This window comes from Aythya marila, assembly GCF_965140915.1.
Source record: "Aythya marila genome assembly, chromosome: 13".
NCBI lineage: Eukaryota > Metazoa > Chordata > Aves > Anseriformes > Anatidae > Aythya > Aythya marila.
Window position 1 is genome coordinate 17,311,031 of NC_139054.1, and position 119,526 is coordinate 17,430,556.

Below are 119,526 nucleotides of genomic sequence, written 5' to 3' on the forward strand. Positions count from 1 at the left end.
AACCCTCAAAGTATTTCAGAGACGTGTACATGGCACTAAGGGATGAAGTTTAATGATGGGGCTCAGAAAGTCAGGTTGATGGTTGGACTTGGTGGTCTTGAAGGTCTGTTCCAACCCAGATAATTCTTTGATTCTACAGAAAACTGTCCCTCTTACTTTTCAGAAAGACCAAAGAAAGCAATATCAACTTATCTCTTTAACCCTGTGGAAATAGAATCACAGAATTGTCTAGGTTGGAAGAGACCTCAAGATCATCGAGTCCAACCTCTGACCTAAATCACAGAATCACAGAATTTCTAGGTGATTCTGTGAAATACCTCAGGTCATTCTGTTCTTCATCCTCCAAAGCCCTCTGCAGGTCTGAGCTCCACAGCGATGTTTCCCTGCCTCACCCCCATTTTCACCCTGGGGGCCCCCCTCAGGGCCGGGACAACCTCAAAACATCAAAGCAGCTCCGCAAGCTGGCTCCTTGTCCCCGCAAGGCGTCCGTGCTGCCATGCTCTGCTGGGAGATGGCTGGCAGGCACAATTAAACCAGGCTTCCCAGGAAATCTTTGCCAGTGCTGCCCAGGCTGCTCCCAGGCCTCATGCATTAATTATTCCTCTTTCCATGCTCTTCAGCGGGCCTGTTACAAAAAGATGCAAAATTAAAAGCACATTTCCCTGATGAAATCCCTGGTTTAGTCTGATTTGTGGCAGTTGTTCTGTGGAGTTTTCCACTGAGGCCCAGGCTGGGTGGGGAAGGGCAGGCTGTGCCGCAGCGGGGCCTGCACGTGTGGGTCCCTGCAGGGATATATGGGATGTTCCAGCACCTTCCAGAGAAATACTTGGGCACATGGGGTGTTTGCTGGCTGCACAGGGGAAATCTGCTGTGAGGAAACAGTTTTGGAAATGTTTGTGCAAAGTTACACGCTTTTTATTGGGCAAGCTTTTACGCGTTGCCACCTACAAGTCTCAGGGAGCAGCGAATTCCTGGTTATGAGCCCATGAAAATTTCATCTGGTTTTGGTTGATGATGAAATATGAGATTTGATAATGATGACATTGCATGACAGCTGTTTGTGGAACTTCTCTGGTCTTTAATATTAATCTGCATCTTTTGTCTGTGCCTTAATCAGCAGAGTTTGTTGCAATGCCCTCGCCTTCTAGGAGAAATGATGAGAGAAATAGCCCTAAACTCCTAAACTCAGCAAAACATTTCTAAGAGATTTAGGATAGCTGGCTGCAAATTATCATTTTTTTTTATTTTTTATTTTTTGAAAAGCTTGGTTTTTTTTTGAAGATAAACTTCCAAAGATTTCAAATTTTCCATTTGAAAACCTGCACAGAAGAATGTCTCCATTTTCTAGTTTGTTATAACTAACACAGTGCTATGGAGCTGAGATATTCATCCAATGCCTTAATATCTGCGTATCAAATATCTAGTTTCAAATGTAGAAAATACTCTTTTAAAACTTTGGTTTTCAATAGGAACATGTCATTCCTGGTAAATGAGAATAAAGTCCATTATTTTCCTTTAGCTGTACATGTGGTGTAAAACATTAAAAACATTTTTAAAATGTTATCGATTTCTCCATAAATGTGACAATTCCAATAAATGGCACTTTCCGAATATACGATGTATCATTACAGCCTTTTCCGGGTAGTGACCCTATTAAAGATATCTGCTGCCAGAATGCACATAAAGCACCATCAAGCCAATATTCCCCCCTACAAATACTCTACAGGCCAGGGATACACATTTGCTGAGCCAGAAAGTCCCTGGCCTCATTAACAAAGTGACAGGAACACCACAGCATTATCTGCTGCTGCAAGTGCTGGTCTGCAGCACCCAGGAGCTCTCACACCTTCTAGTAACCATGCCCCAGGGCTGCCCCTGTTCCCTTAAACAGGCCTGTCCATCTGAAGCCACCAGCTTGTTAAAAATTGCCACATGGCTGCATGAAGCTGTGTGGCAGATGTCTTCTAGTTGTCCGCCCCAGCTCTTCTGTTATCCTCAGGATGTTCTGGTGAGGATTAATGCACAGCAGGAGCAGCTGGAAAGCCTCGGATGAAGCAGATTGTAGTAACTGGATTGCTTTTGCAAGTGATAGCAAAAATGCTATTTTGTCCCTCACTTTGCCCACACTGGCCAAGTGCGAGGGTCGCTTTTGTTCCAGATTTTTTGGGGCTTTCTGAGGACACCCCTGCAGACGTGTCCTGTCCTCTAGCCTTCTGCCTGGAGATCCTTGGACACAAAACAGTGGAGCCATCTATTTTCTCCACCTTCTTCCCCCTGCACTGTTTTCCTGCAATTCCTTGGGCTGCAGCTGGGCACATAGAGCAGGTGGTCTGGGAGAGTACAGATAAAGGATGTGTTTTATATTCAGGTTTTGGGCAAGGGTGATAGCTCTGTGCACTTCAAAGGTTGTCTACCAAGACATTGGCCTGTTATACGAGTTTAATTAATTTGAAAAATGGGCTTTTGCTTTTCTGTGTTATTATTCTCTTAAAACCATTCTGCTTTTTCCCAGTGAAATATATTTCAAGAGCTGCAGCTATTTGCTTGGAGCAAAAAACCTGTTTCCTTCCCTGTTTCTGTTCTTGTTCTCTGTACAACATTAAGACTGTAAGAACACAAAGATACAGCTCTGTGACAGTGTTTTCTCTCTACATGCTAATAGACCTAAGCATATGTACATATGTATATACACACACACATATGTATATATACACATGCATGCAGTGCTCTGACATTGGAGAAGGGTGGTTTTTTACCACAGACACTCCAGAGACCTTCTGCAGCTCTCAGAGGGATGCTTCCCAATTCCTGTACAAGGAAGCCAGCAGTCTCCAAGCAGAGGGAAGAAAGAAGCCAGAAACAGCTGGTGACATAATTTTTCTCCACCAGAGCCTCCTTTTTTTTTTTGATACTGCAAACTGTGCACAAGAGGTTGGATTCCCACCAGAGAAGCTTGCCACTGCCACATCCTGAGCCAGGTCTCAGAACACCGTAAGCCTCATCCCTCTTCTTCCAACAGCCTCGTGAGTGTGCGTCCTCTCTTGAGTGCTCAAAATAATGCACACATCTGGTCTTCCTGGTATCATTTACATTTTACCTTCATCAATGTCATCCAGAATTTAAAATGAATAAAATCGTAAATCAATCCTTTCTTTTCATCAGTAAACCAACATTTTCCTTTACTTTACACCTCCACAGTCCACTGCCTTGATACTTGGTACTTATCCCACAGAGTACTCTCAGTTGCAGCCTGATGCAGCCTATTTGTATTACCTGCACCATACAAATGAGAGCTAAGGTGCAGCAGAAGATTCCTAACGGCACAAACACTGTTTCTGTGGGTACACCAGGGATGGCAAAGACTGCCAGGATGCAAAACCGTGTGTTTTGTTCTAAATATGGGCTAGAGACACATTGTTCTCTAGTCTCATAATAGGGAAGAGCAACAATTACAGGATGAATGTGTGTATATATATATGTGTGTGTGTATATATATAGATATATAAATATGCACACAGAGCAACGAAGAATGTTTTTATCAAGCAGTACGTTTGACATGAAATTGCAGATGAGGGATCCTCCACTCAGGAGATGTGTGTAATAGCAGCACCCTCTGCGCTGCCCTGCCCAGTGCCTTGGGAATGTGCCAGGCCTGGAGAAATCCAGAGAGTACTGCTCAGAGATAGGATGTCAGTTTGCAATTTTTCCTGTTTCTTTCTGCTACGAGTTTACTACATAGGAAATCGTCCTCCAAATCGTAGCAAAAATCACTGATCTGACTGTCAAAATGTCTTCATTGCCATCGTAACACGGGAAACCAGGAAAGGCACTAATATGATAATGACTCATTTATATCCCCACTGACGAGGTGAGGGACTGATGACTTTATCACTGGGAATTTCCTTCTCCTCTCCTCCTCTCCCCACTCCTGCCCCATGCCCAGCTCTGGGACGTTGCTCGCCCACCTCCCCAGGGGCTAAGGCAACATATTTCCTGTTCTTCTATAGCACCTGCTGGTAAATGCAACGTGGCAGCAATATATTGTAAAGCTTATAATAAATCATTGAGAGTTTTTGGATCATGAGGCAGTTCTAAAGCTCACTGTTGGTTTACACAGGCATAGGAGAAAGAAATTAAGATTTTTTTAACTGATTGTTGCTATTAAGACACACTGAAAAAAAAGAGAAACAGAGGGTGTACAGAATTCCAGCAGCTAATGCGGAGTCAAACACGTGATGAACCATCGTACTGTTATATGTCAAAGTGAACTTACTTTCAAAAAGAGGTGAAACTTCTCTTAAAAGCTAAAAAATATATGGATGGCATTCATCCTCAGTGCGCTCCTATGAAAAGATTGGGCTCTGTGTGTCTGCTTGTCTTTTGACTTCACATCCACTGAAACATTTCCTCAAACTGATCTCTGAGAATTGTTAGCAATGCGTACTCATTATGGATTATTTTCCAACGTGTTTTAAAGTCAATGGGCAGAATATTTTCCTTGAGGGTTGAAAGCCTTCAACGTGCCACTGAAAGAAGAGCTGCACCTTGGAAAAAGAGAACTTGACCTGTGGGCATGAGACAGCACTTCTTTGCCAGCAGCATCCGAACTTCAGGCTTGTTTTCTCCTTCTCCACCCCCTGAGCTGCAGAGAAACCTTCTGCCTGGTCTGAGGCTAGGAAAATTCCAGGCTGAGGAATTATTCACCGGTGTGTTCCTGGCTCAGTTTAAGTGGCTCTGCAGCAGGGCCGACACAGGGAGGGTAAATGCTCTTGGCAGGGGTCGGCAGGACCCTGCAGCTTGCCCAGGCTTATCCCAGGACAGGGAGCACTTGGTTTCAGCAGACGTTTGCTGAGGCACCGAGGACTGCAAGAAGCACTGTGAGCAGACACCGAGCTCCTCCCTGGCTGAAGCAGCCTCAGCAGGGCAGAGCTGCAGCTGCTTCCCCACTGCTGCCCTGGACCCTGTAACAGGAGCACTGCAATTAGCAAACGGAATGAATTCATTCTTGATTCAGCCTTTAATTTCAGTGTCCTCCAAGGGGAAACTTTCTGAGATTTAAGACTTGAAAGCAGAGCACAATGCAAGAAAACGAAAACATGTTCAGGATAACTAACGACACAGACGACTTCCTCCCGCAGAAATTATATTATATACAGGAGCTCATTTCATCTTTTGCTCTGAGGGATCGTATTATAAATTCTGTTTACTAGAGCAGCCTGACACAAAGTGCTCGCCTCTCTTGACGTGGAGGAGCCCGACGGGTTCCCGTGTGCTGCTCGCAGCCCTCGCTGCGCCCGCTCACCCCCTGCTTCACCGCTGGAAGCGCCATGAGAGCGAGACATGCCGAAGGAAAAGCAAAGCTGGAAGCTCAAATGGATTGGTTAATTATCATTAATAACTAATTTATTGGCACAAGAAAAACATGCCTTTCAAGGGCTCCCTGGATAGTATCATCTAAGAGGTGGAAAACACACCGGAGAATTGCGTGTAGTGGTTGAGTGAGAAAAATTGTCTCTAAATGTTAACCTTGATTTGGGCCAGGAGAGGTCTTTGCAGCTACTTTCAGGCTTTGAGAAACAGAGCAGGGTTTTGCGTTTGCTAACTGTTCAGGCATGGTGGATTGACAGCACTGGAGCAATTTCTGTATCACAACAAGTTCAGTGCTCGAGGATTAGGGTGAATCACCTCCCATGGACCTCTGCACTGTGACTCTCAACGGTACTGAAAACGCTCCTTGAGCAGCAGCTGTGTCCTGGACCACTGCAGAGATCTGGAGGCCATCAAGTGCTTTTGGTGCTCTGGGAGAGGAGCTTGGGTCTGCACAAGATGGTTAAAGCTGTCTTCTGCTTCTTCCCCAGAACTAGCTCCAGAAAAAAACAAAAACCCAGTCTAATTACTTTGTCTGCCGTGGGCAAATTGGCTGAAACTGCGGTTGTCTGGGACATGGTGAAAGCCCTGCACATGTTCCCCATGTTGGGCAGGAAAACAACCCAAAATTTCCCAAAGAGTCCTGGAGGGCCTATTCCCACCCAGCCTTCAGGGAGCACCACCACGCTGTCCTCTGCTTGGGCACAACGCTGAGCCTCTCCCCTGGCACGGAGGAGTCTGGGAAGTGTTTAAAGCCCTGGCTGCCTCTAATTGTATTTTCAGCTTAAATTGGTTTTGTACCACATGAGGTATGAGAGTCTGTGCTGGTAGGGAAGGCTGGTGCTACTCCGCAGGAAGAGTCTCATCGCCGTACATCCCTCATGCTCATCTTTCAGTCTGGTGACTGTAGAGTCAGACCCCACAGAGAATACATCTTCAGAGAAAACGGCTGCAGCAGCAGCTTTATGAAGGCTTTCTGCACGGATTGAGGCAAACAGAGGGAAATAAGTCACGGGGAGAAGGGAGATGGGGAGGTGGGCTCTCCCTGAGGCTCACCAGCAGCAGGATTTCAACTGCTCCCTGCACAGCTGTGTTTTGTTTTCTTTTTTTTTTTTTTTTTTGATATAACATTATTTTCACTTGGGTTGGTGGAACTGGTTGTGCTGTACACACGAGATGTGTTTGCTGGGGCTGTGTGTCCAGCTGGCGTGCGTCGCTGCGGGTCCTATGGCAGAACCACGTGCTCACTGGTGCAGAGACACTTCTCCATCACACCTGGGACTGCAGAAAAGAGAGCCCAGCTACTGTGTGCACACAGGCATAGTGTGTTCTAAATACATGCTATAAGCAACACACATCTGATCTGTAAAACACGCCAGGGCAGGCACAACGTGGTGCCTCGCAAAGGTCCAGCTTGCTAAGGGCTCATCCCGCCTCTGCCATCCCAAAGCTCTTCAGCTGCAGGCAGGCACTGTGAAACAGGAATAATGACTTCTAGCCCCAATATATGAGGCCGTAAGAGTTTGGTTTTCATGGCACAGATGCCTGAGGTGTCTGAAGGTGCTGTGCTGTTTGTTTTCTCCAAGCTTGGTGCCCCAGGGTGTGCTCAGCTGGGTTTGCTCCTCGGGGAGCTCTCCGGCAGACACACAGGGTTGCGCCATCTCCCGGGTTATCGGAGCGGCTGTGTCAATACTGGTCAAACTATACTAAACTGTCTCCTTGTTTCCATAGTGACATTTCTGCCTATATGAGTAATTTTGGGCTCTTCCTTGTCACACTTGAAAACACGGAGCAAAAAGGAGAAAAAAACAGGCAACGTTGCTAGTGTGCATCATGCGGATGGCCCAGCTGGGACCGACAGCTCCATCCGTAGGGGACCACACCGTGCAGACCCCTTCCCGGGGCAGTGCAACCACACAGATTTCTGCTCCCTGCTTCCTGGTGTATAAATACCCCAAGGAAACAACGCTCTTCTGCTTTTCATGCCAGCAGATAATGGGATCCGCCCAAAGGACTGGCAGTGTCCTATGTTGAGAGCACCGATACTGAAAATGTGACTCCCAGGTCCCACATTGATAGAAGACCTTCTAGTACCACACAGCTTTTTGGAGAAAACCAAGCCTCTCACCAACTACAGCTCTTCCGAGCTCTGATTTCTCTGCTTTTGGGGTTAAGTCCTTACTACTACGCTTATCCACGAGCTTACTGCTACTGGTGGTTCAGCCCCAGCTCTGCTCCATGCAGTGCCTTGTATCTATAGTGTGGTCAACGCTTCGCTCCTCTCCTCTTCCCAGCTCAGTGAGATCTGTAGCTATACCCTGCAGCCTTGCTTTATCCTTGAGTAAGTGAAAAACCAGCACCTTGTGGTTAGCTGTGTGCTGCCAAATCCACGTCCTCTAATTGCAAAAGAGACCGCAGCGTACAGAGCGAAAGATCAGGGGCTGGTGAGCAACATGATAAATTTGGCCATGTGTGCTCTGTTTGCTCAGTAGAGTACAGTTGTCAAATAATATGCTTCTAGCCTGTGTGAAGCAAATTAATTTTGTATCCTTTAATAAAAAAAAACTTATATTTTTCAAAACAATACCCTCTTTTCCTTCCCTGAGGGCCCTGCAGAGCATAAAGCAATGCACAGAAAGGAAAGAAATAGATGGAGAAAATAAACATAGTGACAACATGACAAATCTTTATAATCTGGTAGGATTTTTATTTTATTTTTTTATTTTTTTATTGCTGCATGAATCTGAGCCTGGAGTTCTGTTATCTGCTGTGGTAAATAAGGATGAATTAATGTGGAAAAAAAAAAAGTGTATTTATAGCATAAATATACTGCTGAGTAATATACTGGGTTTTGCTGCTTGGGAACACAGAGACCAAGTCTTATGCCACTGAAACACTTCTGTAACCCTGCCAGCTGCATCCTGCTGGCACGTCCTAAGTCCACGAACAACCAGAGCCATAGGATTTCCTATGGGGGAGTCAAGCAATGAACTAGGAAGGGATAGCAGGTAGATCTCTCTCATCTCTCTCATCTGGAGACCTTGGAGAAAGCCTGGACCCAGCACTTCAGTGTTTAACACAGGATGAACCCAGCTTTTACCAAGCCCATCTTTCCCCAGAGTTTTTCATGCGAGCTGTACTGTAGGTGGTTTTTTTTTTTTTATTTATTCTCTGTGATGAAGCTTTCCTAAGGCTCAGCCAGGTACAATTTTATTGTTAATAGTCTTGCTGCCTCAGCAGTCTCATCTGGATGAAAAAGAAGACGGAACACATCTCTCCTTTTCTCTTATCTCATCCTGGAGTGTCAGGAGGGAATGGAAATGAGCTGAATTGCCTTTCTACCTATTCCAAACAAATTGCTGTTTTCTCAGGTAAGCGTGGTTGAAAGGAGCTCTTGTTCAGGCTCCCAAGGAACTGCTTAACAGGTAGAGCAAGGGGAAGTGAGCAAAAACGATTACAAACTGTCATTTTCACATTGCTGGCTTTGTATGTTGCCAGTGCATAAAAGGGGCTGGCAAATCTCCCTCTAACCCCAAGGGGAGCAGAATCATCGCTGGGTTACACTGCTGCCTGTGTCATTACTCATCCCAACCACTCATCTCATGGCTAAGTAAAGAGAGGGCACGTCTGCACAGGGGAATCACAGCAACGTTTTGGCTTCACTGTTTCCACAGACCTTAAATCTGATCCAGGTTAGGGGATGCACTTCGGTAAATACCCAGTTGTCTGCAACTGAGGTGGCTCCAGTGGGACCTTCTGTGTGCTGAGGATCAGGCACGCACCTCAAGGTCTGCACTTTTTTCTTTCTGAAGCAAACACATGCACAGCGATGAAACGCATGCTGCTGACAAAGCTTTGAATTAGTGATCAGCATCTTCAGCTATCTCTGCACACGACCTGAAAGGAATATATTTGGCAGCAGAATTTGTAAACCTAGATCTCAAGTGCTGCACAAACATGCGAGGTACTCCAAGGCTTTTTAACACCTCATCTGTTGCCACCAAGGAGCATTTAATAAAAAGCAGCGCGAACGATTCTTGCAGAAGCATGGGCATGGATGAGAAATGCTTGGAGGTGCCTCCCTGGGCCCTTGCCAAAGGTTGGACGGGTGCTGGCTGAGACACCTCGGGTCTGCCACCCCCCAGCATCACGGGGGGAAGGAGCAGGTATTACTCGCTGCAAACACATTCATGCTCAAAATTACAGATTAAAACCTATCCACGAAGTCCACAAAGAATAACGGATAAATTCTGTCTATGCACCGCTTTATTTTTTTTTCAGATGGTTGTTTCTTTTTATACTAAGCATATGGCGCACTAGATTTCAAGTCCCATTGATAAAGACTCTAATCTCTGTAGTCTCTTTATTATATTTTTCCCATTTCTGCTGAGTTGGAAAAAGGCATTGCATGCCATCTGTCAGCCTGATCACAGTGCAATTTGCAGAAGTTTCAGCCCAGCACAGCGTCGGCAGCAGCTCGCAGTTCTCCTCCAGACTTGGGTTCTCGTGAAGCAACATAGCCCCATTAAACACTTACTTCACAAACAAAAACTCATTTGTGCAGCATGCTAATGACAATAATGCAAATGAATCTGTCATGTTCGTAGCTACTATCCCTAACCGCCGTATTCATGAATATATGGTAATTAAGCTATTACTGCTAATATAACTGTGTCAGCACTACTAAATTAAGGGCTGTACTGTAAATAAAAATGGGGTCATAAAAAGAAAAGAAGGCAGTAAAAGATAATGGGTAGAAATGCTAAGGGGAGGTAGGACAGGCTTTGCACAAGCAAAGGAATTTATTTTAAAGGCTCCTGCTAAAGGATCTATTTTGATGTCATGGCTTGAAATTGCAACTACAAGCTGATACATGAAACAAGCGGTTCCTTTTGTCCTCAATGCCATACTAAATCCTATGACACTGGCAGGTTTGTGATAAAACTGTCATAAGAGATCATCAATTTATTACCCCTCCATCGTGGCTCCATCTCTGAGCTCATTAATAAGTGTGCAAGGTATGGAAAGATGGCATAACAGATCCCTTCCATAAAAGCTCACAAAAGAAGTATGAGAGGTTCCTGTTCCCAAGGAGTAATTTGTAGTCTTAAGTATGCAAAATTGGGATTTTTTTCTTATTTGGCAAATTCCCTCTCACTGTATACTTTCTGCTCTCTTGTGCTGTCCCCAGTGCAGCTAGTTTTAGCAGCAGAACAAAATTACTCCCATTTGAAGAGCCCTATTTCCATTAAACAAGAGATGAAAGATTGGATATTTGTAGCACAAGCAATTTTGTTACACAAATGAAAATCTCGAGAAACACCAATGAAATCAATATTTTGCTTAGGCTCAGCCTGCATGTAAATGAAATTAGAGTCTGGCTGCAGGTGAGCAAGCCCTGGCATACTGGTGGGCCCTGGGCCACCACTGTCCTGCTTCAGCTCAAAAGGCTGAAGGTTTGAAGATTTGGAAAGAAAACGTCCTGAATTAAAACACATGTCCTTGCTGGGACAGGGAGAGGGGAAGGGTAGGGAGGGTTCAGTTTGGGTGGGAAACACGCAGACCAAGAGATGGGAAGAGGGATTCACGAGCCGTGTACTTCATGTTCTGTATTTGCAGCTTTTCCTGATTTTGTGATTTAGCAGAACACAAAGCACAATGATCAAAACTGCAAGACACTGCCCTTAAGACAGACAAAGGCAGGCAAAGAAAGCCACTGTCCGTAACTGGTCTGAGATCGCAGCAGATAGGTGGCCCAGAAGATGGCACGCAGTGAGATTTATCTGTTAAGTGAGAGTTTCCTCCTCTGTATCAGGTAGACGCAGTCTGTATTTTTCTGGGGGGTATAATCCCTTGTGCTTCAGCGCAGAAGCCGATTGCAAGCAGGGACTGGAAGATGCCTCCTCTCCAGGCTGTTTATTCCATTTGCATCCACAATGTGGCTTCCTGCCTTTTTCTCTAACTCAGCTCGAGCAGAGCGCTGACAAGGAGAGGGCACTGGATTCGGTGTCCCCAGTATGCAGTTCCTAATTAAACACGGACAGGGATATGCTGCGTCAGTTTGCTGGTAGGCTCCCCGGAGATTGATTTATATAGGGCCAGGCACAGTACACAGCTATGCGGTTCAGCAGCATTTTGAGGTATTGTCTGGGAAGATGCGAGCTGGCTGAACCCTTAAATCCACATCAGCTGGCAGCCACCCCCCGTAGCTGATCCCCTTCACAAACTCTCTGCTGTGACATGCCGAGTGTCTGAACCGGAGCCAAGCGTGGATTTTGCAAATGGGCCCTCTATTTCTAAAGCGATGCACATAAAGTGTCCTGTGCCGAACAGGTCACCTTCCAGCTTCATAGCTCACCCCAAATCCTGGCTCCTTTCTCACCTCTGGGGTCCCCCCGGGGCTCTCCCTGAGGCTGTGGACGGGGAGCTGCAGGTCGAGCTGCCGGCAAACCTTCCTGCTGCCCTCTCAATCAGGCATTTGACAGTGCTCTCTTTTGCCCAGCTGGCATGGGATGAAAAAAATGACTTTGCCAATTAGTTTCCAATTCTATCTAGAGATTCAGTGTCTTTCTTGAAATGCAGGGTCGCTCAGGGCAGCTGGAGAAAGGAAGCTTGTGAGCCAAGGACAAAACGTAATGATAATAATGTGAGGCAGTGTGGGAATGTAAAATAGTTCCAGCCACTTAATCCAAAGTAAACTGTGACTGGATCAGGAGTAATCGTTTATTTTTAAAACTTTCTAAAAAATTAAGAATGACATACTAAGGAAAGGAGCAGGTTCAAAGGCAGATATCTAGACCAGAGCAAGACCAGGCAGATTTTCATTCTAAAGGCTAATATCAGTGGGGTGCAAAACCTGCCAGGGGGTGCAGGGAAGCTGTGCCAGAGCTGACATGCCCCGCAGAGCTGTGTGTGCATGGCGAGGGGCAGGAGAGCTCAGCAAACACCTTGCACCCTGTGCCTGTGTCAAGAACACACACATAAGCAAGGAGCAAATTAAGCTAATGAGCAGCGATCTGTGAAACGGCGGTGTGTCTGCAGCTCATGGTCATCTGGCTCCTGTTGGCTCCTGCAGCAAGCAGCACTTGTGCAGTGATGCAAGGGGATGGGTGTAAAGGAATTAAAGATGGCATGGCTTTTGCTGAAGGGTTGGAGAAAAAGTTAAAGCGGCAATGACTTCTTTTAAAAGCTGGCTTTCTAAGGGGTAATTTTGGTCATTTCACCCTCTGTACAGCTCAGTGTCAGCACTGCCAGCAAATAACTGCTCTGATGGGAGCAGCCAAACAGTGTGGTGTGTCTGTGTGCAAGCAGCAACCCAAAATGCATATTCTTATGTTTAAAAAACGTGAAGTATAGAAAAATGTATTAGAAAAAGGGAACAAAGGGCCATGCGTTTTACAAGTGCTCTCAGATGAAGTGCCCTTGGGCAAACACATCCACTGCAGGATGGAAACAATATTACAACAACAAGATGTAAACTTGTGTTTCTGTGCAGATTGGTGGGGGCAGCAGGTGTACGTCCTGGGGTGTGATCTTCCCCTCTGCTCTGCTGATAAAATGAACCAAGCTGTCCCAGCCACGCACCAGCCTGGAGTTCTTGCTCTGCGTGCATTCCCTGGAGTGAAAAAGGTGGGCTCCAAAATAATAAAAATAATAAAGGTAATCCAGAGAAAAACTAAAAGTGCTGGAGAGGTGGCAAAGAAATCTCCTGCTCACATCTGTATCACCAGCTGTAGCCCTCAGCATCATGCCAATCTGTATTTCATCACTTCTTGTGAACACAAGTAAAAATGGCAGCCCCGCAGGGATTACCCAGAACCCAGTTAACAGCAAAAAGATTTTGAAGTGCAGAAAGTTAAAAAGGTTTCCAGTTTCCTAGTTTAATTTCCATGTTCTGATGACCTGAAGTCATATAAGGCAGTGATATTAAAAAAAAAATCTATGGCATTTTCTTAAGGGACAAATTATTTTTAGCTGTGGAGATTTAAAGCTCTCTCCAGGTTCCTGAACTTTGAGAACTTGTCTTCACTAAGAAGCTTGACAGCTAAGCAGGTTCTCTTTTCTCCCAACTTTTCAACTGATCTAATTAAAATATGTAAAATCTCTCTTTCTGCACCATGAAGGAATATGCATTTTTTTTTTCCCAGAGAGATAAAAGGCAATTTCGAGAGACTCTATTTCTAAGAATAACTGCTTCCCTCTTTGTTTTGAGTGCTCAGCCACTTGTCCCATTTCAATTAATGGGAGAAAAATGGGAAATAAACAAGCTCACCCACTTTCCTTGTTTTTGGCCTTGAGATTACTGGCACCATACAGCTTTTGTAAGCTAGAAAATTGGTTGTAAATGAGTGACCAGGCCTGACTGACCACTGCACACTGCCAGAGGAGAATGCTGGAGTCGGGCATACGTTGACACCTGGCTCTGTGTGTTTTAACTTGGTTCAGGTGCCTCCAGAGGAATGACTTCCCAAGCAGAATATAGTTACAGTTTTTTAATTAATTTTGTGTTAGCATCACTTTTCAAAAATTACACTGCTTTTTAGTCACCCACATTTATTTATGATACACAGTCCAAATGTTGCTGGAGAAGGCTTGATGAACAGACTACCCAAAAGGCATGAAAAAGCCAACAAACCTCCCCAACATCTGGGACACCGGGATTTTGGGGGCTGTATTGCACTACTATTTCAAGTGAAGCTGCCCTCCGCCCAGCAGGGCACCAGCTGCAGCCTTGTCCTGCTTGCCAGTGACCTCAGTTGCCAGTGTCTGGAGCATGCAGAGCTCCATCAGCTTCTATCGTCCCCCAGGCAGCATTGCACCCTTTCTGCCATGCACAGACCAACCCTTCCTCCCTCCAGGCGCTGCTTGCCTTGTAGTGGGCCCTGACTGCGCGGGACCCAGGGGCTGCTGTGAGATGCAGGCCAAAAAAATCCTAAGGATCATATACAAAGGGGAATTAGTTAAACAAATCAGAAGGTATGGCTAGAAGAACCCTTACTGCCACTCTACAGCGGCCTGAGGCTTTTGCTTCATAATTACAACTATATTTTTTCCTTTCACACCAAGCTATCCTCTGTCCATAATCTTGGAACCTAATCTTGGCGGCTAGAGGGCCTCTCTCCTTGGGCTCAGGGCCATTCCCTGGCAGTGAATTCAGTTCATCCTGCTAGAAGAGACACTCCAATGTTATTTACAAAGCCCGTGCACCCACTCAATTAGCACATACACACATATACGGTACAGCGAAACCTGCTCAGCAACGCATTGCACGTCCGAGGCCTGGGATTTAAAACCAAACTCTTAAGCACGGGTTGACTGAATCCGAGCAGGAAGAAAATCGTTTTGTGTTCTTGGACTGACAGAAGATGTAGGCTGAAGTTTTGAATAAATGATTTGCTCTGAATCATTTACTCAGCACTACTCGGTACCTCAGAGGACAAGAATGGTTCCTAAACATTTTCTGTGATAAAATATTGAATTGACGCTAATACTGCTTTGTGGGGGAAGCAGTGTGAGGCCGATGCCCACGGTAACATAGCCTGCATGCCCTTGGCATGGCTGCTGGCAGGCTCAGGAGCCCAGTGCTGCCTGGTGGCGTGGCTGCGTCCTCAGCACCGGTGCTGCACCTCAACTCACGGGTGGGTGCCTCTGACAGCCAAAGTGGTCCCTCTGCACAGGCTGCTGCTGGCAGAGTGCTTTCCTGTGAAAAAGCATTGAGTCGGAGTGTTAGTGTGCATTATTTATCTTTTAATAATGCCGTGGCAAAGTTTAGAGGAGTATGGCAATAACTGTAATCACTGAAAGGCACAGGATGTGGGCTTGACAGGCCTACAAGGCCAGTTAAAAACTCTTCTTGAGCATCAAGCCCTGGTTTCAAGCATGAGGTAAAAAAGACTCCTCGTAACTGTGACTAAGCACAAAAGCCAGGAACTTGTGCCTGTGACAGACCTGTGGTGGATTCATGTCAGAGATCAGTGGAATGACATCAACATGCTCCCGTAAGCATGCCACCAGGACGACGTGAGGAAAGCATTTCTGGACATGGAAATGGTGAAAACTGGATTTCACTGGACTCAGTCTGTCAGTCAGTGAGCAGTGAGATTTTCCCCATTGTCTGGTAGAATTAGACACTTGTATGTCACAATATCTGGGAAACAAGGAGGAGGTATGTGCCCCCAGCCCTGGGTGGCTGGGAAGGTCAAGTTGACAGCTGGTGATACCTGGGTGTCATGCTGGTGAGGGGCTGGGAACACAAGTCCTGTGAGGAGGGGGTGAGGGAACTGGGGCTGGAGAAGAGGAGGCTCAGTGCAGACCTTACTGCTCTTTACAACTACCTGAAAGGAAGCTGTTGGGAAGCTAGGGGTTGGCCTCTTTTCACAGTGATAGGACTAGAGGGAATGGCCTCAAGTTGCACCAGGGGATGTTTGGTTTGGAAATGAGGAGACATTTCTCCTCAGAAAGGGCAGTCAAGTATTGGAATGGGTTGCCCAGGGAAGTGGTGGCATCACTGTCCCTGGGGGTGTTCAAGGAAAGGTTGGATGTGGTGTGTAGGGACATGGTTTAGTGGGTGACATTGGTGGTAGAGGCATGGTCGGACCAGATGATCTGGGAGATGATCTTTTCCAGCCTTAACGATTCTATAACATGATGGTGCACTGCAATGTGACAGCACATTTGGCAACCCCTCTCCCCTCATGGCAGGGGCGTGGAACCGGTGATCCTTGAGGTCCCATCCCACCCAAGCTGCTCTGTACATTTTGGCTGGATGAGGCCGGGCCGGACGACCACCTTCATCTGTGCCAGCGGCGATCGGGCCTGATTCTGGAGGGACAAGGCGGGTTGCGGCGCCGGTTCGAGGCCCCAGCCTCCGCCATCTCCCTGCGAGGGGCGCCTGAGGAGCCGGCCGCGAGGGGATGGCGGCGGGCGGGTGTGCCCGCGTGTGCGTGTGTGAGGGGCGGGTGTCTCGGCGTGCGAGGGGCGGCGTGTGCCCGCCGGCGAGTTCGAGGGGCGCTGCGTGTGCCCGGGCTCGCTCCTGCTGCCGGCTCCGGCCCGCCGAGAGGGAGCACCGCGGGCAGCCGGGGCTCTCATCCCGGGGAGGAGGGTCGCAGCCCTGCCCGGCGCCTCCCTCCTCCCCGCCGCCGGGGCGATGCCGCGCCCTCCGTGCCCTGCCTGCCGGCGGCCCCGCGGCTCCGCGCCGCGCCCGGCGGCGTAGCGAGCCCGGCTGGGCAGGGGGGCGGCCATGGGGGCTGCCGCCCCCGCGGCTCTCGGCGCCGAGCGGATTACGAAGGAGCGGCTCGGGGCGGCCCAAGGGCGGCCCGGCATGTAGAGCCTGGCGGAGCGGCGCGGAGGTGAGCGGCACCCCGGGGTGCGGGCGGAGGAGGAGGTGAGGGTGGGGGGGGGGGGGTGGCTGGGTGCTCCCCTGCGGGGGCTGCTCCGCCCGGACTTGCGGAGCCACCTGCCCGGGTCCCCCCCCTTGGGGTTTTGGCCGCCCTGCAGCAGCCGGCACGGCGGGGACCCTGCGAGTTGGTTGATTAATTAAATTAATTCTGTCGTTGGGGCGTGCTCCGTCTTCATGGCGAGACAGCGGGCTGACCTGCCGGCCTGAAACCCCGGGGGTCGTGAGGCGGCTGTGCCCTGCTGCCATGAAATATTTACCTCGTTTGCTGCCCTCAGTCCGCAGCCCGTCGGGTGTCTGGTATAGTTGATGTTAAATTCCCTATCCTTAAAGAAAAAAAAACAAAACACACAGATTTTCAGACTCCTCCTAAGTTCATTTGTTTACTATGGAGCTGTGACTTCAGCGGTCGCTTTGGTATCAAAACATTCTGCTGGTGTGATATTTTTGGTGGCTCTGACACCGGGTTGGTTAGTCATGGTTATGAATATGGTAATACGCCGCGCTGCCATCAAACTCCGCGTCCTTTCGGTAACATGGTTGAACGGGCACGTAGGAAGCCTCGCGGTTCCTCGCCGCCAACTTCCAGCACATCTCCTCCTCGCAACTTTCCTGTGCTACGGTAAAAATGCTGCTCCCGACGGCTGGCCGGGCGGAGGCGAGCCCTAAGTTTGGCGTGAGGTGCGCCTCCTCGCACGCAGGCTTATGCAACGCGGTGCCCGGTGCGGGGAGAAGGAGGGAGATGGCAGGGAAGGTTTGGGGAAAGAGGGTGGCCAGGCAGTGACGGTGCCTGCCTGTGCCTGAAAACCCGAGGAGCGTTGTTCTCTGGTTCTGTGGGCATCCTGGCTGGTCCCGGGCAAGTCTCCGGAGCCTCTTGGTGTTGCTTGCTTTCTCTGTAAAATAATGGCTTGTCCGGTGTTGCTGCTTCTCAGGGCTGTGAAGCTGCTCAGAAGCCCTTGGAAACACTTTTCAGCCAGGAGGTACTGTGTAAATGCAAATTACTACAGCAATACTATTTCAAAAACGCTTTTCAGAAGTTAGATCAGGATCCTTAGGCAGTTTATTGAACCTATGTGGCCAAATACATTTTTGGACAGCTCCAAAGCAGACTAAAGTATTAATCCCCTGTAAAGAGATCTAGGATCCTTTCTCAAGAAAAAAAAAATAAATATCACCCTTAGGTGTCACCAGAGGTGTCACTCCGTGAATATTTGCCCCCCGTTTTCTCTGCATGTAACTTGGTCATTATCAGCTGAAGCAACGCTTTGGTTTTAGGCTGCTGTAGCTGCAGGTGGTGGCTGAAGACATGAAAGAGCTCACCCTGACCACGACATCAGCTGGCCCAGCGTGAGCCTCTGGTCCCCGTGGTTGGGCTTTGCTCATTCACGGGGCTGTGCTTTTATCCTGAGAGATAGCAATGATCTCTACGCTGTCAGCTAAGAGCAAGTCTTCCTAGGCAAGAACTGTGTCTCAGGTTCTACAGCGGGGCACATTTCTAGCATTTAAACAAAACAAAACAAAAAAAGGTCAGGTACTGGCTTTTTTTTTTTTTTTAACTGCGAAAAGAAACTAGATGGAGAAGGACTGGAGTCTAAAACTGACCTCTGATCAGTTTTAATTTGTCTTGCAAGCATATAGAGCATTAACAGAATTTCTTGTTACTGGGATTTTGAGAGAATTCCTTATCATTTGAGGTGCATTGTTTTCACTTCAGCATACTGAAATCTCATTGTTTTTGTAGCATGTTTTTTAAAAGGCATTCTTATTTTTCTTAACCACCTTCTGCTTCTGTAGGATCCCTGAGTAGCTTCTAATCGGAATTGCGTTCGAGGTAATGCAGAATTCTTTGACTAGTTTGCTTTTTGCAAAGATTTATTTTCAGGCAACCTTAAAAAATTCTTAGAATGTCGATTCTGAGGTCTTTTCATGTTGTGGTTTTAATAGACAAGGCACTGTCGGCTGAGTTATGAGTCTTCCTAATAATACGATTAGTCTGTTTTTTTGAGGGATGTCGTTCTTGAAAACATATCTCAGAGGAAAAAAAATTGCAAAAGCTATGCGCAAATAATTTTTTCCTGCAACAGATGGAAGAGCTTGATAATCACCGCTTAAGGGTGACTAAAATTAGTTTGAAACAGAAAAGATTATTCCTACAAGTACAGTAGTATAATTTGTATGAAATGAGCCAAATTCTACTAATTGTTCCACTGGTGTAAATATAGAGTAATATCTTCGCCTGGAGTTTCTCCTTTTTTATAAAGTAACGTAGAACACAGGGGACTGTAATCTGTTGACTTTTTACGTGTTTGTCACAAAGGTGAGTTCTTCCTGAAGCCTGGTGGCAGAACACGACCCAGGATTTTAGCCCCCTGTTCTCATATTTGGAGCAGCGTAATGTTCTCTGACAGAGCCTCCAATTCAAAATTTGCTGTAATACGATTGTGGGGAGAGGGTTGCTGAATGACTCAGATGAATGTAGCTCGGAGTAAACAAACATGTAAATCATTTCTGGCTACAGAGAGAGAAAAGGAAACATGGAAGAGCAGGGAAAAGCCAGCCTCAAGGATGAGGCATTTATCGAGACGTGCTCAGCAAGGACCACCAAGTTCAGCAGGATTCAGCTGTCAAAAATTCAGGACTGGATGTGCAGCAGTCTTATTTATTTCATTTATTTTTGACCTTCAGTAATGAGAGGAACTTGTAGGAAGTGAGCGCAACTGTTAGAGGCACGCAGAGGTTTCCAGCTGTTTGGTTGGGCTGGTAAGTCTGGCACAAAGCTGAGCAGTGGGCATGCTTACGTGGCCCTCACGAGAGCAGGGAACCGTGAACACTGCCTCTCGGAGGGGGAGGATGCCACCACTCACAGACCGGCAGGCTCCACAGCATCCAGTTTGGGAAAAACACAAGCTAGCGAGTGGTTCCTGGAAGTTTCTGAACCCCAACCTAATAACCTTGTTGTGGGTAACCACAGAAGGATGCGGACGCAGCTTGTGGTTCAGATTAAGAAGTACCAGCTTTAAATCAACTTTAGGTTTCTTTGTAACTAGGTGAGTCCCCAGAACAAAATCAGAGCGTGGCAAGGACTATTCTCATTTGTCTTCCCTGCCGAGGGAGATGACCCGCAGGCACAAATCAATTTGACAGAGCATCTGGCCAGCCAGGTCCTCCTCTGAATGCCCAGGGGAGAGCGGTACCACAGGTAGGAGTTGCGGGCAGAGGGAGCTGTCGCTGGGGGAGAAAACTGTAGGCACTGGAAAGCTGGGGTGGGATTTTTATCCCTCTCAGCTGCCTGAGCTGTTACGCTTCAGTGTGTTTTCAGGGTAAGTCAGGTTAATGCTCGTGGGGAAGCGAGAAATGTGCTGGCATCCGGGGGTGAAATGAGGAGAGCCGGGGCTGGTCCCCTTCTGAGCGAGGATCAGTGCCCCAGAGCTCTGCCTCCTGCTTTGGGCACTTCTGGCATCGTCTCACGGGGAGGATGCTGCGTTGCTGTGTTGCTCCAGGTGAAACCTGTGCTCTTCCTGAGGTACAGGCCTGCCTCCGAGAGCAGTGAGGAGTCCTCGGGGTGAAGCGTGGCTGGAGGAACGGCATCTCCTGCAGTGTTTGCTGAAAGATGATGGCTGTGAAGGGGAGGAGCTGGAAGCACAAGGTGTATTTCTGTGTCTGCATAGCAGACCTCCGTCCTCCTTTCTCCATCCTCTCGTTTTCTTTAGAGTCCATCTGGCTGTACACGGCGCTGGTCACAGTGGCCACACTGGGAAACTTGACTTTAGGCAGCAGGACCGAGTGACAAGGCTCCCAGATCAAATGGTTGCTGGTAGGAATGATGGGTGTTCCTGTTGGATCGCTGGACGTGTATTATTATTTATTCTCGGCGCAGTCTCTGGATTCAAGCCAAGAAGCTATTTTGTCCTGATTCCCTGCTCCCTCCACTCAGTCTCTCCCTCTCTTTGTGCGCAGTGAACATGTTCCAGTCAGAACCGAAGCCATTTCCTGGCCCCTTTTGTGTGTCCTGCAGCCCGTTTGCATCCGTAAGCGATGAAATCCGACCCAGTGTTTGGGAAGCGCTGACTTCAGCACCCGGACAGGGTGGGTGATGTTTCCCGTCATGCCCGCTAATTAAATTGTAGCGCGCATTAGTGCAGGGTGCTGCGGGGAGAGAAAGCGTCAGCAGGTTGGAAAAGATGAGACGAGTTCACAAGGAGCAGGGGGTGGACGGGGGAGGCACGGCGGGCTGGGGGCAACCTCTGGCTGCCGGCACTGCCACTCGTCGGAGGCACGGAGGGAAGAGCTACGGGGGACACAGCGGGCACAGGCTGCTTCCCACCACCAGAGAGAGCATCCAGGGATGAAAGGCCCACGGGGCCGACGCGTGCCCCTGCTCTCCTGGTGCTGACAGGCGTAGCTCACTAAAACACAGCAATGCACTTCCTTCCTTCTCAGTAAAACAGGGAGGAAACGGAGCAGATGACATAGCGTTTATTGGGCATTTTGGTAGCAGAAGGATGGCCGGAGTGGAGATTTCAGCTTGCTCTCACAGGTATTAATGGATTAACGTAGGAAGCTGCTAGAATTTCATTGCGAAGCCTTCCTGGCAGAGTACAAAGACACTTGGGGCTCAGGGCTCTGTTTGGGACGAGAGGATGAAATAATTCTATTTTCTCATTCATTCTCTGTGTCCTGCTCAGTCTGGCTTGTTGTGTGCTGTGAAATGGAGGTGCTGATCTCTTCCTTAGCCCGGAGCTGCAGCTAATGGCAGTAGCTGTAATGTGTGCTGGAGTACTTGAAAGTTTCCAGATGGGGAGACCTCCAGGTTTGTAAAATTTCCCTAATGCCCTAAAATCATTATTCGTAGTGGGAATGAGGGGAATAAAGGTTGCCAAGACATCAACTCCTCCTCGCGGACCCTTCATGCCGTTCCCCTAGGAGATCAGGTCAGCTGCAGGGATGTGGGCACTGCACGAACGGGGCTGTGAGGCAGGTCCCCATGGCACAGGCTGCTTCAACGAGAAGCCTCTGCTGCAGCAGAGGGGTTTTTTAACAGGAGAGGAACAATGACATCGGTGAGGGAAGTAGGGCCTGATCTGGGGAGGAGGAAGAGGGCAGGAGAGCCCAGGGAATCTGTGAACACAAGGTGCGAAGTCCCTGCAGTGTATTTAAAGCTACGGTGAAAATCCTTTACCCAGGTCTTTCTTTCCTGTGTGAGACCATCAGGGAATCCTCGTTTGGGAAGAGTAGATGGAGACTCTGAAGAATCCTAAAAATCTTCCCAAGTCTGCTTCTCCTGCAAGACCTTTTCTCTTCATCAAGAAGGCAAAGACTCACCTCCCTCTTGAGAATGTCCCGAGGGCCAAACTGGGAGCTCGCCGTGCCCAGCTGCCCTGCAAGAGAGAACAGGGCTGCCCCATTCCCCAGCGGGTTCCTCGGCGGGGAGAGCAGCTCCCGTGAGGCCCCAGCCCACTGCCAGCTCCTGCTCCCAGCAGGATGCACAGCGGGAGATGGACACAACGGGGCCATGTCGCTGTCCTGAGGGGCACCGAGTCCCTGCTCTGTGCTGGAGATAGCGGGGCACAGCACGGGCCCGGAGCAGAGGATGGCTGCATGGCTGGGAAAAGGGCTTCAGGCTGCTCCGCCTCGAGGTCTGAAACAAGTGTTTGCCTTCAAGTGCACATCGTTGTTGAAAGGCAGAGTGGCATTCCAGCCTGGAGCTGTGTGTTTATAGTGTTAGGGCAAATGTTCTGACACGTCTGTGGGTTTCTGTCGATCCTGAAGGCAAGTTTGAGCTGATGGCTCTGCAGCTCTCCTTGTTCCTCCACCGTGGGCAGGGACCGATGCCGGTGCGCGTGCTGCTAAGGTCACCCGAAGGCTCGATGGCAGGAGCGAGGTGTTGTGGTTTTGCATGCCCAAAATGGCTTCGTTTCCACAGCATCTCCTGCAGCTTTCCCTGCACCCTGTCGGTAACCTAATCAACCAGGCTGAGCAGCTGGTGAGTGGGCGCCTTGCCTGTCAGAGACATGGGTATGAATATCAGCAGTCAACAAGCCATCACGGCAGCTATTGGCACAAAATGGAAGGAGGGAGGGTGGGCACCCCTCCTAAAAATAAACCCATTGCTGTCCACAGAAGCCGCATCAACCCCTGGGCATCTGAAATAGTTTTGGAAGAGAGAGAGAAGTCAGAGAGTGGCTTGGCTGAAGGTCACGCAGGTAGGGTGCTCCAAGGGAGGAGAGGAAGCCGTGTTTTGGAAAGTCTTCCAGCTCCCCTTGCAAGGCTTTGTGCCCGGTCTCCAGGCAAAAATAGCTCACCTGCACTGACCAGAGCTGCGTGGAGTGGGTCAGGTAGTAGGTGTACTGGCAGATCTTTCTGGGTTGTCTTCTGATGCTGCCAGGGGTTTGCACGTGCTCGCGAATGGAACAAATTGGGGGGTTGCTTCCTTCAAAAACAGAGTCCAAAAATCTCACTCCTGTTCAGCCTGCAAACGTAACAGACATCAAGCCCGGAAAGTATGTAATTATCTGTATAGAACTGAACGTGTAGAGAAGCCAAGACCCTGGTATTTAAATCCCTCATCAGAGAGCTGGGGAAAGAAAAGGAGAGGCTGGGATTCAGGCCACCGAGACAAGAGTGGGCCTGGCCTGAAGTCTGCTAGGTCGTATATGAAAGAAAGATCGGATTTGTCAGAGCTATTAACTCGGTTTGGTCCCTGCTCAGACAATGTTTTATTTCAGATGTCCTCTGGACGGCTTGTTTTCGTTCTTTTTTAAGATAGCTGATGGCACCACAGTTCAGCATGAAGTATTTGGGATGTAAAGCAGCAGTAGGGCCGCTGTGACCTTCCCATCCGCGCTCGGATTCATCTTTTTCTCTTACAAAAATCACCTGGAAACAACGCTCCCTCCCCTGTGACACTGACCTGCTCAGAGCGGGCCAGTTTGGGGCTGTTCTGTTTGCTTTTTCGGGATCAGAGCCTTTCTTCTTGTCCTTGCTTTTGCATTCAGAGCTTCCCCTCCGTGACCAGAGGCGCGTATGCGGAGCAGGGACATCTGCCTTCAGCAGCGTGGCAGGCAGCCGGGGAAGGTGACCTCTTCAGAGCATCTTCTGTCCCTCCCAGACGGGGGGTGACACAGCACAAGGGTCCAGCCTGGTCCCTGGCTCTGCCCTCAGGGGCTGTGGAGTTGCAGGTGGCTGGGTAAAAGCTTGGCTTTGCCCTGAGACAGGCTGGCGTGGAGGGATCCGAGCTGTTCCTCCAGACATTGTCACAGCCGTGCGGTTCCTGCAGTCCTGCGACATTGCCCCTTTCGTGGCAGTGCTCCCGTGGAGCCCTTCCTCTGGTTATTCTGCTTGGCTGCAGTCCTTTAGCCCTCAGAGCCGCAGGGCTGTGGTGCTGTCAGAGGATCCTGAGCCTGATGGTTCCTACATCTGAACCAGGGTATGGCCACAGACACCTCCCAGATCTCCGCTGCCATCAGGCGGTTCACGGCAAGTAGGTTATTAGCTGGGTTTGGTGGTTGTCTTTTATGGATAGTTCAGGATCTGATCCCGTCTCCACAAAAGGGTCCTGTGCTGCTGGGCTGTAGCATGCTCCTGTGCTTAAACGTCGATGAGTTACGAAGGGAATGCAGAATTCAGTGGAAACGAAATTAGGCTTTTAGTTTTTGTTTGTTCCTTTAAAACCTCAAGCGTGTTAAATTACCTTAACGCTGTGCCCGCATCGCAGTTGCTGTTTAAATCTAAATCTGCTTTCTGGGTTGAGCCTCTTGGCACGGGGTTGGGGGCGATCAGCAGCAGTGTCAGCACAGCCATGGAAACTGAAGCTCAGCAGCACCCATGGTCATGCAAGATCCAGAAGCAGAAGCTGCATCTTGTTGGTTTCTTGATGCCACGCTGCACAAAGCTGTCACTGAGCTTGGTTTAGTAATTCAGAAGCAAAAGCACAGTTTGCTACCACTGGTGTGGTTACACGAGGGAAAAACCAACACGCTGCTTAGATTTTGTAATGGGTAGATTCCCATTTTAATCATCTTTTATAGCCCCAACATATCCAGCACGCCTTTGAGTGCTGAGCGGGGACTCAAGCCGTATAGAAGCACAAAGCTCAGCCCGCTTCCCTCAGCAGCCGTGCAGTTGTATGTGCCCGCATCGTGGTGACACCAACAGCTTAAACTCAATATTCAACGTGTGTCCGGAGCTAAAACGGGACTGGCAGCTGGGAAGGTAGGAACACGCAGTAGGATGTTAATGAGATGGTTACAGAGCCCTCTGAGATGGAGAATTCGAGCAAGAGACTTTGGAGAAGAAGCTCTCCACCTCTGTCTTGCTGGCTGGTGTGGAACGGATGGAGCTGGGGGCCAGGCTTTTTTCCCCATTACGTAGATCTTGGTCTTATCGCTGCTAAGGTCAGCCCAAAGCAGGGGTAAATGGCTCTGAATTCTAATCTGTAAGTATGAAAAGCGAAAATAATACCAGCAGGGCTTCTCTTCAGTGGAAGTAAAGCCTTTTATAGGAAAGATCATTTATAAATATCATGGGAAACTGCTGATATTCAAAAGTACTGGTTTGTTTCCAAATTAACCAACACATAAGTAGAGCTACTCTTTTCTCATTTAAATTCATTCATTTTTTATCTTGGTTTGGATCCAGAGGCCTCATCTACTGTTCCTCATCCAACACTCCTGCTGAATCCATATGGATCAATTATCATTAGCAAGACATCAGGTGGGTCCTAAGCAGAACCTCTTGTGCCTGAAAAATGAACCTGGAAGCAGCCTCCGCGGGCTGCAAAGTGCTTCCCGCCTGCACGGGCTGCCTCTGGGCACCGGGGATGCTGGAGGCACCGGGAGGGGTTTGAAACCCAAAGGATTTTTAATTTGACCATCTCCGTTCTCACAAAGGTCTGGAGAAGGACTGCACTTCGCATGAGTCCGTGGGAAGTGGTGAGCTCCACAAAGACAGGGACTGTTCTGGTGGGAACCCCGTCCCCTATTCGTGTTATCCCAGCCCAGTGGGTATCTGTAGCACTGCTCGCAGGGCCTTTCATGCCTGGGCAGCTGCTCAAACCTTATGAGACAGAGCAGCGTCGACGTAGCCCACAGGAGATGCTAGAACGCGATGCCAGCAGGTTGCTTACAGAACCCTGCTTGTATTTATTACAGCCAGCGATATGCAGCATGGCCTGAACAGCCTTCTTCACCCTCCTGGGCAGGGTCAGTGTTGGCAGAGCCCCCTCCAGTGCTGCCTGGCACCAGCTCACCCTATTTCTGCATACAGGTATGTGACGTGCCAGGAGACTGCTGCAGCCTTGTGCCTTTTGTGGTCCTAAAGCTGCACGCATCCAAGCCCAGTGACACATGCGTAGGGATGTACTCCTCAGCTGGCGCTTGTTCTCCTCTCTTGCTTTTTTTTTGGGGGGTTGCTGAGCCCAGAAGTGAGAGTGACAATAGGCTGACTCAAAGCGTAGCAGGTTTGGGGCTGGGAGCTGCAGAAGTTATATAACAGCATGTGACAGACGACACCGGTGGTACATGAAACAAGAAGCAAAGTGTGGAGATCCTTTGATGTGCTACCAAAGCTTTGCAGCACCTTCCCTGCTGAGTTAGAGGAGAGCTTTAATTTGGTGAGTCTAGTCAGTGGCATCGGCCCAGTGTTACGGAGCAGGAAGGAGGCCAGAACAGTGGCTTTTCTTCTCGGTTTGACTTGTGCGATTAGGAATTATGGCACCGAAATCAGCAAGGCAAGTGAATCTGCATAAGCAGAATGAGATCCTGAGTGCGTAAGAGGCATTTGAAACAATTTAGCCCTGCGTTGGCTGAAGTAATGTGAAGAAAGAGCATAGTAAATGAATAACTAACACCAGAAAGGGGAAAAGAAAAGGAAGTTAAAAGATGGGAGAGCTCTAAGTGTGTCGCTGCTCTAGGATGATATATATATGTGTACGCAGACTGTTAGTTAGGAGATGGTTACTTGAAATCTCAAAGTCAGCTTCTCACTTTCTGGCCGTTCTTTGTTAGAGCCCAATATCAAGAAGGCACTCTTAAAACACATTTATTCAGCCAGTCACGCAGGAGCTACACCGCAACGCTGTTTCCAGAACCTGGGTCTTTTTGTTCAACTTAATGAAAAGTAATAACGTAGGAGATGCCATTTCTGTGGTATTAACGATCTATATTCATCTCCTGTACCTTAATGCTGGTTTGTTGTCTTTGCAGTGCTCCCAGCAGGCTGCCAGCAGGCCGTGAGGTTTTGTCCCGCATTTTATGTGTGATTTTTCCCAAGGGCAGTATTTTCGCCGGGACGTTTTCGGTTGCAGTGCTGCAGTTGCTTACATTGCTTGCTTAGACTTCCCCGTGCACCCTAAGGATTTGCAGTCCTGTGCTAATGTAATACATAAAGCAGGAGTCACCTTGACTTCACATTTGTCAGCTTATGCAAGTGCTAACCTTTTACTGCACTGCAACAGAAATGTCATTGCCGTTCAGCCTCGAGATGACAAACAAACAGCTTCCTTGGCAGTAATGGATTTAGGAGGCTGCCTGGCTCGCTGCTGGTGCGGTGGGTTTGGGAGCATAGCTCGTGTGAAATACTACACAAACCAGAGTGTGTGATCTTGGCGTTTCCCTAGGGGGAGATGGTGTTTGTTTGTTTGAGTGCTTTCACCTTTTCCAGGCTTTAAGGAGGGCGTATTTGAAGTATGCTGAACGTTTCGTGCCAGCTTTCAACTCACTGCCTGCGCGTGGCGTTGTCTGGTGCAGCGCTGGAGCTTGGTTTGGGGCAGCTTGAACTGTAGCATCCCCGGCAGGGAGGCAGCATCCCGAGGGCTGTCGTCGCCCTGCCTTTGCTCTTAGAGAAAGTTGAAGTCCGGAGCCCGAGTGGAGAAACACATGGATAGCGATTGACTTTTTCAACCTGAAATGTCAGCCAAGCAGCATTTTTGGAAGCAGTACAGCCAGCGATAGGCACTGGGTAGCCTGGGCCATCCTGCACAGGATCTGTGAGGAGACTCAGCAGCTTAGCCTGCCTGAGATGCAGGGGAATTACCGGAGGAATCCAGCTTCTTCCACCCAGACCACTCGCTGCTGTACCTCCTCCTGATGGCAGTGCAAGGTATCTGGGTAAAATCAGCAGGGATTGGAGCTGGGGTGAGTGTTAGCATGACACTTGGGGCAGGTTTGGGGGCTTCAGAGGGTGTTGCACTAGCTGATTGGGACACTGGGGGTGTTATCTGAGCGCAGTCAGAGCGAGCTGGGTGCTGCTGCCACTGAAAGCACCATGGCAAACTCAAAGCACAGGTAAAAGGGAAACTGGGCAATAATCCTCACAGAAAACAACAACAACAAAAAAAACAACACACAACCTCAAGACCCAGATATGCCCTTAGTAAAACATTTGATTTTGCCCTGGGAAATAAGTCATCCGTGACTGAGTGAGGGTGGACTGTTCTGTGACACGTCGGGGATGAAAGAAAATCCAGCAGGCTAGAAGGAAGAAGAAGGGGTAGAAAATCATCTGCAACTTGGAATCCCTCCAAATTACAGGCTCCATTAAAAAAACAAACAAGCAAACAAACAAAAAATAAACGGAGTCTCAAGGCCTGGCCGTACGCAGGAGCGTACGGGCAGGAGGCAAGTAGGGATCGTGGGGGCAAAGGGAGCGATGTGTGACTTTGTGCAAGGGACAGCAACGAGCAGTGCGTTGAATTATTTTACTTTTGGAGCACAAGCAGGGCAGAGGGAGGAGCTGCAGTCACCGTGATGGTTGAGTAGAGCCCAGGGCTCACAACCCCTTCGTCCTTTGTCCTTTCTGTGGAAATGTGAGGGCAACCAGAAGGGAAGAAACAGTCGGTGTATGCGGGTAGCTCATTTCTGAGAAGCCCAGGAGGGCTTGTTTTCATAGGAGGGGACGCTTACTGAGCCGACGTGGGGTGTGTTAACCCCAGAAGAATCCGAGCATGTCTTTCAAAGGACAGGAGAATCCTGAGTGGACGGGATCAAGCTGACGTTTAAGAGATGCACCAGTTCTCCCTCCAGCTGAAACATCCCCCTCGCAAGGAGAAAAGCTCACCAAGAAGCGTTCTTGCCCTCGGAGCTGTACGAGGACCATTTTCTGTGCTTGGAAGGCCGTTTGGCTCGGTTTCTGCAGGCATCTGTTCTGTCTGGAGACACTGGCTGCGGTTCTCAGAGGTGTTTGCTTGCTGGTGGTAAGGTCTGCGCTATGGTGTTCTCAGCAGAATTCTTCTGAGCTCGGAAAATAAGCCTGGAAAGAAGGAACCAGACCTGCTGGGCCAAAGGTACACAAACAAGAAAGCAAATAGCAAGTAACTGGCCTCGAGCACTTCAGACAAAATTGGAAAGAACTCCTCACTGACAGCCAAATCCAGCTAAAAAAAGAGAATGCGAGGGCTCCTCGGAGTGCTGGAGGGCACAGGAAAATCAGCGCCGAGTCTGGCTTCCCACCTGAGAGCTGCGCTTTGCAAACGGATTCAGTGGGCAGGGGATGAAAATCTCAGGAACAGGGACTGAAGAAGCTGAGGAAGGATGCCCAGGCTAGACGTACCGTAATGTTAAACAAAATGATTCTGGTCTGGCGTGGCATCTCAGGACACAGGGCTTAGGAAACGTGTCGCCTTGGTGTGCTGCAAAGAATTTGGCATTGGTTTATCGGCGTAAAAATTGCATGCTTTTATTTATTTTTGTGTGCCTGCGCTGGCTGAAACTAGCTCCTAAACACAAAATCGTCCCTCTATGGTAGTTATAAAAGTGGACCTGAATAATGAAGAAGTTACTGAGAATATTGTGGACCTGAATACGTTTGGTGAAGCGGTGTTAAGTTATGTGTGTAACGAAGCCAAGAGGGATGCACAGTCGTTCTGAAGAGTAGATTAAGATTGAGATTCTTGTCATTGTCATCAAGCAAATACCAATCAGGCAGTCCATCCAGGAACAATTCAGAATTTGAGGAAGGTCTGAACTTTCCCAGAATGATTCATGTAACATATCATGTCTTGCATAGATACTCCTTTTTTCGGTCATTTTTGCTCTACTGTTACAAGAATTTGGTTGTGGGTGATAAAATTTAATGGATGGTGTTCAAGAATGCTAACAGCCAGTAGATGAACAAAAAAAAAAGTGCAAAATAGGATTGTTACTAACCATAAAGCTTGAAATTAGAGGACTGTATGTGGTCATTAGGCCCATGCCCTTTGAAAATGTAAGTGAAAAATTCCCCAGGTCTTCATTTAATATCTTTGCCGGGTGTTTGTTAGACAAGCTGGGTTTAGCCTTTTGGATCTGTTTTTTAATCAGACGCTTTATCTGCTTTATGTGTCTGGGAAGAACAGTGCTGACGGTATCTCGAAAATGAGAGCAGTGCAGTGAGAAAGTTACTGAAGGTGGGAGGAAGGGGAAAAAAGATGAATTTTAGAAACCAAATGCATTCCTGTTACAGCAAATGAGACCAGGGCCTCGTAGTGTCCTTGTTTGTAGCCCCCAGTGACGCCGTTTGCTCTAAAACCAAATGAGAGAAGCAGACAGAAGCGCAGATCTGAAAAATTATTTGCCCAAAGGTGCCAGCAAGGCAGTGGAAAAATCCCCAGCTTCTCATGTCACCGGGATGTGGCTGTCTGACAGATCAAATTCTGCAGCTAAAACTCCCTGCTAGAATCCTGATTGTGTTTCAGCCCTGAGAAACTGTCACCTCAAGGATTTTCCCCTTGCCTTTTGTTGCCACACTCGATGGAGTAGGCTTTGTGACAGCCAGACCTGATTGTGGTGGAAACTGCCAGACCTGCCGCACAACTGACAGGAGAAGTAAAAGTCGGAGCAGGGCCGGGGACTGATCTCATTGCCCACGCTGTAATTCTGCTTGTTTTGCCTTAGACCTGGCGAGGAGCTCGGCTGGCGCAGTCGTGCTGATGCTGCAGATCCCAGAGGTCGTCCCCAGCCCTCCTGACAGCTTTGAAGGTTTGCAGAAAGCCACGGCGCAGGTAGCGAGGCGGTGGGGATCTCGGCCTGATGCTCGCTCTCCAGTCAGTGTCAGAAGAGCAGCTCCTCTGGAAATAGCTCTCCGAGGTGAGGACTGCGTTTTGAGTGCTGGGTTCCCAGCAGGAGGTAGTTCGGCGTCCTGGGCTGGGGTCAGGCTGAGCAAGCAGGAGGTGGAAGTGCCTCACAGGTCTCTGTTCGTAAAGCTAACACGTTACACGAAATGGCATCTGAGTGACACCCGACAGCTGCAGCGTGTGCATCTCCAGCAGTTTTAAGTGTTTCCTAAATTCCCTGGCTGTGGGTTTTCTCTGTTTCAGGGAGCACCCTGGGCCTGGTGCCCTTTCTGTATGCTTTGTGTACGCCTGAGGCTCGGTGATGCAGCCTCATCTCGGTGGGGCAAAATACGTGAGGGTGTCTTCAAACACCACCCTGGCACAGAAATGGAAAGGGCAAAGAATGAAAAGCTGGGGCTTTCCATCCTGTCTCTTGTATCAGGAGAGAAACTGCACCTTTCTGCAAAGTTTTCTCTTCTTCCCTTTCCAAAGAAGGGAAGAAAGCAAGAGGAAGCCAAAAGAAAGCGAGGACTCGAGAGAACAGTGCCTGAGCATGGGGGTGATGTGATGATCATTTCTGTTCTGCAGGGAGCCCCAGCCAGAACCGCGGGTCAGCGAGGATTTGCAGGGTGAGGGCCCTTATGCTGAGGGCTGTAAAGGAAAGGGGAAAAATTTTGAAAACAGTGCAGGCTGCTAATATGGGTACTGTTTGCATTTCTGTCTGTAGCTGAAGTTATGGCTGTGCAGAAATGAAGTTGTGTAGGGTGTAACACACTTGTCCAGCTGATTTGAGGCTCTGAGTGGCAGTAAGAGAGGTGTCTGGAGGTAGAGAAGCTTCAGCAGGCTTTGGCTTAAAGTGGACATGTATGGAAATATGTCCTCTGCCAGAAGTGGTGTTAAACTGGGAGTTTTATTTGCTCCAGTCAAAGGGATCCTCTCAGGCTACGTGTGAACAAGGGTGTATGGGATCTAGCCGGCATGATTTGATGGACTTACAGAGCCGTTTTCATGGAGAGCACCCAGTAATTGCTTCTGCGCTCTGTTGACTGAGTGATAACACCCCGGTAGGTTTATAAATAGCAGAGCAGGCGATCCCTGAAGCGTGGGGGTGTGAGGGGGGTGTGAGCCAGTGTGCAGAGCACCACCGCTGCCCTGCCCTGCCCGGTGCCACAGCACAGCACAGCGACGTCCCGTGCTGCACAGGCTGTGCTGGTTGCTTCCAGCTAGGAAAGGGCTCGCAGGAAAGGTGGTGCCGTGGCCTGCAGAGGAGGCCTGCCCTGCCCAAATCAAGCAGCCCATGAGCTCCAAAGCCCCAGGTCTCCCCTCTCTGCCCCACACCTCAGATCTAATGGTAATGAGATTTTTAAACCTGGAATTTGGGACAATTTCTGTCTGGTTTCTGCATCAATGAAGTTCACTCTGTGACTCACACTCTTTATTTCACACCCTAGAGGCTAGAAACTTTTTTTCTTCTTTTTTATTTTTTTTAAAGACGACATTCTCTTGTAATTATTGAACTCCCAAAGCTCAGGGCTGAAAATAAACCCCAGAAAATGTGGCTAGACTCCCAAGGAAGTGCCAAACACGGCATGACTGTGATCTAGCGTAGTCTACTCGTGTAGACTGTGAACAGTTCGGAAGATCCCGCAACCCTGGGGAAACCTGCTCTCTTGGGGTGGAATAACTCCTTGATATGCTGGTAGGAGTGATGCTGTTTACATGGCCTTCTCGAGGCCTGCTTGGCCCTGACTGCATGCTCTGGTTTATCCTCAATCTGAGTCTTAATGCCAAAACACTTCCTTTCAGAGTCAGTTTACAGAAAGTGCGTTGCTGCTCCATTGGCAGAGATCAGTATCTTGAAAGCCATCTGTACTGCAAGAAACAATACTATCTTGTCAGGGAGATGGTGAGAACGATAGCCTACGTGTTGCATGTCTGTGATTTAGCAGCTCTGTGTAGACATCCAGGAAAGGCAGGCACATGAAAAGCACAGTAAAAGGTGCATCGGGAACGCACATACAGGAAGATAAACCAGGAAGCCACAAACAAAGGTATTCTGCAACCAGATGTCGCTTGGGTAAATTAAGCAATTAGTCACCTTTCTTCTTTGCAGGTTCAGTGCTCGCTGTTCCTTTCATGTACAATAAATCACAATTTTGATGTATGTCTACCATGACTCTGACCTACATTTTATGTGGAAGCCAGGAAAACAGAAACCAGTTCTGCAAAGCAGTGTTCAGAGAAAGTAGAGGAGCAGTGCATCGAAATCGTAGGTGCATGGGGAGGAGAGACCACAGCTAGTGGTTCGTAGGGCCCATGCAGTGTTTATCCTCCAGAAGCAGACCTCTCTTTGCCAGTATGACCTGGCAGAGTGACCTGAGAGGTAGGTGCCCAAAGGACGGGAAGGGGACAGAGAACTGCGGTACCCCGGTAACTCGCCGGTTACAAGCAGTAGCTGCAAGAGAGTGGGAGCAAGGAGCCTTTACAGAGCCTTGGAGGGGAGAGGAGATCAATATCGAGAGAGGAAAAGAAAACTGGTAGAGGCAGTTGTGGTAATTACCACTACAGGGATGATTTTCATTAACCTCCAAGATCTTCCTCTCCGTGGAGATCAGACAGAAAAGGGGGAAGTGCAGCCGTGTCAGATGGGATGCAGGAGGGAGGGGGAAGAAGAGAGAGGACAGGACATCCTCTCAAGAGCCTGGGAGAAAAAAAGTAACACCCTGGACCAGTCTGTAAATCCAACAGTGAAGACAGACCCAGGAGCAAGGTATTTGTTCACTGTTTTCTTTTTTAAGTTTGCAAAACATTAATATTTTAAATACTTTATTCTTCATTAGCATAATTAAGAATACACAAGCCTAAACTCACTGAAAACAGAATTAACAAATTAGCAGGTGCAGGGATTTGGAAGCAAGAGGTTTGGGAAAACAGAGCTTGCAAATGTCGGCATTAAGTAGAGCAGTGAAATCGTGCCAAGCCTTATTTATGGATTTGTGCATTTCCTTTGCATAGCCCCACTCCTGCAGCCAGAGGAATACAGCTCAATTTAAACATGAACCCCCTGCAGTTATACTGTAGCTGAGCCTAAAACTGAGAGCATACAAAATAAATCTCTTCTGAAGAAAAACTGACGAGCCTCACCTCAGATGTCTTTTGAAAGCCGAGATATCTTGGATGAACACTTAGCTGAAAAGGGAAGCAAACTGCAAAATGAAATCCAAAAGAAAATGGGAGAAAATTTCAGAAGAGTATCTCGAAGAAAGAAAATACAAAAGGAGCAGCAACAGCCTTAAGTTACACTGCAGACGAGAACCTGGGGAGGAAGCAAAAGACATCCTGTGCCCGTATGAGAAGTTCCCCTTAGGAAGACCAGGGGCTGATTTCCAAGCTAATGCCTGACAGATTTTGCAGCATGTGACACAGCCACCCTGTGGAATATTTAAAATCCGGTATTTCTCCAGCAAGGTGAGACGTTCCCAGTTTTTATCATTGCCTCCTGTGCAGCCTTTCAGGGGGACAGAACTGTCCCCAGGAGGGCATGAGCCATGGGAGTGAGAAGTCCCTGCCGTTGGGCTTCTGAGTGACTGGGCAGAGACTGGAAAAGGCTGCGAGAAGCCTTCCAACTGCGAGATCATGGGTCAGGAGTCATCTGCACCTCAGGCTTGTGCCCAAGGAAGGGAGACTGCAGTATTCCTGTTAAGCAGAGCCTCTGCCTGTCAGGTGAGGAGCAGGTGTGGGCAGAGGGCAACAACAGGGCACGGGGAGAGCATTTCACATCGCCCTAAAGGGGCTCGGTGACTCAGCTCTCCTGGAGGCAGTCAGACTCCAGGTTGCTCTGACATTGTGCTGTGTCTCGGTAGATGCTGAAGGATCTGTTGCACATCTAAAGCTACACCTGTGCGTGTGTGTCCGTGTATTTCTGGGCAGTTCTGGCCAATTGTATCTTGTTTTTGTGGATGGTGCAAGTCCCTTGATTTCATTTTTCTGCAGATTTCTCATCCGTACAATGAGAGGATGAGGTCTTTCTGTCCTTCAGAAAGTACTTCCAGATCTGTGCCTGAAAAGCCCTGTAAGAACTGGGTGTTGTTATTGTTGGTAGCCAAAGGGCACAGTGTCAGTAGGCAAAGATTAAGAAATAACGTGGTTACTGCTGCAAATCCCTGACCCAAATCTCTGACTTTACAAGAATGGTCTGGCGGTTGAATAGGCAAGTTTTATGCTGGCGATGTTATTCAGGAACTTTATTAGGGCATTAATAGAAGCAAATCTGTGTCCTATGCATTTCTTTACTTAGAAGCAGTGTAGCAGTGTTACTCCTCTTCCGTGCTGGTTTACATCTGTGCAGCATTTATTTGTGTCTTTTAAATTCTCCTGCTTGATTCTCTTGAGAACAACATTTCTCCATTTCCCTTTCCTTGGAACTGGGCAACACTGATGTGAGAAAGGAGCGTGTGATGCTTCTGTGGAAGCCTCTTCCTTCCGAGAAGCTCCGGTCTGCTTTGAACAGCAAAATTAGGAACAAAAGTGAGCCAGAAGCAGAGCCAGTTACCACTGCCCCGTGAGGCAGGAGACTGTCAGCAGAGGGGGCTGCAGGGGGCGGCTGAATTTATACACGGGTGCCAATGCAAACGCTTCCAGCAGGGCTTCTTGAGAAATGGTAGCTGATAACTGCTAATAAATCCACCCATTACTGAGACGAGAAACAGAGCCTACCCAGCTGTCACTGTTAGTTGTTTATAGCTCGCTGCAACTGCCCTTTCCTCGTCCCGACAACTGTGCCGTAATCTTGTATTTCCCTTCAGCGGGTGGGCGGTTTACTTGCACTTTCAGCTAGGCTGAGGCAGGTCTAACAGTCCCTGCTGCCACCAGCTCTCCTAGAGACGATGCTCAGAGATTATCGTGTTGATTGAAGAAATGATTACAATGCTCATTGAGCACGAGTGTGAACGGGGTGGGGGGAATCTCTTCCCCAATAGCTGCAGCAGCTAGAGATTACAAGCAGCAGGCGCAGAAACGGTGGACACAGAGCACGGAGCTGATAATGATGCCACGCCACATTAGTGCTGCATTAGCAGATAAGACAAGGGGGCGGCTTGCTTGACAGTATTTCTCAGTTCACTTGACATCTCTTTTCTGTTTTTAGATGGTGGAAAATGGCCGATCTCAAAAGAGTAGGGGAGAGAGCAGTGACGTCAGGCAAAATAAGCTTTGCATTTTGTCTGCCTTTGCAAAGATACACACTGAATATATTCCAGGGCATTTGTTTTGTAGTGCCTCACAGTACACGTGTATGTATTCGCACCCGTGTCGTGGCTGTGTGGAAAGAAGTGGGAGAACTACAGATTGTAAGTACTTCATTGCTGTAGTAGCTGAAAGCACATACAGGAGCCATCCCATCCCCAGGGTGTCGTTTTAGTAGCCCAGACTGATTTTTGTTTAGGAAACACTGAAATACTGCAGGGATGGGTCAGCACTCTCCCACTTCCCCTGCCTCACAGATAGGAGCTTTGCAGCTGGGCTTCACACAAGGTTTTTTTCTGACATCCTTTCCATTACACTGTGCTGGAAGCTGTGTCTTGCTTTCAGGACGGATGTAACCAAGTCTGGGCTACCGAGACCCTGCAAAGATCTTGCTGGCGGAGCAGGAGGTGGGTGGGATTGTGGCATCCCCTGAGCCTGGGGATGACTGCTGCTCCTTGTTCTACATAGCTACTTAGGCTATGTGCTGACCAGCCAGGCAAGGAGGAGATGTCCTGTTTATTATTGTCCTGAGACCACTGGAAGTGGCTTGCTCCCATGCTGTGATGGATCCTGGTCAAGTGAACATACCTAGGGCTTGTCCAGGTTGATGTGAAATGCTGCAACAATTGGGTGCAACTAGACTGAGACAGGCATGAATGTGGGCACTAATATAGCTACTGGAAGCTGTAATGCCAACTGGGGGCTTCCCAATAGCATTTTTCTGGTGACTTTCACCCTTGAATGACACCAGTATCTCCTGCTCGTGTGAGAGGCCTTGAGAGTCATGTGCAAACAGAGGAGTAGGAACAGAAATACGCCGAGCTGAGCCAGGCAAGTGCAAAGCATTTTCCTCCATGGCAAAGCAGAGAGAAGTGTTTTTCTCAGGCACTGTTAAAACTCAGAGCGTTACTCATTTGGATGAATTAAGCAGCCTGCCCACAAAATGTAGGGAGTGTGTATGTTCTGAATCGTTGTTACTCCGTGTAGTTTAAAATGCAGTTAAAGTACACGGAAATACACATTTAAGAAGCTTCCCGTTGAGGAAATACAAGCTTTTTTTAAGTCACCGAGGTACAAAACTTAAGTCTCTGAGCGGTGCTGCTTTGAAATAGGGATCTGCTGAAGAGAACATCCAGCTCAGCGGGCAGCGTAGAGAACAGGGAACCTTTGGGGCCAGGGGGAGAAGAGTTTCTGGGTTGCTGCAGGTGATCATCGCTAGCGGTGAATCAGTGGTGGCCTGCTGCAGCACCCCAGAAAAAAGCTTTATGTTCTTGTCCCCAGCATTATGAAGTGCGGAAGCAGTAGGTTCAGTAGAGGAGCCCAGCAAGAACAGCAAAACGTGTAATGGTCTTGAAAAGAAAGGCAAGGAGAATCAGAACCTTTGGCTTTCCAAATGTGCGGGTTTATCATGAACTTCTCTGCGGTCAGGTGAATTCGGATGTGAAAAAGGGCTATCACGCTGGCAAACCTGTCAGTTTTGTTTCCAGCCACAGCAGTTAGACAGAACAAATGCAAGAGTCTTTTCCTACACATTTTCCATATGTACTTCTGCAGACATGTATAGCAATGGCACTCTTCCTTCTCTCAAAAATTAAATCTTCCTTCTCTGCCCTGTTACATGCTGGGATTAGGATTTAGGGCTTAAGCACGTGTGGTAGGGTGTCTTGGGTTGTTGTTTTCCTTTGAAATACGTAGAGCTGTGCTCCTCTGCTTGAGAAGGCAAAGTCAAACCAAGTGCTTTGCACATGGAAGAGTTAGCAATGCTCCTTACTTTCTGGGCTAGTTTGCCTTGAAGGGTTGTGCTGGCTCTCAGAAAGGCTGCGTACGGCAGGGAGAGCTTTTCATCCAGGAGAGATTTCAGCCATGCCAAGATTCCCATCCTCCAGCAGGAGGTAGCTGTGTAGATGTCATGGACTGACCGGATTTAGCACCCTATTGCCAGAAGATTGAGAATTGAGTTTGATTTCTAAGTTTTAGTTTAGACCACTGACTGCTTAAAGAAGAGCAGGTGCTTTCATGAGCCCAGCGGTATCTCCAGGCGTACTACATGCACGGTATCTTTTGTGCTGGTATTTTTATGCATACACATATATATATACACGTATCTACACATACCCATATGCGGTTGGTTGTGACTCATTGATTGATTATGCAGCGGAAGAGAATTATACCAAGGAGTTGGCCTTTCCAAATCAAACATATATATCTGATAATTGTCACCCTCCCCAGGAAGATCAGAATCGCAGCTGGGACTTGAGTCAAATTACGACATTTTGAGTTACTGGCAAAGAATTTTCTTTTGGCTTCTGTAAATCTATAATCTGAAGTTTGAGGTTCTCTTCTACAAACGCTTCTCAGATTAGAAGGTTACATGCAGTACCCCAGTGACTGAATTTATTCTTAACTACGCCTTAAGTGATGATGAGCGAAAGATGTTCTACGAAGGATTTTTCTACTCATCTTCTAAGGACACAGCCACCTATGTGAATCATGAACAACTGCAGCCTTGCATTTTTATCACTCACTCTATTAGTGCTCTCCCTTTCACTCAGCTTGGGCAGTGAAACTAGATTACTCATCTTGAATTTTATTAGCTGTCAGTTTCTCATTTTCATGTTGTACTGCAATGCTGCAAGATTTGGAAAGCACTTATTCCAGGAGAATGATATATCTTATGTAACTTACGAGCTGAATATAAACTTTCTGAGCTCATAGAGCTTTTGCTGAAGGAAACTTACGCCACTGTATTCACCAGAAGGTCATTGCATTTTTATAATTTTCAAAATTTTCTGAGGTTGTACATTGATGTGTTCGGCAGTGGCTCTTTTTGCATTTAGCAGCATCAGGAAAAATTCCTTGCTTCTGACCGGAGAGGTGGTGGTGTGATACAGAGATGTCATGAGAGGCAGCGAGATTTAGACCTGCAATCTGGTCCCCACTGAGCTCCATGGAAAAAGCTATTTTCTGGGAGAAGAGGGTATCTTTTGCAGGAGAAAAGGAATTGCAGAATGTTACAAAGTAAGTTTTATTTCCTCAGACTGTAGGAGGTATAAGCTCAGTCAGGCATTGTTAGTAAATAAGATCTAGAGCACTTAAAAGAAGGATTCAATCACAAATTCAATTGGTCCATTAACTAAATGTAATATTATTTACCTAAGTGGCCCTTCTGGACTATTTCATAACTCAGGTTTATAACCTTTTTTAAAAAAGATCAATATTACTGAGTGCATAGTCCCCTGAGCATGATGGAAGAGTCAGGCCATTTTAGCAGCTATGGTCTGTGATCTCCTGAGCTGAAGGTCCAGATGAGAAATGCAAAATGAGAAAAACACTCTCCTGGAAATAGTAAAAAGAAGAAATAGCCTCGGAGAGAAGGATGGAGAGGAGCAGCGAGGTGAGATGTGTTGCAAGAGATCAGCCCTTTTATTGGGCTCATGCAGCTAGAGCATAGAGGCAGGCTCTCCAGCGCACAGAAACCCTCCTGCAAATCTGAGAGAGAAGCTGTAGTGACATTTAAAGCCACACACACGGGTTTGCCAACATGTGTCAGAGCGAATCTCCAGTGGGAGGGAGCAACCGACCGCTCTATTTGCGACTTGGCAGATGGGCTGTTTTGTTGTCTGCTCTAATGTGTGATGTGAGCTGGCTGCTCACGCTGAGCCCCGTCAAGTGGGAAAGGTGGCTCTCGTCTATCGACCCCGCGCCCATGATCCAGTGGTTGATTTGCTCCTGTCAGCTGGGAGCAACGAGCTCCTGCACCTCAATTCAGCGCCCCGACAAATCGCTGCTGGGAGGCTCGGCAATCGGGAGCAGTGGCACTTTTCCACATCTTTGACCAGCGTCGTGAAAAGTCAAATGATCAAAGCAAATAAAAGCCAGGAAGGAGCTGTTTCATGGCTGCGCTGCTGTTAACTGGTGGGGCGCTGGCTCCCACCATTTCAGCTCTTCTCCTCCCCTTCCATACAGGTCATCCCCATCGCTGCGAGACCAGGAGGCACGTGGCTGTGCTTTGTGTCAAGTGGGGAAGAAAGGAGGGCTCCTGACAGGTCCTAAAAAAAGAAATAAATCGTACTGAAACCTCATGAAATTTTCAGTGGCAAAAGGCAATGCTGCTGAGAGACCTTTGCCTGTCTGTCCTCATTAAGCATGTCTCTAACTAATGGCTACTGTTGGGTGCTGCTCCCTGGCTTTCCTTTCCCCCTGCCTCTCACACAGGGCTCAGGCTGCTCTTCCCTGTGCTGCCACACATCACTCTGAACCGCGTGCAGTTTTCATGATGTGCTCTCTTACAAGACATATCAGAGAGGAAAAGCAATTTTTGTTCTTTCCCCTGCCTTCCGTGGTGCCGATGCGATCTCTGGTTCACCTGGGCACGGCACATCCATTTGATGAATTAAATTGATCGGTCAGTGTCAAGTTGTGATCTGGGGCAGGAGGCCCGTGGGGACGTGGAGGACAGCGCAGGGTTGACCGAAGGTTTTGTATAGATGGTGACATGCGAAGCTGCTTTTAGTTTTCAGTGAAAGCCACTGTTTTCAGCCCTTGACTGCAGTAAAACCGTTCCCTTGTGCTCATAACGTGACCACTCTGAGGGTGCAGTCCAAAAGCAGGTGGCAGGCGATCCCTCAAGCCCCGGTGCCGTTTCTCTGGTGCCATTTCTCTCTTCCAAGACAGAAACGTGTCCCCGCTGACACAGGGTATAGCTGCGTCTGACCCGAGTCTTTGACAATGCAGAGCAATTTTTGCAGGGACAGGAAACCCATTTTGTGTTATTAGACAAATACGGCTGGAAACCTTCCTTCTCCAAAGCAGACGAGGTGTTTTGCCAGGTGTGGCAGCTTTTCAAGTGGCTGCAACTCTCAGTTCTCTGCCAGGCAACATACAAGCGGTGTCAGACTGAAACGGCTTCAAGGTTTGGGCTAATAGTTCAGGGGGAAGAGAGACCCAACTGCAGAGAGGTGATAGTCTAAACTGAGTGATAAGACATCTGCTTATCTTGTGTAGCTTGCTTTGTGGTGTTCTTGGTTTCTGCACCTGTTCATGCTGCAGATAGCACCATCGCAATAGCCAGGCTTTGGATATTCTCTGCTGCATCTGTAGTCAGGTGTAAACTAGAAAAAAAAAACTTTCCTTGCCCCAGATATTAACTCAGGTAGCAGAAAATGCCTCTCTGTAAAGAGAAGTCATGGAAAATGTGTGCTTTCAGGCTTTCTTGCATGGATTCCAAAATTTTAATGTGACTATGTTTCTATTTTTGCTACCTTACCAGCATGCCCTCGTTTCTTTTCTCTAGGCACCTCAGAATTGCAACCCCCTTTTCTTATCTGGACTTCATCAATATTTCTGTCATTTCTCAACCAGTAAGCAGGTGACAGTACCACTCTGGAACAAACAAGCAGTGCAGGATGTACTGGTGCTGGCTGTTTCTTTCCCCAAGTGATGCTGCTTCCAGGAGACCCAGGGCATGGGGAAGTGGCTGCTAGAGAGCAGCAATCCTTGGAGTCGTTTGTTCCATGTCAGAGCACATGCACGTGTTTGGCTGATGCTCTTTTCTCTGGTTTTGGAAGAGAAAGCCATCAAGCTTGGAAGGTGAGCCTGTAATTTTGCTGGATCTCACCCGGGTGGCTGCTCAGCAGCTAAACATTTTGCTGAAGTTGTCCATAGAATCCAGGCAGAAATATGAGTTTTGACACTCGTGTGATATCATTTCCAAACGTGGTCGACAGCCTGTGTTAGTTGGGCTATACAGATGATTGCATGAGAAGAATTCAGGACAAATCATTCATCAGAGCCTTTCCTGTTTGGCTTTATTGCCGCTTCTTGTGTGCCTGAAGTATTAAAGAAATGCTCTGTTGGACTGAGGTTGTACTGGGAGATGGGATCTCACTGAGGAGTTAAGATATCTGAAGGGTTTTTTCTTCCTCTTTCTACAAAGCGGTGGGAAAGGAAAGGGATCCAGTTCTGGCACGATGTCTCAGAAGGTGACATTTGTTATAACTCACTGCAAATGTTACTCACCATCTACAAAACATTCAATTAAACTCGAGCAGTGCAAAATACCCAGCTCCACTTCAGCAGCTGCACTTGGCATCAGAACCCCTCGGGTTCCTTGGGAACCAACAGCTGGAGACCTCCACGCCGTGGCTGCTGTCCCACTTGTCCCTGTTCCCTGGAAGCCAGGTTGTCAAAGATTGCTGTGACCAAGCAGGGAAGTGGCTTTCTGTGCTGGCAGTCCTCCTAGAACACTGATTTCCCTGATGAAATCACATTCTCGCAGAGCACAACCCCCCAGTCAATGCATTAAACAAAGACCCCCATAAGCTGCTGGTTTGGAAGTCAAAAAATAGGAAAAATTGTCCAATACACGTACGATTGTTTGTATGCAGATCGTGGGTCCTTTTGCCTCCGATGCCTTTGTGTGTGCCTTCAGGTTACAGCACGGAGCTGTAATTCGTGAACCGCAACCAACACAAACTTTGCTCCTGCTTGCAGGAAACCAGGACACCGAGCGCGCACATTTTTGGTATGCCAAAGCCGTTGTTACAGATCTCTGGCTCCCCAGGAACTTCGCAGATGTAACTTTGCTGTGTGCTCCAGCCACCCACTGTTTTGCAGTGTCAGCTGGGCTGGAGCTCAGATCCTCCCACTCTCCGCACCGGGCCCGCTACGCTGGAGCTGAAGGCAAAATGCAAATGGGCCGCGCTGAGCACGGCTGCCTTATGGCACGGTGCAGGGGGTGCTGGAAGCAGAACCCAGAGCATCTCGTTCCTGGTTCAGCACCTGAACCACGAGATCCTGCCTCTCCATGCCTCTTTATCAAAGCTCCTCGTTCCCCTGGATAGGGGACTGAAATGGAACAAAGCTCCGGCTAATTTTCTGCATAAGCCATTGAGTTTTGGGCAAGGAGATGGAAAAAGCCATCCAATTAGCTATTGTTGCTGGCATCCCCTGGGCCTGATTTGGTGTGGTTTGTTGATGCCAAGCAGAGGTAGATAACCATGGCTCCCTTTTTGCTCTGGCATGAAAACCTTTCCAGCCCGTATTTCCTATGAGTTCAGTCACCTGCTAGGCTCTTTGAGCCGTGTGAACGAGCTGTAATTCCTCCAGTTTGCTACACTTGTTCCAGGGCAGGCTTTACTTCTCATTTTCCTAGGTTCTAAACAACATCACTGCCTCTGGAGAGCAAGGGTGGTGGCTCTCTTCATCAGCCTGTCTGGGTCCTATTTATAAACGAGGAGAGTGAGAAATTATGTTAAAAACTTGGAAGCTTTAAAAATAAAACTGTGACCTAGTCAAAGAGTAAACATTAGAGAAAAATAAAAACCTATTTTAAGAGATGGAAATGGAGAGGAAGCAGCAAAAGTAATTCAAAGAGATTTTTAACTGTAAATAGGAAGGTGTAAAACCTCTGATCACTGGAAGTTCAGATGCTGAGGACCTGGCTCAATGGTGAAAAAGGAGGGAAGAAAAAAGACATTGAGCAGGGGAAAAAAAAGCAAGGTGAGAAATCCACCTCACTGTACGTGACAGATTATCCAGAAACAACAGGATCATGCTTCTTTCCAGACAAAGGAAAGCAGTGTTTAAATTGGATTTAGAAGTGTGTTCTGAGTGCCTGTCATGTATACATCTTCTGAGCAGTGGTGTATCCTTAATTGTATCCTTAATTTTTTCATTTAATGTGGGGTTGGTCAAGGAGTGTTGAGGTTGTACTGAGAAGGAAAGATTTAAAAAAGGAATCAGAAGCTTTTACTGCAAGGGATATTTGGAAATCTGTCCCCAGGAGGAACAGATAGGGCTTGCTTGTCCATTTTTTTCACATCTGCTTATTTTTCCCCGACAGGTTGCCTGGTCACTATGAACAATGGCCCAGCTATACTACAAAAAGGTAAACTATTCACCGTACAGAGATCGGATCCCGCTGCAGATTGTGCGAGCAGAGGCAGAGCTCTCGGTGGAGGAGAAGGCCTACCTCAGCGCCGTGGAGAAGGGGGACTATGCCAGCGTGAAACATGCCTTACAAGAGGCGGAGATCTACTACAACATCAACATTAACTGTATGGATCCTCTCGGTCGCAGTGCCCTTTTAATAGCCATAGAGAACGAAAATCTGGAGATCATGGAGTTACTCCTGAGCCACAGCGTGTACGTGGGAGATGCTCTGCTCTACGCGATACGGAAAGAGGTGGTGGGAGCTGTGGAGCTGCTGCTGAACTACAGGAAGCCAAGTGGTGAGAAGCAGGTTAGTCAAGTGTTCCCGTTCAGCTGTTACCTTAATAAAATCCTGGGTGAGGAAAGTGGTGCTCCACAGAGAAGGGGCTGTTCGAGAGTCAGAAGCCGGAGTCCTTAATGCAGAGCCCTTGCTGTAAATGCCCAGAGTGGACGTGGGCAGCTCGGCTTGGATGATAACTTCCCAGGCTGAGCAGACACGCTCAGCCTGACTTAACTCAGCGTTCTCAGTTTCACTCGGTGTTCTTTTCAGTCATACAGGGTTTGTGGACGTACTGATTTATAGGTTGATTTATAGACACGCACTTTGTAAAGGAATTTGGGGCAGTCTGAAGTTATATTCCAATATATAATATGAGCTATTGCCATGCTGTTGTGCTGATATTAATAAGCGGAATTGCTTTTCGTAAGTAAATCCTGAAAACACCCGAGCTTATAAATTACCGTAAGCAAGGAAGCAGTCTGCTAGCTTTCAGTACTTAGCCATAGTAGAGACGTCTTGGTCTCCATCTCTGGAGAGCCCTAGTTCAGAACCGCTGAGGCAGTACACAACATTGCAGCATGAACTGAGGTGCTATATATCTGAGCGATGAACAGCCATGACCTGTGGGAAGGATCCTTAGCTGCAAAGCCATCACTTACATAAGGCTCTTCGTGAAAAAGCACCAAATCTGGATCCTGTCATTTCAAGTGTCACATATCACACTGTCCCTGGCTTTTTTTTTCATCTGCAAGTGATAGTGCTGGTAACTGGGACAGTTGGTATGCATTACTGACCACTGCCAATTTTCACAAGATCTGTGCTTAGAAAGGAACTTGCAAACCTGATGATCCTTATTTCTCAGGTTTTCTTTTGAAATCTGCTTGTACAGCCCTTTGTGTGTGAAAGAAGAAAAAGTTTAATATCAGTCAACCAGAAAAGAAAACTTTTCCAATAGGTAGGGCCTTAGGACATAGTTTTTAAATAGTAATTATACGTAGTCAAAGCAAACAATAAGGAAACACTCCAGGTCAACAATCAAGAATGCTCAGCTTTCTGCTCAGAAACAGCAATACCGCATACCACAGCAATGCTGTTCTAATGTGCGGTTTAAGTGCTAGGGAGATGGAAAATCTCTGCTATCAGACCTGAAAGTTGGGATGTTATTCATAGTTTTAATGTGTCAAAACATAAGTAGCAAAACAAGAGCCATAAATGGAGAATGAGCCATTTTTTTCCAAGCAAGTTGGACCATCCTATGCCCAACATAACAGAAAATAGAATAGAAGAAAGGGATAGATCACATTACTGAAAGTTTTAAGTAGCATGAGGAACTGCTAATAATTATTGCAGATTAATGATGTATTTCTTCGAAAATATCTTGAAAAGCAAGTGATGGGGTTCATGTGTATTTCTGTAAGATCTCTTGATTACCGAAGCTTGGCCACTCAAATTCAAAGGCCCGATGGCTTAACTGGACAGAGGTCCATGAAATAAGGATTTATTACAGCTGAAACTCAGCTCCAACATCTCTAGGCAGTGATACATTTCATGCTAGGCCTGTTTCATTTTTCTTTGCTGGTGTGCAGCCATCATTCTGTAGCTAGGCTTATATCTGCTGCAAAGTTTACAACTTGCAGGGGAATGTGTGTGGGAGAAAAGATGCGGTGCCAGTTTCAGCTTTATTTACAAGGTTGTTACAAGACCAGATTTCATCAGTATGTTTTAATCTAGTGCTGGCTTGATGCAAGATCCTCTGCAGAAATTGGGGATAACTTCCCTGATAACTTCCCTGGTTTGTGGTTCAGGCTCTTCTGTGAACTGCAGGAGGTGTTTGCCAGCAGAGGGCTGCAGGACTGGCCTTCCCCTTCTGTGGTTTCACTGATTGCTCTTGCGGCGACGGTAATTAACATTTGTTTCATGTGCAGTGGTATCACGGTAAATGGGAAGACCTGCTTAGCTATGCAAAGTCGGGACACACAGGTCAGCTTGTCAAAGCACAAAGCTAACATAGGAGGGCTTCTTGAACACGACTTCCTGAGTCTGATTCAAGAGCGGTATCGGTGCAAGTTCAGTAATTATCTTTGCTGGACCCTTTCTCAGAAAGTCCTTTGGGAATCCAACACTTAATTAATTCACAAAAAGCCCTTGCTTTGTCCTAATTAATTACTTATATGTTCAAGAAACCTACCGAAAATCTGCTGTTTTGGTTGTGTAGTTACCCAAGTTCACACCTCACAGAATGGTTTCTGTCTCGATGAGAAATCTGTAAGCTTACATCGCTTTGGTGTGTCAGGTTTAGCTTTATCTGTTCCCGAATTGTACACAAGGTCCAGTTTCCCTGAACAAACGTGTGGGAAGGCAGCTCCTTGACTCAGGCATAGCAGCCTGTTTCCACTTTGGGGCTGTCTATTCATCTTCACTGCACTCGAGGCAGAAGTGGAGGCAAAGCATCTTGTGATTGCTCTCTTAAATGCTTCGCGCACCACCTTCACCCAACGGAGTCTGGGGTCTGTGAAAGCCCTTTAGTTCCCATCTCCTGCCCTCTGCCTCTGAGAGGAGGTTGCTTGATGCTGTACCCAAGCCTTGCCGAGCATGAGGAGCTGTTCCTGTTTGTGTCAGTTCAGGTAATTGTTCTCTGCATCTCAAAAGCATCGCTCAGCAGCATTGCACTCAGCACAAGCCATTTTACAGGCATGGAGTCTGCTCATTTGTATCCCCTTATCCCCGTACTGCTGCCCCAACCAAAACCATCACAGGTTGCACGATGCCAGCCTTTTGTGGGGTTGCAGCGACTGTATCTAGACAGCAAAAGAGGCACCCAAATGAGGAAGGGCACGGGGTGGAAGGCACCACCTTCCCGTTCAGACGTGCCCTGCAGAGCGGTTTTGCTCCCAAGCCACAGAGCCTGTGAAGGGTGCTGTGTGCTGCCTACCCGTTCCTTGAGAGCAGAGCTCTTCCCCGTGTGCTGACCTTTCCAGGGAGCAGAAAACAAACAAACAAAAAAATCAAATATAAGAAGTGACGTGTGTTGTGTGCCTCATGTAAGAGATCCAGGGTCTCACCCAGGATGGAAGGGCCAGGTGGAAATGGCTGAAAAGAGCAGGCGGCAGAGCTGCTTGTGGCCTGTTATTAAGTGACTGTGGGCAGTCATTGTTCGGCAAACCTTTGCTAGGCTCCTGTTTAAGTGCCATTTACCGAGAACACAGTGCCAGTGGCAGGGGTAAGTCATAGCCAGTAACTATAACAACACAAAGCTCCCGCACTGCGGCCGTGCGGATGGGGTGTCTCGGGGGGGAGAGATGACTCCGTGTGCATGCGGAGCCTACGGGAGCCAGGAGCACAAACCAGCCCTCTCTAAAGGCCACTGCAGAGCGCACGATAAATGAGTGTGCTGAAGGGTGATGCGTTCAAAGAGATCTATTTCCTTTTAGGTTTCCCTCCAAGCAAGGTTCGTGGGCTATTTTAAGAAGTTAGCATTTCTCCTGGAACCTGTTCTGCCTGGTCCTGACAACTTAGGACTGTGCTGAGAGTCTCTCGATGAAACTGGGGAGACTTCATCAGCTACAGCCAGAACTATTGCTGCTACGGTAGCTCTGCAGCTAACGTAAGGAAGTTACTGCTGTTGTGGAAGATGCTGACACCTCTGGAGATTTGGGCTCCAGTGAGAGAGCTGTCAGAGTGCAAGCATCTTTCTTCTGCTACCTCGGGAAGACCACGCAGACATGCTGACGTGCGTCATTGGGGTTAACAGGAACTCAAAGTGACTTTCGAGTTTGAGTTCAGCACTACCACAGGAGCAAGAGAATCACAGAATCACAGAATCACAGAATTTTCTAGGTTGGAAGAGACCTCAAGGTCATCGAGTCCAACCTCCAACCTAACGCTAACAGCCCTCCACTAAACCATATCCCTAAGCTCTACATCTAAACGTCTTTTGAAGACTTCCAAGGATGGTGACTCCACCACTTCCCTGGGCAGCCTGTTCCAATGCCTCACAACCCTTTCAGTGAAGAAGTTCTTCCTAACATCTAACCTAAAACTCCCCTGGCTCAACTTAAACCCATTCCCCCTCGTCCTGTCACCAGACACGTGGGAGAACAGGCCAACCCCCACCTCGCTACAGCCTCCCTTGAGGTACCTAAAAAGAGCGATAAGGTCGCCCCTGAGCCTCCTCTTCTCCAGGCTGAACAAGCCCAGCTCCCTCAGCCGCTCCTCGTAGGACTTGTTCTCCAGGCCCCTCACCAGCTTCGTCGCCCTTCTCTGCACCCGCTCAAGCACCTCGATGTCCTTCTTGTAGCGAGGGGCCCAAAACTGAACACAGTACTCGAGGTGCGGCCTCACCAGAGCCGAGTACAGGGGGACGATCACCTCCCTAGCCCTGCTGGCCACGCTGTTCCTAATACAAGCCAGGATGCCGTTGGCCTTCTTGGCCACCTGAGCACACTGCTGGCTCATATTCAGCCGACTGTCCACCATCACTCCCAGGTCCTTCTCTGCCTGGCAGCTTTCCAACCATTCCTCTCCCAGCCTGTAGCTCTGCTTGGGGTTATTGCGCCCCAGGTGCAGGACCCGGCACTTGGCCTTGTTGAACTTCACGCAGTTGACCTCAGCCCATCGGTCCAGCCTATCCAGATCCTCCTGCAGAGCTTTCCTACCCTCAGGCAGATCGACACACGCACCTAACTTGGTGTCATCTGCGAACTTACTGAGGGTGCACTCGATGCCCTCGTCCAGATCATCGATGAAGATATTAAAGAGGACCGGCCCCAGCACCGAGCCCTGGGGGACGCCACTAGTGACTGGCCTCCAACTGGACTTGACTCCATTCACCACGACTCTTTGGGCCCGGCTATCCAGCCAGTTTCTAACCCAACGAAGCGTGCGCCAGTCCAAGCCAAGAGCAGCCAGTTTCTTGAGGAGAATGCTGTGGGAGACGGTGTCAAAAGCCTTGCTGAAGTCAAGGTGGACCACATCCACAGCCTAGAATGCTTTTGAATCCTATTGAACAATTTCTCCTGCCCAGTAAAGTCTTCTGCCTCCACACCTGTTTGATCTGGAGATTTAGGTGGTTTCTGGTGTGTGTTTTCTTTGGTGTTTTTTTTGTTGTTGTTGCTGTTTTTGCTTTCCCCCAGAAGTCATTTTAGCAATGTGTTTTTGCCATCCAGACATCAATACAGTGCATTATGTTTTCAGCCAGGCTGGAGTCTGCCGCTAACGTGCACTGACAAACAAGAGGAAGTATAAATCAGAAAATCCACATTTTCCCACTTATCCGAAGCATTTTCACTTTATCTTTAGTAATGGTTGTACTTCCATCAATTTTGAATCCTGCCGAAATCAGTACAAATCTTCCCTGTGACTTCAGACGAGGTCTGAGGAACATGGAGGCATTTTTTAATAGCCTCTCGTGTGGATTCTGCCAGGCGGCTGCAGCTCTCTGTTAAGCGTGCATCACAGCTCGCGGCTTGCACACATCTCGCATTGTTTTTTGCCTTGTTACGGTGGATGTTTGCAGTGCAACAGGCACAGGCTGTGCTGGCTGCCGAGCCACTTGCATTCTTGAAGAAGCTGCAGGCAGCCAGCTGAATTACTACACGTTGATGGTATAACCGTGAGCACCTTTACGGGTAGCTGTTTTCTTCACAACAATCAGAGCTGACATCAAATGTTTACATAAGGATGATACTAGCATCTCTCTGGTATCTGCCAAAATTAGCAATTTGTTCATGGCAGATGGCTCCGAATTAATCTGGTTCACAGATGGGACTACAAATGCAATTCCTCAATAATGAGAATAAAAAGAAAAGGGATCTCAGTATTTATGACCGTGATTCAATTTGTTTCGACGGTCTAAAGGCCTTATGAGTCAATGAGATCTCAACAGATACCTACCCATATGTCTTCCAAAAGAAGAATCTGAACAAGAAATAAAGCCCTGGAAGAATATGGTTGCAGAGAGGAAGCGATGGAGAATAAAAGGCAAGCTTTTAAGTCTTAGCTCCTAATCCTCAGATACCTGCTGGCAGAAGGTTGCTACACTTGATAGTATTTGCAAACTTAACATTTGACCTCAAAAATCCTCTTTTAAATGAACTGATGAGTGAAAAATCCGTTGTCATCGGTGTAAATATTATAGATCAGCAGCCAAGAAACAATCTTTTGTGAACCAGAAATTATGTGGTGCATTAAACCATGTTATTCTTGCCCAAATCCAGTAACTTCCTTGATACAGCGTGATTTAACTGATTTTTCTTACTCACTTAGGGTTCTTCTTCCTCTATGCACAGTCCAGTTTTGTAGCTGGGAGAAATGTTACCCCATCTCCTTCAGTAAAAGGTTTGTTTCCTTGATATTTAGTAAGGTTAAAGGCAAAGGAGAGACCTGTGGACTTCCCAGCTGAAATTGCTGAGCCCTGTAGCACCAACTCCAAACCCATGAGCTGAGGATGGATGCAGGGAGAGCCTTCAGATACAGGCTGGACAAAGATGCTTCCTTCTGCAGTGGTAACATATTTTGGGTGCTCACACTGCTTCTGGGACATCATGGACGAGGTGGATGCCAACGGCTATGAGGTATTACACAGGCATGAAGGATCAAAGGGATCAAAGCCCAGAGTGCCCTTCTGCAGTGCTAGCCATAGTTTGCAAGCAGTGTTTGTGTTCTTACAGCAGTTTAAAAAGCAGTTCAGCTAATTACGGAGGGCTGAGACGTTGGGTTACTGAAACCTGGGCACCCGTGTAATGGAAGTCTGTCGGTCTGACCCGGTCGTACAGTGCTGCACAGCAAGAACTCGGGAGCAGAGAGGCTAGCAGGCTGCTTGGTGTGACTCAGTACGGATACCGTGCCCTTCGGTGTGACTCAGACCAGCTGTTCCCATGTTGATACAAGAGGTCTGAAGTGAAAAGGGGAGGCTGGACCTGGTTGGGTGCACTCGGAGCCAGAGCTGAAGCAGTAGAGAAAAACCAGCCACGGGTTCTCAGTATGAAAATATTTGAAAGGCACAATAAGGAAGAAAGATTGTGTCTGAAAACAGCAAACTAGCTGTTACCGCTCCAAAGTCTAATGGCTCTGCCAGCACCCAGGCTTTTCATTATTTTTATTGATGCAGTAATAATTCACAGCTATAGTTAACGTGCCTTTGACATTGGCGGCTGCCTTCAGAATGAATTCCATCTAATTAAACAGCGAAATCAAAGATCACTTCAGTTAATGATTACATCTAACTGGGAGACTTCCCTCCCGCCCCACCGCCTTCCTCCCCAGATGATCTTAAATCCACGAGAAGGTGCGAGGCAAAACCAGGAGCTCGGCAACTTATCACGGAGCTAATGAGCAGCGGCGGGGCTGAGGCTCGCAGGCTGCAGCGCCGGCTTCCAGCCCCTGGTGGTGGCAAATGAGTCCCTGGCTCCTTCTCCAGGGCCAGCAGCAAGGCTGTTACTTCCTAGGAGGGCTGGTGCATCAAGGTGAGAACCACACCACAGCTCAGGAAAGCTGCAGTGCAGCGTGATGGAGTGGCTGCTGGCGGTCTGAGCAGCTGGGAGCATCCTGCACACCCAGCAGGGCGCGTTTGGGGCCAGCAGTGGTACGGGTCTCAGCTGTGTGGACTGCCTGTAGCAAACCAGTTGTAGGAAAAAAGTTCCCTTCATGTTCCTACACAAGTAAGCTTCTGGTCTCTCTATAGATCTGCCCATTAAAGTGTTAAATTCGATAAAACGTATTTGCTCACCTACCCAGCATCCACGAATGGGCCTCGTTCACTCATGAGCCCCGATTACAGCATTAGCTGCTCCCTTAGATCAGCCCCACAACATCAGATAACAAGATTTTTGCCTCTGGTTTGTGATTTCTGACACCCAGAAAGGGCACTTGGCATGACTGTCCAAATGGGAAGATGCTGGCAAGTCTGCCTGCTGAAATAGCTGCGACACATGGTCAAAGGGAAGCTTGTTTATAGGGGGAAATTGAACTTACATTACAGGCTGCCCTGAAACGAGGCTCTGGGATTTCGGAGGAGCCCCGTAGCTCTGATCAGGCTGTTGAATTTAGCTGTGTGCACTTGCAAATTAGAATAGCACCTTCATGGCTCATTCATCCCCGTGATGGGGCAGCAATCAGAGTGCGATGGGCAGAGCCTTCTGGTGGCTCCAGGAGTGGGGAAAACCAAAGAGGCATCAGCTGAGCACACGAGCCTGCTCCCTGATCAGCCCTGCTTTGCTGGTGCTTAGTTTGGGGGAGAGGGAGGACTCACGTGCTCCTCTTAAATACTCTTCAAGCAGACCGAGCATGAGCTAGAGCCAGTCTTGGCAGCGTGAGGGGCATATTCGCTGCGTGTTTTCAACTGCTTAGGGTTAGAAATAAAGGAACTCAGTGCCCCAGTGGTAATAGAGAAAGATACAAGCACAGAGGTTATTCTTGTGCGACACCGTGCCACCTCTCTGGGTTGCCATTTCTTCAGTAGCACAAACTCTGGGTCTTTTCAGAATCCATACAGTCTTAGCAGAAAAACAACGCCAAAAAGCAGAACCTGATAGGCAGAATGGGAGGAAACACAGCCACCGGCCCTGGGAGCATGGAGATGTGTTTTGTGCAACGTCAGGCAGCACTGGGCTGGCACCAGGTGCACTCGCTCCCTGCGCTTTGTGATGTTGTCTTGTGATGAAAGCTGATTTTTTTATTATTTTTTAAGGTATACGATCAAAAAGGAACGTAGCCCCTTGCCCCAAGCAAAAAGCTGTCCCTTTCCCCAAGCCGTGTTAGCAATGTATTACCTCGCCTAAACCCAATGAAACATCTCTCTCTGCACACAGTAATAAATTATGGGAAATAGGGACATTTGTGTACAAAGATGATGACATGGAAGGTTATAGACAATGTGATTATTGGACTGTTTTAGTACATCTTGTCCTTGTTACCACTAAGTCAGAATAGAAAACACAGAGATCAGATAAAATTTAAAAGCTGGACAACTCTTCCCTCCCAGAGTAAACCCTGGAAAATATTTGAAAAATAGCCATAATAAAGCAAAGATGACTTTGAAGGCACAGGCTGCAAATTTCCAGCTTGCCGTGGACCGTCTTTATTTCAGCATGTTTGAAGTCAGGCAAGAACTTACCCATAAAATAAAATAAAATAATGGAAGGGGCAGGGACATTCCAAGGGCTTTAATGTAGTCAAGAAATTAGCAGGACTGGATTAAGTAACTCTTTATCAAAACAAACTTCCAAATGTAAAATCAAAATTAAAAATCATCAGGTTCTTTTTTTTTTCTTTTTTTAACCCCAAACAGCAGCTCTTGTCACAGAGTAACCCTTTCAATGGTGATGAAGAAAAGTGAAAAATGAATAAACAGTTTTATGTTTTCAAATGGGGAAAAACCAGCTTTGGGCATACCGTCTAGTCTGCCTGTCTGAACTTCGGGCGAGAACTCAATTTACCCACGTCAGCCATATTAGGCTTCTGTCTGAGTTTGTATCAGAGGATCTCAGGAAACAGATCTGGCAAGGAACTGGGAACTTCTGCATTTTGAGAAGGTTTTAATAGAGCCATAGCAGTCCGTGAGCCAGGTTCTGATTTCTGCTATGCTATATTTTCTCCAGCAGCTTCATTAAGGTCTGGATTTGTGATACTCCAGAACTTCTGTCCCTCTTGGTTGTAATTGGACAGGTGTCTCCGTTCAGCTAGCCCCAGGCTACCTGAGCATCATAGTAGAAAGCCAAGATTCGTTTGATAGTTGGTCGTCTCAGAGATAATGTGACATAATATGTAAATTGGGATTACAATTAACTTCTCAGCCATTCCTACACTGATGAGGAGGTGACAGCCAGAAGAGGGTGCAATTGCCCGTGGCACAACACTGGTCGGCCTCCTCTAAGCAAGATCAAGTCCTTCAGACACGAGCCAAGACTGAATTTGGTTCTTAGCTGGAGCAAGCCAAAGGAATTCGGGGCCAAGCAGACCTCAAGACTGCACTTAAATACAAGAGGTTCAAGCACAAACTGTCCAGCTCTTCAGCAGCATCCCTGTGGTCTGGAGAATCAAGCCCACACCGTGCGCTCTTCATTTAGTCATCAGCCGCCTTATCTCATTTCCTCCACCCCATCAGGAGGGGAGAGCGGCTCAGAGGAGAGAGTGCTCTGCCTGGGATGAGTTGCCATAGGCCATTTAAATGCATATTTGCAAAATCCTTTCCTTCTGAAGGCTTCTCTCTGCCTTCCTCTTTTTTTAATCTGCAAATGAAAGGAGAAATTACGCAGCATCAGCCCCAGGCGGGGCCATCTTTTGACAATCTCTGTGATGCATCTCCCGAACACATGGCTGAACACAGCGAGCTCGGGTGCAGCTCTGCCACAGCCAAACACGGGGGTTTAGCTCTGATAGCCAACCCCTTGCTTCTACCTCCATTTTGTAGCACGTGGATGAGAAGCCAAATTAAAACTTGAAGTATCTAGAGCAAGTATGTCTGGATTAATGTACTTTGTTTACTGGTTGCAGAAAGTTCAGTTACATAAGAATCAAATTAATTTATTTTTTGCATTATTTCAATAATAATGCATTATATCTAGTGATTTTTTATACAATGATACATATTTCAATGTTAATATGCATCATCGAGTAACCTTGGATCAGTGTGTGGCTTGCTACAAGGTGCCCAAAAGGCACCTAGGTAAATTCTCGATTTTGCTCTGTCACTCTGAGGGGCAGAGCCTTGACTTGGCTTCCCAGACATGCCAGTCACTGAGCAGGCTTTGTAACCTGCTCCAGGAGGAGCCTTTTCTTCACTTGGATGTACTTTTTTGGGAATTACCAGAAGACTCCAGTAACAACAGAGCTTGTCCAAAATTGTGTCTACAACCCAGCACGCTTTGTGCCAGCGTTAAGAACTTGTTCACAACCAATACAAAAGCCCTTAAAGCACATTACTTTGTTATCAGATGGTGACGTTTGTTATTTTTCACTAACTAAATGACATTTCATTCAATGAATTGCTCTTTAGTTAAAAAATAACCTCCTTTTTAATATAGACGCTGCCATCACTCTCCGAAATATGAGATGTCTCCCAAGGCATGCCCGATTAAGACATTCAGTTATTGAAATCAGCACCGCTGCATCACCTAAAATGAAAGCTTACATCTGTAGGAGCATGTAAGATTTTCCCTGGAGTCCCATACAATGAAAGAAGTGCCCGTGGGGTCCTACCAGTGAAATCAGTTGTTGATGGGTTTAGGCGAGGAGCAGGATTCAGATGGGCACGCCAGCCACACCATGCATTTTTTTCAAGATCCTTTTGCTGGTAACACGGCTGACCCACAGTCTGGCTACCCTGCCTCTGTCTCTCCTCCTCTCTTTGTGGAGCTGCATCTCCAAGCACCACGCGACTGTGATCCTGAACAAAATCAGTCCCTGCTAAAGACCACAGCGCCTGACACAGAATTGACAGGGTGCAAGATCTTTTTTGTATGACAAAAATTGGCCGTGCCTGTTACAACGCTTTTGGATGGCACACGCACTTCCCCCATAGAGCTGAACATAGAAAAACAACCTAGAAATAGGAAATCCTTGCTCAGTAAATTAACCAAGCTTCCATTTCTGCTAGCATTGCATTTAAAGTCTTCCATGAAATTGCCTGAGTCGGTTTTTAATAGAACATTGCTTTGGCAATTAGAAAATCTTCAATATATAGCTCAATCAAGAGGTTATACTAGCTGAAAATAATGGCAGTATATTTACAGTTTGTCATGGTTATACGTGCAGTTTATTATGCTGGTCCAGGTGAAGTGCTAGTTTAGGGAATGGAGATGGCCTGAAAATGTGGCAATTCCATCTGGAACAAGTGAAAGTGTTATTAGCTATTTTCAAGCAAAGCTGGGGGTGTTCCTAATGAACATTTCCAGTGCATCTCAGAACAAGATGTGTATTTAAACAGCCTCTGGCCTGAGCAGCTTACTGCTAGAGGAACAAAACAAGCTGGGAGGAAGGGGTTTCATGCTTGGGCTTTGCTTTCTGAATACACTCTGTTCTCTTCAGGCCTGGAGCACCAAGGTTTTCTCTGGGGAGGTGGCAGCTGTGAGCACGAGGAACACCGAGGAGCCCTGACCGTGACGGGTGACTGTCTGGTAGCGTTACCAGACCATTATCAGGAGGACTGTCAATACAGAGGGGCACAAAGTATTAAGCCGAACAGAAAACCATCCCCAAATAGCAGACAGAGCCGGGCTCCTTCAAAGATAAGATTTTGAACATGACCAGCAATTTCTCTCCTGCAGAAGAGCCTTTTCACCTAGTTGTCTTTATTTGCAGAGATGGATGGCAGATGTCGTATAAACGTTGTAGCTTGCTTGGAAGCCTTTCAGTGTTTAAACCTGGGTATTTACTTCTCTTCTCCTCCTCATTCTCCCCATTTACCATGCTTTGGTTCACATCACCCAGCAGTCTTGGAGACTTGAGCTGAATTGCTGTCCACCACCAACCCAGACTGCATGCTCAGGGGACGCTCAGACTGGGTCACCTCCAAACCCAAACCCCCAGAAGACCCATAACTCAGCCATCAGGTCTTCAGTGCTATTTTTTTTCCCTTCACTTTATACTTCTGCTCCTTTTACACCACACTAGTTACTAACATGAGCAGAGATTCCTGTTCTTCCTGTCCACAGGCTGTTTCCAGCAGCATGCTGTTTACTAGAAAACTTCTGTTTTCCTGCTCAGAGGAGAGCTCAGCTATACCAAAGGATGCTTTTATGCCAGCTAATCCTCTACTTTCTTCTCCAAGGAGCTAAGCTGCTTTCACACACCCCTCCACCTTAAATAAAGGTGATTTTTTCACTCACTGCAGCGTCATTCAGAGAAGCGGTGCTACAGCAGTGAACGGCCTCCATGTACGAGGCTTAATTCAAGAAAGATGGTACCAAGCATTCGATCACTGGCTGTGAGTGGTGGCATCAATATCTTAAGCGACCATTACCAAGATAAAATGCAGACAAGGCACACGCTCCTGTGCAAGTGCTGGCAACAAGGTTATGAAGGACTCAGCTTAACAGCTTGTGTCAGGTGATGAGGTTAATGGAAAAGAATTTGTTATTCAGGTCACTTAATGAGAATAACCTTGGGAGAGCTTAGCAGGGACCTTGGAGTAAAATAATTTATTCCTCTTCTGCTTCCATCACTGCAAGTTAACCCAAGACAGAGAAAAAGCTGATCTAAACATGAACTCAACCTGTCAGAGCTGTGTGGTAGGAACAGCAGCGGCACAAGGCACGGTTGTAGTATCTGCTGCTCCTCCGCTGCTAACAGGCAGCACGCAGCCTTAAGAGCAAAGGCTTTGCACAGCCCCATCTTTAAGAGAAGACAGCTGGATCGGTAAGATGCAACTTGTCAAAGCACCGTGCAAGACAGGAACAAAACAATAACCACCGCAAGCCGTGTCATTTTGAGCCCATGCCTACTCTCTGGATCTGCTGGGCACAGGGAAGAGGCACAGCAGCCATCCCCTGCGCTGCTCCTATTTGTGCTCCGCTGATTTGTTTTGCTGCTCAGCTCGAATCAGCAATAAGCTCCAGTTCCTGTGACTCCAGGCATTAGAGCGATCTGCTTCCAGACCCGAGAGAGCCCCTGCTTCTCTGCACTGCCATTGCCCTGCGTGTCCTTTTAATTAAAGTGCTGCAAGCTGCCCAGGAAAACACATCTTCCGCAGAGCGGCTGCCTCATCTCCGAACAAAGCAGAGCTCCTGGGGGGAGGGCCTGGGATAGGAACCAGAATAAGGGGTGAGAAATCACTTGACATACCCCCTGTCTAATCCCAGGCCTTGAGGCAATTATTTTGTGAGCCCGAGGTCCAGAGGTAGAAAGTGTCAGGAGCAGGCCAGCAGCAGGCAATACCAGCTCCAGTCCCAGCTGTAACATAACCTTGTCTGCACAGGCCTCTTCCCTGTTGTGAGCAGCAAGGAAACCTCTGGGCAAAGCTGAAAATCCTTTCTACAGCTCTGGGCACAGCGACTTCCATGTAGGAAAATGATGTTAAACTTGACAGTGAGGGATGGGGGGAATCATTCATCCTTGGAGGCAGGGGCTCTGAATCCAGCAGCCAGCAACTGCCTAAAAAAGGTGGGGAGGAAAGATAAATAGAGTTTTACAAGCACCAGGGCTTAAAAAAATGCTTCAAAGGGAGAAAGAAGAGAGGAACCTGCACCTTTCTCTTGACATTTAACGAAACTACCTAACTCAGCTAAGCAAAGGAAAAGAAAGAAAGTCAAAGACCTTACAAAGGGAGCTGCTCTCAGCTGTTTGTTACCACGGATCTTAAAATACCTTCATCCAGCCTTGCACAGAGACACCAAGCCCTGCGTGACCCTCAGCAAATCCTCTCTGGCAGCCTCTGCTTTCCCCCAGCAGGTGTATTTATGGGCTCCCTCCTGGCCCTGCAGGGACCAGCCCTGCACAGAGGCTCTGTGCACCTGTGTGGCAGCGGGCTGCTGGTGATTTCACTCCTCATTTCCCAGATTTCACAGCCGGGTTGCAGAGGGGTTTATCAGCCCAGGAGTCTTCATCCCCTTGGTGCTATGGGGGCACGTGGCTCCTAGGGAAATGGGCTCGGTGCTTCGAGCTTCGCCGTCTCACCGCCAGTCCTGCACCCAGCTGCTTGCCTCGTACTCATTCATCGTCGCGTTACTTTTGCTTCTTTGCAGCCTGAGTAATGTTTCCTGCCAGCAGAACTCTTTGACAGGCGTTGCTCTGAAACGCCTTTGACATTTGCGAGGGGAAGCAGGCCTACTGTTCACCAAAAGCAGCAGTCGCCCCCCGAGCAGCAGGACGCCAGCTGCCGGGGCAGGAGCGGTGGGCACACGCCGTACAGCGTGCCTGAGTAATGATTAACGCACAACAAAGGGAGCTGCCTGCGCCGCGAATGGCAGCACACTGCGTGCTTGGGATGTAAGAGCATTCCGGGCTAATTTTGCACTCTGCATATAGTAATAAGACACAACAGGGTGTGCATTAAGCTCATCTTTTGAGAAGTGCAACAGTAGCTGAATAATGCACACCCTGGAGTGTCTTATTTGTAGTGGACTATGGCTCATTAATTTTACATTTAAATTTTTTCAAATCCATTAAAATAAAAACAAATCTATTCCGAGGGCAGTTATGTAATGTATCCTTCCACTGAAAAGTAATTTCAAATGAAAACAGTAGGGAAAAGGTGAGGAAGAGTTTAGCTCAACCGTGTTGGGTTCGGTTTCTACAGGGCCTTCTACGAGTAGGTCCGTGCTAACGCACATATGTAATGGAAATAACGAGAATTATGGAAATCTATTCAGTGTACACTTTTTTGCTTTCTTTCTGTGTAATTGCCAATGCCTTTTGTCTTCCTTTTTCTTACAAAAGTCCACTTTTCGGTATGTGACCCAGTAGCCATTTCAGAACAAGTTCATGTGTAGAGCGTTCAAATGGGATCGTAACTGATTTTCCACCAAACCGATCCTGCTCTGGAGGCAGGGGCATGAAAATGGTTTTGCCAGAACAGAAGCATGTCCATAGACATGGACACAACAGGATTGAAGGGACACAGGGTGTTATTACTTTGTTTTGTTATGAGGTCACTTTGAAAGCCTGAAGGAGAAACCTCTGCTTTCTGCTGTCCCCCATGAAATATGACTGTGCTTTATCCCTTCCTACAGGTTCCAACCTTGATGATGGACACCCAGTTTTCAGAATTCACTCCAGATATCACCCCAATAATGCTGGCGGCTCACACCAACAACTACGAAATCATCAAACTGCTTGTCCAAAGACGGGTAACGATTCCACGCCCACACCAGATCAGATGCAACTGCGTGGAGTGTGTCTCCAGTTCGGAGGTGGACAGCCTGAGGCACTCCAGGTCAAGGCTGAACATCTACAAAGCCTTAGCCAGCCCTTCGCTGATTGCCTTATCGAGCGAGGACCCGATCCTGACGGCTTTCCGACTGGGCTGGGAGCTGAAGGAGCTCAGCAAAGTGGAAAATGAGTTCAAGGCTGAATATGAAGAGCTTTCCCAGCAGTGCAAGCGTTTTGCTAAGGACCTTTTGGACCAAGCGCGGAGTTCCCGAGAACTGGAGATCATTCTCAATCACAGAGATGATCAGAGCGAAGAGCTGGACCCCCAAAAATGTCATGATTTGGCAAAGCTAAAGGTAGCAATAAAGTATCACCAGAAAGAGGTAAGAGTCATCCGAATGGAAAAGTGTGAGAAGGGTGTGGGTGGTGGATAAAATGACACCTTTCTCTGGTTTCCATGGGTTTGTTCAGGAGAGCTGAGTTGGATTGAGTGGAGAACCACATGCACATGGGTTCGTGACAGCCCAGGAGGTTCAGCATGCCGCAGGGACGGCGTGAGGCTGCTGACAATCGAGGGCTACAGAGCCAGGACTGCTGTGGCGGGTTGTGGGTTCTGTGGCACCAACATTTTCTGTTTCAAAGATATTTGAATCCCATTTCATTGTAACCCAGCCCCTTACAAAGAACAGCCTTCGGAGATTTCCAGGTTTGTTAGCTCTGAAAGCTTTTCCCGCTAACTGCCTTTCTACGTGAAACAAAGGCTAGAGGGTATTACCTGGCTCATGGAGTTCTTGACTGCAGGAAATATAAAATCCTCCTAGTTCCCTCCAGCCGCAAGACCCTCCCTGGCACCCATTCGGCACTAACTCATAAAAGCCACAGAAACTACAGCAGCACAAGAGAGCAGAAGAGAACAAGGGCATGCTCAGCATCCTGGGTTTTCACATTACCAGCAATTTTCTTAAGCAAAAATGCTTGTGTGATGCTGGGAGGTGGATCCTGGTCGTTCAGGTACTTCACACCTCAGGCACCTCAGCTTGGTTCTTCCTTCTTCATTCATCCATGTTGTAGGGACTCAGAAGCAGTTCCCAGAACTTCAGACTTCTGCCCACATTACCAGAAAGGAAAGACATAATTCAGGTGAAGGGCACAGAGCCTTTCAAAAGCCCTGCAGATCCAGAGATTTATAAGTTGATTCAATAAAGGCCACGAACCCAAGGAGAATGCCGACAACAATTTCATTAGTTGGCTCTGGATTTGCTTTCTCTTTCCAAACCTGGACAGAGTTTCATAGATGATGTATTGCTGTTGGCCAGTGATGTTCTCAGGTTATCTGAAAGAGGAATTTACTTTGCTTGGTTGAGGGACTTAATTTCAACGTATATTACATTTTTCTATATCCAGAGGGTGACAGGCATGGTGGAAAAGCTCACCACATTATTCTTTTCACTGTCTTCCTTACTTTGTTTTATGCACTGACCCAGATGAGGACAGCCTGATAAGATACCATTCCACCTCCCATAAAGGCTGCTCTTGTCACCTGAGCTAAAAGAGTCAAGAAGGGAAAGATGCAGATTCGCCTTTCTTCCCTTTGCCTCCTGAGCACCAGCCTCTTGCTGCATCAAGCTGGAGCTGAAGCCTCAAGCTTTCTGGGATTTAGCACGTGGTCAACGTAGTGTTCTTGCTGTGCTGCTCCAGTGAAGAATCAGCAAGGCTCACTGGCCTCCGTGTCAATTTTGTTTCTTAACTCTAGCTGACAGTGCTGTGTGACACCATAGATTCATTAGGGGCACGAACAAGTAGTGAAGAATTAATCTAGAGAAGCCTAATACAGTTTATCAGTTCAGATGTTCCTTGAATCTGAAAAGGTCCAGAAACTCTGCTTCCTCTTTCTGCAGTCCTGAGAGCTGCAGACACTGCCCCTGCACGCACCCTTCTGCAGCCAGGGTGTCTTGTCGCTGCTCAGGCTCACTCATGACACCCGAGCACCAAGCTGTGACGTCCCCTTGTCTTGTGTTTGTATTAGGAGACCGTAAGTCTGAAGAGGGCTCCTACATTTGAAATGCAGTGCTGAACAGTCCCGAAGCTCTTTTATTTTCAAATAACAAACTTTTAATCTTTGCTTGCTTGACAGCTTTCATATCTTTTTGGGGGGGGAGGGAGGACATATTTTCCTGAAGTCCAAACATATGGGCAAGTTCCATGTTTTGTGGCATATTAATGACAGTTCCAGCACAGAAATGATGGTGAATTAGCACAAGCTCTGTGTTGCCAGCTAATGTCAGCGCTGTTTCGAGGTGGAATACTGGTGGGCAGGGACAGAACAAATGGGCTGGGGAAGCCAGCACTACTGAAGCACTTCGCCCTACCTGCTTATTCACAAACACGCAATGCAGCTGGTGGCATGGTGTTTGCATGTAGCAGCAGTTCTTTAATCATGTTAATGAGTCCAATACAAAACACCAGGCAAGATACAAATGTCATTGCCAGCTTCTGAAAAAAATGAGTAGGAGCATTTGGTGGGAGACACTGAAAAATGTCTTTTAATCATGATTGAAAAGTATCAGACTGAAAAAAAAAAATATCGTGGGGGACAAGAAGGAAAACAGAACCAAGTTCAGTTTCATGAAAGACAGTTCTGCAGAGAGGAGCAGCAAACTTTTTGAAGTGCATCATCTTGTTCCACTGAAGCATTTTGTCGTAGCATTGACAAACTCACAAGTCAGATCTCCAATAGCATAAGAGGAAAATACAGAGTGGATGTTAGCTTTTTTCTGGGGCTGTAAATTATTACTGCAGTTGGTAGTTCTTTATATTCAGAGTAAAGAATGTGTGATCTCACATTGATTTTAGACTAATTGCTAGAGAAAATTTCCTTCAGCTTCTTTTTTGAGTGAAGAAGACCTCAAAAATCCCCCCCAAATATGAATTGTTTAGGTTTCAGCTTAATCAGTGTTCCACTTCCAGATTCTTTCTAGAGAAGTTGTTTAGAGGAAGTTGGTAAAAAGGTCATTGCTTTTGGACGGAGGTTCTTTGCTGTCTGTTTTTGGTAGGGAACGGATCTGAGAGTTGCTCTTGCTTTGCACCAACTCAAGGAGGCTGAAAATTCAGAATACTCTTTTGCCAGACATGTTTTTCAGTGTTTTTTCACCAAGGCATTTCATATGAACCCACTGTGCCTTTTTTTTTAATTTCCATTGCACTCTGCTACTGAAGAGTAGGTGCTGGTTTTGCTCTACATGCAGAAAAATAACAGCATTCAAGTTCCTAGTGCAGGTTGATGATCTCTGGCAGTGAACATACAGGACTGGAAAAAATCCTGATGGGAAAACCTGGACAGCAATGGACAGTTTGTGCTCCAAAGAGCCTTGGAGGAAAGGGCTCTGAACCCATGGAGGAAAGGTTTTCAAAGCTAGTTAGGCTGATAAATATGCAGGTAAGCAGACAATAAGATTTTAAACAGAGTGTAAATTGGTTAAGTGCCTAAATCCTGTTGGAGATCAGACACTTAACTTGCTGACGCATTTTGAAACTCCACTGCTAAATTATCGGCATGTTTTGGCAGTTTCTCCTAACTACTGGAGAAAAATCTGGTCTTGTGTGCTAATTTTAGCAAGCAATTAGCAATCTGCCCCACCATGAACACAACTCCCTGTTCCCTGGACTGAATTCAGTAAACATGGTCGGGGTACATGCAACTTCATCTCTAGGTCTGGCCTGAGCCCCTCGGTCTTCGCGGTGAGCAGCCTGAAGAAGGGTTGATGAGTGAGTGCAACCACAGCAGCTCCTTCGGCCCTCCCTTCTGAGAGATCCTGGCCTCATCACAACGGGTCCATCTCAGCCTGTATCCCCAGGCAAATCCCTCTGCCCTGTCAGCATGGCCCAGGGCAGGCTGTGAAGACCTGAATCACTCCTCATCCGGGCTGCAGGTGCATGTGTGCCTCGTGGCGCAGGTACGGGCTTCATCTTCACAAGGGTAGACAATTCTCCCAGATTTTTTCCACAAAAAAAGGTACAAACTTGGGTTCCCCCAAATGTTACATGTGCTAAGTGTTTTATAAACTGGCAAAGATGTTGCTTACGAGGAAGGAAACCCTTTTCCTTTGGGAGAGGACCAAAAATAGGGGGGAAAAAAATCTTGTTTTTTATGTTTGTTTTCAATAAGCCCCTAGATTCTAGAAGGTAAATTACTGTTTATACAGAAGGAAAAAAAAATCAGTTATACAGGAAAGATTGAAGTGTGCCTTAGCTTTGTATACGTTGCATATACACAATATATATTAACGTACAACACTGCATATATCTGACGTCAGCACATTGCACATGCTGTGCAATGTTCCCAGGCTCCCTCTCCATCTCATCTCAAGTGTGGAATGGTTGTGTTGTCAGGGTCAGACTACAGAGGAGGCCTGATAGTTTCTTTGGAAGATAGGAAAGATGTAATATTTGTGATTGCTGTGTGCATGGCAGTCACAAAATAGTAGGAAAAAAAAAAAAAAAGGAGGGCATCTGTAGTACTCCGTGAAACATGATGAGCTAGATCCAGCACTGACACATCAGTTTTCTCTGCGTCCACTTTCAGAAGTAGTCTTCGTAGGATCGTGGGAGTTCACGTGCTTAGAGACAAGAAGGCTTTCCCGTAAATGCTCTGTAGTATATAGCATTTATCTTCATATTACTGCTTTCCATATTCTTTTATTCATGATTAATTTGGGAAGAAGAAAGGTGCTGAAGACTTAACACAAAAAGGCACAGCTCAGCTGTTGGGGATCAATCTTCACTATGCTGTTTCTGGCACCAAGTTAGCTCTGCATTTGTTAATTTGTTTGTATTTCTAAGAAAAGATGGGGAAAAGTCATCTCTTAGCATCTCGACAGGCACTTAAGCATGGTGTATGTACAGTGTACCATCACTGTGTTGAAGCATAAGAAAGTAGGCTGACTTCAGATATAATTTCTGGGTCCTTTAATGTTTTTACATTGCCAGAATAACGTAAAGCAACCCTACTGTAGCAGCTCATGGGGTCTGAAAGAGCAGGTGACTCCTTGCAGAGTAATCTGAAGTCCAGCAAAGCGGATACAACATTCTGCTGAGCTGCAGCACCCGTAGTCCCAGTACACACTCAGCCCGTTGCAGCTGTCCTGCTCTCCATCGCAGGTCATTCACGTCTTCAACATGAAGTAGAAGGTAACAGCAGTGGGTTTTTAATGCTTTGTATTTTTCCTGTGCTGGTAGTGGCAGATGGCTGTGCAGGTTCAACTGAGATGTCTGGAAGAAACACACACAATGCAAAGCACTCAGAAAAGATTTATTTTATCTGAGACTCTTTTGCTTAGCGCTTTCACTGAGTTAGATCAAAGGGCTGCATGAAATTCCCTTTCAGAACCTGTAACCTTAGACTCTCTTACTCACGGCACTCTAAATCAATGACAGGGAAGGAGAGAAATGGAATTGTTTGCTTTTCTAATTCAGAAATGGTGCTCTTTGCTGTTTGCTGTTCAGGATGCAGCTTCAAGTTCCAGTTCATTTTTCCAAGTCATTTACATAGACAAGTACCTCCTGAGATACAGTACCGGCGTGAATGAATAATCATTCCTGCCACGCCACGTATTTTTCAGCTGTGTCTTGACTCCGTCAACCACATGGCTACGGTTAGAAGCACAGCATCCTTCCCCGGGGAGCATGCATAAACTTGGTGAATTTCTAAGGGCCCTTCAGTTAGTGTATAACAAGAGCTTTTAAAAATATCAGAAGTGCATGAAAAATGAAGTGCGAGGTCCGTGACAATCAGAGCTCATCTACTGCACCTTGTTTACCTGTTTTGAAAGCCACTCAGGTATTTTGATGGATAGTCGCAGATCCTTCTTCACTTGCAGCCGGGGCTAGGTTGTTCTCCCCTGGTTGTGTCTGTTTGCTTGCCATGCTGCCTGGAGGTATAATGATACAAGGCTGAGTATTTGTATTGTGCTCCTTAAAAGCACAATAAAAAGCTAGCTCTGCAGTGCGCTTGCACAGCTCAGATTAATAAACAGGGTTGTGCTTTCAGGTTTCCAGAAGGAAATCATGCCATGTCATGAAAAGATCTTTATTAGGACTAGGTGGGGGGAGGCAGAGCTGCTGCTTGTGGGAGCTTTGCCCTTTTCTCGTGACCTGGCGCATCCTTATCCCTCAGGGTGTTGGGCAGTGGAGACGGGGTGGTTACACCACTGCCCGGTCCATCCTGCACCGCCAACCTGGAGGTGAGGTGAGGGATTTGTAGCGCAGTGCCCGGCTGTCACCTTTCGTTTCCCATCAGCATTTGTTTGGTATCATACGCAGCAAAGTTTCCATCTGATGTGTGAACAGTGGCCGGTGCTAAAGGAAGCTGTTCTGTCTCAGACGCTGTCCCAGCAGGCAGATGACTGCATTGCAAAATCTTCCGTGCACGTGGCACCAACGGAGCTGTTACCAGCACTGTCAGGACTTTGGGGTGACAGGTGGGGACACTTACCTGCATTTGCACTCCTAACACAGGGTTTTTTTTTCCTGCTGATTGCTGCCGGGGCAGTGGGGTGAGTGGTGCGTGTCCCTCCTGTAAGGGTTGTGCCACTGCCAGATTTATTCATTCAGTTCTGGAAATGAGCGTGGAAATCTAACCCCTACAGCTGCGTTGTGTTACGGAAATTAAGAGTAGTGGCATCTTAGTGTAACCTCTCCCCAGACGGGAAAGAAGAAGAAGAAGAAATATTCAGAGGAGTGATGGTTCGTCAATTTGACAAAGTGGACTTGAATGTTTATTTGAGGAACCGGTATTATTTGGTATATTATTCACGTAACACCAAAATGTTCTAACTTGATGAAGGTTAGGCACATATTGCAGCTGTCGCAGAACAGAACTGCAGAAGACTCTCTTTTGACAGCAAAATCATCTCTGACTAATCTTGCCATGCACAGATTTGAAAAAACAACATCAGACTTCTGTCAGTCAAGGACAGGGGCTCTGCTTGAATTAGGGTAACGTGTATCAGGCAGCAAATGCCTGGATCATTCTTTAAGTCATTTTTGGTGCTGGTGCCTCTGACTTAAATGGTCTCTTGGACAAAGACGGGAAATATGTTGAAAGCTAAAGGGATTGTAACGGTTTTAAGAGTGATTTAGTGAGTTTGTCAGTTCCCTTAACTTCATCTATCCCATCAGTCTTGTTGCTAGCAGGAGAGGAGGGAAGCCAAAAGTGGGACATGATTGATTGGCTTTCCACAGACAACAGAAACTGGAAAGGAGAAGTGACACCTTGGATATTGTGTGAGCAGTGTTCAGTCTTATCTTGTCTGAAGGTCCAGAGTGCCTTGCAGAATCAACTTTACATCAGTCTAGAAGAGGATAGCTTACATGTATTATTGCATACTTCCCATTGAATGATACCCCGAAATAATGAACTCTGTGAAGAATATTGGTGTGTAGTCTCCCTTTTGGATATAGAAATTATCGTTATTAATGATCTGATTTCTGTGAATTTCAGCTTCATTGTTGTCTCTTAGTGAAGTGTTACAAAGCTCCATAGACAAAGGAACTGAGATTCCACTCCCCTTCCGCCTCTCGTGCATACTTCAGATCCATCATCATCCAGACGAGCCCTGTAGATGCCTCATGATTGAAAACATGGTTCCCTCACACTTCTGCACTCCGAGACAAGTGAGATGGGTAGATGGGTTATTCATCATCCCCCCCTAGCTGAGAGCTTGTGCAGAATGACATTTAAAAGCTGGGACTACTGTTTTTGTGTCCCTATTCTTTCTTTCCAACCCCTGGCCGGTTGAGCAAACATCCTGCAGCAAGGAATATGTCCTCCTCACCCTACAACAGGGATATTACTCAGAGGTAGCCGTCAGAGGTTCCCAGGGATGTGAGAAGTGTTTGCAGCATGCTGGTCTGTTCTTTTCTGGATATTGGAGAAAATTTACTCAAGAGAAGGTAAGGTAGAAGGAAAAAGGGAGCCAAAATTAAATAGTTTCAAAATAGACATTTCTCAGGCTTGGAAAAGCAACAAATGAGAAATGTTTTAGAAGTTTTTATTAACGCTAATAGGGTAAAGTAGGTATGTATTTAAAGATAGTTGTGAATGACTTTTAAAATTCTCATGTTTACTTTACTTATCACTTATTTAATGTAAATGTTAAAAATTCACTTGGGAGAATATACCCAGCCTTTTAAAAGTCAATATCTTCTCCACTTCCTCTGAAGCCTGAGAGATCTCCCGGTACTCATTTGCAAGACCTGTAACTCTTGAAGTGCTGTCTGCAAGAGGACTTAGGAAAGTTTGCAAGGTTTGTCTCTAAGTGGTTTTTACCCTGAGTGGTTTTTCGGTGCTTCCGTGCGATGTGTCTGATAGCCCCTGCTCAGCTATTGGAAATCGTTTCGTGCGCTGTGGATTAACTGACCCTCATCCTTTGGGCTCAGCACCTCCCTGTGCTGCACCTTTGGGAACTGAATCTGTGCCTAGGTAGTCTTTGTAACAGAACTGGAATATTTGCTGGAATCGGTTCTGCAGGAATTTATTTATCAACTCTATTCTGCTCTGCTAGAATGCACGCTCTAAATTTTTGCTTTTCCTGCTGCAAGGCTCCTTTCTTTTACTTGGCCTCTTGCTCAGGCGCTGACCCCGCAGCAGGGCTGTTGGCTAGCAGGGTGGCCTCCACGAGCACCATTCAGCAGCCTGCCTTTATTCAGGGCAGGATTTACGCTCGTGCTTACATCCCGCTGACAAGGGCCATAAATACAAATCTATAGCTAAACACACATTTAAACACTCTGAGTAGAGGTGGAGGTAATTTCAAGCTTAAATACTTTGTTAATTGCTTCTTCCATGAGCAGGCACACAGGATTTACAAGCTTCTGCCTTTGTCCTAGAACATGCGGGACCTCTTTTATTTAAATATTTAAACCAATCCAGCATAAATTCATGAAAACTGTGAGTGTTGATGGAACGGTAGCAGGATTTTAGCAGTTATTCGATCTTGCTTTTTGCCAGCATTCACATCGCTAGTGACTTCCAGTTGCTACAGCTTAAACTGAGTTCATGTCTGCTACCGTCAAGAAATGTGTTAGGGATAGGAGACCTTTAGTTGAGATTAATGTGTCATCACCACTTAAAATATTTTAAGAACAGATTAGACAAAATTCTGTGTAATTTAAGGCCATATGTTCATCTGTGGAGGATCTGGAGTTTGTTTTATCCACCAGCAGAGGATCTGAGCAATTTGGGTAGCACCAGGTTTTCCTGAAGGACTCTTCCAGCTGAGCTAGTGATCTTAATGGCAGGAACGACTGCCACTTGGATGTGCATCAGTGCTTCGCTGTGAGGAGTAACATACATGTGAGTAGCAGCTGTGTTTTTGGTAGGATATTCATCCTGTACTTTCCTGAAGGGAAAAAAATAATAAAAAAAAGAAAATAGATTATCTCTTGGAAATGCCTGATGAAGAATGTTGAGCTGTAGTCTCTTTACTCAGAGTTACCCAGCCTCTCCTCCAACTTGTTTCATTTCTCCCCTTTTCTCCCTGTTGCAGAAAGTACTTAATTAACAGGATGAACAGCCATTAGGTGTTTACCCTCTGCAGTTCATGCTTCAGCAGCAGAATGTAAATAACTTTGCAGTCATTAACAAGGTTGAACTTAAAAAAGAAATGTGCTACAAAAGAGGATTTTCTTATTCATCTCACTGTTTGCAACACTGCAAACTTGAGGAGGCTGCTATTTCTTATGTAGAATATCTGATCTCACAGGGCTTACTGGCTCTCTGCAGCAGACATCAAATTAGGCCACAGATAGTTACTTTCTTCTGTTTCTGGGCTAATTTAGAAATGTAGCTCTTTGAGTATTGCCCACTGGAATTTCCTTTAAGAGCATTCAAACTGATAAAACAATCACATTTCCTTTCTTGTCCTTGGTTACAAAACGGAGGCAGAATGGTTTTTCCATCACGCTGGAAGTGCCTCGTGCTCCTTGGTTCTGAGCAGGCACATCTGGAGGATTTGGGAGCGCAGGAAAAAGGCTGTTTTAAAAGTGTGTGGGTTTTCTACACCAGTTCATGTTTCTGAAGTCCAAGTTAGAGTAAGGAGCTTCTGAATCTTCACGGGAGGAAAGAAATTCTAATCAAGTGCTGCTGGAAGCTGGAGTTTGGAAGGCTGAGCTCCCACAGCCCACCTGCGGAGCTGTACCAGTGTGCGTGGGGTAAGAGGGGCACAGAGCTGCTTCTCCCAGCCCTGCCTGGCCACACCACACGCACCTGCACTGGGGGACTTGGGTGTCCTCAGAGACATCTCCCTTCAACCCGGGGGCTGCCAGGGAGCGCGTGCAGGGAGTAACCTGGCAGGATGCACAGTGAGTGGAGAATGGCAATGGCATCTGTCCTCATGGCAGGATTGGGTTCACGGGAAACCTTTGTTCCTTGCAGCAGTAGCTGAAATACGTACTTAGACTGGTGCATCAGACACTGCAGCTACCTGACTGTCACACAGACTGACAAACGGAGCTCAGTTTGCCTGGAAATCTGAAATAAAGCCAGAATAGCTTTAATTGTAAAGGGCAGCAACAAATAATCACACCCCCAAACGCAGTAACCTTGCAGCTATTCAACTGCTATGTTTTAGATAATTGCTATGGAATACAGTCGTCATATAATATTATAATATAGTGTAATTTAGTGTAATATAATGCATATAATAAGTAATATATAGCATATAAAATAACAATAACCCCAAATGGAGTAACGCTGCAGAAAGCGCTGTATTCAGCTACCAGGTTTCGGATAGTTGCTGTGGGAGATGGAGCTGTTGGTGAGGTCTAACCTGTCAAAATGAGTGCCAGACACGGAAACCAAACTTAATTTCATGGCTCCCATGCCACATTTGGCTCTCAGTGGTAACCTCCCTGGGAGCTGCTGTAGCTGCCTAACAGAAGAAGGCAGTCCTGCTTATTAACACGGGGCTCTGTAGTTATAAATTAGTGCTTATTCATCTATGAAGAGCATTCACTATCACTGTCTGCAGCAAGGGTACAGAAAAGAACTCCAACAAACTCCAAACAGAAGAGCCTGTTGGCAGCCGTCACGATAATCAGAATAAACGCGGAGAGATACTGTGCTCAGCCCCTGTGATGTCTATCAGGGAGCTATTTCAGTTGCTCCCTGAGGCATTCACATCTCAGCCCATCTGTGTCTGATCCTAAATTACTTATGACTGTGAGAGATAAGGGATTTCCCCATAGATAAGGGGAGGGGGGGTGGAATATAATTTTTGTGTTTGATATTTATATTAATGGCACAGCATGCAGAAAGCATTTAATTCCCAAGAAATAGAATCTAGGTGGCATAAAAACATCAGTAAAGATTAGATATTAAGAAAAAGACACTCCATCCAGCAGCTGCTGTCTTCCCTTAAAAACATTCCCCTTGGTAGGGGATCAGGTGACAACGAGTATGATGAGCATCGAGAATGAAATTCTCTAATAGCACAAACCAGCTGCAAGCCAAATGTTACACAAACACCCTGGCAAGACTGGAAGAAGAAAGAGAGAACATAAAAGATTGGTGTAGCAGCAGTTTCTGCCCTCAAAGTGTTTCCCAGCCGTGTCTGAAGTTGCTGATCTCACTTCTTGGAAGGGTGAAGACACTGAGCCCCGTTCTCAGAGGCCAAACGAAGCGCCTTGCCTGCTGCTGGCACAGTGGTGCTGACCTCAGAAGAAAGTACCCTGAGTTGCATCTTCCTAGTCATGAAGTGAATCTCATCTTCAGCTAGGGACAGGTTCTGCTCACAGGAAATGCAGAAGGAGCTTGCTCTTCAGCTTTCCTCCCAGAGAAATGCAGCAGTGGCTTCGTCTACAGGAAGGCACAAGCCCAGGCAACGTTATGCCACAGGCATTGTAGCACAGAATGTTTATTTCATGCATTAGCTGAATTGCATATAAATGCCACCTTTTAGAAGCCTTTCTTCTCGTTAACACAGCTGTCAGAACGTTGTCCATCACATCTCTGGGATGGTGACAGCTGTAACAGAGATGGGAGGCTCCTACAATGCAGCAGGATCGCTACGGTGCCCGTTGCGGACTGGAGAAGCTGCGAGTCCTGTGCTCGTCTTCCCAAACATAGCACCCGCTGCACTACATCTGCCACTGATTCTGGGCCACCTACAGAACTGGGACAAGCTGCAGTTTTGGAAATGATCGAGCTCTCGGCTTCTCACGGTGCAGAAACTTTAGCTGGTACCAACTCCTGTCGCATACAGTATGTTCATGGGAAATGATAAAAGGCTGTGATATACACACACGCTGTTTCTAACTGCAGCAAATGGGAAGGCTTTGAAAAAAAGATGAAAAAACGTCTTTGGGACCCGACCTACATGGAAATGGAACTTGTACTCAGGAAAGGCCTTTGCATAACTGATGTTGGAAAAGTCAGTTTGCTTTTCCAGCTCTCAGTTTTGCCTGTTCACAAAGTAGAAATAAGATTGTTTCCTTAACTTTGTAAAGAAATTGCAAATTATGGATGAAAAGTTCCACAACACTATTGCAGTTTTGGGTTACTTTACACCTCAAAAGGGCTAAAGCTGAGCTTTGTCCTGGCTTGGTATTTCGTGGGTATTGATTTAGCCCTAGATGATCTTTAATGAGTTGAGCATCCGATGGTTTAGTCAGCGAGTTCTGGTGACAACGCCCAGAAACAAAGATGAGACTGCTGTTCCCAGCACTACCTAGGGATGTAGCTGTTAGCCATATCCGCCAAATAAACGTGAAATTACTGACACTGGGTTCTGTAGGCAGCACACCAAAAGCTTCTTCAACTTTCCCATTATAATTCAGATTATAATTCAGATTTCCAGTGTTTATGCACACCAGAAAAACTGCATTTCAGCCAGCTGTAGTCTTTGCACCACATAAGATCTAAGCTGTAGTAGCTACTAATTTTACATCTGTGATTAATGAGTTGGGCTAAGATGAGTTAGCAGAAACCTGCATTGGTTATGTGCATTGGTATTTTTTGTTTAAGAAAAGCAGCATTTGAGACATTAGGGAGGTTTTCCTGTGTGTGTGGTGTGCTTAAAATTTCCCTCAGGCCATTTTTACTGCGGTTGGGATGGACTTGATTGGAAAATTTAATGGCTTTTTCCGTTTCTGTTCCCTTTTGCTAAGCTGATCTTTAAAGCTGCCCTTTCATGATGTGTGAATTTCTCTCCATTTGAAGAACGAGCATCAGATACAACATGGAAAGCAGATTTTATAAATGAGCTATTAGGCAGAGAGGAGGCACTTCTGAGATGCTCGCAAGTTGCACAGCAACCAGAGGAACATATAGTCATTTGATTTCTCAAATGACTCTGACTTTGACTCAAGGGAAAAACAGATTTGTTCTCCCCTTAAAGCTTTCTATCGTATGTGATAAAAAGAAAATGTGTTTATACATTTTCCCCCTCAAAAAAAAAGTTGTACCTCATCTCTGAGAAATAGCAGTGTCTATTACCATGTAAATTACTGCAGAACAGGTCCGGTCACAGCTCCCCTTTGTGATCTTAAATGAAAAAAACCAGCAGCGTAACCCTCCCTGTCTTCTAGCTTTTAAACATAACACGCTGACCCTTCTGAAACAACAGATTAAAAACCAACGAACCAAGCAAGAATCAATGCTTGGTGTTTTTTTCACTTTCTGGAGAATCTTTTCTTTCATCTCTGCCCCCAGATTTGGCATTTTACAACACCATTTTCTGGTAGTTATGGGCAACAGGTCCTTGCTTTTTCTGGAGATCATTGCCGTATCAACTGTTGTCCAGTCCCTGCTGTGTGCTTGTGAAGTTAGTTCCAAATCAAAGGTGCTTCTGAGTTTCTTTTCTGATACCCTCTGGACTGCCGTGTCACTCGGATGTCAGATGCAGCAGTGGTGTTTATTGCAGTACTAACCCGTACACATCCAGCTTCGTAACTGCCTGCTGCGCCTCTTGGAGACTTGAGTTTCGGTACTAATTGTGGTCAGTCCGTGTCCTTGAACTGGCCTGTCCAAAACCGGTCTGATTCTGAGATAACCAACCAGTTACAAAGTAGAAAATATATTCACAAAATTCAAAAATAACTGCAGAAAGGTCCTTGTTTAATTGCTGTGACGGGTTACCTTGCTTTCTACAACACCGTTCACACCAAAAATCCAGATTCAGAAGAAACTGGGTAGGATGTAAGAACTGGAGAGAAAGAAGAGGAGATTGTTACTTGATTTTTTTCCCTCTTGCTTTGTGTTGTTCCTGGTCTTCTGGCACTGGGGGAGCTCTGCAGGGTGTTGCCAAATACCACTTGCCATCAGAGTGGGGGCTTGGGATGCCACAGCTGCCTCGTGCTGTGGGGTCAGGGACTGAGGAGACCCCAGCATCACCTCCTCCCGCTGTCTTTGCTCATCTGCTCCTGCTGGCTCATTGCTCCCTTTTATTTCCTGTTGGTTTGGCTGTTTTTTTAACATGGCAGGATCGTGCTCTGCTTGTGTAGAGCACTCTGAGAATTGCACGTGAAAAGTCCTTGTGTGAACTAAACAACTTCGGGCAGTTCTGGCAGGGCTTGGGTGTTCAACAGACACGGGCATGTGCTGAAGCTTGCATTAAGAAATCGTCTCTTTCACACCAAATGTGATCCCCTGGTGGCAAATTCTAGGTACAAACATTTTAGATGGGTTGAGGAGAGCCTTGTAAGTGTCTCATAAATGCACACAAAGTGACTGATTTGTTCTTAGCCCTGGCTGCATCTGCACTGTGTGGACTAGTATCTGCCACGGCGTTTCTGCTGAGGCTGAACATGCAGAAGGCAACCCTTGTGTTCAGAAGCCAGTCCCTTTGCCACCACGGCATCTTTCTTCCAAGAGCTGTTTTAAGTTATAGTGAGAAAAGAGTGTTTTGCCTGATAAAATCGAGCTTCCCTGACGGGGCAAGAAGACAGCACTACACGAAGATAGGATGTTAGCACGCCATCCCTGCCAGAGCTCCCCGTCACACAGAGACGAGCCAAGTGCAATGAACAGCAGCAGCATCTTAGTTGAGGTTCACTTTGGAGCTCACAGAGCCCAGTGACAAACCTGAGTTCAGCAGCTCAGGAGGGGTAACTTCACGGGCTGCCGGAGGCTGGCAGGGCCCTCTGGGCCCATCTGGTCCAGCCCCTGCTCCAGCAGGGCCACCTCGAGCAGGGTGCCCAGGACCACGGCCAGACCCTTCTGAAGATCTCCCAGGAGGAGACTCCACAGCCTCTCTGGGCAGGCTCTGCCAGCGCTCAGCTTCCTCACGGTGGGTTAGAAATCAAGTACACAAACACAGTTGTCTTGATCTTGCAGACATCTCTAATTAGCTCTGGGTCTGAAAAGTTCTGAAAATCATGGGGCTGCCCAGGTATAATCAAGGACATGAAGTCTTCTGGCACAGGCCAGAAATATCTTGGCTCGAGTTTCCGATTCCAAGGGCTGTTAGGTATTAAAATTGTCAGAAGTAGTTGCAACCTGAGCATTTGTGGTATGGAGTCCCTGAGATGCAGTAAATCACCACCACAAAGCTGGTTGTCACAGACTGAAAGCCAACTTGCAAGCATCTTTTTTTTTTTTTTTTTTTTTCCAATGTGATCAAAGGTTTCTTTTTGCCTCTGCTTAATCTCTTACCTTCTACAACCGCTCTCTTAATAACGAGGCACATTTACAAACGTGCTGTCCAGCTCCCCAGCAGATGTCACCTGGCTGAACTTCACATTACTGCATGCTGTCTCATGCCCAGCCCGGCCCACACGCACATATGCTGGCGTCCTCACACAAATCATGTGCAGCACCCCACACGCTTCTGGAGACGTCCTCTCTCTGACACACTCACACTCACACACACAGAGCTTTACATCTTCTCCCTCCTGCCTTGTCGTATAGTCACTTCTTAAGATGCTGACAGTGATTTGTTTGACACAGTTGCAACCTGAAATGTGTTGAAAAAGCAGGGGAAGAGAAAAAGCTAATAGGAATTTTAGTTGTAGCACCTTTGCACAAGGCTTTACGTGTGGTGGGTGACTGAGGATGTTTCAAATGGAAAAGACCTCATAGAAGAAATCTTAAATCCCGTGAAGAAAAACAGAGGGGAGTCTCCCTCCTTTCTTTTTTCTGTCCCTAAAATACATTCTTCTGCCCCATACAAGCCCCAGGTTGTATCTGAGGGTCTGTGTGGGCCCTGACACGTAACACAAGGGGCAGCACGCATGAAGTACCAGCCTGCAATAATCTTTCTCTTTTCTTCCTCAGTTTGTTGCTCAGCCAAACTGCCAGCAGCTACTAGCAACGCTTTGGTACGACGGTTTTCCAGGATGGAGGCGGAAACACTGGGCAGTAAAACTCTTGACCTGTGTCACCATCGGACTGCTGTTCCCTGTGCTATCCGTGGCGTACCTGATCGCACCGAAGAGCAGGCTGGGACTGTTCATTAAAAAGCCATTTATCAAGTTTATCTGCCACACCGGCTCGTACCTAACCTTCCTCTTCATGCTCCTGCTGGCATCGCAGCACATCGTCAGGACCGACCTCCACATGCAGGGCCCGCCTCCCACCATTGTGGAGTGGCTGATCCTGCCCTGGGTTCTAGGTAAATGAGAAACCCCCCACAAAATCCTCAGCCACAGTCGCCTGACTCGCGCCCATGGCAACTGTGTGGAGACTCATTTCTGAGCTCAGCATCAGCAGCGTGTAAAGAGATCTGGCAGCCGACTTCAGGCACTGCAGGAAACAGCTGGGCTCCTTCTGGAACAACAGATCCTGTTGGCCTAGGGCTCTTCTGCTGTTCGTGGTGCCATCTGACGTGCCTTTAGAGATGACCCTGAGTAAACCTCAGCAGGCAGAGCTCCCTCCCTGCTTCCCACACGCACTGTGCAAGGAGCGGGTGTAGGAATTAGCTTCTGGGTCATGGTAGTGACAAATAGTGTCACTTGAATGCCAGCTTCCTTCTGCTGGTAGGTGGCAGGAGGCAGAGCTGAGGACCTGCCTCTGCTTTTGCCCTCTCGCTGATCTGTAGTGGGACTCAGCACGCAGGTACCTGGGCTCCCAAATAGCCTGCAGGAAAGCAGAAAAGGGAAGATGAATCTCATGCTGCCTTATGCCCATGTGCTGATAAACACTGACCAAATCAATATTGATTTGCCCTAATGTAAGCAGAAGAAGGAGGGGCTGACTATTATGAGCAGGTTAAAGCTGAGGCTGTTATTCTGGTCTGGCTTGGGCAAGCATAACTGAAGAACAGGGGTGTCCGGGTCCCCCAAGGGCAGGAGGTACAGGTGAGGTGGTGAGGTGGGATGGGAGGAAGTGGGCAGAGCCACTGCAGAAAAAAGGAGACCTCTCTCAGCAAACCTCCATCTCCAGAGCTCTCCCTGGGGCTCCTCACTGCTCCTCATGGGTCCATCTCTGCGTCCCCATGCCTGCTGGCTCCTCTCCTGGGGTAACACCAGGACCCGGCTCCTCCTTTCTGTGGTGGCTCAGGATCAGGCTGGTTCTGTGCTGAGCACACCTGGCTGCTCTCTGTGCCAAAACTGAACTTGCTGATGGCAAATGCAGAAAGAAAATTAGAGTTGCAAACATGCTCACAAATCACTTTCCATCCCAACCCAGGGCATTTTGCTTTTTGTGTGGCTCCATCACAACCTCCAGATGGTAACTCAAGCCTCATTATCTTCCTAGCCTGGATTATGGCACTGAGGTGTACGTGATGGTAGAAACTTAAGCTGAGAAGGTTAAATGTCTTTTCTGAGCTTAGGTGATCTCTGCACTTTATCCTTCACTTCACAGTTTAAATTGAAGGAAATGGTGGGCACTTCAGCAAAATTGATGTGCAGATGAAAGAATAATCCATAAACAAAAAGAACTTTCAAAATAGCCTGTCACCGTTCTCTCTTCTTATTTTTTAGTTCCTTTGTTTCAGATACATAGGGATGTTTGGGGATTGTTTATTAAATGGGAGAAATTAGAGCAGTTTCACAAGATTAAAGGTTATTATTTATGAAATATCTTCCACTATAAAAGGAGAGAGAACAGGCACACACAGCATTGCTGTAACTATAGTAACCAGCAATGATAACTCACTATAAATACAGCGTATGAGTTCTTCAACAGGCTCCACTCCATTGATTTATTTTGTGTTTTTGTGTGCATGCAAAGATCTGGCAGCTGTTAGAAAACTACCTTATTGGCCTTGACATTATGCTTGCCTGACCACTGACCTGCTGGCTGGCAGCTGAAGAGCTAAGATTGATATCTGGATGTTTGCAGCAGTTCATTTCAACATTATCTGCTCTTCAGGTTGAACTTTCAGGTCCTAAAATTGAGCTGCAGGTGGCATTTCAGTGACCACTGTGGTATCCTGTGGTTGGGTATGGGCAGCAATTTGGGTAACTGTAGCAGTAATATACCTTGAGATTTATATTTTTTTTTCTTTTCACACACATTTCAGGTCTTCGGTGCAAGGATATTGTAAACTGGCTTGTTCAAAGTACCAGGGGACTCTGAGGACATGCTCAGAAGCATGGTGATGTAGGAGCCTAGCTGCCATTTGCTTTTTAATTGGGCTTAGGCTCTCAAAAGTACTTAAACAGGTCTTAAATAAAGGACACACGAGTTGCTTAAAATGAAAATTTTATGCCAGATAATGAACTACTGAAGCTCACCCTTACCCCTCTAGCAGCAGGGAGGCATGGTGAAGGTTAGCAAGTGCCACAAATTATTACCAGAAGGCATTTCAGAGTTGAGATGATGGGCTCTGGCCATATCCTTGGGAACAAATTTTCACCTCGCAAAACCCACAGCCGTATTTGACGTTAGGTGAGTCACTGCTGAGAGATGTGGTGCCAGGCTGCAGTGCCCTTTTCCATGCTGAGTCGTACCTTTTTTTTTTTTTTTTTCACAAATACTCCCGATGGGCTTTCAGTGCAGCAAGATGCATAAATGCAGTAACTGAGCATAGAGAATGAATTCAATTCTTCCTTCTCTGGTGTGATATTTCCAGGTCAGGGAGGAAATATACTGGTATGCAGAAGCTGGTGCCAGTGTCGCGTGTTCTGCAGAGAAAGTTAGAAAAAAAATCAGTACTGTCCAACTGAGCAATGAATTACCATGGGAGCAGACAACCTACGGGAAAACATAACAAATACAGTTACTTAAATAGTTTATTCATATAAAACAAATTTCGTCTGAGCCAATCCACTCATACTGGTTGCGATTAACATATGTTTCAGGCAGCCTCCTTGTCTTTGTATCTGAAGCCCTGCATGGGAAGCCTAGCTCTTTCTCAGATCTCTCTAGACTGCATTCCTAATGGAGTTGTAAAATGCCTTGTAATCAGAATGATTTTACTTGTACAAGACAGGAGGGATGAGGCATTTTTTCCAAGGTGTTAATTTATAATTGTCTTTTCACATCACATACACACAGTAGTTTAACGGCGAGTAATACCTTCTCATGACAGTGAACTCTCTTTCTTTCTGCAGGTTTTATCTGGGGAGAAATCAAGGAAATGTGGGATGGTGGATTCAATGAGTACGTACATGACTGGTGGAATCTGATGGACTTTGCAATGAACTCCCTCTACCTTGCAACTATCTCCCTTAAAATTGTTGCCTATGTCAAGGTACAGTAACCTGGGCAAGAGCATTTGTAACTCGTTTCTGAGAACTGCAGTGTATGGGATAGAAGCTATCAGACACAAAATTACAGATCAAAGAGAATAGCTGCTTTTCAAGCAATCCAGTTTTGAAAATTCACCTGGAAAGCTTATTAACTTGTGTGGAGAATGATCTTCCTTCCCATCTCTACTCTTTGGTTAATACTGAAGTAGATTTTGTGGGCACTGGGTAGAAGTTTCCCAACTTCTGCGCATTTTGTAGCTACTCAGTTGCCAAAGATATGTTTTGTTTTCCGTGTTGACATCTTTCAACAATGCTAAACTTCATGAAAGCATGATTTTTAAATAAAAGAGTAAGGAACAACAAGAATTGGGTTATCTGAAAACATCTCCTGCCAAGATCTATAATCTGTAGTCTGTGAGCCCCAACAGATCTGTAGATTACTTACCAGGAGTCTGTGAAAAGCCTACCACGAAAAGCACACCTGCTGGTAGGGGGCTTCCATCTGCTGTAAAGGAGTCAGCTTCTCTTCTTGAATATATAGGTTTAAACTGTAGGCAAGGAGATGACAAAGGAGCACACTGGAGCTTTAGAACTACAGATTCCTCACTGTCATGTTACATTTGTGGTGAGAGTGCACATCAGAGCTCATCCTCAAAAGCACCTTCCACATTTATAAATTTCTGATGCACCAAGTTAGCATATGCACACGTTTTGAAGCCAGAGGATGGCCTCAAGCGCTTTCTCTCTGTCTCTGTTTTTCAAAGACACAGACAACACACAAAGGGCCTCCTGCAAAGCTCCTTATGCAGTGGCTGTCTTTGACTTCAGTTGGAGCTGCGTGCTTGGCTGGCATCCATCTCCTGAGCCTGATTCTTTTCTTGATGTGAATCAGCTATAAATTCACTGCAGTTAGTGGAATTACACAGGTGTAAATCAAGGAACTGTAGCCTGCTCCTTAACCTTATGCACTTCATAGTTCTGCTGTGCTACTGTGTAGGTTTTGCCCAGGCAGAAGGGAACTACTTCTTGTAGCCCACTCCTAGAAACCAGGATAAGCACATCCCCAAAAGCAACCCTGTGTAGTGTGTCCTCTCCCCCCCCCCCCCCAAGTTTGTATGCAGGCAGAGGGGAAAAGAGTGGAAAATTTCACAGAGCTCATTGACTCCAAAATGGGAATGCTTTTACATAAACCCTTCTGCAAGCAGTCCTGCTACGGAGCCTTTTTAAAATCCAGAAGGCTGCATAGTGGTGAGTTGGTTTTTCAAAGGAAAAAGCTTCAAGACAGTTGCTATTCCCTGAACAGGCAGCTCTGTGACAGCATCAAAGCAGAAACAGATTATGTCTTTTTTCTCCTAACATTCAGAACCAGTGAGGAAATTAGAGACTTGAAAGGTTGGTCTTTAAACTGTGAGCAATACAGAAAATACTGGAAATTGTAACATTCGTGAACAAATCCTAAAATGTTAACAATCTCTTTCTTTTTCTCTCTCACACACAAATTACTAAAAGAGCCATGCATCCACAGATTTATATGGTCACACACTGAGATTTAAGCTCACAGCCAAACTACACATACAAAGGAAGTACAGCTTTGTTTATATACTTTGCAAGAACTACAGAAACACACGGGCTAACTACAGAGACCTATACGCCAGCACAAAAAAGAATGCTTACAGGAATATATCCATTTGAGTACAGATCAAACCCATTTGGATTAAACCTGGCTAATCTAAGGTCTGGTCCTGCTAAGGACCAATGTCAGACCATTCCAAGAAGTGCAGAAAATCTTACATAGCAGTAGCTCTGAAACAGCATGCCCCCTCAAGTTCCCTTCTGACCTATGTTGCTTAAAGGTTGCAGTACACTCTGAAACATGAGGATTTAAAACATAATGGTTTCAATTTTTTTTTGCAACGTGACTTAGAAAGGTTTTTGTTATTTATAGAACAGCCCAGAGCTGGAAAAGGCTGGTATATATGCCAGTATACCATAGTCTAATGTTTCTTGGAACTTCAAAAGGTTACATGGACATTTAGCTTTCTGCCAAATATCAGAAAAATAAATTGCATACTGACACTAATATTTTCAATCCTTGTTTTTACCTGGAGACCTTTTTTCCCCCTGATTTGACTGGTTCCAAGACCTGGCCTCAATATTATCTAGTAACAATGAAATCTTCAGCTTAATTATAGGGCAAAAATACTTTCTTAATCAGTTTTCATGTGCTGCATTGAATTACGTAATGAGGAAGGGTGAACGTGACTGTCTGTTGTAACTTATTTGTACTACTCTGTATACATTTCTGCTCTTTTTCATCTTCTGATGCCTAACCTGAATAACTCCAGCCTTCTCAGCTTCATTAGATACCGCTGAAATCGCCGATTTCTCTGTTACCTGTGGTGCTGAGCTGTTCAAAAGTGACTATGGTTTTCCAAGCAAGGATATACCATCACTTTATAAAGGGCCAAAATATGACCCTAACGAGTTGCTTTAAAAATAGATGTGAGATGAAGAAGAGCTTTTTACATTCTCATGTGCTCTCTACCCTGGCAGAGAGCCCCAGGGCTGCTGTGTCCGGCCAGCACGCAAAAGAGAATCGTGAACAAATGTGCAAATCTGCTCCCTAGGCAGGGGAGGCTGGCTGTTCACAACCACCCACCCCGCTGTTGGTTATTGGCAAAAGGTTTTAAACGTCTGCTTGTTGGTAAACATTTTAAGACCCGTCTTCAAATCAAGTTAAGAAAGTCAGGCCTGATGTTCACGGAATAGGCAACGGTTCGGAAATGTCAGAAGCAAGCAGAGGTCGCACTGAAATGCCTTTGTGTCGTGTCTCAGCTCCTTCATACGGAGGAATAGTTGGAAACATCTACTTGCTTCGTCTGTGTCCTTGAAAAAAAATGTGAATTAATTTATTGGACAGTCAGATTTATATGTAAAGTCCCTACAAACTCATCTGCCAATGTGATATTGATACCATTTCCTTTTGAAACATACAAAAAATATGAAGACACCTAAACACTCTGGCTACACTATCAGCGATATAATTCTAAGTGCACTTTTTGCCTTTTTATACACGTTAAATGAGCAGAAACAAATGCTGAAAGGATAAATTATTCTTGATGCTAAAATGTCTTTGACTCCTGTCTGCTGTGGCAGTGTAGCTAAGCCTGAGAAGTTACATTTATATAACCAGCTCTTTCATGTTACCTGCTTGCATCTGGCTCAGATAATGCTTCTGCTTTTACAGTTACATTACAAACCATGTTAATTTTATAATTGAGGCGCTCAAATGTATCCATTATTTTGGCTGTAATTAGGACTTCTGCTTTAGGTACTTTCCGAAAATTGCCATGACAAATTAACTAATAAGGAAATTAATACCAAGACAGCATTTTGGTTCTGGGCTGTTGGCACCTTTTTGAGATTACATGGGAGGGAAAGCATCCACTTGTGGTGTTCCATCCTTCATTGCTTTCCTTATTCCCTTCCCTCATTCTCATGGAGCTACACTGAACAGATGTATTCTCAGTCTTCATGGAATTAGCAGTGTTTTGAAGGTGCAGTAATATTTAGGGGGGGAAAAAGAAAAAAAGATAATTGGAAATGACCTGAACCTGCTATGGGGCAGTCCGCACCGTTTTAAATGTTTAAAGAGAAGGAGATCACATGTGAACCCAAGGACCTGAATTACCCACAGTGAATTCGAAATTCAGAAGGCCTGTTATCTAAATTCAAGCTAAGTACAACTCACATACCAGAAACTCAGTCCCACTAAGCTATTTGTACTGGAGGGTCTAAATCTGTCGGAAGTTCATAAGAAGGCTTCATTAAACCTAAGTCTCTGCCCTGATCAACTCAGCTTCGGTCCTGGTTCCTGAATTCAGTGACTCCTGAACTGACACTTGGCAGTTGAAAAGCACTTCTTGTGTCACCAGTACCTGGTTAGCATTTATTTACATATCAAGCATTAGTATTAGCAGGTGTGAGTGTTCAAGGTATCTCAAAATCATGACAAGATAATTCACTTTTACACCCTTGTTTTTTCTTTCAGTATAATGGCTCTCGTCCAAGGGAGGAATGGGAAATGTGGCACCCCACTCTCATTGCAGAAGCCCTCTTTGCAATATCCAACATTTTAAGTTCCTTGCGTCTCATATCCCTGTTTACAGCAAATTCACACCTGGGACCCTTGCAGATTTCTCTGGGACGCATGCTGCTAGACATCCTTAAATTCCTTTTTATCTACTGTCTGGTGCTTCTGGCTTTCGCCAATGGACTGAACCAGCTTTATTTTTATTATGAGACCAGTGCCTCGGAGGAACCCAACAACTGCAAGGGGATCCGATGTGAGAAACAGAACAATGCCTTCTCCACGTAAGATGTTCTTTCCTTTATGATTTTCAGGGTGACTTGTGCTGTCTCCTCTCTTACCTGCCTTTGCGTGTTGTCTATCATTGTGCCGAAAGTGTCTTTATTTATTCATTTGCAAATATCAGGTGAGCTGCTCAACTGTGCAGGAAAAGTGTGAGTTAACTGGGGCAGAGAATTCTGCTGAGCTTTGCTGTCACAGAAGGGCTTTTAGGGCTGGAAGTGAGAGACGATCATTTTCGTTCTGGACCAAAAAGTCTTTCTACGTGATCCTGCAACTGAAATTTTATGATGGCTACGTACAATTTCAGGATATTTGAGAACGCAGGTATCCTGTTGTAGTATTTGTTTTGTCTTATTCTGAAGGAAAGGGGGGGAAAGCTAAACAAAATGTAGAAAACAAGGGATAAACATGAAAAAACTGTATTAATAAATAACATGACAGAGCAACAACAGTCTCACGTAGGCCATTTTTACACACACGAGGTTACAGGCTTCTCTGATTCTCTCGCAGTGGGGTGAGACTAAAATCACATCAAAATCCATTTTGCTGGAAATGCTGGTACTTTACTGAGAGGTTGGCATGGAAATCGCTGTGCTGACAGCTGGCAGGGCTGAAAGACAAAGCACATGCTGAAAAATAACATGAATTGTCTTTCTGATCTATTTGTTTTAATTACTAATAGTGGAAATAATTATAATAATCAGCCCCCATCTGATTGTTCTTGCTGGTTGCACAGTACTTAAAACACAAAGGGAAGAGAAATAAATAAAGCACCGTCTAGAAAAGGGCCTACGCCCTGCAAGCAAGCAAAACAAAACTGTTGTCCACCACGTCAGGCAAAATTAAATACAACTTAGCATAATGCCCAGTAATTCTCCACCCTTCGTCAGCTGAAGGCTGGAGGTTAAAAAGGGATTCGTGTCAGTTTTGCACTGTTATCAAAAGCAAATGATGGCTGACGCCACGTTGGAAGAGGGAAGGCTCCAACATTGTCTCTGTCATTGACCCTCCTTACAAGAAGGGGGAGATTTTCCTGGGATAAAGTCCAGCCTTAGAAGAGCCTCATAACCAGAGTCCTGGTAGACCGTACGTGCTGCCATTTTCACTGCAGAGCAGGAACACCATCGGCTTGATTAATTTTCTCATTAAACTCATCTATATCTGGAGGAAGTGAATGGAACTGCACTGTGCTAATGAAAAACAGAATTAAAGACTCCAGTCTTTTTTCTGTTTTAATTGTTTGCAATGCCCCAGAAATGTGTTGTGCTGCCCTTGTGAAGGAATTAAATAGCAAATGCTATTCCTTGATCTACGTCCATATTGATGGAGCAGCCAGAGGGAGAAATGTTTGGCAAGCACAATGTTTGTTAAGTGGCAACTTCTAGCTCGGGAAGGGTCAAAACCACAAAGTTCAGGACTGGAGTGTGCCTTTCCCTGGAGCTGTACTGAACAGATGTATTCCAGTTCTGCGTTCTGGTTCGGACCTGTCTCCACTGCAAACCAGTTGTTTTACAGATTTCACTGTTGGCAGATTAGTGGAGCAAGTAAAAACAAGATTTGACTAAAGAAAAAGATCAGCAGGAGGAAAAAAAGAAGAAAAAAAAAAAACAACAAAACAAAACAGAACAACAACGAGTAAGATTCTCAAGTAAGTAAGAAGGTACAACATCTTGAGAACTAGAAATGATACAGAACCACTTAACAGAAAGTGTGTGGATCAGTTTAAATACAAACCACAATTTCTCCCACCCTAACATGCAGTTTGAGCCCCCCTGCCAAGGAGAATGTGGCACAGGAAGGAAATTGAGGGGGCTCAGCCTTTATGACAGAGGTTTGTTTAAAACAAAATCGCAGTGGGAGGGGATCCATTAGGACTGAGGTCTCCTGGCAGGGGACAGAATGCTCTGCAGTTACTTTTTTGTTTGAGCCTTGCTTAAGAAATTTATTTAACATGTTCTTAAAAGTTTAAATAGTCGTTATTAACACCCCCAGTACAAGCTGACATTTGGCCCTCGAGCAGACGCACAGCATGGGTGAATGGCTAAGAACGAGCAACCTGCAAAACAGAAAATTACATCGTTGGGCTGGGGAGAGCAAGCATGACTGGAGTGAATTCAAATCAGAGCTGGTGTTAGCTCAACTTTGCTCGTAGTTCATCCCTAATGGAAGAATAAATGTGAAAAGCTTTCAATCAGTCCCCTTTGATTCCTACCAGCATTTCTAGGCAGACACACAATAAGATCTAATTTTGTAAGGGAAGGGAAAGCAGGACGCTGTTCGTGTTTGTGCAGCTTGTTTAAAATGTGACGTCTATTTACTGGGGCATTATTTCCTATTACTCCCAAAGGAAAGGTTTCATATTTTTTTGGTGAGGAAATTTTCTGCGTCGCAAACACAGATCACGGAAAAGTAATATTCCTTTGTGACAGCAATGAGGTGAAAACATGAATAATTTAAGTTTTTATGGTGTGGCTTAAGCATATCTGAGAAAGCAGCTTGTCTCCTGCTTAGGCAGGCAGTTTGAAAGTACGTTTAGCACTGTGGTTCTGGCAACTGCAGAAGGGAGAAGAGAGAGAGGAAGAGGAGGAAAGGGAGAAAGAAACCACTTGCACCTTGCTGTCCGCAGAGAGCTCATGGGAGAGTTGGGCTGGCAGCTGGGCTGAGCCCCACCTGAACACTGAAAAAAGATCGTAGCTCTTGCCTGTCATTAAACAAGGAGGAAAGACTTAAGTCTTTCTGCAAAGCTGCAGAAACCGTTTGCTGTCTTTCTCAGCTGTGACTACATGCCCAGATGTTAATATATGGCCTTAATCTGGGCAGAGTTACACTCCTGGTTGTAAAATTGGGAGTTCAAGGCAATGCACTGAGCACTTCTGAGACTGATTTCAGTTTCATGTAAGCATGACACGGACATCCATTTCTCCTGAGCCTACACCCTAATCAGTACTTCCACCATTAATAGTTAAAATAAGTTAAAAGATAGCAAGCACTCCGCTATTTTTAATAGCAAAATGCTTAGCATTCTTTGCTTAATCCTTATTTTACCATTACCTCACTTATTTAATAACCCTAACAACCTGACTTCTGGGAGAAAGGATTTTTGCTTTAGAGCCTTCATAATTTTGGCCAGTGAAAAAAGATGTCCAGAAAACACAAAGAAACTAAATCCCCATATAAAGCATGGGGCTATGTGTGGAACAGATGCCTGGAGAAGCCAGGAGAACAGATTCCTGGTATGTTAAGTAAAGTATCCGAATTTATTTTTATTGATTTTTCTAGTAAGAGCATTTGAAAATATCTACTGACCCCAGGCCAAAATGGAAACTCTTAAACAGGCATATAAATGTCATTTTTTGATGATATAAATGCCATATTTTGGAAAGCCAAAACAAAGATGCCCAAATAGAGCAATTATTTAGATTGCTGATTATGTATTTGACGTGATTGCAAAAGGTCACTTGTCTCTGGCTGAAGCAAACAGAGACCTGGGATGATCTCATCAGCTGTAAAGCACAGGGGGGTCAGGTCTAGTTCATCTCTGGATGGAAGACTTCAAAAGAAGAAAACCTCTCAAGCTGAATTAATGCGATGACTCCCTTTCATCTGAGTCATTACTGATCAATTGTTGCAGCATGATACTGAGGGCACTGCTCTGCGGTGGGTGGGAGCTGGGCACAAACCAGAGCAGCATTTTCAGCCACGTGCAGTGCTACCAGGCAGGGTGTTAGCAAGCTGGCCTGGCTCACTTGCAGTCCGAGTAATCGCAAGCTGTGAGCCTACATCAGTGCAGAAGGTTCAAGAGGCTGTGATTCCTCGCATCTCCTCCCTCCTGGTGCCTTCTCGTGGCACGCAATTTGGTCGTGCTGTACTCGAGCATGGGCTCTGTGAGCATTTAGCATGCAGACATGTTAATGATGCAGGCACTGGCTAAACAGGAGAGGTCGTATCTCTACGTAACAGCAGTGTCACTCCGTGCCTGTTTTAGTTAGAGGGAATATACCGGGGTTCTTTGCATGGGTGAACATTGGGAAAGGGAATGTCTTTTTTTTTTTTCGCATCACTTAGGCTCGGTGCATCTCACAAGCATGTGATTCTCAGCCAGGTGGTGGATGTTGGTGATGTGATGCAACTCTTCCAACGGGTCACTGTAGCTGGAGTGCAAACTGCCTCCTGGGGAGAGTAAATGGCTGTGCTGAGCAGCTGCTCCGTGGCATCCCAGGCTCCCAATGTTGATCCATTCCCACCTGATTGCTCCCAGTGCTTCCAGTGCCACCAACAGAGCTCTCACGTGGGGTGACACCCAACCTCAGCGCATCCAGAGCTCGTAAAGGCATTGATTTCCATCTCCCAGAGCCAAGTAAAAATCTGTGTTTATTTTTCCTTCAGACTTTTCGAGACCCTCCAGTCACTCTTCTGGTCTGTGTTCGGTCTGCTGAATCTCTACGTCACCAACGTGAAAGCCAGACATGAGTTCACAGAATTCGTTGGAGCCACTATGTTTGGAACCTACAATGTCATCTCTCTCGTCGTGCTCCTGAACATGCTCATAGCCATGATGAACAACTCCTACCAGCTCATTGCTGTAAGTTATCTTATTCTCTATCTTTTCACGTTCGTTTTTCCCCGCCATGCCTCATCTGTTTGCCTTGTAGCAAGTGCGTGTCTTCTGGGACGCTGGAGACTGCTGCCCCCACTTTTTGACAGCAGATAGTTGGGATTTCTACTCACTAGCTTGAATCATGCTTGTGGAGGAGGTTTTGCTCTGTTGTAATGTTTCATGTCTGGAAAAAGCTTATTACCTCTGAATTGCTCTTGTCTTCTCCTGTAGACTACCTTTACTGATCACTTTGTCATTAGCAGCTGATTTGCTATGTAGCAGAGAGGGCATATAAAGGGAAGCCTTTCCGCTGCATTTTAGCCCGTTTGTTTTTAACTTCCATATTTTTTTGTATATTTTTCCCTCTCTCCTATTACTGCTTTCTCATTTGAAACTGTGTGTATCGGGCACCCAATCTGCGATTTCTTATTCCATACTCTTCCCACTGAAATTAGATCATTTCCATCTGGAACTGCAACCAGTCTCCTGGCAGCTGACTCCCTAAACCTGTAATCTGAGATTCCTGGGTAGCCTCAGCGCAGGATGAATCTGAGCTGAGGCAGCTCCAGGCTGCCAGTTGGCTGTAGAGCCAGTTTCAAACTTAACTTTATCTTCATACAAATGTTCAAAACTGGTCTCTCTACTGTAATCTCATTCCATGTGCCTAAAAGCCAATCTGTACATTTATAATTACATTTGTCAACAGATTGAAAACTAAAGCAGCATGGCTCTGCATTTTAAGGGTCTTTAGGTAAACTACTCAGAAACAGTACGGAACAAAGCTCAATTCTGTGTGCAGAGCACTTAAGGTGAACCACTGGGCACTTTCTAGAGAAGAGCTGATAAAAAGTGACATCAACTATGAACAGAAACAGGAGTTATGAAGTCATTCGTGTCCTCAGCTGGTCACTCAGAAGTACAGGCAGAGCAGAGACTTCCTACTCTGCATTGTATGACTGCTGGATTTACTCTAGAGGAGTAAAGAGGTAGAGGAGACATCCATTTTTTTCTCAAAACAGAGAAAAAGAACCTGCACCAGCTCTGCTACTGCTTCTATTCCCAACTTCCCAGGGAAATGTATGGGTGAACTCTTTCGCTGGCTGAAGCACACAGAGAAGACTATTGAGTTGTCTGCTTGAATGGCTTCCACAACTGCTGTTGATTACCTGCTGATTCACGCGGCTCCTAAATTCAGTTACCTAGTCAAACTGAGCAGAAACCCAGCCAAATCGGTGATACTTTAGAACATCTGATCTTTATCATGTTAAAACGTATGAGAAAAAGTGGACCGCTGACCTTCCAAAGGAGCAGGAAAGCAGCTTATCGCAAAGGCATCGCTCCTTTATCAGTTTGTTTCAATGCTTTAAGTGCTTTCTCTTTGTTCACTGCTACTCCTCACATTCCAGGGAGACTGGGATGAGGGGCAGAAAACAAAGCTGTTCTCTTTAGACATTTTCTCCCATTCCCCTTGCTTTATTGTCATCAAACAGGCTTGTCACTGACACAAAGCCCAAACTTAAGACTAGCTGAAGAATGGAAGTATTTGTTATTCACTGGGATATAAACCACTCATCCTTCTTTTCTCAGAATAATTTGAGTGCTGCAATGACACATCAGAAACAATCCCACGTCTTAGAGAGACCCATCATAACAATTAACTGAAGTGAATGGTCCAGAGCATGGAAGTCTGTTTTTTTGGAAGTTTTTGTATATCCAGCATTTGGGAGTAGTGAATTCCTTCATTGGAAAGTACTGCTTAGGAGAGACCTGGAGGTAGAGGGCTGGAATCACCAGGCATAGCCTAGGCATAACAAGCAAGTCAGTGTGCAGCATGAGGTGAGGCCCCTGCTCAGAGTAACAACAATGAAAATGCTCTGGGATACTTCTTTGTCACTTAAGCTGTCATATGGCAATTACTACTGAGAGCAGTGACATTTCTTAGGAGGACAAGACACAGTCACTTCCAGCCTCGGCTGGGGCACTGCGTGCTGCTTTGTGTTTTGAAGCCAATATTTCTGCATGCTCATAACATTCTCCCAGGGACAGGTTTTCTTCATGTGTCTTCTAAGGGCAAACATCAATTAATTTCTTCCCTGAAGAAAATAACTCTTTAATAAATGTTGAGGTTTACAACTGTGGGTCATTTTTTTAACCTCCTGTAATCAGCTCTCCCCCTTCTGAATCACAGTAGACAGGTTGCTAAACAGGGCATTTCCTCCTCCTGATGTTTATATTACATCGAATACACAATGAATGACAGCATCCCACCAGGAAGGGAGGAGGAGAAAGGGCAAGACACCCTTGGAGTGGGGTCGTCTTCTCAAATACAGCAGTAGAAAATCTTTTGCCTTGTGCAGGACTACAGAGAAATAAAATGAGCTAAACGTCAGGAATGACAGCACACCATTGCTTGTTGATTTCCCAGCAGCTGAGTGGTAAGAACATCTTCATTAATTCAACTTGCTAATGAGCCATTGGCACTGCTGCAATGCAAGCATTCTTTCTCCCCTCTTTTCTTCCATCTCTCACTTTATAGCCGTTTTGTCACCGACACAAAGCCTTCAGGCTTGCTGTTCTCTATTGTCTCATATGCACACGAATTTTCTGCTGTGAAGTCAGAGGACGGAGAAGGCAAGCTGTTCCTGCCCTTGGTCATGTTTCCCCTGTATGGGATTTGGGCTCGGTAGTTCGTTAAGTACCACAGGCACACGGTATGAAACCACTGCGTATCTGTGGAAGGCAGAGCAAGGCAAGCAAAGAGTAAAACATGCACAGAGCTTTGAGGGATTCTTGACTCACAGAAGAATTTTTCTGAAATAATTTTGTTGTGTGTTTTTTGTTTAGTTGGTATTTTTTGTCACTATGCTATTTCAGACTTCAATACACATATTTTATACGGGTACCCTGAAGCCATTTTGATACTGATTTTTTTCATGCTAGACCATTGTCAGTAGCGGATTATGGGAGACACTATGTTTTACTGAAAATGCAAACAAAATCCAAAGACACAATGAAATGTCCACGCATTGTGGGCTGTTTCAATTTGGGAAGATCAGAATGTTCTATACAAGCAGCACAGAATGCAATTGGATGTTATGCACTGCTGGGTCTCTCATCTAAATACCTTCCCAGACGTGACAGAAATACCATCCCCTGATGAATGCAAGAGGAATGTGTCACGATGACAAGAGGAAGGACAATGGGACTTATCTGAGAGTGGCCAGGTGGCTCCATCACTCACAAGTAGGATAAAGTAACAGAGTGGGTAATGAGCACATTTTATGTGATAGGCTGTTTCTTATAGGACTGCCACTTGGCTGTGTCTGAAGTTGTACAATCCTCCTGCCAGTCTTTTTTTTTTTTTTTTTTTTAAAAAATATGCTGTTTTGTCAAATCACTGTGACAGTGGGTATTGTGACACCCAAGCACGCATGTCTTCTAGGTCCCAAAGGTGCAGGTGCAATTTGGTGTTCTGTGGTGCAAGTGCATTTTGCAGGAAACTAGCACTCGATCTGTATTTTCTGAAAGCATGTTCCTCATGGACACATCCACCAGAGTCTGGAAAGCCACACGGGAATTACTCACTGGGACTGTACAAACAGTTCTGACGTGCAGCTGCAGGAGCAAGGGAAACAAGATCAATAGAAGAGGAGCTAAGGCTCCTTCAGGAGGGAAACCGTAGGGCTGTGATTTGGATTCCAGGTGGGTTAGAGCAACAAGTGGCACACAACAGCACTGCAGCACCAGGCATCCCACCGACATTAGGGAGAGCTGTAAGCCCTTGCAGCTTCCAGAAGTTTTAGGGAAGAACAAAGATGCTTAATGCCTCGGGAATAGCACCACATCAAAGCAGGTCTGGGAAAAATTACCCTTAACTACTGCTACCGTGCAAGAAAGTGAAGGTGTTACTTCTGCATGCTTAATTTTTTCCAGTGCATCTCTGAAGGCTGTGTGTGACCAACCTGAGAGCTACAAATGCTGATATTGGAGAAATGAGGACTTTGGACACCAAGCAAGGAGTGCAGGTTTAAATGATAGAATGAAACAGAGTTCATTTTAGCACATGTTGTGGAGAAGAAGAATGAAAAAAAAAATAAATATGGTGTATAGCAAAACAAAAGCTGTATAGTAAACAGAAACAGTTGGTATGTACAGCTAAAAATAAGCGATCACTTTCAGGAAATTGACTTTCAGTGTAGGGGTGCTGTACATGGAATTTTCTTCATTTTTTTTCAGAGTAGAGAGCTTAAAAATGAAAACACAGAAGAGTCTAAAAAACCATCCAATTCCCTGTTCCATTGTTTCCAGCATGACTTTGGATTTCCCCCAGGAGGGAATATCGAACTTTTCTTGATCTACAATGAAAAATAAATTCCTCTGGTTCTCTACACCAGCTGAAGGCCTTCACCACCATGGCAGTAACTGGTAGCCAGTTTACTTCATGACAGCTGCAGAAATTCCCTTCCTCACTGTGATCTGTGATCCTTAGGGCTGTCCAAAACTATTGCACCTCCTCTGCTGACGTGAACTGCACAATGACTACTTGGTGTTTTTGCTAAGGAAGAATTTGACAAATCACAAAATGGTAATTCAAGATGCAGAGCTGGACAGTCCCTGCACATGGCAAGGTTTGGGACAGTGGATTGTCCCCCTGTAAAGGTGAGGCCAGCTCCAAAGCCCAGACTAATATCCAAGCTCTGCTAAAGCATCAGGAAGTGTTTGTCTCACAAGAGCCATTCAAGAACCATTAATTCGAATTTCTTAGGAGAAATTGAGATGTGCTTGGTTTTGAACTCTGTCATAGAGCAGGAAATGAAATTATGTGCTTGTTGTCAATATGAGCTGGGATTAATAATTCATCTTGAAGCTTTTTACAGAGTAACAAAGCAACTAGGCTCTAGAAAGGGAGTTAAATGACTCTCCTTTGGTTTGCCAGCTGAATGAAGTATCAGCATTTGTTCCCCAGTTTTATGGTCATCAGGTGCTCCAGCTGGCTGCTGCACACATGCTGCTGTCACTGCTCACGTACAGACCCCATGTCCTGGGTGCAGGTAGTATGCTCAAGCCCTTCCTTCAATCTGGTGTAACCACAGCCATCCAAATCTCAGTTACCACGCTCTCAAAATTCACCCATCTCATCAGAAACAATTAATTAAATCACAAATCCTCTTGAACTGCCGCAGTGCCTTCTGTGACCTCTGGACAGGCAGATTTCTATCACTCTCCAGTTCCCTTCTTGGGAGCTCAACGTGGTTTTTGAGGAGTGGGGTTGATGCCCAAGGCAGGATGCTGTCTCTGGAATTGATGACGGGGTGCAGAGGACTCCCGGCAGATTTCTGTTTGAAAAGCAGGGAAATAGATCTCGGCGATGATGTGCTGCGATACCGCCATACGGCGAGAGGCCAGTGTGTGGAATTAGCCCCGGAGCCTCGCTGTAGACTGGCAGGCAGCTTAATTGCTTTTTGTTAGCAAGCTGAAGTATTCATTTGAAGGTGTAGAACTGTTTGTCTTTTTGCTGGCTTTGGCCTAATTACATATAACCCATGGACTTGAATCAAGTTGTTAATATTCATCTGGTGTTTGCAGAGCCTCTAAATGGGAGCACTCTCTATGCTCTGACTTCATCTTCTGCATCTTTCTTCTGTTGTTAGAGCAGACAAAGCTAATTTGCCATCCTAGGGCCCAATCCTTGCAAGCCCTTGCTCATGTAAGTGTTGTCAGCAGGATCAGAAAGATAAAGCTTTCTGGTGTTTTTAATCTTTTTTTTTTATTATTATTATTGTTTTAATGTATTTATCTGACCCCGTGTGCCGCCAGGGCCAAACCACCTGGGCGTTATTCAGAGGAGTGGAAACATGACATTTAAGTAAAGACCAAGATCTTCAGATTTTGGGGTGACCCCAGGCTGATTTACGATATTATAGGGAATTTGCTGGCCCTGGCGTGGCTGGGTTTTGTTTCCCTGATGTACCACGCTGGTGCCCCACATGACAGGTCAATAACTCTCTGCCCATTACGTCGAAGCAGCGCAGCAAGGTTCGCTCCTGCTACATGATAGAAGCTGAAGTATCCAGATGGACCCACACAGGTTGCAGCCCCCTGCACTAGCCCATCTTTTATTTAGACCTGACAAGCTCAATTAGCATTATCTCGTGCTTCTGCATCAAGGGGACTTCTGTTAAGACGGCAGAGGAAAAGGGAAGAAGCAGAAGATAAAGGAAAAATGTTTTTGAGGAAAAAGCAGTAAGAGAAAAGGGATTTGTCTGTGAACTGTCACCTGATGGTAAGCAATGGGAACAGCTATATTAAGACTCCCCTGAAATATGACTTCTTAGATTGTAGTCACAGAAATCACAGACTCATCTAGGTTGGAAGAGACCTCAAAATCACTGAGTCCAACCTCTGACCTAACACTAACCAGTCCTCCACTAAACCATATCACTGAGCTCTACACTTAAACATCTTTTAAAGAGCTCCAGGGATGGTGACTCCACCAATTCCATGGGCAGCCCATTCCAATGCCTCACAACCCTCTCAGTAAAGAAGTTCTTCCTAACAGCCAGCCTAAACCTCCCCTGGTGCAACTTTAGCCCATTCCCCCTCGTCCTGTCACCAGGCACGTGGGAGAACAGACCAACCCCCACCTCGCTACAGCCTCCCTTGAGGTACCTATAGAGAGCAATAAGGTCGCCCCGAGCCTCCTCTTCTCCAGGCTGAACAAGCCCAGCTCCCTCAGCCGCTCCTCGTAAGCTCCTGTAGCGCTGCTTGGGGTTGTTGTGCCCCAGGTGCAGGACCCGGCACTTGGCCTTGTTGAACTTCATGCAGTTGACCTCAGCCCATCGGTGCAGCCTATCCAGATCCTCCTGCAGAGCTTTCCTACCCTCAAGCAGATCGACACACGCACCTAACTTGGTGTCATCTGCAAACTTACTGAGGGTGCACTCGATGCCCTCGTCCAGATCATCGATGAAGATATTAAAGAGGACCGGCCCCAGCACCAAGCCCTGGGGGATGCCACTAGTGACCGGCCTCCAGCTGGATTTAACTCCTTTCACCACAACTCTTTGGGCCCGGCTACCCAGCTAGTTTCTAACTCATTGAAGTGTGATGTTAGCGCTGCATGGATTTCATCTTCAGCATGCTGCAATATAGCAAGTAAGTTCACGCTAATCATATAGGTGAAACAGGATACATACAACTCCATCCAATTAAACAGAAAGATTTTGAAGAACCTGGGTGCTGTGCTGCAGTCACAGTGTTGTCTGGTGCAGCTCCCCACAGCTCCTCAGCTGCACACCCAGCGCCAGAATCGGGGGGAGAAATAAGGACTTCATCTCTTAAATCAGTGCTCTGTGCACGGCTCGAGATTCAGTTACGGGACTTGAGCAATCTCATACCTTCATAATGGTTTCCTTTCTTTTGCCTCAAGGATATGTTTAAACAACCAGAATATTTAGCTACAATTTTTCATTTTTGAGCAATTTTTCAAGTTTTGGCAGCTCAGCGCGTGCGCTGCATTTAAGTGACTGTGCAAGCAGGCTGCTGTCTGGAGGCGTCAGACACCGGCTTCTCCCACTGGCGCTGCGACCTTTCCAGCCTCAAGAACAGACACAGTCCATCTCCACTCCTCTGCTGAGGGTGGGCAGTTCACAACCAATGATAAAAGCAAAAAATACCTGAACAGCTGTGTGTGGTTTCACTGATTAACTATAAAAGTTTGGGAATTATTATTTTATTCTTCATGTTACTTAAGGAAGGATTATAAAGGCTACACATATATTTATATAAAGAGGTTGTAAAGTCTAACAAGATACCAAGCCTTGATCCCGGGCAACTCCTGCAGCACATGAAAACAGCTCCCAAGGTCAGACCAGTGATGAATTTACTGTTGTTGCTGCCTTTCTGGCCAGCTGGTTGTGGCCAGATATCCTGGGACACATTTGTATAGCAGAGGAGCCAGTAGCAAAGAACATAAAACGTACTTTGTGAATATTCATAATCAGAGCTCGGATCTGAAAGTTAGACACAAGTGCCCTTATCTAAATAACACGTTAAATAAACTGCTAGAGCTGTAAATACCTTTGGGAATGACTGACATCGCATTTCCTGGTTGAAATCACACCCTCTTAATGGCACAGGCTGGATCCTGAGATCTGAAACTCACAGGTAGACCCTAACTGGGCTTTTGCTTCTTGGGACTACTTTCTCTTAAAAAGAAAAAAAAAAAAAAAAGGAAAAAAAAAATAATGAAGACAGCTACAGAGAAGTATGCGATTCTCCTTGATATCTGGCTCTCACCAGTCTAGCAATAAAATTTAAGACATTTCTTCATCCTTGGAAGACTCTAATTCCAGGTTGCTCTGCTATGCAGAAAAAAATAAGCTGTGATATTGTGGAAATAGCACGAGTAGAAATCAGGCTTTCTAATTTGCCACAGTACTAAGAGTCACCAGTGCTCAAACACTTGGGGTTAGACATCCTTTTTTAGCCCCCGATTTCTCCATGGGCATGTGTGAATTACTTGATTGTGACCTGGCTGGAGGTCGTTAACATTATCAGCACAGATATCCGCCTTATCTCTCTGACTGCCAGCTTGAAAAGAAGCTCTTATCAGCTGGAGATAAGGGAGAGAGGATGGATGGCAGGAAGAACAAAGCCTTGGTGATATCTCTCTCATTGTTTCTTCTTGCTGAGTTTTTTTCTTAGAGCACTATTTGTCTACACGACCTTCATACAGCTCTGATTTATTTGACTGTTAAAATAAAACCTGAACTTTGCTGGAATATGACTGAAGAACAAAAAGGCGTCAATTCAAATCATTTACCTACGCTAAAAGCAGCACAAGGCACAGTTTCCTCAGATCCGATATTCCCTGGCCTTCTCATTAGCCATCGCTGTTCCCATCCAATGCGCTGGTGGGAGATGAAAGGTAATTGATATCTATAACCTGCATACGAGGTGGAATGGCGTGCACTGCCAGCTGCAATAACAATGGTAATTACGAGATCTTCTGCACCCAGCCGGTATGAATGGCAGAGCTGCCAAGGCAGGCCTTTTCCAGGTAGAAGCAAAGCGATTCCCTGGAGCTGGGCGAACCAGGCACGCTGCAGCATGGAGGGACGGCGGAGGAAGTCGTGGTCAGCGCATCAGCAACAACGCTGGGCCTTGTCCAACAGCTCCAGAGTGTTCCTGGGGCAATTCCCAAGCACAAAGGGGAAGCTCCCAAGAGGACTTCCCATAAACATCTGTAACTGGGACCCATGAAACTTTGCAGCGTGACAGTTACCTCGCTGGGAAGTAACACGTGCCTGCCAAAAACAAGTGGCCAATAGTATGAGGCAGTAAGATTTACATGCTAAATCCTTGGCAGGAGATTTAATAGCCCCTAAAGCAGGAGATGTGAGGATAGCTTACATTTGATGTTCCTTGACAGCAATTTAAAGCACTAGGACTGCCATTTCTGTGAACCCAGGGCTTCCAGGTTTCCTCCTGAGCTGGGGCTGCCACGATGCGCTGCAGCCACGGCACGCGCTGTCCTGCTTCTGCCTGACCTTGACAGCAGGACCCAGGAGGCTGGGGGATGTTATTTTGGGTTTGATGCCACTTTTTTGTAAGATCTGGCCAGAGCAACTGGTGTGGTTGGACACAGATGGCATTTTGCTGCCCTTCAGTGCACGGCCGCCCTACCTGCTTCTGGCGAGTGCTGCCCGTTGGCTTTGTGCTGTGCTCAGTAAGGTGTCTTGAGCTTGGGCACTGCAGAACTAAATCCTTCACCAGTTTCTCATTAGCATCTTGTTCTACGGACTGTACCATGACTGGGCTCCTCATCTGGCATGCAAGTTCTAAAGGCTCGCAGTCCCATTGATGGCTTGTCTGCTATGGAAAAGTTTATTTATTTTTTCCTCCCGTGTGCTGTGTTTGATTTCTCCACCCAAGGGCCTCGCTGCCTCCTGCATTTTACCAGATAAGGCTTGCTCTTGTCTGAAACCAAGCCTTTACCTGTATCCTGGCCCAAGACTTCATTTTTCTCGTACCCCAGAGTCAGCATTTATGTGCAGTTCTTTGAGACCTGCACGTTTCATGAACGCGCTTTTCCTTTCCTTTCCTCTGTTGGCGCCAGGACATGCGCAGCAGCCCCAGCTCCCTCCTGCACCGAGCACCCTGTCCTTTCCTGCTTGCTGTGGTTTGCTCAACAGCTCCCTGGCCACGCAGCTGCCCACCCCAGGGGTCTTTCACACCTTAGGTGCTGGGCTGTGTCAGCCACAGACCCGTTCCCCAGTGCAAATATCCTGTGGCTGCTCGGGACCTGGCTGTTCTGCCTGGTGCACTGTGATTTCGCACTAGAGAGTAGTTTCATCTCTTCTTTGGCTGTCTCATTCCCTGTTCTAATTGCTTTTTCTAATGCTAGATAGTCCTCCTTTAGCAATTTTTCTTGTATTATTTTTGAGATTGATCCCATTAAGTTCTTATCCTTCAGTATGTCATCCCCAGCTTTGAAAGCAAAGTCATTTGTTGTCAGCTGCAGCTGAATTACCTGTGCATTAATTGCCTTTGTAGGTCCCAGATTTTGCTCGCAGATGATTTTTTTCTTTGTATGAAATATCTTTATTTGAAAAATATTCAGCGCCATTTACCTCAAATAGCCTGCTTGGGTTTTTGCTGCTTGCTTCTCTGAGCTTGTCATTAAGCCCCCAAGCTCCGTCGATGTTATTACCAGCTTGCACAACACGTATTACAAAATTAACAGTCTTGAAACTGCAGAAAAGTTGTCTGTGTTGGGTTCTGCAAAGATTAACGTTCTCCTGGCTCTCTTTCTGCACTTCTTTCTGTTCAAGACACACAAAGGCATATTTTTTTGTGCTAGCCTGCTTGAAAGCCATTACTGATATATTTCCTGTGCTGTTACCTGCTCTGGGTTTAGCCTGCAAAGAGCAGTAACGAGGCACACGAGATAGAAATATACTAAACATAGTTTAATGACTTTCTCCTGCACTTAGCAGCTCAGCTAATTATACAGCAAAAAAGCACCTCTGACGTTTGTTCTGTGCCTCTCAGGGAATGGGCCCCTCCCTTACCCGGTGTGCTGCAAACCCGGCATGTCCACGAGCACCTCTTAAAGGTGGATGATGTGCCCCCTCCTTCCTCCCTGGAGGACAGTCCTACAGCTTGGGCACTTCTTAACCTGTGGGGCTGCTGCTGGCACCTCCCGGGACAGCAGCAAAGAGCAGTCCTTGCAGAAATCACACCAGCTTCTCCCTGCACACCAGGAGCTGCCTGCGCCTCCTTCCGAGGCACTCAGCCACGGCCAGACAGCCTGCTCCCCAGGGCATTGTCACAGCCCTCTATATCTGCATCTGACAGGCAGCAGCCTGATTTCCAGCTTAGCCCACTGACTGTTGTATAATAAAATACAAGAAAGGCACACGCAGCCCTTTTTGTGCCAGCTCGAAAGATGCTAGACATCTTTATACATTATTCTGCACAAAGGGGTGCGGGGAGGGTTTGTGTCACAGGGACACACTTCTTTCCTCTCGTTCAGGGAAGGGGAGAAGCCCTCGTGTACCTCCTTGTAGCATAAAGGAGCTGAAGTAGCTGATTATCCTGTGCTTGTCTTATCATGGGTAAGTTTGGAGGTATCAGCGTGCCTGGCTGCTGAGCTTCATCATCAGCTCTGTGCTGTTTTCACGGAGTGTTCCCAACATGGCTCTGCAGCAGCAAGGAGCTGCCGTAACCCCTCAGAGCCAATGTAGGCTCAGGACCCTCAGCCTCATCCCTGCACTTTCAGGGATGCCAATTCAAGAGGCACAAGATCGGTCTCCTGTGCCCTGATGTGCCCCAGGCTTGTGCTCCAGCTCCTGGGGGCTAAGGTAACAGTAACAGCTTTTTCCTCTGCCAGCTTTTCAGCCGCCAGGGAGCTGAGATCCTAAATCCACGAACAAACAGGTTGAGAGGAACCTAGATGCAGAGGTAGTCACCTAATACAGAGAGCTGAAAGTCTTCCAGTGATGGGGCTGTGCTGGCTGGGCCAGGACCCACTGAGAAGCTGGATGTTTTTTGGCAAAGTGTGATCTAAACCATATGGCCCAGCAAGGAGATGGTGACGGAAGTCTTTATAAAAAGCATTTTACAAAATGTAAACAACAGATTTTTCTGCACAGAGATAAAGATGGAGATCAATGCTTGAATTATCCTGGATAATTAGTGTAGCAGGTAATTATTTAAAATCGGGCACATCTGTGAATACATCACTTTGACTGAATTAGAAAATCCTCACAACTGCTACAGTAAGATGGCTCCAGCAGTCCCACAGGGAAATCTTTATGGGAGATTAATTCTCGCTTCAAATGGCAGAGATTTGCAAGAGGATTAGGTGGCCAGTATGACACATCCGCATTGTGACAGAAAGTGATCCAGGCTTTTTGTTCTCACAGAAGAGCCGCGTGGTGCTTTCTTTGAATTCACGTGTTCTTTGAGCTTGAGGGCTCGGCCCTCAGAAGTAGTGTTTTATAGCCGAAAAGATGAGCAGTGAAGGAAAGTGGTGACAAGAGCAAGGGCAGGAGAACAGCAGCTTGAAAAGAGGACAGCGAAATCCAAACTTGGATTTAAAGTCCTAAAAAGCAGCAAGGTCACGCTTGCAGAGCTGGTGGGTATGGTTTTCAGAGTACTATAAAGTGTACAAAAAAGTTGTCACCTAACATTATATGAGACAGCGCAGGTCTGGGAGGACTGGGTGAGGAGCTGTGAGGACAGCATCTCCCGTCACCCATCTCAGCAGCTGCTGCAGGAGCTCCAGGTTTGACCATCACTGCGTGGCTTCGCTCGTGGTGGCCAGGCCCAGGCTGAGCAAGGGAACAAGCCGCTTGGTTTGGGTTTTTGCTGTGTTCAGGAGCTCACGGTGAGTGTTCACTCATGTGCAGTCTTCAACAGCTTAGACACAAAGCAGGCTGAGGCTCGGGCAGCTCTCAGAAATGTGAGTCCTGCTCTGTGGCCTGCTGGGGAGATGCACCAAAAAGCTGGAGCACGTCTGGTAGGCTACCAGGCCACACTCGCAGCCAGCGCAGCATCTGGCTGTACCAGCAGACGCTTCAGGTTTGAATGATTGGGTACCAAATGATGGCTGAAGCATGGTACTCCCTGTTCTCAGCCCAAGTGAGTTCAGAAAGCTGTTTTGTGTGCAGATCTCACTGCTTACAGCACTAAAGAGAGCTCTAACCAAGAAAATGGTGGTTTCCTGGCACACAAAAACACCCTCAGTAAAATTGAAATCGCTCCTTGCTGCATGATTCCAACACAGAACTGGTGCCAGGAGTTCTCATCTGATTTGCTCAGGTTCTCAAAACATCAAGGTGAATAATTGAGACAGGCTGAGTTTGTAAACCCCAGGGAATTCACAGCAGCAGAAGAGAGGAAAATAAAAAAGAGATACTTTAGGCAGTGTCCAGGGGGTCTGTCTTTTAAAAAAGGTTATATGGCACTCCTGGGCTAAGGCTGCACAAGAAGAAGTACCAGTGCAGCTGAAGCTGGCCTCCACCAGCCTCACCTGCAGGTGTATTTACATCAATAGGGATTTGTTCAGACCAACCACAAAACTTCCCCAGTGAGAAACTACCACCAGGTTTCATGGCGCTGCCCTCCATCTGCAATCAGCCCCTATTCAAGCCCATACAGTACCATTAAATATCTTACTTTAAAGTAAAATAGCAAAAAGTACTCTCTACAGGAAGTTTATTATCCTTTTTCTTTCATTTCCCCCAAGCTAATTTGCAATCCCTGAGCTAGAGATTTGCCTTATCCTTCCCTACAAACAGCATCCAACATCTACTGCTAAATCACCTCCTCCCCCAAGACAAAGAACGCCAGAAATACACGTTTCTATCCAAAATATCAGTCTTGCACTCTCCCTCAGCTACTGTTTTACACTAAACTCGGTGTTTCCAGGTGTCTGCAGCTCCTGCATGCCCTAAGAAAGCCTTGCAGCAGGGCTGAGTAACTCAGCACCACCCTCACGCTGCCGCATTTAACGTGGATATTCCCCTGCAGCTGCTTGATCCAGCCTTCAGAGATGCAGCCACTGCTGGATTTTCCCCTTGGGCTAGTAGTGAGCCTGTCTGTGGGGAGCTGCAGCTCAGGCCCTGGTATTTTGGGGCGATTCAGCCCACCAAGATGTGCACCTGGGCCACCGAGGCAGTTGTGTTAAATTGAGAGCTGCACGTCATTTCAATATGCCATTAAAATGGAGCTGAGCTGCACCTCTCTGTCAAAATGTGAGCATATTTTAACCATGTCAGAGCACTGGAGCGTAGCCAGAATGCCAGTGTAATAATTTTTTGGGCATGATGTTCAGCCATATTTTATTAAACTCCCTGTCCTACACTTCACTGCGTGGGTCTGAGGGCTGCTGCCTGCAGCCCAGCATCCAGGAGGGCTGCTCCTTCCAGCTTCACTTAAATCTACTCAGAAACTTAAAATCATCATTGTGTTCTTGGTTAAATCTCACGTCAGATACCGCAAACATAAACACTAAACAGCTAAACCACCGTAACTATCAGCACTACATTCCATGGAGGTAAGAGCACACATCCTTACCGCTTAGATGCGGGGTGCTACTGCAGACTGTGCTCAGCACTGCTTGAAGGATTTGGTTTTCTTCCTTTTCTGCCCGGTGTCAGAATTCCTGCAAAACATGAAATAGGGGCATTTTTTAAACTTCAAAACCAGCACGAAGCAGCATGACATCCATTCTGAATGTGGATTTTGTATTCATATGGACTTCATCTGCAGAGAGAGCTGCATCACCTCTCTGAATCCAGGCTGTAGGTTGTTCTCTTTGTCCTGATGCTGAAGGGAGCACGCAGTTTGTTACCAGACAGCATGGCACCTCGGCTCCACAGACCAGACTGCAAATACCTCGATTTGGGGAGCTCCATTTTGCAGCCTGTAAGATCAGCATCTTGCACAAGCTCAATATTTCTTGGTGATGCTATGGACATGCTGCGCATCTGTGTAGCTGTGAAGTGATGCTAATAACTTTCCACCTTTGCTTTGTTAGGATGAAGAACACTAGAGCTAGCATGGTGTTGCAGTGATAATATAAATAAATAAATAAATAAAAACCAGTAAAATGTTTCCTGTTTGTGTAATGATAATGCAGAGGCAAGATTTAAAATATAGCCCCCAGTAAAATTTATCACTTCTTTATAAACAAGAGCTGAATGAATAGATGCTATAAAACAAATCAACAAAGACCACGACAGATTTTTTTTCCAGGGAAGAGTGTGAGAATTCATTGGATTTTGACATGAAAAACAAGGGTCTGTGATAATATAAAAGCAGTAGCAAAAAGAAAAAAAAAAAGTTTTCCTGCTTCTTTTACGGGTGAACTAATGTGCACAACCTCTAAATGATAAAGCATGTGAAATTTCTTTTTGCTATCATTACATTTCTCAGAGGTTGGTATTTTTATACTCAGCTACATTTCACACTGATTTTTTAAGTACACCCCCAGCGAGGGAGATGGAAGAAGTGACACTGCTTTGCCTGCAGCCAGAGAAATGCTTTCTTGCTCGCATCACCACCTTAGTCGCTGACATTTGCTTCAGTAAAGCCTGCCTAAAGCTGTTGATATTCTCTTTCCTCCTCTCACAGGACCATGCAGACATAGAGTGGAAGTTTGCACGGACAAAGCTCTGGATGAGTTACTTTGATGAAGGTGCCACTCTGCCCCCTCCTTTTAACATCATCCCAAGTCCCAAGTCTTTCTGGTACCTTTGCAAGTGGATTCACAAGCAGCTGTGCCCAGGCAGTGACTCTGACAATGAACAGAAGAGGCATGAAAACCTCAAAACATTCACAGTAAGGAGCTGCATAGTTTGAAACTTATTTTTTGGGGGTGCTTGTGCATGTTCAAGGTCACAAGGGGTGCTACTGTGCTGGTGCAGCAGAAGGTTGCTGCTGGACTGGGACTCGCCAAGAGCCATCAGGACTCTACAGACAGGATTACATGTTGGGTAACATGCCTCTGCCTTTCTCGTTGCAGGAAAGGCATGCTGACAACCTCATTCAGAATCAACATTACCAGGTAAACTCTCCTGCAGATCAAGTTTTTACTTACAGTTTCTTCTTCCTGCTTATTTTCTATGATCTCACTTCTTGCTTTCTTATAGAATACATACACAAGTGTAGGAGCTCCAAGAGGATCTTGCTTGTCATGGATTAAACATTTCCTCAATAGAGGTGGGGTGGTTTAGTAAATCACTCCTAGCCTTTCACCTGCTCTGAAAACAGCAAACTTGCCAGGTGGCTCCCTGGTTGCTGAAGTCAAGGCAACATCACCATTGACTTCAGAGGGATCAGACTGTCGTGTCGTCCTGATTAAAACTGTTTTTGCAGCATTTTTACATACTCTCAAATTGTTCCTCTACTACTTTTTTTTTTCTGCAAGCCATCCCTAATCCTAACTCAAACAGCAGTTGAGATTTCCTTCAGTTTTGGACAGCTCAGGAAGGAGGAATTGTTCCTTTGTTGAATTTTGCTGTTTCTGTTCATTCTCGGCTTGCTTGTCATCAAGTGTTCATTAAATTCAACCTACGAAAGGATGAAGCGGTATTAAAAACACCAGCTTCAGTGCTTGAATTCAATGTGATCATGCCAGCATGCTGGAAGGACAAAAAAAAATCTCCTCAACGTTAGGTGGTACGTCAGACAATACTGTCAAAAGCCATAAATAATTTGTCTTACGTAGGACATCTCCTGTTTTCTGAAGAGTCTTTGTACGTGGAGTTGACACTTAATGTACTTAGTCACTACTGATAAGAGACATTGGGTACCTTCTGACTTCACAGCACAGCTCACAGGTACCGAGAGTGGGATCTCTTAAAGCACCTCCCAGTAAACCCTTGGTGTGGAGCACAGCTTAAAGCTTGGGGTTACTCAGACTTCTCGTCTCCATTTATGGGGGAAAATGCAGGGAAGGTTTGGGGTAGTCTTTTCTGTATCCAGACATCAACCTGTGTGTGTCAGGTAACAGACAGCAGTCCAAGCCTGCTTATACAAAGCCAGCAAGGAGGTACACAAATGCAGAGCAAAATGGATCTCATCTAAGTTGTACCAAACAGCCCAGGTAATGCTGGAGAACAGTCACCAAAGGTGTGACTCTACTTCCAGTGCTGTCCACAGATGCTGCAGCAGCTCTGCAAGGAATTTTTAACCTCCCATTAGAGGGCACCCAGGCAGCTGGCAGATGTGGGCTAACATCAACGTGCATCGCTCTGTAGAGTCCTGGCTGTTTGTTCTTCAGGTTATTTGTTGATAACACACCATCATTTAAAGAAAAAAATCTTAAAGTGGCAAGCTTAGCCCATCAAGATAGATACACAGCATATACACGAGACTGGTAATCTCGAAGGACTTCCAGCATCTGAGATTAAATAATGCATGAAGAGGTTTAAATGGCTTGAAGACATTTAAGATAATCTAGATTATTTTTTTCTGAACAAGTTTTATGTATGCAAAGCAAGTACAACAAATCAGCTCACTACACTTAATAGCTGAGCTTTCAAGATGAAATGTAAACAAGCCTCTGCAAAGGTTTGTTCTATTTGAAAGTGCTGTTTCTAATAGTGAATTTTTTTTTAAGAGAGCAGAGTCAGGAGAGCTATCAGTAAGAATTCGGTGAAGTACAGCAAGAACAGAATTTGGTCTGAGCCAGCAGCTGAATCACTTCTGTTGTTTCATATTTCAGGAAGTGATCAGAAACCTTGTGAAAAGATACGTTGCAGCAATGATCAGAACTTCCAAAACCAATGAAGGTTTAACTGAAGAAAATTTCAAGGTAACTTCCTAGTCTTTAATAATCGTGTTACACTAATGCCAGTAGCCACTTGCAGAGTTCCCGCTAACTTGGGAATATATTTTGCGACCAGCAGTGGAAATATGACTGTTACTGGAGCTGGGAAGGTATGCGATGTACATGCAGTCTTCTTTTGAGCAGAGAATATTCCTTATAAGGTTGTCTTTTCACAATGTCTCAGTATGTCTTAATGCACAAGATTTTACATAGACAGTGGCTTTGAAAACCGGTAAGAATGAAGTATCTGCTTTGAGTCAGCATTACACTCCTAATCCTAAACTGAGTCTGGGTTAATGGATACAGAGAATATTAAATTTGGGCCTATCAACTAAAAGATTCCTGCAACAATTCTAAATTCCAACAGTTTCACTTCTATAAATGTCTTATTTAGGCTTTCCCCAGCCCCAAGCAGGAAGAGGGGATAAGGGGGTGGTCACAACGGCTGGTCCCACAGCCCTTGAAGACAAAGATCTTGTAAGCTCTCCAACTCTCAGGCTTACCAATAAATTTTTTCATGTCACCAAATCATAAAGATGTACGTAGCGTTCTTGTAAGTCTGATTTGGTGTCAGCCATTTGCATAACTCTTAACAATTCTCCCAAGAGAAACTGATCTTTCTTTCACGTCACAGATGATGCTGTTGAGTGGCACTCATTTTCCCTCTTGCCCTAGGAATTAAAACAGGACATCTCAAGTTTTCGCTACGAAGTCCTTGATCTCCTGGGAAACAGGAAGCCCCAGAGGAGAAGTTACTCTACCAGCAGCACAGAGGTGTCCCAAAAGGATGAAACAAACGAGGATAGTGCTGGGGAAAAATCCAAAGCCAAGAGCGTGTCTTTCAATGTAGCCAACAAAAAGAAGGACTTCAATGTATCTGCTCTAATTAAAACCATGTCTGGGATTGATATGGTGGAAGAGAAGCCAAAAAGCAATGGGATCAGTAAGCGCTCCTTCATCCGAAATGGAAATAGAGTTCAGAGGCTTTCCAGCTCCAAGAAGGAGTCCTTTAAGAGACTGGGCCTGCTGTTCTCCAAAATGAACGGGCACGTCCCTGAAGCAAATTCAGAGCCCATGTACACTATTTCAGATGGAATTATTCAGCCACACTACATGTGGAAAGACATTAAATATTCTCAGATTGATAAAGAGAGAGAAGAGAATTGTTCCAAAAGTGAAATTAACCTCAATGAGGTGGACTACAGTGGGAACACGAGACTTACAGGACAGAGCAAGGAGTGCCCTGTGGTTTGTACCAGCTCCCTTCACTGTGCTTCCAGTATTTGTTCCTCTAACTCCAAACTTTTAGACTCATCAGAGGATGTGTTTGATTCATGGGGAGAGGCTTGTGACTTGTTTATAAACCAGTGGAAAGACGGGCAGGAGGATCATGTAACAACTCGGCTATAAGTAAGGCTACCTTAACACCTGCTAGAAAACTTAGCTAATTATTTGTAATTGTTTGCTCTCACTTGATTCAGCATTATGAATTCCTTTCTGTCCACAGGAGAAAAAAATGTAAAATTACTTATGTTAACCTATTTTATAGCCATCTGCACCTTTTTTAGTTTACTTTTTTACACTCACAAATACTGAACTGAAGGTTTCACTATTTATAAGGTCACTGTAAACTACGGGACTCCTTCGGATGCAGTCTTTGAATCCCACATAATTCAGACACGCTGGTGGCGGAGTAGAGGATTCCTCCAGTGCACTCATCATCTTCCCAGCACCGCTGGGTTATCATCGCTGCTATCCAACACCATCAGTTCCGCATCCTGCTCAAACTCCTCGGCATCACAACCAGCTGGTGAGCAGTGGCTTAGCAGGAGGCTGAGAATCATATTTGCAATCTTCTTAGAAAGTGTTTCAGGTTACAACTGGCTTTTTGTTTTCTTTAAGCAATACAACCTCTGATTCTTTCAGCTGCGTGTTTTTTTTTTTTTTCAGGTCATTATATCCATATTGTAAAGTGTTACTGAATAAGAGACACCTTTGATCATGTGGCTCTAGAACATGTGATGATTTGCTTATTTATCTAATTGCTATTAAGAAATTCCCCTCATAGGGAGCAGAATGACCTCCCAGTTCAGCTGGCAGTGGAAGCCAGCACCTGGCCTTGCCACCAACTTCTACATAGATGAATGGACACAAAGCCAGCTGTGGCTGCTTGAAAGAGAAACCTCAGAGTGGTTCTTCTGTCACTGACAGGGTGCACCAAAACCCAGCCCTAAGCCTCCCCCTTACACCCACCCCCCTGAGCTGCATTTGGGTTTTGAAATCCCTGGCTTTATTTCCACTGCTGCATTCCTTTTTTTTGCTGCCTCCCTGGTCAATGTCACGCTGTTAGGTAGAAAACCGTCCTCCTGGTGTACAGCAGTCACTGCCCTGGGTCTGTGAGCTGCATTTCTGAAAAGCAAGCTCAGCAGTAGCAGCTCAGACCGCAGCTGGCACCCTGGGAAGTTGCTGCAATTCCTTTTCTAAGGTGCACCAAAAAGCAGTGCAGCAGTAGATGTTACCCTGCTGTATCTTTATGTTTTCTTCACCCCTACAGTTGTGCTAGGCCCTGTCCAGATATTACCAAGTCCCTGCGTTTTTGTCCTACGGAGCATGAGACAGGGGAGAAGACAATAAGGGCAAAATGGTTGACACTGCTTTTTAACAACTTGATACCTGAATTTTCTTCCATGTTGTTGCTAAGAAATGCAGATGACTGGCACCTGCTGCTGCTTCAGAGCTGTCAGCAGTCAGCTTTCTTGGAAGAAGCAAGTCCTGAGCTCAGAGATGGCCCTGCCTTACCCCAAAGCTTCCTTACGAGTCCGTGCAGCCAGGCTAAAGGCTCTGTTCCCAAGACAGGTCACAGGAGCTGGAGCATAACCCAGGGGCAGATGCCAAAAAATCACCTCTTGTGTGCACTACATTGGGAACTGCATTTGAAAAAAGCATTTATGAAGGCTGGAAAATCTACACCAACACCCCTGGCTCATGAGAAGCTCTGAATGCAGAGCTCGAGGTGGAGGATACAGCCAGCCACAGTGTCAAGAAAAAAGAGCAGCTAGGAGCAGAGACTCAAACGTGTTCCTGTTCTCCTTGCTCATGAACGACACCAGCCTTGTTACCAGTATGCAGTACAAAGCCTAAAATATTTAAGCCCCTAGACAGGCTAGTTAAGACAGAGTGAAAAGCATTCTCGTATCAACAGATTTCAGGCTTTGATACTAACTGCAGGGTTAGAGCAGCCTTTGAAAATTGCATCTCCTCTTCCTGTAAGCAAGGCTGAGCAAACTGACTTTGGCACTACACAGGGAGACTTGCAGAATCGTAGGGTCAGAAGCAATTTGCTGATCTTCCAAGAAATCCAGCAGCCCTCTCTTTTACGATGCAAATCCATCCGTATGCGAGAGCTGCAGTGAGAACCAACTGAAGGCGAGTCTCAGAGCAGCCCACAATAAAAGCCTGCAGTTTAATAAACCAGCCTCAGCACATTTCTGGGAACACAAACGTTAGCAAGAGCTGCTACAGGGGGATGAAGGGAAGGGTTTGAATCATTTTATGCCTCACCTAAGCACACTGCAGTTTAGGAATTCTGCTTGACACGGGGCAGCACATCTTTGTTACCTTCTAGCATGTAGGAATGAAAACAACTCCAGCATGGTTATGCAGATTACATCAGCTGGGTTTAAAGCAGGTGTGGAAACAGGGTTTCATATCCTTGGATGGTGGAAGGGCTTTTCATTTATCCATGAGAGCAAGCACGCTGCTACTGGCTATGACTAAATTGTGCCATTCAACTACAGCCCTATGGTAAAGGGTACAAATTTCAAAATGAAATGCAATTAACTCTGCAGCAGTGCCCCCCAAAAATGGAAAAATTACACTGGGCAATGCAAATCCCTTCTGTATGAACTGCATGAGTCACGTTCCCCTGCCGTGCCCAGAAAGGGCAGGGGTAGGAACTGCCACGTTGTAATGGCACAGTGAATCAGGCAGTCTGCAATAATTCCTTGGTAATGGTATGTTGAACGCCAGAGGTACATCATGGGGCTGCTTGGCTGGGGCTCCTGCGGGATTTGTTTCATGATTCAGATGCTTCCTAGCTCCCAGCTATGAGCCAGCCTCAGCTGACTTTTGGATTTCACAAAAAATATTTGATTTGTGTTAGTGATTTATGCATGTGTGCAGGAGGAGTTTCCAAAACTGTCAGACTGATCCCCAAAAAGCCAAGTCTGTGTGACTGCACCTATGCACCCCCTTTGGTAGCAATAGACTTTACAGCAACTAGTCAATTATTATTGCTGTTATTACTACTCTTAAGCAAGAGATTCAGGTGAAGGAAGTTTAAATATTTTGTGAAAATACATTTGATAAGCTTCACGGATAGTCGTTATACACATGCTAGGAATTTGGGATCATACCAGGCTTGGTCATTTGTCCTGTCTTTCGGTTTCCTGCTCTTGAAGTAGCTTTATTTCTCACCTCCCATCCCTGGTGTCTTTTTCACCTGTTGTTTTAAAGCATCACACCTAAAAACCATCACCAGGAGAAAGGTAACACCAACATCCAGGTACAGAGCACCACACAGAGCTAGGAGGTGTTTGTACTCAGGTCAGAGATCGAAGAAGTTCTCTCAGAAGTAAGAAATCAAGCGGCATCTCTCCGCAGATTATTTGGGTAATTGTATATTAGTCACGTACTAGTGCGTGTGTAAATACTCAGCTGTTTGCATAGTGGTCCCTGCAGAAGCAGCACGCGCAGTGGTTCGGGCACAGGATCAGAAACGAGGACTTCTGAGGCCTGTTCCCAGCTCTGCCACTGCCTCACCTGTGACCTTGGGCAAGTCACTTAGCCTCTAACGCCTCAGTTTCCCCATCTGTAAAATAGGGACAATAATTACTTACCTACCTCGCGGGGGGGTTAGTTCATTATTTATAAGCACTTTCAGATCTTCAATTTAAAGGCGCTATATACAGTCAGTAGTTGATACTCGTAGCAGTGGTACGTACTTTTGTTTTCTTATGACTAATTCAGGTTAGGATTTAGCTATGTACGTTACGATAGTTTTCCATGTAGAAAACTAGCATGATTTCCCACGAGGGGAATTTTGGGGACTTCTGCAGTAGACAGAGAGCAGGAGCAGCATACTTCGTAAGCCTAAACTCTGACATCCTCGCTTGCGTGCTTTGTGTCTCATCTCACCTTACTGCATTTGTGTTTCACCCTTTTTCTAACGGCACGTGTAAATTTTTAACAGAAACAGTCACTGTAAGTATTATTTAAATAAATACGTTCATATATAAACGTAAAACCTTACCTTTTGAGTAGGTTAAGAGCCTCCTAGGTTGGCTCTTGTGCCTCTGTGAGGGCTTCACCCTCATTTCTCCTTGGGTATGGTTGCTTTTTCTGTAGTGCTTGCTTAGATAAGAGCCTTTCCTTTGAGTTAGAGGAGCTCTGAGACTCGCATGGTGAGGGCATTTTGAGCTCTCTTCCAGGAGCAGGAGCAGTTGCAGGGTATCTCCAGCAGACATTTGGAGAAGTCCAAGTACTGTTAGCAGGGACCTGACTTACTCCTGGGCTATCTCACAGAGTCAGAAAGCTACAGGAGCACCAGCTGCTCTGTGCCAGTAACCGCAGGTCCCGCTTCCATTGGGACTTCTCGGCCTTGCTTTGAAGTTTCCATTTTCCTTTCCCAAAGGCCGAAATCTGACACACTTAAGTTTACCAGGAACACGTTCAATTTTGGTTTAGTTTTTGGCTGAATTCTCCCTCAACCAGTCTGCTGCGTGCCAACACAGAGATGTCCACGAGAAAGCCGCGTGCAGCCTCAGAGGCCCCTTCCAAAGGAACAGCATCGCCCCCCCACCTGTTACAATTCCACAAAAAGCAGAATGGAGAAGAAAAAAAAGCAAAGCCACACAAATCACTAAGGCTGCCTAGAATTAAGGAAAGCTGTCACCTTACTAAAAGCTCTCTGGGGCTGTCTTTGGGGTGGGTGCACCCCAAGGGCCCCTTCCTCTCCCAGCAGCACAGCTGGCTGCAGCCAGCAGCAGCTTCCATTCACGCAGAGACAAAATTAATTGGAATCAGTGAGACTGCCGTGAATAACAAATCCACTTGCTGGAGTAGCATCTGAAATAAACTTACCAAAATAACCTGCAGTTTTCAGCGAATGCGTAATTTGAAGCCCAACAAGTATAAAACCAATCCCTCACTGGATTTTTTGGGGGTGCGGAGGGGCAGTCTGGGCTGGCCACCTAAGTGTATTTTCAAACCCTTTGTAATTCAACTCAATTGAGTTTTCACACTCCACTTTCCCTGTTTCAGACCATTACACTTGTACAAACAAGTCATTTATGCGATTTTCACATAATTCCCTCCACCCAAACTAACTACTGCTCTCGAGTAAGTTGATGATCAAGAATGATGCTTAAAAAGAAATCTAAATCTGAAAAAAAAAAGTACATGTAAAAGGCAAAAGAAGCATTTGATCCTTAACTTCCAAATGTTGGATAGTGTGTTATGTTTCAGGGAAACGCTTTTACTTGCTCTGCTTTTTTAAGGTGTGCAAAAATAAATAAAAAAATAAAGCCAACACTAACTCCCAGCCTAGCTCACATCACCCACAATGTTGAAAGCCAAGTCGATCGTGCAATTCTGTCTTCATACACGGACCCTACTCAGTCGATGGCTCACCAAACTATGGAAAACAGTACTGCCCATTCCTGCTGGCCAGCATGTCCTCCTTCAGCATGGCTTCTTTTGTTTCTTTCGGGGATTTTCTTCCGTTTCCCCTCCCATTTACAGCATTTCCATCAGCAGTAACTCCTAAGCCAGGAGAAACAACGTGCTTAGACCGAGAGGTGATCAATCCAGGAGCTGTCCTTTCGGCACACGAGCTTAACAGAACACTGTGATAACTTTAGCCAACAGAATGAAATGCCTTTTGACTATAAATAGTTGTTTTTGAGCAAGGGGGGCACTTTTTGGTGTAGCTATTTTTTGGGGTATTGTACAGTTTTATTTAAAAACTACTGAATGTGTTTATAAGGTGGGTGTGGGAACTAGAGGGCTAGGGATCTTTGAGAAGCAAAAGGATGGTAGCAGATGCTTAAGTACTCTATTTTCTATATGGCAAGCCCTAGAAAATTGGGCTCACACTGCAAACAGGCTTTTTTTAGCAATCCAGTTTTAATATCAAAGTAAATCTTCATAAAAAAGCTATCACAGAAACAGCTTCACACCTGATCATATTCTAAAACGCCATTTCATGGGATAAAAAAAAAAAAAAAAGTGAGGCTTTTTTCCTCTTTCTTTTATTTTTCGTCAAAACCTTAATGGCCTTTTCCAGGCAACAGAGCTTTCAGATGTTTGGAGAATTTTGCTTATGTAAAGCCCATTGAGCAGTAGTAGCCACCCCTAGAGGAAGGGGAGGATGAAAAGGGGGAAGAGCAAAAAGCAAAAACAAACGCTTAGTTTTATGTACTTTTCTACTTGCATCTTTTCTGTCTGTAGTGCAGATTCCACGTCATTCCCTTGCATAACATGTAAAAATGAAATGTATATAAATAAATAAAAATATTTATTTTATGTGTATTTTTAGCTTAACTGTAAACTGAAAAAAAAATAAAGCATTTAATTTTTTTTTCCCAAAAATGTAAGCCTATTGAAATTCAAGGTGTTTCTACCTTTTCAGATGTAACATTTCCAGCTGCCTATTGATAATAAACATTTATGAACAGTAAAGCACGTGACATCTTATATTTTTTACCACATTCCGCACAGCATCCTCAAGGGCTTTCAGTGGTCACAGGAGCACTTCAGGGCTCCAGTTCTATACAAATTTATATCAGTGTTTATGTGAAAAAGATGTGGTGTAGTCCTACCTATCTGCAATGAAGTCAGCCAGACAGATGCAAGCAAGTGTTCGTGGGCACGAGTTGAGCAGCACTGGCCTGTGCAAAAAAAAAATATATTAAAAGAACAGTAATTTGAAAATCCCTTTCATTATATCCTCTCTGTAACAGGGAATAGCAAACCCACTTTAAGTGCTGGTAAATAAAATGCACCACATGAACGCAATTACTCCTGTGCAAAGGAGTCCAAGTATGCATAATTCCATTTTAATTCGCTCCCCAAAGATATCCTTCCACCAGCATAACTACATCATCCACATTGGACTATACAGCAACATAGCTAATAGCGTGAGATAGTCATTAAGCAACAACACATAACTATATTAACATAATTTGCTCGTGTTAAACTGTCCTCCAAGCAAATCTCATTAAAGTACTGGAGGCGTACAGTTAAATTTCAGGTTTCCAGCAGCTACCAGAAGCTCTCGGTCAAGTCCCCAGGAAAGCAAGAGCTTTCCCAAGTTATACAACACTCAAAGGATGTCCGAAGGCTTTTTTTAGAAAATAAAAAAATGGAAAAAGGATATTTCAAAATTAGATTCACATTCCCCTCTCTTATCGGAAAGCCTGGTAGTTCAAAGTTAAGGCACCCTGAATCCCCGGTTGTGTTTTCTACTCCAGAAATTGGGACCAAACTGCATCTGAAAATGACCTCCATGTGTACAGCCGTGAGTGCAGAGGCAAAAATCCTGCAGTTGCTCAGGGAGATAGGGAGGCAGAGGCAGGAGTTTTGCAGAATATCCTCTCCCTCCTTACTTGCACTTCCTGAGAAAGTAATACAAACCACACACTCACATAATCACTGCAAATATTAAACATTTTTGCTTTCAACTCTGGCCAATATAAAAAAATGATGTAAAGAGGCAGAAACCAGTCTGAGATTTAGATGAAAAATTGAAATTGGCAGGGTAGGGAACAGGAAAGGTACATGAAGGAGAAGGTAGAAGGATTTGGAGTATCCACTTTCATTGTTACAGGATGTGTCACTTATCGAAGGACTGTTTTCTGTAACACAGTGCTGTCAGGCAGCTGTCAGAGAGCCATGAGGGAAGGCAATTATCGTGGGGTAAACCTCGCACCCCAAAGCTGGTGGCAAAACTTGTACCTCCTCCAGTGAGGGCAAGGTTTAGCAACAGAAATAAGCATATTGCCATAAATGATCCCAACATGTGAAAACACCCCGCCAGGACCCAGACGTGTGCTGCTGTTACTGCAGATCACCACACTTGCAGCAACAACTGAACTGCAAAAAGCGCATGCCCGTAGCCTGTAGCTAACGCTGGAGTATTTCATACTTGCCTCGGCGCAGCTGACTGCGAAGCGGTAAGCAGCAGTGACTTGAAGATCTGTAGGGGCTTCTAGATACTGGCCTGCCCTGCAAAATTTAAACTCCAATCTTATTTCAAAGCCATAAGGTTCTAATTCAGGAGTTTTACCTTCCTCCCCTGTGATAAAAGAGGTTACTTAGAAGTGCTTCACGTTTGAATATTTCCCATCCATAATGCTGTGTGATTTTATAAATGAGGAGGATATCCAGCACCACTCCAGAGAGAATGGGAGGCTAAAGCCAAAACAACTGAGCTAGAAAAGCACCACGCCGTGGGTCTTTGCTCGATCCTACCAACCACAGAGCAGTAGCCAACAACATCCCTGCAGGCTAGTGCTGCTGGCAGGCAGAATCAGCGTGATTTGCCTCTACAGCACTTATAATAATTACCTTCGGTAACAGATGGATTTCACAATTCAAAAGACTTCAGAAAGACTCACGCCTCTAGCGCGCAGCAGGGACGTGAGGAATGTCAATGTGCACGGGCTGAGCCAGGACCAGCGCTGCCCCTCCGAAGTGCAGGAGGGTGTGCAGCAGCTCAGAAGGGGGTGAAATACTTATAGACAAAAGCCCACACCCCAAAACACAGAACTGTGGCTGATCACAGCTGGTTTTATCCTGTACTCTCAGAAGATGCTTGGCTCGGAGGCTGCCTCGGCAGTCAGAAGTGCCAACATCTGACAGGAGCACTGCTCGGCGGTGCTATCTGCTCACAGACCTCTTCTGCACAGCCTTCAGGTGATGATGTACTTGGAGCCTCTGCCTTTTACATAGGAAAATGTCGCATGGAAAAGGAGGTGGCAAGCATGACTAGCACCGACTGAGCAGCGTGAGTCTTCTGTTCTCTTGTTTGAAGGCTGAAGAACTATTCACAGAAAAAAACTAAAAAGCAACACATTTCAGGATCAAGTCTGTTTGCTTTAAAAAATATTATGCAACATACTTCAAGAAGCTGAACAAAGAGGACAAAAAAAAAATCAATCTGAAGGAAAATTGTTGTTCCCTGCAGTAATCAATGCTCACATTTTTCTGTGCTTCTACTCAAAGGTAAAATACGCTTGTGGCTGGGAGCAATACCCTGCTCTCCCTGTTCAGGGCAATTCTGCCAAGTGTGAAACAGAGCACTGGTCTGGTACCAAGTTGTAACTGAGCCAAAAGACGACAAGTTTTGATAACCACCAGGCTGATATTGGGCTCCCTACAAAAAAAAATAAAAAAAATAAAAAATCTAGAGCCCACATCTTGGTGTTCATGGCAGACATCCCTCCCTTCCCCCAAAACCATCACCCCCAACAAAAGAAACCTTCAACCCCTCCTGAAGTTCTGTTTTTAACGTGAGTTACCTTACAGCCTCTGAAAAAGGAACTGGTTTGTAGCAGTTAGCCACTGGAACACTAAACCCCAAGACCAGCAATATTCCTAGTGCAAGGAGGAGGTAGCCAGGCCCAGTTATCTCTGGATCACAAAATGGTTGAAGCATGAAGGTGGCTAGCTGTGTTTGAGGTAGAGCAGTGGCTTTTTTTTTTTTTTTTTTTGACTGTGAACAGCCCTGACAAAAATGCGTGCATCAAGTCACAACTGAGGTGCATGTGTGTATATATCATCCATAAGCAAGTTAGCTGTACATACATTACAGATATGAAAATTGTGCTTAACTGATATAAACACATCTGTCAGTGGTTAACATGGCCACAAGAGCCAGGGCTAACACTGAAAAATCCACCCACTAGAAGGATAAGCAAAAAGATAAAAATCTTGACTCCCTACCACAATTACTGATCTGTGTTTCTAACAGCAGAAAAAAAGTTGACTCTCATAGACAAAAAATTACCAGGAGACAAATATCAATTCTTAGTTATGATAACCATTTACATAAAAAAAAGCAAGGCTGTCTCCCTGGCAGTGTAAGAAAGGAGGCATCATTATTCACAGCCGAAGCCTGAAACTGGGGAGATTCACTTCAGTGAGTAATAGCAACTGCTTGGGATATGACAGATGGCACTCGTGACTGAGGTGGAAAGGCACTCGATGACTCCATGATGGAGATTGTACTTCTCAAATCTGTTCCATTTCTGAGTGCCTAAGTCAGTCACATGGTTCACAGATTCCCTTCCCAGGTTAGCCTAGTGGATGCTTTTTCATAGAGAGGAAAAACCCTGTGTTATCTTCTCCCCAGTCTGAGAGGGGCCTGTGCAAGTCCCCACACTCTTTCAAAGAGACAAATACTAAGGCAGAAATCCTAGTGGTCTCCCATTACTTCGTACAATCATATTTTGTATGTGTTTTTTAAAACCTGTACAGCAGCTCATAATCAAGTTAGCTTATTAGGGATCATTTTTATCATGCTTTTACTTTTCATCTGTCTCCTCCATCTTGAAAAGCCGTATTAAGGTACCAAGTTAAACACAGAGCAATTAGATTTAAAGAGACAAACCAGAAGCCAAGCCTACAACCCTCAGACAAGAGGATTAAATCACCACCTTTATTAAAGGAGAGGGAGAAAAAGCCTTAAGAGTTTTAAGGAAATAAGATCAAGACCAGAGGTGCCAGATGAATTTTAAAATAAAGTTGTAAGGAGTAACTTTTTCCTGCTGTTTTTGGTCCTGTGTTTACTTAAAAGGTATCCTGATGTAAAGGCATGCCTCCCACCCCATTCTGCAGTTGGTTCTCCTTATCCCTACTCAGCTATATAAAAAAAAGTCACTACAAAATACAGAACACAGTTTATTTCAGCTTTATCAAATAGCAATTGTGCCACTTTTGCAAAATTACAACTTGATTTCCTTACCTAGCCTGCATGGAGGATGTCAGGCTTGTTTGAACTGATTGCCCAAATTCCTTACAAGACCTGGCAGACATTTCAGAAGCATGGTATTTGAGCTTGAATTCAGCATTTCAGTCAAGTTAATATTTGGTAAATACAGGTCTTTACTGTTTTTTAGGGCCCTCAGCACCAAGGTGCTGTAATCCTGCAGCTGAGCCCTTGTTTGTTACCCCAGGACAGGGCTATGCCACCATGGTGCCCAGGCTAAAGGCAGGGCCACAACTTGACAATTTTGCACATCCAGTGCAAGTTTCCATCAGGGACAGAGCAGGTGCAGTCATTGGAATGAATTAAGTTTGCAGGCACAGAATATTCAACGTTTTAATCCTAAACTCAACAAAAACACAGCTAGAGCTGCACTCTCATGTGCAAAGCTACTGTTTTCTAATAGGAGGTTGAAGCAACCCTACCCCACACAATTACATTTCTTCAGTCCTGCCTGTTGGATCAGTAATTGTTAGGAACATAACCTGCCAGTGATAAATGACCACTCATGTCCTTGTGTTAGATGCTTTTATTTTGTGCTGTCAGTGCGAATTGAACACCAAGACTACCACCATTTGTGCAACAGCTTCCACAGAACAAAGCTCACAAATACATACCAACATACAGCAGAACAGATCACAACAGTACTCTTACACTTTCAAGAGACAGTAAGCCTACATGGAGTGAAATACAACTATTACAGATACATGATCACTGATTGCAAAGGTGAAATCTGAGAACACCAACTTGTTTCAAACAATTCTGTCCTGACAACTCTGCACCCAGTTTTTAGCTGTGGTTGTAATGGCAGTCATGCTTGAACAAGAACTGTGTGTTTAAGTGTTCCAGTGTAACCCCTCAGAGGTACACGGTGCCGTTTTCCTTTAGTGACAGCTTGTTTTTATACATATTTTGTGTAGACAAATATATGCTTTGTGTTCCCCTACACTATAGTGTATGTATGCTCTTTTCCTATGCTTTCTTTT

The 119,526-nt window shown here is 46.0% G+C and overlaps 1 protein-coding gene across 1 annotated transcript; it reads left to right on the plus strand.

Moving 5' to 3' along the window:
• Positions 1-30,719: 30,719 nt before the first annotated feature.
• Positions 30,720-107,904, plus strand: TRPC5 (transient receptor potential cation channel subfamily C member 5; the record flags this gene model as incomplete). Its single annotated transcript, XM_082770440.1, has 11 exons — positions 30,720-30,822; positions 43,876-44,274; positions 59,910-60,431; positions 76,319-76,655; positions 79,543-79,682; positions 83,732-84,054; positions 88,439-88,634; positions 104,295-104,501; positions 104,686-104,727; positions 106,390-106,479; positions 107,170-107,904. Exons 2-11 carry the CDS (start codon positions 43,897-43,899, stop codon positions 107,902-107,904), a joined length of 2,970 nt encoding a protein of 989 aa, XP_082626566.1. The 5' UTR covers positions 30,720-30,822; positions 43,876-43,896.
• Positions 107,905-119,526: the final 11,622 nt, after the last annotated feature.